At 40.2% G+C, this 144179-nt stretch overlaps 1 protein-coding gene across 2 annotated transcripts; it reads left to right on the forward strand.

The window, feature by feature from the left end:
• Nucleotides 1-4997: 4997 nt before the first annotated feature.
• Nucleotides 4998-119497, forward strand: LOC149316489 (phospholipid phosphatase-related protein type 5). 2 transcript variants are annotated; one of them, XM_089515651.1, is made up of 6 exons: nucleotides 4998-5273; nucleotides 62812-62944; nucleotides 64654-64904; nucleotides 102202-102378; nucleotides 103676-103795; nucleotides 114457-119497. In XM_089515651.1, exons 1-6 carry the CDS (start codon nucleotides 5070-5072, stop codon nucleotides 114487-114489), a joined length of 918 nt encoding a protein of 305 aa, XP_089371777.1. In that variant the 5' UTR covers nucleotides 4998-5069; the 3' UTR covers nucleotides 114490-119497. The 2 variants fall into 2 exon arrangements, with proteins under 2 accessions (XP_089371777.1, XP_089371778.1); XM_089515652.1 differs by lacking the exon at nucleotides 114457-119497 and adding an exon at nucleotides 100989-101070 and having other exon boundaries at nucleotides 103676-103778.
• Nucleotides 119498-144179: the final 24682 nt, after the last annotated feature.

Consider the following 144179-nt stretch of genomic DNA (forward strand, 5'->3'; position numbering starts at 1 on the left):
AACCAAATACTGTGATTCACTAGTAGCCACCTTCTGATGTGGACTAAGTAAATGCTCATTGATGGCCTGAAATAGATGAAAAAGTTCCTTCTTTTGGCCAGCCTGCCTCGCCCCTTAGTTATATGTTGATTTAATTTGTACCTTGCCTTTCTGCCAAATGGTTGTCAATGTGGCTAAAAATGGGAAAATAAAAAGACAAAACCAAAATAAAAGCTTTAAAAACAAGATATGCAAAACATCAATTAAATTGGGGAGAAAATGATAAAAATAATAACTAGTTAACCAACCTGAACATTTACAATGGCTGCAACGGTCTGATAACAAGGCCAAAGACCTGTCTGAACAAAAACCCATTTGCCTCCCATAGAAGGTCACCAGAAAGGAGGCTAGATGGCAGTGAATGCCATTTTCCAGACGCCACCAAAAAGGTTCTTTCTTGAATTCTCATGATTTAACACATGTCAGATGTCAGCAGAACAGGAAGCATGACCTCTTCTGAAGATCAGAGTTGCCCTTGAAGAAATCTCAGAAGCTGCAGCTAGTACAAAGTGCAGCAGCTAGATTGGTGGCTGGAATGCTGTAGAGAAATCATATTACACCTGTTTTGAAGGAATTACATTGGCTCTCAGTATGTTTCCAGACTAAATCCAAGGTGCTGGTGATAACATTTACATCTCTAAATGGCTTGGGACCTCAGTATATGAGGGAGCATATCTCCCTATATATGCCAGCCTTAGAACCAAGGTCTGTTGGAGGAGCCCTCCTATGGGTCACACCACAATACACTATGGGAGAGGGCCTTCTCTGCTATGCCATGCCAGTTGTAGAATACCCTACCCTCTGAGAGTCAATTGGTGCCAATGCTAGCACCCCCCCAACACAAATCATTTATCACTTTTATCAAGTCAAAACATGAAAGCCTTTGGGGCCTAATTGAGATTATTCATTTTGTACATGTGTTAGCGTTTGTATGATTTTAATTTGCTTTAATTATCTTAAATGGTCTTGTTTTAAGTGATAAAAGATTCAACATACTTTGAGTTTTTTAAAATCACTGTTATCATTTTACATTGTCCTAAACTGATGTCATTGTATGCCATCTTGAGATCCTGAGATTGTTGTTGGTTGTTGTTGTGTGCCTTCAAGTCGTTTCTGATTTATGGCAACACTATCATGGGGTTTTCTTGGCACGTTTCTTCAGTCGGGGTTTGCCATTGCCATCCTCTGAGGCTGAGAAAGTGTGAAATGTCAATCAGTGCGTTTACATGGTTGAGCCAGAATTCTAACCCTGGTCTCCGGAGTCATAGTCCAATGTTCAAACCACTACACCATGCTGGCTCTGAGATCCTCATATATAGGACAGGAAAGAAATATTTTAATATAAATAAACAAATAAGTAAAACTAGGGCACACTTGTATGGGAGATTATATTCTTTCCGATAGCCTGGTCCTACACTGTGTAGTACTTTATAGTTCATAAATAGTACTTGTACTATGCCTGCTGTGAGCTGGTGAAGCTGCAGTAACACATAGTCACCTGTTTTCTGAAACCAGTCTTGCCAATTGACCATCTGTTGCTTCCTCAAGTTTAAACAGTTTTCAAAAACAGCCCCCAGTACAACATATTGGTGCTGTTATTGTTTTGTGCCTTCAAGTTATTTCTGACTTACGGCAACTTTGAGGAGAACCTATAATGGGTTTTTCTTGGCAAGATGTATTCGGGGTGGGTGGGATGTCTTTGCCTTCATCTGAGGCTGAGAGTGTGTGACCAAGGTCTAAACCAGATGGAATTGGTGATCCTTGGATACATGTCATTGGCAGCTAGTCCCTGGAGAGTTTCCAAGGGAAAAAGAAACACCTGGGCAAAACTTTTGTGCCAGACCCTGGAACACTAAGAAAAGTTGTCAGTTTTCAGCATCACATAGCCTGAGAACAGGTTTAAAACAGAGAGAGCTAAGACATATGCCATTGTAGCTATCTTTGACATCTCCAGGCACATTTGTAATAGGAATACTAGTCTCAGCTGAGCAAAAGCACAGAGATGTGAACTATTTTGGACTATACCTGCACTGCAGAAATAATACAGTTTGACACCACTTTAACTGCCATAAAAAAGCTATGGAATCCTGATATTTACAATAATGTCAAACTGCATTATTTCTGCAGTGCAGATGCAGCCAGCGCTTCTTCTTTTACTCGGGTGAATGTCTGACCCTTTGTTTCTTTCTCTGAATGTCAAGGGGGTGCTAAGTCTTAAAAACAAAGCCCCGGGTTCCTTTCATCTCATGGAATGAGTTTTGTTCTGAACTGAGCAAGGAACTGAATGTAACAGGTCTTTGAGCTGGAAATGTGTGTTCAGTGTGAATGGTGCTTTTGTATATGAGAATAAAAATGATCAAAACAAAGCCTACAAATATACCACCTCCTCCATTTTCAGTATTAATAACAATCCCAAATATTGCAAAGAAATAACAGCTACACAAAAAGGCCATTATAAACGTCCCTTTAGCATCAGACTTTCAGAGCAGTCAGTACTGCACTGAGTTACACTCCCAGAAGTCAACTTGTCTGCATAGGAAACTTGCATCTCATGTGTCCTTTGTTAAGTGCAATGAATTCACATGCATGTAACTGGATAGGGCATTTATGTGGTACAATACGACAGCAAAGTGTGTTGTGGTCAAAGACCAGCATGCTCAACACACAACAAAACTATATACAATAATATGCAATAAGAGAACTCTAGGGAAAAGCACACAGCTTTCAGATTACAAATACTCACACATATAACCATCATTATAATATTTAAAATAAATATTACGGTGGATATAACAAAACAAATATTATAGTGGATATAAGAAAGAGAGAGAGGGTGCATCTACACTGTACAAATAATGCAGTTTGACACCACTTGAACTGCCAAGGCACCATCCTACAGAATCTTGGGATTTGTAGTTTTGTCAGGCACCAGCACTCTTTGGCAAAGAATACTAAAGACCTTATAAACCTGCCAATCCCAGGATCCCATAGGATGGCGCCACAGCGCTTAAAGTAGTGTCAAACTGCATTATTTCCACAGTGTAGATGCATCTAGAGTGAGAGAGAGAGTGAAAGCAGTCTAGTGATCAGAGTGCTGGACTACAACTCTGGGCGACCAGGCTTTGGATATCCACTTGGCCATGGAAACTCAAATCCTGGAAAGTCACACTCTCTCAGCCTCAGAGAAGGGAAATGGCACCCTTTCTCTCTTTATAGAGGGTAGCATTAGCACCGGAGCCTGGGGGGGGGGGGTCATAGTGGCCAGAGGATTATGGGATTTGTAGTCCAAAAAGTAATTTGAGATTATAATGTAATCCAAAAAGTAATTTGAGATTATAATTTGAGATTATGGAAATTACAATCTCCATAATGAGATTATGGAGATTGTGATTATTATTGGTGTTGGTTATTACCTTTAAAGCCCTACATGGCTTGCGCCCAAGTTACATGCAGGAACGCCTCTCCCTACATAATCCGCCACGCACTCTCAGAACGTCTGGGAAGGATCTATTGGAACATTATAACACGGGATTAATATTGAATTCCTATAGTGCATACACAGCCACAGCCTCCACATTCTGGAATAGTTTACTGGGAAGGGATCCGTCTTATTACCACCATAGATGCCTTCAAGAAGGCACTTAAGATGGATCTCTTCCAGCAGGCAGATCCACCAGATTCTATATAAGACCATCATTAATGTTCCGCTCCCAATGATGCTATAGGACTACAGTTGCTCCTATATATTTAAGGAACTAATAGGAATGTTTAATTCAGTGTTAGTGTTTTATAGTTTATATTTGCATTGTACTGTATTTTTAATAGGATGTAATCCCACGTCAATCTTTGGAGAAGTGAGAAAGACAAATAAAAATGATTATTAGTTTTTGGTGGGTTTTTTGGGCTTATTATTAGGGAAATATAAGCAGGAAATGCAAATAAAAATTATTATTATTATTATTATTATTATTATTACAGTGGGACATAAACATAAATAAAACATACAAAATACATACATAATTCAAATTTACATAACCCCCTTATTCCCCTATTTAGAACAAAACAAAATTGGAAATGACTTGAAGGCACACTGTGATGATCATGATCATGATCATCATGATCATCATCCTGCAGTCCCCAGAATGATCCCATGGCATGAGCCATGGCAGTTAAACTGGGATAGAAGCGGGTTACTTCTGCAGTGTGGTTGCAGCCAGAGAGAAATAGAGAGGGAGAGAGAGAGAGAGTATCCCTTGGAGGCTGATGCCCCAGTGGGGCACAGGTGGATGGATGCTTCCTCTGAGCCTTTGGTTTCCAGATAGTAGCCCCAAAGAAATCCTTGCAGGGAGGGCTGGGAATGAGAGAGAGAGAGAGGCAGCTTTTCCCACCCACCCAGCGACCCGCCTCCTTCTCCTTCTCCTTCTCCTTCTCCTTGCAGCTCAGAGGCAGGCAGGCAGCCGCCTTGGAAAGGGCTCTTGCGTTGCTGCTGCCTCCAAGGAAGGAGCAAGGCAGGAGAGGAAGAGGAAGAGGGGGAGGAAGAGGGGGCGCCTGGGCAGCAACTCTTCTTCTGCTGGGAGCAACAGGGGGCTTCCCGGGGCATCTCTCCTCCTCCTCCTCCTCCTCCTGGAGGGAGCATCACCAGCACCACCCTCAGCATCAGCACCATCCCTGCTTTCCCTCCTCTGCAAGGGATGGATGGAGGGATGAATGGAAGGAGGGCTGGAGGGAGGGAGGGCTGAGGGTGGGCCGGATGGGGCGGCGCCCCCCCTTTCGGCCGCGATGCTGACTAGAGCCAGGGTTGGGGGGCAGCCCTGCTTCGGGGGGATCTGAAGGCAGCAGCAGGAGGAGGAGGAGGAGGAGGAGGGCTGCTCCCTTGCAGCGGTGGATGCTGCTGCCTCTGCTGCTGCCCAGGGCTGGCACTCGGGGGCTGCTGGGGGGCTGCTGCTGCTGCTGCTGCCCATGGACTGGCCTGCTGGCTGCTGTGGCTGTGGCTCTGCTGCCTGTGGCTGCTGCTGCTGGGGCTGAGCAGCATGCTGTACTTCCAGCTGGTGATCATGGCCGGGACGGTGATGCTGGCCTACTACTTCGAGTACACGGACACCTTCAGCGTCCACCTGCAGGGCTTCTTCTGCTTCGAGAGCGCCTACCGCAAGCCCTACCCGGGGCCCGAGGAGGACAGCGCCCTGCCGCCCGCCCTGCTCTACGCCGCCGCCGCCGCCCTCCCCGCCCTCCTGGTAAGAGCCCCAAGCCCCTCGGCACTAAGGAACAACTATGGAACTAAGGAACTAATAACTAAAGGACAGCAGAACTAACAACTCTATAACTACAGAACTAATAACTAAAGAACGGCAGCACTAACAACTATGGAACTAAGGAACTAATAACTAAAGGACAGCAGAACTAACAACTATGGAACTAAGTAACTAATAACTAAAGAACCATATAACTAACTATGTAACTACATAACTAATAACTAAAGAGCTGTATAACTAACTACTATATAACTAAATAACTAATTACTAAGAGCCATATAATTATATAACTAATAACTATATATTAACTAAATAACTATATAACTAACAACTATGTAACTAAATAACAAACAATTAAATAACTAACAGCAATATAACTAAATAACTTTATAACTAATCACTATATAATTATGTTGCTTAACAACTAATAACCAAACTACATAACCATCTAGATAAATAACTGTAACTAAATAACTATATAGCTAATAAGTATATAACTAAATAACAAAACTAAATAACTAAATAACTACTAAACAATTGTATAACTAAATAACCATAAACTACATAACTAACTAAGTATATAATTAAATAACTGACGACTAACAACTATATAATTAAACCAAATAACCCCTAAATAATTGCGTAACTATGTAATTAAATAACTACTAACTACATAACTAACTAACTACCAACAACTATATAACTAAACTAAACAACTACATAACTATATAACTAAATAACTACTAACTACATAACTATATAACTAACAACTATATAACTAAACTAAATAACTAATAGCGCTATAACTAAGAATTAAATAACTATATAACTAATAACTAACTAATTAATTTCCTGCCTGGCAGGGGGTTGGACTGGATGGCCCTTGCAGTCTCTTCTGACTCTATGAGTCTTTGATTCTAACTAAATAACTAATAACTAAACAACTAATTAAAATATTACTGAACTGGAACTGTCCCTTTTGTGGCCCAAGAAGAGGGAGACTTTTCACCCAGGGCATGCTTTTCTTCCTCCCTTTAAGTTCTTCAACTTGTTGCCATGATGGGCACTGAGAGAGGGCAGGGGAGATGCCAAGGGAAGACGGGGAAAGATGGTGGAGCACTTTATTTGGGGCAAGGAGAACTCGGTTTTGGGGATCCCTGGTCCGTGGACCCCTGAACTCAGGGCGGTGTGGGTGTCAAGCCCTCCTTAAGAGTAAAATTGACATCCACATTGCAGAAATAATCCAGTTTGATGCCATTTTCATTGCCCTGGCTCAATTCTATGGAGCCTTTTTGGGTATTACTAGCCAGGAGGATATGCCTTGGATTGAGCTGTGAGAAAGAGCAGGAGAGAAAGTGAGAAAATGTAAATAGTGAGAGGTATTAAGAACTGCTGGCCCTCTCTCTCCAAGGCATCCTAAGGGCTGTTTGCCATGTAGTCTCTGCAGATTTCTTTGGAAGTAAGCTGCCCTGAACACACAGAGGGGGGCTTCTATGAGCAGCAGACCTGGTGCTTGTAAGTGCCTTCATATTTAAGGATGCTTTGAGCATATTGGATGGGAAAAGGCATTTGCGGGCAAGAAGAGAAAATTAATGCCAATGTTGAGCCCTCCCAACCTAAAAATCATTCCCAAGGGCCCTGAAATGCCTGCCTTAAGATCCCCCTCTCCTCCTTCCTTCTTTCCTTATTTCTCACAATATTTATGTCCACCATTTTAGTGACTTGCTCAGCTTTCCTAGTATGAAGCCAGTGTTGCTCCTTTTCCTTTTAATCCAGATTTTGGATTTATTGATTAGATGACAGGTTGGACCCTTTAAAAACGAGGAAGAGAGGAGAGTAGGAGGCGTGGGCTTCCCTTCTTTTATTATAACTTGAAGAGCTGTTGTAGAAAGGCTGCTGGTTCAAAGGCTCCTCATACTACTCCTGTCTTGCCTGTATGGGGAATGGGGATGCTTCACATTCCTTTTAAAACTACAACGAAAACCCTGATCCTGGGTTGTTTATTGATTTATCGATGCCAAATGCATGTGTTAGTCATAGACAGGTGGGCAGCATGATGGAGGAGCCTGGAGGCTGCTAAGAGCCACATGCTAATATTTCGGCCAGCAAAAATGACAAGCGCAGGCATTTCCAACAGTAGACGGCTGTTTTAAAATGGAGCAGGCGTTCTTTTGGATTTCTGCTGATTGAGAAAGATGGAGTAAACAGATCAGAGGATGTGGAAGGCAAAGCCTATCAGTCTCTTTCTTTCACACGGGTCTCCCGTGATTTTGTTTGGAAAAAGAAAGAGATAACATGCACATATTATGCTCACATATTTTTAGTTGGCTGTGTGATCCTGCAGTTTGGTTGGTTGGTTTCCGAGAGGAAAGAAAGAAGCATCTGCCCTGAAAATGCTCAGCGTACAAAGTTGTAAGGTCATCTGACAAAAGCATTAGCATCATTTAATAATCCCTGACCATATTGAACAGATGAAGAGAAAGGGGACAGTGACCATTAGGGCTGGATTATGTATACAGTCAGGAAAACACACACATACACATGCATCATTATGAAGGCAAGACACCACATAGAATTATTTTTGTATCACTCTGCTGGGTTTTCGCCCTCTTTGGCAGTCAATATTAAGGCAATGGAAATTATGGGTGGGTGGGAATTAGGAACCTTGCCAAAAATACAACCCAGATCTTTCCATCAATAGAGGTCACCTGGGAATCTCTTGGTATAAACTGTTGATGCTATTGAGGCTCAGTGTGATGTTAAAAACATGGAGCCAATTTATGCCATAATCATAAAATAACTGAAGGTGGGTATAGTTTTCTAACAAGAACCAACCTGGCATAGTGGTTTGAGTGTTGGACTACAACTCTGGAGTTGTTGCTGTTATGTGCCTTCAAGTCATTTCTGACTTATGGCGACCCTAAGGCAAACCTATCATGGGGTTTTCTTGGCAAGATTTGGTTAGAGGAAGCTTGCCATTGCCTTCCCCTGAGGCTGAGAAAGTGCTATTTGCCCAAGGTCACCCAGTGGGGTTTCATGCTCACACAGGGAATCAAACACACTGGTTTCCAGAGTCCTAGTGAATTGCTCAAACTGCCCCACCACACTGGCTCTCAGACCAGGGTTCAATTTTCAGCTCAGCCATGAAACCCACTGGGTGACCTTGGTCAAGTCACATGCTCTCACCCTCAGGGGAAGGAAATGGCAAACCTCCTCTGGACAACTCTTGCCAAGAAAACCCCATGATAGGTTTGCCTTAGGGTCACCATAAACTAGCATCGACTTGAAGGCACAACAACAACAAATATTTTTGTCCCACATTAAAATACACTGTTTGACACAAGGACACTAGGCTACAAATATTTTGAACATACGACATTTTTAAAATGTTTGTTATACCTGGGAAACAGGGAAAAAAACAAAACATATTCCCTCACATTATAGTGAGCTTTTTCATTTAGCAAATTCAATTTTGTTTGAATTGTATCATGGCTCAAAGAAAGAGGTGTGATTGGACCATAAAATGTTTCCTGCTGAAACTTGCCAGCTTCAGGAAAAGATCCTGTTCACAATTAGTTGGGGGCAAACAACACTGAATTTTGAGCAGCTTACTTCTGAGAAAACATGCTTAGGATTGCATTTAGATGTACAGGCAGAAGAAGAAGAGGAAGTGATTCCAGGATCACCATAGAAAACCCCATTCCTTTTTTTTAGAAGTTGAGTTTAGACTGTAACTCTTATTTGTCATCAAGTCAGCTCTGAGTTATGGTGACCCCATGGATGAGAAATATCTAAGAGTTCCAGTCATTAACATCCCTGCTTAGTTCTTAGAAAGTCAGGGCTTTCTTTCTTCATTAGAAACATAACCTGGAATTAATAGACATCCAGCGAGAGGTAGTGGACATCCCTGTTAGCAGTGAGGCTGTGCAGACTGCTCCTAAGGGGTGGCCTGCAGCTGCCTCCAGATGCACAGGATTGGGGCCATGGCAACCACATGTAATGGCCCGATCTCTCCTCTCCGGCTCCTTTTTGTGCCCTGGAAAGGGTGTGATAGCCGCGGCTTTAAGGTGCTCCTTTGGCATTGTGTCATGTGGATGTAGTGCCAGAGGAGCACCGTGACACTGTGTGGTGTCACGGCACCCTGAGGGAGGAATCGGGGCATGTGTCATGGGGACGCCATGCTCTGCCCAAAGGCCGGCCTTAATGGCCGGTGTGCACAGCCCCAATGTCAGCAGAAAACAAAGACTTTGCATATTAAATGTATCTGTTTCTGATACATTTAGGTCTGTACAAGACCTTAGCAAGCCAAGGACTGGTTGGCAAGGTGTGTGTGTGAGAGAGAGGGAGGTTAGTTAGGGATCATATTCATTTCTATAAACAATTTTGTGCATCTCAGTTGGATCTATTCATCTATTCAGTTGCATCTATTCATGTTTCTAACGAAGCTCTGCTGATCCAATAGTAAGTAGAGTTGGTGTGTTTCCCTTGTATCACTTCATTTGACTCAATTTTCTCTTTGAACTAAACAAAATGTTCCTCTTATTCCTTTAGGCAGGTAACGTAAATATGTGTGTGTGAAACACCAGGAAGGACAGGATCACGAGGAGTGGGATACTCAATTGAGACCCTGATATAGCAAAAGCCCCCTGCATTGGATCTCTCCCTGTCCCATTGACATTGGATGTGTGGATTGTCTTAGGAAGAGCTGGTCATGTTTCTCTCAGCTGGGTCTTAGAAGGAGACAATTTTAATGCTAGTTTGGGATTATTCTGGGGGATTTATTGCAGGTGCTCAGAAAGAGAAGCAAAATTTCAAAAGGAGTTAGTGAATTAAGAAAACTGAGAAGCTTTGCTATTTCAATGGAAAGCTGTGACTTTTTAACCGCACTCCACATGATAGAACTATCTACCTTATTCCATATTGGCTATTTCCATAGTTGACCCTTTGACACGTTTTTTAAAAACCGATGTTCCACTTTCCCAGCCATAGTGCTGTTCTTCCCTTTACTGGTTTCTTGTGCCCAAAGAGAACAGACAATAGGAAAGAAGGAAGGCATGTGGGGAAAGACCTACTTTGCAGTTGGGCATGTCACTTGACTAAAGTGTTGCATCCAAACCATATTAGCTGGCAGGCTCTTTCTTAAAGTATAATGCATATGAATTTTGAAGGAGAGTTGTGGTCACATTAAATATTAATGGCACACTTCTGTTTGGCAATATTGTTGAAAGACAGCCATTAAAATACATTTTCTTCCCTTATTTATGCTTCCCAGGAGGAATTTATATTATTTATTCTTAGGATGCATTAAAACAGATTGCTGTGTGCAGTGTGAAGCATATTATGAATACAATTAGTTCATTTTTGGTCGGACTTCCACTTCCATCATTAATATGATCAGCTGCTCAAAGGAGCTAGGATTACCTAATTTGGCATCTATTTTCTCATTGCATTCACTTTCAGTGCCAGCTGAATATTACATATTTACAAGCTAAAAGCACATTAGTTTTTATTTGGGTGTGTGTGTAAGGAGCAGTTAAGAATTCCTCTCTTTTCTCACAAATGCACCCATCTCTGTCCCACATGCTCTTTATTTGCCCTTATCCACATAGCAGGCAAATAGGTGTAAGTCTTCCAACTAAAATATTTCTCTAATGCTGTTGGTGAACACTACAAATTATAAAAATTACCTTTCTTTTTGGACATCAGTGCCCACAATCCTCATCAAACAAGGGTATTATGATTATGCTGCCTGGGGATTCTGGGAGTCCTAATCCCTCCAAAAACACACACATTTTCAAATAACTGTTGGCCAAATTCATATCATTATGATGGACAAAGTGTGAATGCATTTTTAAAAGCCCTCTTTAGGCATTTGACCTGAATAACGACACTCAAACCGGAGTGTACACCAGCCTCATGAACTTAATTCTTATGTTCTCCATCTCAGTCACTAACTTGGGTGGATCACTTTCCTTAAATGCGAGTAAAACAATCCAAGTGCCTATTCATGTGGAATTTTAATTATATTCAGTTCAAGGTGAGTCGAAATCCTCTTCAAAACTTACATCTTAGTGCAGTAGAGTCAAGGATTGAGGTTGCAAGGCCTGGCACTCATGGGAACTGGGTGGCTTGGAGTCCTTGCTCCGTATCACATGCTCTCAGCCTTAGAGCAATGGCAAACCTCCTTTGAACAAATCCATTTAAAATCGTGTAGACTGCCCTGGCTCTCTCTTATTCACACACTTCAGTGTGACATCATGACATACCCAATTGTGAGCAGTTATATCATCTTGTCTACCAAATAATCCCCAATCGGCTGGAACTAACCATGTCCAGCCTGAACAGGGTTTGTTGTTGTTGTGTGCCTTCCAGTAGTTTCCAACTTAGAGCAACCTTAAGATGACCCTATCATGGGGTTTTCTTGACCTGGTCTGGTCAGTACTCCCAGAAATGCCCCTGTCCTGATCTAAATTGTATGTTAGACTACTGTACATCAGTTGGTGGCTCCCATTTCAGAGGAGTGATGAATCTACTCCAGGTTTTAGGCTGTACTGAACCTATTTTAAGGATGGCATTTAGAACCTTAGATAATAGCTTTAAAACTTAAGAGAAAATTCATCACCTCCACTGTCACGGAAGCTACCAGCCACAATTGGATTACTGTCTGAAACTGGGCAATTTGTCTGAGTCTGTATTTGCATGAGAGAGGGAGAAAGAGATAGACTGCATGAAATTTAATTTAACATGACTCTTGCCTTGGTCTAAAATTCACCATTAGCAATTGCATAAGTTGAAAATAAAAACAGAAGGACACAGGTATTCATTCTCTGAGTAGCTACTAAGCATGTCTCTCTAAGCTGCTCCCTTGCTTATACTTCTGTAGGTGGGTAGCATCATCAAGAAGGTACTCTCAGTCAGTTTTAAAGATGGTGACAAGATGTGAGTGAGAAGTCAGTTTCTTGTATGTGAGGTTCAAACCTCACAATGCTATCTCTGGATGAAAATGTGTCCCTTGAGTTGGAACCAGTTAAAAGCCAGTTCAGAGTGAATGGATTAAGCAACTGAGAATTTTCTTTCCTTTTCTGATTGAAGTATTTAATATCCTGAGGTCATAGTTAAGTCAAGATATTTTGGTGGTTCTATTATACCCTGAAATCTATTTAAGACTGAAAAGAAGTACACTGTCACTTGATTCCCAAGGTGTGTGTGCTCCTTTAATATGAACAGTATGACAGAAATGGAAGGTTTCTGTTGAGAGCTCTCTACAACCTTTTCCTCTGTGTTTCTTTCACTCCCAGGAGGTCTCATTTTGGACAGCTAGAAAGTACACATCAACCTAATCTTTTTGTTTCTGGTTGAAATAATTTGCAGCTGATTATTTCACCACACAGTACATGGTTAAACTAGGAAATGCACCACCTCAAAGTGCAGTGATGTCCACCAGCTGAGAACTTTAAAAGAGATCATGCAAATTAGTGTAGAACAAGGTTACCAACAGCTAGAAGATACTTGTCAGTACCATTCAGTGGAGAACAAAAGTGGGAGATTATTATTACCCTGTGGACTAAATACTCTAAAGGCACCAGATTTCATCTGATCTTGGAAGCTAAGCAGGGTCAGCTATAGTTAGTACTTGGATGGAAGACTGCTGACGAATATCAGATATGGTAGACTCTCTTTCATAGGAAGGAATTGGTAAAACCACCTCTGAGTATTTCTTGTCTAAGAAAACCCTATGAAATTCATAGGATTTTATCAACAGGCAACTTGAAGGCATATGTTAACAGGCATGTGGAAGGCACATACTCACCTATCATTATCTCATGTCCTCCTTGTGGTGATTTTGGAGACACTGTGGGAACTAGTATGCTGGGTTAAAGTAGGGTTTTGTTTCGACCCTTTGGGCTCTCTTTATTCTTCTATCTTGTATTTGTTGTCTCTATGTTCTTTTGAGGCAAAATCAAGGTAGTGTATATAAGGTTACCAAGCTGTCCCCCATTCTAGGAGTGGACAGCTACCAACCTGCTTATCTTAACCAAGATTTCTGAATCATTTGCCTTCAGACTATGAATCTTCCTACTATTATGGCAAATTCTGTCAACACTATTTAAGAAGCCATTATGATCATGTTATTCCTTTTGAGGTAATGAACATGTGGTTAAAGACTGTATTAATAAAACACTACTGGGAAGATTGCCAGTCTGGAAAGGTATTCTATAAATCTGTGGTTTCAGTACATGCCATTTTCTGGTCTCTCATGACTTCTAGACCTGTCCTATTCTATCCTGTCTGTCCTATTTATTCACAGATACTTATAAACCATTTACAAGTAAATAGTTAGTGTACAATAATAACAAAACACACAATATAAAGCCGTACATAAAATCAGTATTTAGTAGCTAAATGCATGGTAGAGGGAACTGTACAAGAAAGTAGGGATGTATTTCCTTGATAATTTTCTTCTTGAATGAAGCAGCAAGTAATTTTAGTATTTCTGCATTTTCTGCAGGATTTCTGCATTTTCTACACAGAAAATAATGCTGTAACAGTGGTTTCCAAACTTTAGTCTTCCAGATGTTTAGACTTCAGCTCCCATAATTCCTGAATGGGGCTTCTGGGAGCTGAAGTCCAAAAGACCCAGAGGACCAAAGTTTAGGAACATCTGTGCTATAACAACCACATGCCAATTTTGCCATGAAATAAGTCCCAAACTGAGAAGATTTTGTGGGGAAAAGTTTGCACATAATGGGTGTCACATACTGTCCATCATTCCACAACTGAAAACTAGGACATGTGTGGCCAAGCAACATCAGAGTGTGATCAAAATGGCAAAAGTTATGAATGAGGGAGAACTCACAAGCTGAGAGATGTGGAAGCAGTTTGCTTTTGCTTAAGAAGGCCAGAATACCCCCATCCTCTCCCCATGGCTGAAACCTACTTTTGTACTTTAAAGTGAATGTGCATCAAAAGAAGTAAGCTGAAGACAAAGAGGGAATGTGGGAGGAGGCAAGAAAAACTGGGACGTTTAGAAAGCAGCTGAGACACCAGACTCAGCAGAGAGCAAGACTGTCCCTGGCAAATTGGGAGAGTTGGAGGGCATGATGCCATCACACTAAATTCCCTGTTTAGAATGACAACAGAGCAGACCTCAGAAGCATGTGACACTACCAGGGGTTTCTACAGAAGATTGCAAAGACTTTATGGATTTATAAGGGAGGAGGCTGTTTCTTGGGTAACAGGGACCCAAGTTATTTATAGATTTGAAGCTGAGAAGAGAAAGAACAAGACTTCAAAGTCTTTAGCTTGGCCCCCATATCAAATAGGCAGGCAGTGCCATTGCTTCAGTAGCAGTGTCATGCTGCTGGTAGATTGCCCACTCCCTCCACAGAGCAAAGCTGACACCTTCTATACCAGCATCATATTGGGGACCAGATAGACAAAAATTGTGAAGGAATAGTCCAACCTTGAGGAACCATGATGTCTAGGATGTGGCTGAATAGGCTCAGGATGTTTGACAACTAACCTAGATGGGGTTAGGAACATAAGACAATTTTTAGATTATAAGGGCATCGCTAGACCTGGTGGCTAAACATTATCCTCAGCATCAGAGACAACATATCTCTGTGCTGTAATTGATTGGGAACATTAGTAGCAGGGTGCAGTTGTACTGATAGTCTGCTTGTGTGCTTCCCAGAGGCACGTGGCTGGACCCTGTGGTGATAAAATGATGACCTGGATAGGCCTTTTACTTTCCAAAGTTATTTTGGAGGTGGACATACACTAGTGGGAGAAATTGGTGGTTTGAATGCATTCAGAATATTAGGTTAATATCAATGGCGTAGCTTTCAAAAATCATTGAATAACATAAGGATCATAAAGAGTGGGTGCATTTCCTCTGAAAATCAGTAGTCTGTTCCTCCTTATCCATTTATGGGGAAAGATCCATTCAGCTGGCCTGCCCACATGTGGCCTTTGTGTTCAGAAGCCTGTATTCATATATTTGGAATTATTTTTGAAGCAGAATTTCAACACAAAGACATAAAGGAGGATTTTGCCAAGTTTCCCTGTGTTCTTTCCTATTGTCAGAGAGGATGGGATATGTTTTCTGGGCTCAGAATTGTTAACCCATTGAATATTTCCTTTTTGCCTCACTGATTTTTATACTCCTTGTTTTTGCTCTTAATTTTCAGAAGGGTTAGAAACAGGTGAGGTTTCCCCCCTTCTTTTGTAATACTGCATGTTGCCAGTTTCATATAATTTATTGAAAATGATATTTTGTCATTGCTCCAGATTTCTCCCTGCAGCTAATATGCAGCATTTCAAGGGCGATTGCTGGAGGGATATCTATGTTACTCAGCTGCAACAGAAGCAATAGGGGGTTGTGACACCTTAAATGCACTGCACTGGATCTGGACTTTATATAGATAGAATCCTGTTCATGGGACTGTCTGCTTGAGAAAGCTTGTGGTGGGGAAGAATAATTTTTTACCCTCATTCTTCCTTCTTTCTGTACTCTTTGTCAAATTGCTTTGAAGGCTTGTGATGTCTTCTCGAAAAACATAATCAGGGAGAACCCACTGCTTCTCCAGAGGAACTGAGGAGTCTCCACTGAATTAGAGTCCCTTCAGTTTGTGAAAGGCCATATCTATATCCAGCTTTGAACACAGTTATTAGGGCTAGGGCTTTCATGGACTACCGTAGGTTAAAGCTTTTATTATGGTATATTTATTAGGGCCAGGGCTTTTGTGGACTAGATTAAATAAAACTCTATTTGTTACTGTTTTTAAGGTAACATGGTATTCAAAGGAGAGTAGTTTGGAGACCTCATACTCTTGCGAGATCCATCCATTTTCATGTCTTTCTCCCAAAGCTACAGCACAGTTGTTAGACCCTGTCCTTAGATCCTGTCACTTTCTGCTCCATCCCTGATTCCACATGATTTACTCACTATTGGCATGAACACTTTTTTCATCAGGTTGTGGAATGTTTGGTCCACATTTAGGGGTTAGAATTAGACTTTCCTTTTCATGCCTTCTCTAAAATTTATTGAACTATTAGTTTTTGTGCCTGATACCCTATACCAAAGTTAAAACATGCATACAGTTCTGTGGTACAGACTGGGAATGGAATTATTATAGTTATTCATTTCCTAGGTGAAAATTGTGCTCCTCAGTAGGTGGGAAACCTGTCTGGGGAGAATATCAAAATAGTGAGTATTGTGTGCAGCTTTTGCTCAGTATTTGTACATTCTAATGTTTTTCCTCCAATTATTCTTTCCAGAAATACATGTGGGTTCTTTGCACAATGATCATGGCTTTTGGGTAAAATACCTGCAATCTTGAACAAGAACAATCTTATACAAAAGGAGAAAATCAGCACAAAAATTTAGCCATTTTTTTTTGGGGGGGGGGGGCAAGATTTTTTTCTAGGTAGAAAACAGCAATCTTGCAGAAGAAAAATACAGTTGGCCCTCTGTTTTTGCAAGGGATCTGTTCCGGACACCCCTCCCTCACGAAAACAGAGGCTTGCGCATATCCAAGCCCCATAGGCTTGAATGTGGTGCATGCTCCATTGGAAACAACAGAGGTCGCCCCTCCGTGAGAATTCAAAACTGCGGATCCCAGATCCACGTGTTGGGAGGGGTGACTGCACATGTATCTACCTGAAAACAATGGTTAATGAGTGAAACCCCATATTCTTGTGCATTAAAAATTCTGTACTTGTGCACAGAATAATTTTCTGAAACATTTCAGGATGTGCACATACCAGGCAAGATCTGCTCAGAAATATTCATTTTCTTTACACCGAAGGGAGCAGAAATTGTAAAAATTATTTATCCTCACTTGTGAGGATGAAAGAGTCAAATATTTATATCCCTAGTGGTGACATAATGTCTGAAACCTATTATTTATACATGTTGTTGCAAATCACAGCCTTTCTCTGGGCTGTGGCATTTTCTCTTTCTCCCTTTATTTTTATCAAGAGAATTATTCCACATATTCATTTGCTAGTATTAATCATGGTTCAGAGCAATCTTTTATAACCTGATATCCTTGTGATATTTGGAATTTCCTCCTTCATCAGCTTCAGCAAGCAGAGCTAGTGGGACGCAACTATGGGAGATATCTTTCAATACATTTGGAAGCCATAGGATTGAGAAAGAATTGCAAATGTACCACCACAGTGGCAAATAGTGCTTAGGTTTGTTTGTAATTCGTATTCAGCAAAACTGTGTCAAACCATGTTTTCAAAGTCTAGATGGTGAGAGGACCAAAATAAACATTAATCATTAATCTTGCTGCAAATGTAAGGCTTGCTTGTAACTGTGGTTTGAAAAACAACAGTCGCCCCTCCAAGTCCACGGATTTGAAATGCGCGGGCCTGGAAATCCACAAAGGGGGCAACCGCTATTAAATGTAATGGGACAAGTGCCCATTGCACAAGCTCCGCATGCACGCACCCCATTCAAGCCTATGGACTTGAATATGTGTGAGATTTTGAACTTGCGCGGGGGGGGGGGGCTGGAATGGATCCCCTGCGAGTTCAAAGGGGTGACTGTATATCAAATTGGCTGTTCAAACTCTTACTGATGAGGGAATTCCTAGATAGTATTAACCATATTTAGTGTTAGTGCATGTATAACTAAACTATGATGCCTAACATTTCAGAATTATCATGATTTATATATCGGAAAATGTGATCATAGGGCAAATACTACAGATAGTCTTCTCGTTTTCTGCATACTTCACCAACGGTGGTTTTCAATGGAGAGTGTACATTTGTTTGCAAATTGATACATATTTTACGAGTGAAATACAAGCACATGCCAGTCCACTGTTATATGAATCATTTTATGCTGTACAGTATACTATTTCTATGTTATTTCAGATTTCAGTTGGACTTACTATTTCCCAAACTGTGCATAGGTTCAGCATTCTAGTCATCATAATTTATGCAAAATGAGAACCATAGATTATAATGACCAGCAATTTTATTCTTTGTTATAGTTCATTTCTAAGGCTTTTTTCCTTGCTGGTCTATAAGCTTATGATGTGATTTGCCAACAGTGGCATGAGATTGGTGTTATGGCTGCATAGGTGACTGCTGATATCTAGGATCTGACTATTGGAGTAAACAAATGGGAGGTACATAGTCAGTGTCCATAGTTCTCAACTGATCCACACCACAGATTAATTGTATAATTTATATTGGTGGGAATTCAGTTAGAGATATCCACACACATATATGTCCCTTACATGTGTAGATGTGCTCTTTGGGGCATGGTGGTTCTAGATATCCCATTCCTCTCTGTGCAGAACCAAAAGCCCCCCTCCTGACTTTCTGTAAAGCCCCAAACCAACCTTACACAGCAATTCTGTGCTTCCCAGCAAGAAGCCAGGGTTGGAGAAGCATCTGGCAATTCCTAAATGTCAGGCACACAGTGATTATAGAAAAGCTAAGACCCTCACAGGTATCATCATAGTGTGTCTAGTTATGGAGGTGGGGGTAGCCTTAGCTTCTCCAATCCTGCCGGCTCACCATGAAACATACAAAAGCCTCCATGAATATATTTGTAGAATTTGATTACCCATCATTATTGTTGTTGTTGTTGTTTGCCTTCAAGTCATTTCCAACTTATGTTGACCCTAAGTTAACTCTATCACAGGTTTTCTGGCACTGAAAGTATGTGTCTCGCCCAACGTCACTCAGTGTTTTTCCATGGATGAGCAGGGAATCGAACCCAGATCTGCAAAGTCATACTCCATCACTCAAAACACTACACCATGCTGGCTACAACTTAGTACCTATGTGTTAAATGACTATATCTGACCATTTTTGTAGGGACTCAACAGGCTGAAGAATGTTGTTTTGTGTGTGTGTGTGTGTGTTGCCTGGTTGCCCAAACTCAGGGAGTAGGCTCCTTTTTTACAGTAAGAGTGGGAAACCTATGGCCCTCCAGAAGTAGGGCTGCAGCTCCCATAATTCCTGACTATTGGCCATGTTGATTAGACTTAATGGGGATTGTATTCCAGCAACATGCGAAGAGTCATAGATTCACAAGTCCTCCTTCTTCAGCTTGTATTGAATGTGATACTGGTACTGTCTGTAAGGAGTAGGAGTCATATAACTCTCCAGATGTTGTTGGACTCCAGCTCACAGCAGCTGTAGCTAGATTAAGAATACTGGGAGTTGTAATCCAACAATATATTTGGGGTCACATGATTTCCCATCCTCGGTTTATAACCTCCCCCTGTAAACCAACAGAGGACATTATCTTGCAAGAGACCCACAAAATATTGGTTCATCTCTCAGATAGACCAAAACCTTTTGAGTGCTGGACTACAACTTTGGAGACCAGGGTTCAATTCCCAGCTCTGCCATGAAACCCACTGGGTGACCTTGGGCAGGTCACATGCTCTCAGCCTCAGGGGAGGGCAATGGCAAACCTCCTCTGAACAAATCTTACGGTCTTCATAAGTCAGAAACTTTTTAAAGGCATACAGCAATTTGTTTTTTTAAAAATTAAAAATATAGAGGTAGAGCAAAAGATAAAGAAATTCACACCCCAAGATTTCAGAGAAACGTGTGTGACTGCGTGCAATTAACAGGAAGAAGCAATGTAACCACAGCTCTTAAAAGCTTAAGAGCATGTTAGTCTCTTAAATACAGAATTTACAGGCACATTCAATCCTTTATGGGGAAAGTTAGCCCATCTACAGTTGGCCCTCCATTTTTGCAGGGGATGTGTTCCGGATCACTCTGTGAAAATTGAGACTTGAGCATATCCAAGCCTCATAAGCTTGAATGGGGCATGTGCCCCATTGGAAATAACAGAGCCTAGATCCACAAGTTAGGAAGGGCGATTGTATATTAATTCTGTCCCCCCAATCCCCTTCCCCTTGTTATCTACTTGTAGCAAGAAAATGAGCTTGGAAGATATGTGTACCTGGAATGTAACTATTAATTAAAGTTTTTAAGCTTCCAGGATTTTTAGTTTAATATACACTTCATACTGTCTACCAGTTCTATGATTGATGTGAGCAAAGTAATGAGAAATTTTAGCCCCAATGTGCATCACTCTACACTTGACTACACCATAACTGCAATGTCTCCTCACAAGTCTGGAGAGATTCTTTTGAAACTTCTGTTCATCTTACCACTATACAGTGGGATCTTGCTATTCACTGGTGTTTGTTTACAGGACCTCATGTGGATAGCAAAATCCATGGACGCTCAAATTCCATTGTATACAGTTGCATAGTAAAATGGCGCCCCTTATATAAAATAGCAAAATGAAGGTTTACTTTTTGGAATTTATATATTTCTGGAATATTTTGAAATAAAGAATCCATGATATGGAGGGCCAAATGTAAATGTAGTTTGATGCCATTAACCAAATGGATGTTTACTTTCCCTTCACTAAGAGAACTGTCCATTTACTCCTGACTTATTTTCTTTAACCAGCTACTGATATATCATAGACGTGGTACAGAGCGCCAGGAAGAGGCAGCCGGGAGCTGCCTCTTTTTGCTGCATAGCTGCACCACGGCAACCAAATTGTGTGGCGCGACTACACAAAAAAAAGACAGCTAAAAAGTGGCTCCTTTTTGCACCACCGCAAACAGCTGGTGGCGGCGTGAGTATGTCGCTGCTAAGCGGCTCCATCTGGAGACCGCACAGCAGTAATGTAATCACTACATGCGCTGTCTATTTGGCACCACGCAGTGAGGATGCCCTCATCACTTGTGAGGGGTGAGGGGCATGTGGGCAGGGTGCCCCTCGCACATGATGAGGCCATCCTTTGGGGCCCGTCTGTACTGGGCCATAGATTTCATAATAAGACCTGCTGATCTATGTCTTTTTTTATCATCACAGAAGGAGGAGATTAGTACCTCCTTCTCACAATAACTGCCCCACCACCCACTCAAAACTCACCTTCTTTCTGGTAGGGACCTCCAGAATGATTTTATAGTGGCTAGTTGACATCCAGGTGGAAGCAATGGAGCAGATGGCTATGTCCCTATTATCAGCCACACAATGATGACATCATCTTCTGAGACATCCTGGTGGTCCTCTGGAGGTCCTCAAAGATGTTGTGGGGCAGTGCTCATCTCTGTTACTAAGCCAGCACCAGTGTTGTCAAAGATGACTCTGATCATGTGGCCAGCATGACTGCACAGAACACTGTTACCTTCCACTGAAGTGGTATCTATTTATCTACCTTCACTTTTACATACTTTTGAACTGTTGGCAGAACCTGGGACTATAGCAATAGCAAGTACATTTCTATACCCCTTATCAGTGCACTTTAGCACTCACTAAATAGTTTACAAAGTATAAGCTAATTGCCCCCAACATATGAAACAAATTAACATGTTAAAACATCTTCAAAGATTAAAGCAGTTTCAAAACCATGTCCATGTCCATTTGGGAAGGAATCAGTTAGACTCCAAAAAGTTGAAATTAATGTAAAAAAAAACCTCCTTGTTTTAACTCGACATGGTAATGAAGCACTGTTGGCACCATTTGGATCTCCAAGAAGTTACTCCACAACTGGGGTGCTACAGCAGAGAAGGCCCTTTCTCACTTGCTCACATAGTATATTGTGTTTACAGGTGGGAGACAAAGGAGGGATCTTAGTCCTGTGGCAGACATATAGAGGGCAAAGTACTCCTTCAGATACGTTTGTGTTTTCCTTTACATTTGCGGGCCACAAAATATGTGCTTCATCCTTTATCCTGTCATACAAGGATCAAGGTTTGAACAACAAATGTAGATGAAAAATGGATTCATCCTTTGCAACAGCTGACTGACTGTCTTTATCCTTAAAATGCTGCATTTCTGGTTAAAAGAGATGGTTAATCCAACTAAACTGATATATAAATTCCTAAATCCCATGAGTACATTGTTTTTAATCTGAAATCAAAAAATGAAAACTACTTATAACACCAAATGCTTTTAGTTATCACACATCATACATGGCTGAAGATTTGTGGGCCTATATTTATATGTAAACACTGTTACAGCTGATGCAGAATTGTGCATTTTTTTTCCTCAGAGGGTTAGAATTAGTAAATGAATCTGATTTCTTTGCCTGGAAAGCTGATGAAACATTATTTTGTCATTATACATAAATAACTGAAGAATAGCTATAATGGTCAAAGTGCTGTGGTAATGTCAGTCATTTCATGCTTTCCAAAGATGTTGTTAACGATGGTTCCCATTCTTCTAAGCAATGGCAGCTGGTGGCTTCCATGTCATTGTGGTAGTACATTCATTCTTGGTTTGATCCAAAACTTTAAAAATGAGGTGTCAGTCTCTATCTCCAGAATAGGTTCAGCACCTTAGACAGCTGATTTAAAGTTCATACTAAAAGCCAGAGGAGATCCACTGTTCCACTGACATGGGAGCCACTGGCCAGCACTACTTCCAGATCTTGCCTAGTGGGGAGATATAGAAAGATGGAATTATAGAATCAGAGTTGGAAGAGATCACAAGGCCATCCAGTCCATCCCCCTGCCATGCAGGAATACACAATCAAAGCACTTCTGACAGATGGCCATCCAGCCTCTGTTTAAAAACCTCCAAGGAGATTCCACGACACTCCGAGGCAGTGTATTCCACTGTCAAACTGTTCTTACCATCCGGAAGTACTTCCTAATGCTTAGGTGGAATTTCTTTTCCTGTAGTTTGAACCCATTGCTCCATGTCTTAGTGACAGCAGAAAACAAGATTGCTCTGTTTTCAAATATTTAAACATGGCTATATGTCATTCCTTACCTCCTCTTCCCCAGATTAAACATACCCCGCTCCCTAAGATGTTCTTCATATGACGATTTTCAGATCTCCACAGGGCAGTTAGTGTTGGGAAATAAAGCCTAAAGGAAAATGTCCAGATGTCACAGTGTGGCAAATGGTTGCGTACTGCTTGTTAACCAGAGAACTGGTTGCAGCTGGAGCTCATGTCAGCAGTTGGAAGTACAAGGTAATTGTGTGCCAGAGAGAATGTAGTGCTCATGTAAATATCCAGTGTCATTCTGGAAGGAGGACAATAATTCAGGTGGAACAGGAAATGATGACAGCAAGAGGCTGGGCAAAGTGGCCGCATGGCAAAAATGTATATAAAGTCCAGATTTCTACTGTACAGTGTGGGTTTGTGTTGGTGGTGGATGTGATATAGCTATTGTTTGTGTGTGCCTTTCTAATCAGCAACTCTAAGAAATAAAGTGCCTCTTCGGAGATAAACCAGATTCCAGTTTGCTTTCATCTACAGCTGGATTTCTGGCAAGCTCCAAGGCTGCCAGTTGTTTCATCCTAACACAGGCTTCCAGAGATACTCTGTGCGCTCAATTCTGTTACAACAGTTTGGTCTTCCTCTCTCTAGTTGACATGCTGGAGAGGAAACAGCAATCATTGATGGTTCTCTTCTCACCACACATAAAGCAGCTCTGTAGTTGGAATCTAGTGATCCACTTTGACATGCAATAACAGATTTCTATGTAGGGTTGTGAATGCTGGACAATGAAGAAAGCTGATAGGAAAGAAATGAACTCAATAAATTGATCCAAGCGCAGATCAAGCCTGCATTCTCTTAGCCAAAATGATCAAACTAAGGCTGTCATGCTTTGGCCATATTGTGAAACCATTTAGTAACTTACTAAAAAAGATGATAATGCTTGGTGAAGAGGGTACTGTACATTATAGGAGAATAGATCCAATTAAGGAAGCCACAGCCCAGATTTTGCAAGACCTGAGCATTGGTGTTGATGACAGGGTGTCTTGGAGGACTCTCATTCATAGGATCACCATAAGTTGAACCAGACTTGACAACAAATAACAACAGGTTTCTTCATAACTTGGCAGTAGTTGCTCCCATGCCAGGAAATATGTGTGAGGAAGATCCAGTTGTGTTTAGAGGTATTCTTTCTCTTACTGAACTGTACTGTTTCCCTCCCTGACCTGACCTAATTCTGCACATGACTATATGTGAATTTGTGAATTGCACAAGCAGTATGTTTCCTCCTGCTTATGGCCCTCTGACTCCCCAGTTTAAATGATTTATTGTAGCATGAGTTTTTCAAGGCAGCAGCATATGAGAGTTTATGCCACAATAAACAAGCTAGTCTCTAAGGAACTAGGCCACTTTTAAGTATATTGTAAATAGAAATCCTGCCTGATTCTGAATATTACACAGAGAGATCCTTTCAAATTCTGCTAGACACTTAGTGGCATGCTTATCTTTTAAGTATATCAATGTTGTCATTGTTCGTGTAGTATCTGATTTTCATTCTGTGAATCGCAGCTTCAGAAGTTTAGGGGGAGCTGATTAAATCAATTTATTCTCTACGCTTTCATACAATAGGCCAATAGGATATCCTTTTATATTTGCTCATATGAAAGATATAGGAAGGCACATCCTACATTCAACACAGGTGCTGTCAGGGTATATGTGTATACAGATTGTTGATCTTAATATAGGCACTCCCCTTGCAATTTTCACCTGTAACATTCAACATACACATACTCTACATATAGGGGTGTAGCTATGGAAGCAGCAGCCCAATGAGGACTTTTCCCCAATAAGAATTCTGCAGTCCCCTTGCAATTTCCTTTTAGTCCCCAAATTTCTAGCACTGCAGGAAGAGTTACACTGAAATTGATTCATCCCTAGACCTCTTCTGTTTGCTGTGTTCACATTCTGTTGATAATGTCATCTGGGCCCTTTCTTTAGATGTCCAAACTGTTTTTCTAAATAACATATCCAGGGGTAGCTGTGTTGGCCACTGTCGAGTAATAACATCCAAAATCCACAGAACAGTGATACCTTTATTGGAGCAACCAAAATGCACAAAACACAGTGCAAGCTTTTGAAGCTACACTGGCTTCATCAGGCAAAGGTGTTAAAATACAAAAGAAAGAAAGATATGACAAAAATAGAGTCTCGGTCCTACATTATGTATAGTACATGTAAAAGGAACACTGTTTTGTGGATTTTGGATGTTATTGTGCTGTATTTTAAAATGTTCAACTGAAGTTTTAAGTTACTGCAATGCAGGAAATTTGAGGACTGAAAGTAAATTTCATTGAGGGTATCAGAATTCTTATCTGGGGAGGCAGATGCCCCCATTTTGTCACATCTGTTATTGTACCTCAGGTACCTAGACTTCTGACACACTGGTGCAGTTATTCACGAAGAATGGAATATATGTCTTTATTCTTCAGGTGTTCATTCAGGGCTTTCTGGGGTTACATTGCTGTTCAGGTATTCCAGCTTTTTCTTTAACAAACAGAAGAAATAATGAATGTTTGGATCATTGCAAAATGATTTACTAATTTATGCCACAATAAACAAGCTATTCATAAAACTCCTGCTGCTACTCTGCATAGAAATACATACCCACCATCCTCATATAGCATTTTACTTCTTGGAAAAGTTATTGGTTCTATTTTAACAATTGTAAGTATAAGGAATTTTAGTCTGTAGAGTTTAGTTTTATTTCATCTACCTATCAAAAACACTGTTATGCGTTTTGAAAATCAAATTAAAATAGTGAATTATCTGGCAAAAATTTAAAAGGTGAGAAAGAAGGAGAGAAAGCAATAGGGGCAGTTCAAACTGATTTTGACAAGATGGATCCCAATAAATCAGATATCCACTAAATAGTTGTGGGCAAATAGTGTCTGTTATTGGTCTACATTTCAACATTCATTCATTTCATTTCAAAACTTGTAATATTAGGATTTTTGTTTGAGAATGCAAAGGAACAACCAAATTGTTGGTTTCTGGATATATTGTTGTTGTGTACCTTCAGGTCATTTCTTACTTATGGTGAGTCCAAGGTGACCTTATCAGTGGGTTATCTTGACAAAATTTGTTCAGGAAAAGGTTGCCTTTGCTTTCTTTTGAGGCTGAGAGAATGTGACTCAGTGGATAGAAACCCAGTGGGTTTCTATGGCTCAGCAGGGATTCAAAATCCTGATCTCCAGAGCAGACGTTCAGAGCTCAAATCGCTATACCACACTGACTGTCTTCTGGATATATAGCTAATCATTAAAAGGAGTTTGCTAACAGTTCCTTTCTATTTTTGCCTTCTTTCTCCTGTTTGTCAGAGACATGCTGACACTAAATAGGATGTGACTCACACTAGTCTATAGGTCTTTGGTAATTAAGAATGAAATTCTGTTTAATTATTCATCAAACCAATAGTTTATCTCCTCTAACCAAGAGCTTCATACAGGACATCTAGATGCACCACTCACATGCTGTAGATGTCAGAGTTGTCTTGTGTAGTGTTGCAAGGATTTGTAACAGTTTATTTTGAAGGAAACCATTTCTACTGCCTGTCAGGTGTAGAGTCAGTTCAACTGGATAAACTTTCACATTTGTATGTAGTTCAATGTGTCCAGTTTGGGAAAAGGATTAATTAAAAAGAAACTGGAGGTGGTAAAGATTGATGCTTGCAGCTGAAATTGTGGACCTAGTTTGTATTCATATTCATCTATGGTGTTGTCTCTTTCTTTTTGTAAAATGGAAGATACATCCGAAAATGCAGAATGCACGGGCTAGTTTGGTGTTTGTGACTTGGATCCATACCTTTGCCATAAGTTATTTTAAAATCTTACACCACCACCACCACCCCTGTCATAGCTCCTTGTTACTTAGTTTATGCAAGTCTTCTCCATTAAGCAAAACAAATTAGGGTGAATCTACACTATAGAAATAATGCAATTTGATACCACTTTTAAGTGCTGTAAAAGCTCCATCCTGTGGGATCCTTGGATTGGCAGGTATACAAGGTCTTTAGCATTCTTTGCCAAAGAGTACTGGTGCTGCACAAAACTCCAAAACCCAGGATTCTGTAGGATGATGCCATAGCAGTTAAAGTGGTGTCAAACTGCATTATTTCTACAGTGTAGTTGAACCTTAGTCCATACACACACAAGGCAAACTTCACCCATGTCCATTACTCCCATCAAGATTTAACTTTCATGTCCATTTGTGACACCATTCCTTATATCTCCTAAATTCTGAAACTTTATCCTTGTATTTATATCAATTCCTTTTACAATGTTTTATCTGGAATCCTATTAGAACGTTCTAACAAGAATAGCCCCATTCAAGAAATTGTTGAATGGTAAATCAACACACAGGTAAATCTCATTGATTCAATGGGTTTACTTTAGGTAGGACTAGCAACAAAAGTGAGGTCTTGAGAGGTATTTGTGTTACCTTAAAAAAAAAACCCACCATATAAGCCTCCTTAAAATAAGGCAACATAATTTAAATGTAGCTCATTTTTATAAATGGTTTTTATGGAGTATAAAATTGTAGGAGTGAACTTTTTTAGTATTTTACATTCCAAGGACTGGATGTGTTTCTCTCATCATTGCATATGTTTGGTGAATCACTGTGTACCAGCTGTCAGAAGAAAAATTATGCAGTATTCAAATCAGCGAAACATTTTTTCTCCTACAGAACTAGCTTATTATGGTATATTTTAAGGAATGACTGAGAAAACATTCCAACCCTTTTCAATTGTTCCACCATACACATAATGAACATGTGGATTGTGCCCACTGGCTCTGCCACAACCACCATATATTTGTGCACATGTGAAAAGGGCTGTTGTGCATCTACATAGAGTCCTTTACACTGCCTCATATGGTAGTTCTCTGCATTTTAATTTTGAATAGTTATGGGACCCACGACAGGATACTGGAGATAAAAGTGAGCACAGATATTAAGAATTCTGCTAATGTGCTGAATGAGACCCTCATGGGCATGTTTACATCTCAGGATCTCTCTGCTCCCTCCTGAATTTAGAGGATCCAAAATATGTTGACCCAATATAGCCATTAATGCTTCCAGGACTCTGAAAGATGTTTTGAGATGCCTTCCCAGTCACATTTGTAGGCTTGTACAGGCAGTTTTTCCCCAGTACAGACAGTATGATATTTAGAACACATCTTGCCAAGAAAATCCCATGATAGGTTTATCTTAGGGCCAAGGTAAGTTGGAAACGACTTGAAGGCACACACCACCACACCCTTGAACAGCAGAATCATGTGCTGGTATATAGCCTTGAAATGTTGCAAAGGGAGATATTCATCTCCTCCTTGAGCACCGTCCTTCCCAGGGACAGCTTCTGAACATTCATGCCCATTAAGTAGCCTGGAAGGACAGGGTCAACCAAGGTTCATTCACACTACAACATTATAGTGCTATTGTTTCATTTTAACTACCATGGTTCTGTCTGTGGAATCCTGGGAACTGGTGATTTGGGGAGGAACTAGAGGAGCTTCCTCGCTGACAGTTTTAAATGCCCCTCCCTAAACTGCAGATCCCAAGATTCCATAGGATAGAACCATGGCAGTTAAAGTGGAACAATAGCACTATACTTCTGTACTGTGAACGGGCACTTGGTGCCCCTGGCTGCTGCCGCAGTGCAAAAATAAAGCAGCTTGGCATCACTTTAATTGCCATGACTGAAAGCATGGGATTCTGAGATTTGTAGTTTTATGAGATATTTAGCCCTCCCTGTTAAGAGAGCTCTGGTGCCCCACCAAGCTATAAATGCCAGATTACATTAGCATTGAGTCATACCATAACTACTTTATATCTGCAGTGCTGCTTCCCTGGCTACTCAGTGAGCATGGGGCATGCATGGCTGTTTGAAAGCCCTCAGTCAAGAGTTCAGCTGCCTTTCTGAGAAAGAAAAATAGCAGTCACTGTCATAGACCTACATAGTCATGGGGGCATGACAGAGTGTCTGAAAACTGCCTTTTATGAAAAGGGGGGTGGGGTGCCATGCAAAACTGTGCTGGTGAATTAATACACTCTGGAAGTATGATAAAGGATCACCTAGGGTTCTGACCTACAGTTTATCCCAGTCAGTGAATCACAGCAGACCTATAGAGGAATTAAACCTCTTCTTCGCCTGCTGCAGTTCTGAGAAAAATTCATCTCTTGAAACTGGTATTGCATTGTATTCACATTGTCTTCAAAGTGGAATTTTCTTCCTACACAAACACCAACTTCAGAAGAAAGGATTTCTCAGAATCTTAGCAAAGGAGAGGAGGATTACATTTTCATTCCACATCTGCTATAATCCCAGTTTTAGCAGCCCCACCCCAGCTGTTTCATGAAAGTCTACATGTTAACTGCAACAACACATAAAACATTGCATACAGTTTGGCCATTAGTTTGGGAGAGGAAAAGGCAAAATGTAGCCCATAGCTTACATGCAGTACATCCATGCATTTTTAAAAACTTTCTGGGCCTCTCGCAGGCTCCCTTCCCAAAGGAATTACGTATGCAGAAAGAAAAATGATTTTCTGCTTCTGAAGGGCTTCAGGACCAATGATTTTGCAGCACAGTATGACACATGGCTTTTAATGTGTTCATGGCAGAGATGGGAAAAACATTCTCTTATTATTCATTTCCTAGTTGGGAAGAAAAAAAAAGAGTTTCCTGACAGTTGAGAAACCCCAACATGGAGAATAAGAGACCACTTGGGTTTCCCCCCAGTATACATATACATATAAATGCAAGCCCATGGAAGCTTGAAATCATGGATAAAGATATTGTGGATAAGAAGGGCCAACTGTATTTTCAAAACCAGGAATCAGAAATTTATTCCTAGGATGAGGAAGAAAAATATCTAGAGGTATTGGGGTACTTTTTCCCCTCTCCTCAAACTGAGAATGAACTTCTAATCATTTTGGGTTTTGAAAATATGTTACAGTAGTCACATTTTTGATAGTGTATGGCCCATGGCAAGCCCTTGGGAGACAATGGTGCTGTCTGCACAGGCTCAGGGCAGCCTGGACTATCCTGGCCCCAGAGGTACCCCTAGCTTCCCCTATTGTAAAGTCATTCCTTTCAGACTCTGGGTGGCCACCTATCACATGACTGGGTGCCCCGGTTGTGTCCTCAGAGTGAATGAATGGCAGTAGTGGCAACTGACAGCATTTTAAACAGCCACATGGTATCAGAATGGAGTGCTCCCAAACATTAAGTTTTTAAAATGTGTTGTAAGGGATGTATACTCTGGTTCTGGTGCTGAATGGACCATATGTTGTCCAGTCTGTCTACATCAGAACTGGCATTTGGACAGTGCATCATGTGGTCTCCCCACCAAGAGGATGGAGGTGGGTAGAGACAATTTATTTGGCCAGTGGAGACAGGGCCATAAGTAGCCCCTAGGTCTGCTGAACTTCTCCAGCCCAGGCAAGGAGATAGGTAAACCATGTTTTTTTATATAAAACAAACAAACAGCCAGTTTATGGATGAATTCTGAATTCATATATAGGATAGAAACTGTGAATACAGGGTTAGTGACAGCCATATTGGCAGTGAAAATTAACATTTATAGAGCTGCAAAGTCATCATGTGTGTATGGTGTTTATGACAAGACCAGGACATGTAGATAAATGTCCTTGAGGCCAGACACCAAGATGATGATGATGATGATGATGCTTTATTTATAAGATGTGGGTTTAGTACTGCACCTGTGTAAATGTGTGACTCAGTACAGTGAGATAATGGCTTATGTCATGTGCCGGGATAGTTACATCAGCCAAGGACATATAAGGCTGTGTCTTGTGAGTTACAATGTGTGGTTTACAGAGCAGTTGGTGTGTAAAGGTGTGGAGTTGGGGAGAGCTATTGTGAGTTTGAGAGAAACTCTATCTGTTTTGTACATTGCTATCTCTGTATATAGCATCTGCTCAGCACTTGTAAATAAATCTCATCCCCTGGAGCTGTCTGGTCCAGCTTCCTCATTTCATACTGGTATCTCAGTGCCTGGGTGTAGATACTGAAGTCTCATTCAAGCCTTGTTACCACCATGACAATCAGAAAGGTCAGAATTCCTGTCAAGTTGATGTAGAATGTCATGGCTTTCGCACGTTCTTTGTAGAAGTTACTCTTACTCAGGCCCAATTTTTTTCTGAGGTGCTAAAGATATGCATGGGTTGAAAAAAAAAATCACTCTACACATGGGAACTCAAATAAGTGAATGTTAATTTAATATTCCCTTCCTCCCCCTTCCTCCCCATTCATCTCTAGATAGAACTCAAGGAAAGTGATTCTAGTCTGGCCCCATGCCCCCCCCCCCTTTTTTTTTTTTAAATAAGGAGAGCTTTTCAGCCATTAGTTGTTAGTTGGCATCAAGCCCGATTTGACTTATGGTGGCACCATGATCAAAAGACCTCCAAGTCACCCTATTCTCAATAGTTCTGCAAAATCAGGGCCCTATTTTCCTTGACTGAGTCTGTCCACCTGGAATGTATTTTTTTCTGTTCTGACAACCTTTACCTTATCAAGTAGAATGCTAGAGACAGGCTAAGAGCACAGTCTTATATGCAGTTAGGGAAGGCTCCTAAGACCAGTAAAGTTTCATTTTGAAAGCTGTTGGTGCCTCTGTTAAATTTATCCAAGGCCCATGGCACTTTGACCTTGGAGTGCAGTATCAAAGTTTCCCTCGGTGCTGCAAGCAGCTGGCTTTGTGACCCAGGGCTCACTAGTGATATGTTTGCTTTGAGAATCCTCTCTTCTGAAAGTCATTTTGATTAAAAAGCATACTATAAATTGCCTCAACATACAAAACTGAATTGTGGGAGTATAGCACAGCAGAGCCAATGACAGACTGACAGCCAGGGCTATGTACAAGAGTTACATGCAGGAATAACAAAAATGCTTTACTGATACCAAACAGTCCAAAATAGCCGTTTAGGTTTCAGTTAGCTGTATGACCTTACTGGGCAAGAAATAAAACACGGGCTGCTTCCTTTGAGGGATATTCACACCTTAACTGGGTTTCCAACCAAGAATAGCCACATAAGAAATACTGTAAACTTCTTTGCAGGAAGAGTTTAAATTAAAGGTGTAATTCTTCAGTAAGTTTCTTCTCAAAGGTAGCAATGAGAAATTTCAGCAGTTTTCTTTCTGCTTCAAGAAAGTCTTCAGAAGCTGCACAGTTTTCATAGGCTATTTGCAACTCAGGGCTTCTTCTGCGCAGAATTCACAAATTGCTGTTTCACACCCTTTCCAAGCAGTAAACATTTTCTGTGAAGAAAATAATTCAATGTCAAAATATTAATTCCTTATTAAAATATTAATATTAACAGCAAATGCTGTTTTCTGTACAGAAAATGCTCTTTTCTATGCAAATCAACTGTGTCTGAATTTTACACAGAACAAATCCTGAATTAAAGCTTTTATTCTGTGGGTAAAATAATATTTTCTGCCCCGGAATTAATATTTCTACATTCAAAGATTTTCCATGCAGAAAATGCTGTGTTTTCTGTGCAAAGCAAACACATGTTGCTTCGAATAAATCTTGAATTGCAAATTTTCTGCTCAGTCCAGGAATCTTCTGATCAGAGTTTCTTGACACTCAAAAACATATTTTTGACCATTTTTTGAATATTCATTCCATCCTTAGTTTAAAAAAGGGGTGGTTCATGGGATGAATGTAGCTATCCTGGGTGTTACTGCTTATTTTCTCATAGTCATACTGAATTTGCCACTGTATTGCTGGTATCCGGCAGTGTGATTGCAGCAACAGCGAAAACAAAACAAAGCATTACAGATATTATACTTTGAAACATACCCTGCTACTTTAAGAACATGAATTATGTACATAATATGATTGAACATCAAAGCAGAGGTCATGAAGGAGAGGCATCTGGCCACTCCACCTGCAGTCGTCCCACAATCAACCAGAGAGTGCGGTGGCCACTAAAGTCCCAAATGGGCCATTGGCAAGGAGCAGATTTTTCTCTCCTCCTTTTGTGGGTGGCTTTGGGCTGCCTTAGGCAGCCTCAGAGCAGCTTCTGGCTGGTCCAGGGGCCCATGTCATCAGCACACCATGCTCTCAAAAAGCTCAAAAGCTGCTTCTTTTGAGTTGTCTGTTTCAGGCCACAGTTATACAATTTTGTTTAGTGTAATGTTATGTTTAGGATATTAAGGCACAGTTTGGTCAGCCAAGGGTTACAACCTGCAATTTTTTAATTTAAGATTGTTACAATGTGAAAAACAATAAAAGCAGAAGAAGCCATCAATATTGCTAAAACAAACCAAAATGTTTCCTCTATTTCTCTGTAGTGTCAGGCAAACATGAAGTATTCATGAGAAAAACTGAGAAAATACTAATATTAATTGCAGTGATTGGATAAGACACCTGGGCCTTATTCCCACTTACCGATAATTCAGTGCCTGATCTGAACTGACAAATTGGTTCAATTCTGTGAGCTGGATCACACTATGTTTGTGCCGATTCTTCAATTCGGATCAGGCACCACGGTGGGTATGCCAGGGGCCTTCCAGTGCCATGCAGGAGCTCTGTGTCCAAGGGGCATAAGGAAAGGCTGCTGCCAGTGATGGAGGGCAGCTGCAATGGCCTGGCCTTCTCCCGTCACTGGCCTCCCCTGCCTCTCCGTCCCTGGCCAGTCCGTCCCCGGCTTAGACCCCGGTCCTCTCCCCGTCCCTTGCCTCCTTACTGGCTTCTTCCGCCGTTTCCCTGGCTTCTCCAACTTCCCTCCTTCCGTTGCCAGCTTCCCTGCAGCTGGGGAAGCTGGGAAGGAAGCCGCAAGGTAGCTGGGAATGGAAGGAGGTCACAGAGAAGCAAGGGAAGCTGGGAAGGAGGTCTCAAGGCTGCAACCTGCTTCCTGTCTTCTCTGGCTTCTCTGTGACCGCCTTCCCGACTTCCCCAGCCGCAGGGAATGGAAGGAGGCTGCAGGGAAGCTGGGGGAGCTGGTAAGAGGCTGAAGGAGGCTGAAGAAGGCGGTAAGGAGACTGGGCTGGGGCCAGAGAAGCTGGGGCCAGGAGAGGCCAGTGATGAGAGAGGGCCGGGCCATTGCAGCTGGCCCCATCACTGGGAGCAGAGGCCGGACCAGGGGCGGAGAGGCCAGGGCGGATTCGAATCTGCCATGGTTTCCACGGGCTGAATCAATTTATTTCAGAATAAATCAGTTCATCCCAAAAGAACCTGTAAAAACCAGTGACTTTTTGACATGGGTTAAATGGGCTAAAAGCATGCCTCCCCTTTCTGAATTGCTTCAGTGATTTGAATTAAGTGGAAACCATATCAAATCACGATCTGTTTTAAACCATAGAAGGAATGACCCCTTGGACTTACATAATTTTTTTCCTGTTATATAATAACAAGAAATAATCTTGTTTTAAACATTTGATTTAGCATTCCAAAAGAAAATATACCAAAAACCCCTTTTTAATTTTCAGTTTTTCCAATTTTTCAAGAAAAAAGAGCTTCATAAAAAGCAATTAAAACTCCCTTTTCCCCCTGATTTTCCCCCAGTCTTTCTCAATACCTAACTCTCATTTAAAGAATGATTTGTGTGAACAGTGAATCTGATTGCAACAGTAATTTTATGGCAATATTTCCTTTGCCTCACTTTTCTGAATTTCAGCAGTAGTATAAAATCCAGGCTGCACAGTACACTGAGATTTGACACTGATGGTCTGTGATATTTAAATTTAAGGTTTCAGGTTGATGAGATTATAAATAAATGTTTGACTGCTGAACAGTGAAGTCTGTAATCTTAAATATGATTTATATATATGTAAGTAGTAGAGGTTTATACTCATAAGTAATATGTCCTTAATATGGACCACACAGTATAAAATCACGGCATGCTCACAAGTAATTGTTATTGTCTTAAACAGAAAATAATATAAGTAATAAAATATGAGGCAAAACCTTTCACTGGGAATTCAGAATGTTTTGGATCGCAGCAATCTTGCTCTGTGGTGTTGCTTTCATTATAATCTCTAACTCTATTCAGTGGTTGAGGTTTTTTAATGGGCCATTTGATGTACCCAGTCAAATATCTTTTTATAGGTGAAATATAAAGGGCTATGTTCCTTGAAAATGGTGTGCCACATGTGTATTATTTTTATGAAGTGGAATGATGGGTAAGCAAATGCCAAGGGAAAGAAAAGTAATGAGCTTCCATCTGTTCTACTTGGCATATAGCTGTGTGGAATTTAATGATAATTTTGCCTGTTTAAAGGGAGCTGATGGATGTTCTAGCTTGTTCACAGTGACACATAGTCTATAAGTATTTTTTCCTCCTAGGTTTTGTCTGTGCAATGAAAGACTTAGAAAAATCTTCAGATTTTGCCACCGTGGGTTTGATCTGACTGACCAGTGTCATTAGTAATGTGGAATAAGACAATAACTCTTTAAGCGCAGTGTTCAAAATGCTGAATTTTAATGAAATCAAATACTGCAGTGTTTAAAGCTGATGCTTTTTGATGTGCTTCATTATTTATGGTAATAGAGATTAAGCATTCAGAGCATGGTGTCTAGAAGGACAAAGAGAGATGGAATTCATGTACAGTGGTTTTTTTGGTATCCACTGGGTTTTGGTTTTAGGAACCCTCATGGATACCAAAAGCTGCAGATGCACAAGTCCCATTATATACAGTGGTGTAGTAAAATGATGTCTCTCATATAAAATGGTAAAATTAAGGTTTGCTTTTTGGAATTTGGGAAGATGATATTTTTGAGCTGTGGATGGTTGAATCTCTGGTTGCAGGACCCATGCATATGGAGGGCCAGATGTACTGGTAATTCTTAACCTCTTGATCAGAACTTTATCAGGATGTGCAGCTGCATCAGGATGTGGAGTCCTTTGATAGGGATGATGTCAGAGACTGGGAAGGAATAGGAAAGCACTGACTGAAGATGAGACCAAAGACAATCCTTCTTGTGCCCTGTAGTCTTCAAGGTTGGGATGGAAGTGGGGTGCTCCCGCTATTTATGAATTTAACTTATATCTTTCATTAGCTGGATAGGTCTGAAGGCTGGATTCCCACCACTGTGACTAGATATCATGCCATTCGTGTTCTTGATCACAATACTATGTGGATTCATTTCAATACAGATTGAGCAGTCGTAATCTGGGAATCTGAAACTCTCCAAAATATAAAACCTTTTTAGTGCTGACACTAGTGTTTTCAGATTCTTTGAGGCTTCAGTTTCAGAAAATTTTGGATTTAGATTTTGAAATACAGGTAGCATAGTACAATGGGGCCTTCATAACCATGGGGGATTTGTTCCAGACCCTCCTGTGGATACTGAAAAATGTGGAACCTCAAATCCCATTGTTCCTAATGGTGGAACGATGTGCATGCAGCTGCTAGTGTGGCTATGTGCAAGCATCACTATTGGGGACAAAGGGGCTTGTCATTTGTGAATGCTCACATCCACAGGTGGCAAGCCCACAGATCACAAGGCCCCACTGTATATACTTGTACTGCATTTGCAATACTGGAGAGAGATGTGAGGATCTGTGAAATGGTGGGAGGAATGGATTTGCTCCAAGTACTACACTCGGATTTCCAGCATTTCACAGATCTTCATGTTTCTCTCTAGTTTCACAAATAAAATACAAGTACATGTGTAATGCTACTTGTATTCCAAATTAAAAGAAAAATACCAACTCTGAAACACTTCTGGTCTGGAGCATTTTGAATAAGGGGTACTCAGCCTGTACTTATACTCTTGTACTTGTACAAGAGCTGTGGTACAGGTGCTTAAAATGGAAGCCTTGACAGGGTTGGTAAAGTTTTCTTAGGACTTCTCATCTAACTCTTTTTTGTCGAGTGTGGCTTAAAATAAAGAACAAGAGATAGATGTTTATGGAAAATAGTTATAGTACATTTGCTGTGTTTTACAAAAAGCTTTGGCTTATGCATGATCATTCTGGGTAATTGTTGGTAACATATTCTCAGATAAGCTTGAATAAGTGATTGGGCCCTTAAAGACCACTTCCAGGAGAAGTATACTTTGCAAGTCTCAGAAATATTTGTTGTCTGTCTCAAAATCCAAGCCAAATAAGAACTCACAGTTTACTCTCTCCTAAATCCGATCACCTCCCAACAGACTCAAATGGATCTTACCCCCTTCCCTCTTACTGTGTTGCTGGTGTTATGGATTAGGCATATTGATAAGTCTTTATGCTGCAAATAGAGATATCAAGGTCAGGAAAAAGTCCTGAAACACAGAAGTGTTCCTCCTTGAAAGCACTTTTCTTGACTTTTTTTTTCCTTTTTAAATGAGGAGTGAAATGCTAGACCATGGTTCTAATTCCTGCCCATTGAGGGCCTGTATGTATGGACCAAAAGGCCCATGCTCCCCCAGCCTCATATTCTCTGTACAGACAATGTAGGCCAAACACTGCCTAAGTGGTTTACAATGTCTAAGCCAAGTGCCTCTATTTTGACTCATTTTGACCTATGGTACGATGGGGGGCTGAGTGGACCCTGGAGCCCTGCCTGGGATCGAACTCACAACTTTGTGGCTGTGAGTGGTTGCAGTACTGGCATTTAACCACTGCACCACCAGGGCTCCTGGTCCAATCACCTTTATACTTTAAGATCTTGTCTAGTGCCTTCATGGCTGCCCTTCCCATTCCTAGTCTTATTTCTTGACTGCAGTCGTTGTTCTAATCAATGTTTGATCCTAAGTACAGAAAGTATTTTGATTTCCTCATTATTTAGGTTGAATTTATGTACCTCCACCATGGTCATTATTTTTTCTTTATGTTCAGCAGTAAGCCTGCCTTTGCACTTTCTTCTTTGATCTTCCCTAGAAATTGTTCCAAGTCTATGACTTTTTCTGCCAATAGTATGATGTTAGTGGTATAGGGCATTAGTATGGGTCAAACAGACCTGCTCTTTGTCACAGAGTTTTGTGGAAACTCCACAGCAACAGCTGGCACAGCACACAACCCTGCATACCCTGAACCTGCCTCCACTGTCACATCTTCAAAGAAAACCTCCAGCATGACTTGCAGTGTCAGATTGTGTCCCATTTCTGCCTTTATGGGCTGTAATAAAGAACTTATTTGAAGATGTGATGGTGGGGGCAGGTATGGGATGTGTGCATGTAACCACCTACCTGTTGCTTTACCGGCCTAAGGACTGACCCAGGTCAGAAACAAGGGCAGGATAGCACAGGTTTGGTCAGTGCTATCCTGTCCATCTGTTTAGGCCCTGAATGACCTTGGGCAAGTCACACTCAACTTTAAAAGAAGGCAATGAAAAACCACCTCTGAATAAATCTTGCAAAGAAAATGCTGTGACATCATAAGTCAGAACCCACTTGAGGGTGCATAACATAAACTCCCTAGAAATGTTGTTTAATAACCATGTAATACCTTATGTGAGATAACAAAGAGTATTCAGTAATGTCATTTGTGAGGCAAACGTAATCATGTACTACTAAAATCCCATTTTGTTATTCTGGTTCCTTTTTGAGAGATGAAAACAGTTTTAAAGATTACTACTTGCAATGCATACAGTCATTCTACCACTGCCCCACAGAGTTGCAGAGTTGCAACTGTTTCTTTTGCTTTTTTTGACTGCAGATTCTTTTTAAACACCAGTTAGGTTTATTAGCATTCTTTTTTATTACAGTACTACAGTAGTTCTGTTTTACAACTGCTTTCTTTCCCTGAACCAGCTTTTAGATTTTGCCTCTGGAGAGTGTAGAATATTATGTAGCCAAATGAGATAAAACAAGACAGTGAATGAAAATGGAAGATCAATTTCTAAACTAATATCTATGAGAGCCAAAATATTTCTATCCTCAAAACTGTTCTTTTAATTTATACCTAGATCCATAGCAAACACATGACAGATTACTAAAAGTGAATGAGCAGGCTTCTGGTTGCTATGTTCATTTTGACCTCCCTTTTTGTGTGTAGGAATTATTATAGCATTAATGTATTTTCTTCAATAATGTAGTTTACTCAGTCAGTCAGTCATTTATTGTATTTGACTAAAAGCCATTACAACTCCAAGAGAGACAATCCATAATAAAACCCAGTAAAAAAACATATCTATACATATACATATTTATCCATAGAAATGTCATATTAGTGAATCCCTTGAACAATCTATAACTATATTTTTCAGATAGGTAGCATGTATACTTTTCACAGCTTTAGTAAATAAGGCTCTTTTATGTGTAACATACAGATCACAGTCTGAAAATAACCGACATATTTTCATATAAGAGCTCCCCGCTTGCATGGAAGCCAAGATCTGACCCAAGAATCTCTTCATGGGATTTTGATAAAGCTGGCAATAAAGTAATGTGAAATGTCCTCTACCTCACCCACACCACAGATACAAAACCTTAGACTTCTCAGGACTTTTCTGAATCTACCATCAAAGACGGATGTTGGCATAGTTTGAAAACGTAATTCTGTAAATGCCATTCTCAGAGGAGCAAATGTAAGCGTTCCTAAGTATTGAGCTCTTACATGATTTGATTTCAACAAATGGTACAAGTGGGAAAAATTGGAAGATTTAATTAAAGTTATGCCCTGGTCATTATCCCACTTGTAGAACCAGTCCCTTATCTTGTTTTTAACTCCAGAAAAAATAAAAGTGTATCTTTAAAAAATTACTCAGAGTAACAAACATTTCAGTATATGACTTGTTTGAGGATTGTACCATGGCCTTAAAATGCATACACAGTGAAAACCATGCGTAGAGATGTTTTATAATTAGAAAGATGTTGGATGTATGCCTTTAAAGGAAGCAGTCACATTGTTCTGAAGGTAACAAACAAGTATTACAGAATGCTGACTTAATATAATTAAACCCCTTCATGATTGAAATACTAATTTACAAGTGGAAATAAAAACAAAGAGTTACTGTCCCTTTGCACTCTGGATAAATTTGTCTGGGATAAAGTAGCACCAAAGGTGGGTTGCTATCATTTATCAAATAATTCCAGAGAAGTAAATCCAGTAAGTTATAATAAGACCATGGCAGTTTGCATTCATCTGAGTTAAAAAGAAGCATCAATTGTGGACATGGTTTTGAGAGGACTTGATATGATGGGTGCTAATTTATTTTGTACACCATACTATTTTCTTGTTAATCAAGGTTACAAATGCCATCTTTTGTATATCATAGCAATTTTAATTTATTAATTTCTCTTTTTCTAAGACTTGTTTGAAAATAACAGAGGCATACAACATTGTTTTACTCATGCTGGAAAAAAAATATTGGTGGCATAAGGCCTGGCATGTTAACATAAATGGTTTGGAATGTCAAATGTAGCTATTATGTGATCTAGAATATCAGTGTAAATAGAAGGATCCCAAGTGTATATTAATTCACTGATATTTCATTAAGGAGAATGCATTACAGGATCTATCTGTGAAATGGAGAGGAATTAATGAAGAAGATACCTGGGAGCAGGCCTTAGAATCATAGATGTTTATCACACTATGCTCTTAAAGAGGTACTATTCCAGTGTGACTCCTCTAGCAGCCTCCTGTTGCATGCTGGGATTGGCAGTTTTAAGGAGCTGAACTTCTCTGCCTGAGAATTCTAAATACCCCTCCTTAAAACTGCCAATCCCAGCATGCAACAGGAGGCAGCTAGAGGAGTCACACTGGAATAGTACCTCTTTAAGAGCATAGTGTGATAAACATCATAGAATCATAGAATAATAGAGTTGGAAGAGACCACAAGGGCCATCCAGTCCAACCCCCTGCCATGCAGGAAATCCAAATCAAAGCATCCCTGACAGATGGCCATCCAGCCTCTGTTTAAAGACCTCCAAGGAAGGAGACTCTATCACCCTCCGAGGGAGTGCATTCCACTGTCGAACAGCCCTTACTGTCAGGAAGTTCCTCCTAATGTTCAGGTGGAATCTCTTTTCCTGTAGCTTGCATCCATTGTTCCGGGTCCTGTTCTCTGGAGCAGCAGAAAACAAGCTTGCTCCCTCCTCAATATGACATCCTTTCAAATATTTAAACAGGGCTATCATATCACCTCTTAACCTTCTTTTCTCCAGGCTAAACATCCCCAGCTCCCTAAGTCGTTCCTCATAGGGCATGGTTTCCAGACCCTTCACCATTTTTGTCGCCCTCCTTTGGACACGCTCCAGTTTCTCAATGTCCTTTCTGAATTGTGGCGCCCAGAACTGGACACAATATTCTAGGTGGGGCCTGACCAGAGCAGAATACAGTGGCACTATTACTTCTCTTGATCTAGACACTATACTTCTATTGATGCAGCCTAAAATAGCATTGGCCTTTTTAGCTGCCGCATCACACTGTTCACTCATGTTCAACTTGTGGTCTACTTGGACTCCTAGATCCCTTTCACACGTAGTTTCATTCAGCCAGGTGTCACCCATCCTATATCTGTGCATTTTATTTTTCCGCCCTAAGTGCAATACCTTACATTTCTCTGTGTTGAATTTCATTTTGTTAGCTTTGGCCCAGCTTTCTAGTCTATTCAGGTCATTTTGAATCTTGATCCTGTCCTCTGGGGTATTAGCTATTCCCCCTAATTTGGTGTCATCTGCAAATTTGATAAGTATGCTCCCAATTCTGTCATCCAGGTCATTGATAAAGATGTTGAATAGCACTGGGCCCAGGACAGAGCCCTGTGGGACCCCACTGGTCACTTCTCTCCAGGATGAAAAGGAGCCATTGTTGAGCACCCTTTGGGTTCGGCCGGTCAACCAATTACAGATCCATTTAACAGTTCCTTTGTCTAGCCCACATTTTACAAGCTTGTTTGCAAGAATGTCATGGGAAACCTTGTCAAAGGCCTTACTGAAATCAAGATATACTATATCCACAGCATTCCCTTCATCTACCAAGCTGGTAATTTTATCAAAGAAAGAGATTAGATTTGTCTGGCATGACTTGTTTCTCTGAAACCCATGTTGACTTTTTGTGATTATGGCATTGCCTTCTAGATGTTCACAGACTCTCTGTTTAATGATCTGCTCCAGAATCTTTCCTAGAACTGATGTCAGACTAACTTGACGATAATTGTTGGGATCCTCTTTTTTCCCCTTTTTGAAGATGGGGACAACGTTTGCCCTCCTCCAGTCTGCTGGGATCTGTCCTGTTCTCCAGGAGTTTTCAAATATGATTGCCAATGGCTCTGATATTACTTTTGCCAGTTCTTTTAATACCCTTGGATGGAGTTCATCTGGTCCCGGAGACTTAAATTCATTTAGATTAACAAGGTGTTCCTCTACTATCTTTTTACTTATTCTGTGCTGAAATTCCCCTATTCTGTCCTCTGCTCCATTATCCTCAGGTTGAGCACCCTTTGCCTTTTCTGAGAAGACTGAGGCAAAGAAGGTGTTGAGTAATTCTGCCTTTTCTCTATCTTCTGTTAGCATTTTGCCATCTTCTCCACGCAGTGGCCCTACCATTTCCTTTTTCTTCCTTTTGCTGCAGACATATCCAAAAAAGCCTTTTTTATTATTCTTAACCTCTCTAGCAAGCCTGAGTTCATTCTGCGCTTTAGCTTTTCTGACTTTACCCCTACACATGCCTGCTATTTCTTTGAATTCCTTTTTCGTGATTTCCCCCTTTTCCCATTTCTTATACATGTTCCGTTTCAAACTTAGCTCGGTTGAAAGTTCCTTAGTCATCCATCCTGGTTTCTTGAGACACCTCCCGTTTTTCTTTCTCACTGGAACTGTTTGAAATTGTGCCTTCAGTATCTCCCTTTTGAGAAAGTCCCATCTGTCCTGAACTCCTTTATCTTTTAGTATTTCTGACCATGGAATCGCCCTCAATACTTCTCTAAGTTTACTGAAATCCGCTCTCCTAAAGTCTAGGATGCGTGTCTGACTCGGCCTGGCTTCTCCTTTCCACTGTATTACAAACTCCAGGAGAACATGGTCACTTCCACCTAATGATCCCACCACTTGCACCCCATTAACCAAGTCATCCTTGTTGGTTAGGATCAGATCTAAAATAGCTGACCCCCTTGTTGCCTCTTCCACCTTTTGGACCATGAAATTGTCTTCCAGGCAAGTGAGGAATTTGCTAGACCTTGAGGATTTTGCCTTGTTCAATGCGCTTTCAGAGACCAACAGTGGAGATCATTACAGTCAGGGTGGCCATACTATTAGGCAGAGTGATGTAGTCACTTCAAGGGGCAGATGCTGGTTTATATAGTGGGGAATCACCTATATTCCCAGCTGGGCTCTTCTGTCCTACATGCTTGACCTGCACTCCCTTAGATGGTATGGACAATACCGTCCTATCACCACTGATGATGTAAAAAAATACTAGTCTAGTTGATTTGTGTGGGTGGAAATCATCCTCTCTTTTGGCTCAGGCAGCAGTGGCATCCCTAGGTGGGTGCGGTGGTGCAGCCTGCACCTGGTATCATTTATCAAATTATTCCAGAGGAGTAAATCAAGTATGTTATAATAAGACCGTGGCAGGGGTGACACCTGATCAGACTTTCATCTCACCGGGGGGGAAGGGGCAAGTGCAGGCGGTTCTGTTTCCCTGTGGTGGCGGTGGCCTCCTCACAAGGAAGTCACCACTTTCAGGAGGAAAGATAATGTTGCGCATGCCCAGCCCCACTTCTCTTTGGTGGTGGTGATCTCCTCATGCGGAATCCACTGCCTCTGCAAGGAAGGACAAGGCCAAGCACACCTGGCCTTGCTTCCCCGTGATGGTGGCGGTTTCCTCATCAGGATGTTACCCCACTACAGCGAAGGAGAAGAGGTGAGCGCGGTCTTTGGGCCGCGGCCCCTGGCAGCCCTGTGACTGCACCAGGTGATACTTGGGGGAGGGGCAGGATGACACTGTCAGGCTGCAAAATGTCTTGATTACAGCTACCTCATGTTATGAAAACCAGTTGGTGGCAACTCCCAGCAGCATCTCATATACAGCAATCACAATGAAAGTCCAGTGCTTGTTTGTTTCTGGGATGACATGTGCAGAGCCTGTTTAAAATAAATCAGTTTATAATAATATTTTAATTCTCTATACAGTTTTCTCACTTGTCAGTATTTTTAAGTTTATACATGATCATATATGATCCATCAGATTGGAACGAGGTAACAGTGGACTAGGGGTTAATAATTTCAAAAGTATATATGAGAAATTGGTATAGCAGGACAAAAAAAATATTTTTATAAACTTGAAGGATAATACAGTTTGCTGGCATATTATACAAAATAAAAAAAAATAAAAATAGCAGAAATATTTTTAGTATGATTCACCCTGCATCTTACTTTACAATGCTAGAGTAGAAGGCACAGCAATATTAGCTTGGCATAATGGAAGCATTGGGGCTCTATGACCAAAGGCAGTGATTGGAAGTGACAGAATAGATGTCTTGTGTCCAGGCTCTTACATTACACTCATGATACCTGTCACAAAATGCTGCAGTGTATTTTCAGTCCTAACAGGCCCTTCCACCATTCTATTCAAGTATTTCTGCTTTTCTTTTCCAACATTCTGTTGCTATTGAACAAGCTGAATCTTCATTGAACTGTTCAGCTCCCTTTCGGAAATTGTTTAAAAGGTTTGTTTTTTAAATACTCATTTAGGTTCAACCCACAAATGCTGATCCCCCACTCTTGCTTTTCAACCATCCCCTTTTCATTAGAAAAAGTAACTCTGCACTTGCAAAGTACTTTCATGTACTTTGCACTTCATGTGCACTATCTAGTTAAACTCTTTTTAACCATCCTGTAATCTCCTTATTGTAGTGTAGGGGGTAGGTGGATGGGTAGGGGGCAGGGATGATCATGAGAGAGAATGGCTTGCAAAAAGACACCTCTTGTATTCATGGTAGAAATGAAATGCTTAAGGGGACTGACTGCAGTTTCAACAATGTGAGAACAAATAATGGGAATCATTTCTTAATTATTAACATGTTGCCTCTAATTCCCCAAGAATCTAAAACAGCCAAGTATCTTCAGCCCTACATTTGAGATGCTGGTAGCTGGTGGTTCCGATGTCACTGTGGTTCCCCTGTTGGTGTGGGAATGTTAATAGATTTTTTTTTGGAGAATACACGTGGCCCTCGATATCCATAGATTCTGCATCTACAGATTCAACTACCCATGCCTTGAAAATATATCTCCCCTCCAAAAAACCCCCAAAACAAAGTTTGACCTTACCATTTTATATAAGGGACACCATTTTACCACCCCATTGTGTATAATGGGACTTGGGCTTCTACGGATTTTGGTATCCATGCAGGGGTGGGTGGGTCCTGTAACCAAACCCCAGTGGATACCAAGGACCCATGGTACTACTGGAAGCACTGGTCCATAATTCCAGGGAAATTGTATGTTGAATGTAGTGGTGACTATTGACTTCATGTCAGTGGTGCAGTTATTGTCTGAACTTTCAAGAAGTGCTAAACCTATTTCGAGGATAGGGATCAGCACCATGGTTCTCTCCTTTAAAGTTCACACTAAAACCCATTTCAGATTTATCATCTCACTGGCATGAGAGTCAATAGCTGCTACTGTTTTGGGCAGTCTAGAAAATAGTTTTACTCACCCAGAACAGTCAGCAGGACAGCAAACAAGCCCCTTTGCAGAAATGACAGAGGAAATCTAGTAGTAGTCCCAAACCAAGTTTTAAATGGAGAGACTGTGGGCTGGAACAGACCAGCCTGAAAAGCCAGCTTCCTGGCGGCTTGGGGGAGTGGTGTTTACATGTTGCATGCCCCCAGCAGGGAGGTAGCTAGCATTTTAGGAATGGAGGGGTCCAGGCTAAGTGCCACCATTATAATGGGGCTTGGGTGCGGCAGCGCAGCAGCACACTCCATTTTTTTGATGGAAGGGGGGGTCCGGACCCCAAGAACCCCCCCTCTTGGCCACGTCCCTGCCCCCAGAGTGGCTTGAAGCCACCCTGGGGTTGCAACAAGCAGCCTAAGGTGGCTTTTTACTGGCCCAAATAGGAATGGATCTTTTCCGCTCCTATTTGGGCTGGTGTTAGGGCAGATTGGGGCTGTGGCATGTGTTTGCTGTGGCTCAGGAGCAATCAGCTCTGGGTGGCCCCAATCCACCCTTTTGCAGCAGTCTGTTCCAGCTCTATGATAAATGTAGCTTCCTCTAGTAGGAGAGAAGGGAAGAGACATGAAGGCCAGCAGTGAACAGAGTATATTTGAAACTTTCCAGGTGCCTTTCCAGATAAAAGCCAGGTGATGCTCTGAGGGCCATAGCATTCACACAGAGAAATTCACAAGCATCCATGAACTATGAAGGATGTTGCAGAGTGGGACTTGCATGCACATCCATCTCTCCCTAGTTTCATCCCAAGCATATACTTGCATAGGAAGTGTTTATTTCAGCCAAACACTTGCATAGGACTTTGGTTGTTAGGTGAACTGTTGGCTTCTCAAAGAGTGTATTGCATAACTCTAATGCAATTTTCAGATTTGTGAAGTTGAAGGCTTTCATGGCCAGCATCCATAGTTTTTTGTGAGTTTTTTAGGCTATGTGGCCATGTTCTAGAAGAGTTTCTTCCTGACTTCTTGCCAGCATCTGTGGCTGGCATCTTCAGAGAAAATTTTCAGATGATTGGTTATTCACCTGTAGTTAATAAAGAGTTTTTAGAATTAGCACTGCAACTCATTGAAATCTACAACATGGCTTTAAATTCATAGGTTTGGGTAAGGAACATGGAGCCTTAGTGTCCTTGGAGAATCCTGGAGATGCAAGAGCTCAGACTGTATACTCATGCCTGTGTGGTTTGAAGAACTTTATGTATTTTAGTGCTGCCTATTTGCACAGCAGACAGAGGTATATGAAAAAATGGGCAGAAACTGGTTTAATTATTTAAATATTTTTTTCTATTGCCTTTGGAGGGAAAAACCTTCCCCAACGTTCCCAGATTAAAAAGTTACAACAGTAAAATATAAATGACAGTTAACTAGATCAAAGTAAAATATTTAAAACAGGAATAACAAAAATCACAATGTAAAAGGTGGGCTCACATTTAATGAAAAGCAGTTGAAAACAGGGAGGGAGCCATGCACACATGTCAGGATAGGACATTCTGTTCCAGTTGATGGCTACATGAATTCCTGTGTGTATATGAGTAGAGAGGTGAGATTCATAAACTCCATCCACAGAAGTACATAATTCTGTGTTGCCTGTCATTGGACACAACACATAAAGCCAAATATGAGTGTAATGGTGTTTTTTCTTCTTCAGTAGTTCTTCAAGATAGAAAGAAAAGTGGCAAGATGAAATAACCTTAATCTGTGTGCCTCTTAAAACAGAAGTGGCCAATTCTGATATTTCCAGAGGTTAACTTTGGTCTCCGGAGCCCTCATACATTGCTGATATTGTGGCTATGGAGGCTACTGGAAATGGTTTTTTTCTGGTTTTGGGGCTCTTTCATACAACACAACTATAGAAGTATCATTCCATTTTAACTGTCATGGTTCCATCCTGTGGCAATAACATTCCCACACTGGGTGTCATCCGGTGTGGGAGGCAGGACTTCCAGGGATGAGTTCCACTTCACGTAGGAGTAAGGAGCAGCACACATGGGGGGTAAAGGAGCAGCACGTACACCTGGAGATAGGGAGGTGCACGTGCATAGAGAGAAACACTCAAATGGTCACAGAGAGGCATGTGTGGATGAGGGACTGGGAGGTGCGCATGGGCAGAGAGTCAGGGATAGTGCAGGCAGTCTGGGCCTCACCCCTCTTCTGGGGTTTCAGCTAGTGTGTTCCGCATCCCATATACCCTGTCAGTGATGCTACTGTCCTGTGGAATCCTGGGACTGGAAGGTTGGGGAGGAGTGTTCAGAATTCTCAACCAGAGAACTCTTAGTGCTTTAGCAAAATTCAAATCCCAGGATTCCAGAACATGTTTTTGTGGCAGGTAAAATGGAATCATAGCACTATAAATGTGTAGTGTAAAAGGGCCTTGAGTGCAGCAGGAAGAAAATGCTAAAAGACCCAGTAGAAGCACAGATTTTGATTTATGACATACCAATGCTTCAGTACACAGTAATGCTTCTGAGACCTCCAGGAGAGATTCTAAAAGAAGATGTAGGCTCTCTATGGGCCTTGTTTTAGCATTAAATAGGGCTGGTTAGGCAGCACAGCTCTGCATCACCTAATTCAGAGGCAGTCGAGATTTCAAGCATTCTCCAAATACAAGCATGATGTGTCTCATCATCTCAGTTTTAATAGTATTAGTCTGTATTTCATAGATGGAAATTTAACATTTGGCTTTCCATACCCTCCAATGTGCCACAAATGAAAACCAAGACTTTGAACTTAGTTTACAGAAATCAAAGTAAGCTGAGGCCAAAGGGTGAAAGTGGGAGGAGGAGAGAGAAACTGGGGCATTTTAAAAGCAGCTGAACAAGTGGGAGAACATAGAATTAACTGGAATTGTCCCTACCAAATTGGGACACCTGGAGGATGTGTGTTTCTTTCTCCACACCCAGTGTTCATTTGAAACAACAGAGGTAAGCTATTAAAAATGTATACTGCAGCAAGTCTGTGAAAGTAGATTGGAGTAGAGATTAAGTAACCACCACTAAATTATCATGAGGAAGGCTAAATGGTTTATAATAGGACCAACTTTTACTATCTGCCTCCTAACAGCTACCCATAAAGGGGAGATCAGGCTATTTTATTAGTGATGATAGTGTTATTACAGAAGATTTAGCTGATCTGCAAGTCATATTCAGATCTTATAAAGTGTACCTGTATTATATGTGTTAATACACATTAGAGGCCATTTGATAAATAAAAACAACCTTTTATCCAAATCTTAATGCGTTGGGAAAAGTGCATCAATTTTGCTAGAATTGATGTACAGAAATCTGTTGTGGAATTCATCTATCCCTTGGAAAACTTCTGCTCAGACAGCAGAAATCCTCGCTGCCCCTGATCCCCATCTCCAGCACATATAGGAAGAAGGAGTCTGCAGGCAGGAAGAAGGATTGATCTCACTGTTGTGTTCCTTTCCTTTATTAGGAGATCAATAAAGGATACAGCCCTTTATTCGTTTCCTGGTTTTTATGCTGCAAAAGGGGGTGTTCACATGTTCATGTGTCTGTACTGCACACACACCTGTTTGAATGTGAGAATCTCAGTATACTCTTGAATGACATCCAGGTTGTTGTTATGTGCCTTCATGTTGACTCCATATTACGACAACTCTATCAATAGCGTTTTCTTGGCAAGATTTCTTCAAAGGAGTTTTGCTGTTTACTTACTCAAAGGCTGGGAGAGTGTTATTTGTCCATGGTGACCCAGTGAATTTTAATAATAATAAATAATAAATCGTTTATTTATAGCCCGCCTTTCCTTGAGATCAAGGCGGGTTACAACATCTTGGGAATAGCAAGCGATAAATATACGCACTACAATGTACAATTCAAACATTAAAAACAAAAGTAAAAACCACATAGTAAAACCATACAAAGACTAGCCAAAGTGCAAGTGCAAAGGAGGGGGGAGAGGAAGCGTTACAACAATTGGGGGAAAGCTTGTTCAAAGAGAAAGGTTTTGAGTCTCTTCCTGAAAAGGTCAAGGGAGGGGGTCGAGCGGAGCTCTATGGGAAGCGAGTTCCATAACTGCGGGGCTGAGTTTGAAAACGCCCTTTGTGCAGTCCCAGAGTGTTTTGAGGGTGGAACCCTCAGAAGTTGCTTCCCGGCTGACCTGAGTGTGTGGGGCGGATTATATGGGGAGAGGCGGTCCTCCAGGTACCCTGGGCCCAAGCCATTTAGGGCTTTATAGGTTATAATTTTCATGGCTGAGCCAAGATTTGAACCCCAGTCTCCCACAGTCTTAGTCCAGCACTCAAACCACTGCACTGGCTCCTAGTAGCCAGGAACGTACCTGATTAGTATCCAGGTGCAGAGCAGATGGAGGGAAAATGCTGTCTTACCTGCATGGTTTCCCTATTCACAGGGAGAACCCACTGATTGCACAGCTGGCTGCCACAATGAGCCAAACACCCATGGGCAATCTGCACCACCCCACTTCTTCTGTGGGGATGGATTGCCCCAAATAGGACATCCATAGGTACAAGCTGAGCTGCACCATTATTTTTTACTCTTCTCCTCTAAACACATGTGCATGGATGCACCACTGGTGGCCATTAATCACCTCCCTCTTCCCAGTAACCTGCCAGCTCATATGACTCCCTGTGCAACCGGCTGTGCAACTAGTCATTCAGTTACACAAGCAATTGGCTGCCTGTATGGCACATCACTGTGCCCAGTGACACACTGGCACAACACAATAATGGAGACTCTCCAAATATGCCCCCTTTTCTCCCTTGGCCCATGCCCCCCGTTGGACCAGCTAGTATGTTAATGCTCTTATTAAGTCCATTGTATTGTTGGTGACTTGTCATGTTTGTCATCATTTTGCTACATGGGATGTGTGATGGGTGAACGGTGCAGTTGACCACTCATGCACATATGCAAATCAATTTCAGGACAAAAAAAAACAACAACAAAAAACTATGGGCAGCAATGGTGGCAGTTGTTTACTGGCCCCTTTTCCATCTTCACACCAGCTGCAGCTTGCATGTTGGTGTGATAGTTTGCACTTGACATCTTGATTCAAAACAAACAGGAGATTATTTTGCTCCAGTGTTTAGCCCCAGAAAGTGGCTTCACTCTGTTTTCCCCCCTGTTTGGGCCATGTGTGTTGTTTAAAGAGATAGGGTTCAAAACAGGATGAAAGCACTTCTTTTTGCTGGTATAGACAGCCCCCCAAGTACAAGAACTTTCTTAAGTCCAGATGACAGATCAGTAAACTCAGAACCACCTGTATGAAAGTGTATGTGTGCTGAATGTTGTAGCTGAAAAATACTACCTGTGTACAGATCAAAATCAATCTACATGTCTACACATATTGTATTTGTATTGAATGTACGTAAGATGTGAACACTCCTAAAGCAACTCACAACATGTACCAGAAATAGGAAATAAAAAAAGTATGAACCAACAGGTAAATTTTTAAACTGTCAGTGTGTCAAGAAACATAGTCCAGTGCACCAGATTTGAATAAATTAAACTATAAAAATTTAATAAAATAGAGAAACTGCAGTTATTTAAAAGCATAATAACAGAAGCAGTGTTTAATTTATGTGAGGCATCTATTAATTTCTGTATGTCGTATTCTAGATCTAAACTCATTATTTATTGTCATCAGCAGCCTATCTAGTTGCATTCACAGGCAAGGAAATTGTCTTCTTTTCCCTCTCAAAATGGCTTGTTATTTTTCCCAATGGGGGGAAAACTGCTTATGAGGGAATTAAGCAGGGCATTCTGTATCTATTCAAACAAAGAAGGAGCAATGAGAACAAGAAAACACAACAAAAATGGCCTCAAGGGAAGGCTAAGCATAATGAACTAGAAATTGCTGCTGATAGGTTTGTTACTGCTCTTCCTGTCAAGAGCTCTCGCCTCACAAGCCAATTTCAGTTTGCTGAAAACGGTAGTGCTCATTTACAAAAACTCCAAGTGCCATGGCTTGTGCTGGTGAGTTTTTTCTTTCGATCAATAAGCTGTCAGCATATGAAGTGGATTTCGCTGAGGTGGTGACAGTTGCTAAGGATACACCGTCTTCTCCCAAGCCACTTTTGGTCAGCCCAGGGCAAGTCTTCAACATGCTCCCACCTACTTGGTATCTATGCTGCCTTCAAAGCTTCTGTGGGTTATCCCTTTTGGGTATTTAATGGAGCTAGGAGTCAACAGGCTAAGAGCAGTGGCAGATGGGGCTACTTTGTCAGTTGGACAGTGGACCTGCTCAGTTTTTTATCTGAATTGTGAAGGTGTTATCCAAGATCCTGATCCCTTGTTGGGCATAGTGCTTGGCATTTGTAAAAACTGAACTAAAACCAGGAACAGATTCACTGTCCCACACACATGGAAGCTTACAGCCCACAGGTGCTGTGTTTGTGTGTGTGTACAGTGTTGGTATTCACTGGAGTTTGGTTCCAGGACCCACAATCATGGATGCCAAAATCTGTGGATGCCCATTAAATAGAGCGGCATAGTAAAATGGTTTGCCTTTTGGAGCTTATTTTGTGTGGATATTTTCAAGCTGTGGGTGGTTGAACCCATGGGTGCAGAATCCATAAATGTGAAGGGCTGACTATTTGTGTGTTCTTCAGAGCTCTAGAAAACATGTAGGGGAGTATCACATACCAAAGGATGAATCTAAACTGTAGTTTGACACCATTTTAAGCGCTGGAGCACCATCCTATGGAATCCTGAGATTTGTAGTTTTACAAGGTCTTTAGCCTTCTCTGCCCAAGTGTGTTGGTGCCTTACAAAACTGCAAATACCAGCACTCTGTATGATGGAGTCATGGCAAATAAAATGGTGTCAAACTGCATCATTTCTACAATGAAGATGAATCCTTTGGTATGTGATGTTCTGTATCATTCAGTTTCTTTTACAAAAATTCTTGCCCTCAGCTGAGAGTAGCAATTTACTGCCCACAACTTTGGAAGGCTTGAACCCATATTTTCTAGAGCCAAAACTGAAAGAAGACAGGGAACAACCGGTTTAGGGTTACTCATGCTTTAAGAATGATTGAATACATGTTTCAAATCCTTAGAAAAGTAATTTGATGGAACTTGATCAGAAAGGTCCTGAAGAAGTAGTAACTGTTCAAAAAGATCAAGGAGAAGGCAAGAAAACTGCACAAAAATTAAAAATTGGTTAAATGATAACTTAAAGGGAGAATCAGGAGGGTCCAGTGATCTGTAAGATGTATGGTTAGTCAAAGTCACAATAAGAGAGTCGTAGCCAGAATGCCACACCACAGTTTAAAAGTTGGGGGGGGGGGGGATCCAAGAGGATGTCAACATGGTTAACAAGCAAAGCAAAGGAAGCTAAAAAAAAAGCAGAAAGGCTATTTTAAGTAGTACTAACTAACTCTTGCTGGTCAGTAAAATTGAGAAGAGCATCAACCCTTGCCATAATAGAACAAAAAAAAAAAAAAAAAAAAAAAAAAAAAAAGGAGGGGGGGGAATCTAGGGAACATTGTGGAAAACATTAAATCAAATGTTTTACTTGCCTCAGAGAATCAGCCTTGGGAGGTGTCTAGACTATTAGACAACAGAGATGGATGGGGGTCATTTGTAGGAGAGTATGGATACTGCAGAGATAAAATAATTTTTCCATCAGTCTGCTCAAGGTGTTAGCCTAAGATGTCCACACTAAGATGTAATTTGAAGAACTGAGGTGACAAAGCGTGAAGTTCTGAGCCTTATTGAAAGATTTAAAATTAACAAATTACTGGATTGGTTTTATATATGTAAGAATTCTTGGAATATTCAAGTGTGAAATTGTGGCTCTTCTTAGCAAAATCTGCCATTTGTCACTAAAATCAGAGGAGTTTTAGATAACCACTGTCGCATCCATTTTTTAAAAAACTAGGACATTGTAGGTCTTTGAGACGGCACTGTGAGGCAGATAACAAGTGGGAAGCATTAGTAAAGCTGGAAGTATTCTACATAAAGAAGGACAAACAGAGGTCCTGCCTCATCCATTCCTTGAGAATGTTAACAATTGTGTTGTGTAAGAAGGAGGGAATGTGGTAGACAATGGCTGGATTGCACAGTGCCTTTATACACATGGTTGTAGGGTTTTTTGTCCAGACAACTAGAACCATATTCCTTTCATAAGGAGAGTTCCCAAATATAACCATTGTGCATGAAGTTGTTCACTCTTGATACTGCATAATTGTTTGTCTGTGCCTTCCATGTAGCACTTGATTCACTGGGTAGGTGGAGAGAATAATGCATGATGGGGAATAAGCAAGCACATTAGCAGATATATAATCAGTCATGCAACATTGGTATTCAGAAGAAGGACAGAGTAGCACAGCCACCACTTAGTTACATGTGTCCAAATCTATGCTACACCAATATAATATAGACTCTCGACCATTCTGTTCTTGGTTAGGCTTATGAAAATCTTTTGATGAAGTTTTTTGTGGGTTTTTTGGGCTATGTGGCCATGTTCTAGAAGATTTTCTTCCTGACGTTGCGCCGGCATCTGTGGCTGGCATCTTCAGAGAATGGTTTCTCTGAAGATGCCAGCCACAGATGCTGGCAAAATGTCAGGAAGAAAATCTTCTAGAACATGGACACATAGTCCGAAAAACCCACAAAAAACTATGGATGCCAGCCATGAAAGCCTTCGACTTCACTTTTGATGAAGGTTTTTCAGTAAATTTAGCAGACGTAGGAGAGAAGAAGGAGCCATCAGATGCACTGGTTAAAATAAAATCAGGAAGAAGACAGAAATAAAGAAAGGGTTGATTAGAAAATGAAAGAAGCAGTTGATTCTCCAAGGATGTAAGATAGAGATAAGCAAAGATGTAGCTCTCCAAGGATGGGTTTGCAGTACTTGGCCCCTCTGGAATCTTTGGACTGCCCTTTTTCTGTTTAAAAAAGAGCATGGGTTGTTTCTCTTGAAGCATCCAAGAGCACCACTTAATCTTTTAAATAGGTTGCAGGGGTACCCTGCATTGTTTAACTCTGAAAAATACTCATTTTTCAAAACAAGAAGTTGGCTTTTGCCATTTACTGAATGCTTGTGTTACTTTTTTTGGCAGTCCCAGAGGGTCCCAGGAACAAATAAATTGACTCCTAGCAGCTGCCATGGTTGTCTATCTTTAGTGTATGACTTTGGCTTTTCAAGAGAGAGACAAGGCAGCACTTCCACACATCATACTAAATCACAGTGTGGGGACCCCCCCCACACACTTTTTAATTTTTTTAAACTGCAACCCACCCACCCCTCAAATTTCCCAACTAATATGGCACGCTACACTGCTGGGAAATTTTGAGAATTGTAGTTTCTATTCTATCCCCCGCGCCCACCCCAAGTTCTGCAATGAAAAAGCTGTGGTCTGAAGGACTGGCTTGACTATAGGATATTTCTAGGCAATCTGTGGGTTCTTATGTGGTCATCGTATAGGACTCCTATGTGGCCTGTCACAAGTCTCCACATTGCTGCTGCCACTCCCCCCCCCCCCCCCCCCAGTTTTCCCTGGTTCAACTTCTGTGATTGTGCTGCAGAAAGAGGGTGTGTTAGGATGACTCTTTTTTTGCAAGCCATCAGCCTTGGGGAAAGATTTGGGGAAGGGAGGGAAATTGGGGGTCTGTGTCCCCATTTTGCATGCCCAGGCTGTGACCCTTGGGAGAGGTCCAGAGAGGGAGAAGGAGGGAGTGAAGTGGTGCCCCCCCTCTCTTTAGATCCTTTGTTACATGCCCCTGAGTTTGACCCTCGACTTATGCCCTGCTCATATCAAAATCCATGATTGTGTCCCCAAAAACGTATACATGAGGTCGACTCATACACGAACATATATGATATGTGTTAAAACCACACTGATTATATACTTTTGATGTTTTTGACATTTGGTTTATATTTCAGGGAATTTAGAAGGAGCTCAGCTGAAATTTTCTGAAAAGGCATCACCCCCACCCCCGATGTTTCTGAGATTTTCTTTTTCTCCTCCATACACATGGAAGTGGCCATTTTGTAGACTTTGCTCAGAGTATTTCCTACCACTGTTTTGTGGGAGCTGCCACTTTGCCCTACCTTAGAAGAGAACAAGATCGGGGCAATGCTGATGATGACAAAGCTCTAATCTGTACTACAGAAATGATGCAGCTTGATATTGCTTTAATTGTCATTCCTCAGTGCTGTGGGATTCTAGGATTTATAATTCTGTGAGATATTTAGCATTCTCTGACAGAGAACTTTGGAGTCACAACAAACTACAGATCCCAGAATTCCATTGCATGGAGCCTTAAGAGTTAAAGCAGTGCATCTCCAGTGCAAATGTAGCCATAGAGTGACTGGCACAGACACTGCTGTTTGTTGTTGACACGTCTACGGTTTGTATGTGTGTATAGAGGAACTCTTGGGGGGTAGGGGTTAGGGAAGAAACACAGTGTGTGCTAAAGTCATGATGAATTATGAAGCCTACTCTCAAGGAACTCTTCTCTCATTTATAAATTTCTCCACCTTGGAGGAATTTGGTTAAATGGCCCCCTCAGTTTTGCAACCAGAAATAAGGTGAAGAGTTTTGAATGACCAATTGTGAGAAGTATTAATAGTATCCATGATTGCTCTTTCTGGATACAATGAAGGTCCATTGCTAAACAAGTCCTTTCAGAAACCAGTAGTGAATCAATTCAGGAACCACTGACATCTTTTCTGTAATGTCAGAAACTATTAGAAGTTGCAAGCTATCAGCCTTGGGGCAACTCAAAGACTGGGTTGTAAGACTTAATGCACAAACAGGGTGCATGGGCCTATATACTGTTGTTAGTGCCAACTAGAGTTGACCTGCTAAGTCAGTGTGAACTTGGTGAGTCAACCCTTATGTAAGTTCTATTGATTCAATGGCTCAATTTTAATTTAGCCTTTCACTATTTAAGACTGTTGTTTCGGGCAAGATAGGGCAAAAACAAAACAAGCATGAGGCCAGAAATATGACACATATAGGTCGAACATTTTTCCCCTTTGCTATTGAATTGGAACTCTGGTTAAGATTGACCTTGATCTGATCCAACACTTCAATTACGGTGGTTTTATGTAAAATGTGTCATATGCATCGGGTGGTTTTCAAGACAGAAACTATTTCTGAATGTAAGCTTGAAAGCATCTTGACTAATTCCCAAGGCTTTTAGATTTGTTATCATGAATTAGTAATATATGTGTTTTGTTTTGTTTTGCACTAGAATTGCATAATCTTTTTGGTTCCTGTGTACTTGCAATAAAATCTGAATTCCCCACAACTTGGCAGTTTCCCCCCACCTCCAACAATGGCTCTGCTACTTTTTACATAAGGGTGCATCTTGAGAGGCAGTTAAGATGGGTCAACTTCCTTTAACTGAACAGGATTCCCCCCTCCCATTTTTTTTAAACTTTGCTTTCAACATTGCTTGAAAACATCCCAAGTAGATTACTAACATGTACTTTAGACTAGGCTTTTTGCAAGGCTGGAAACTAGTACAGGGTGCAGAGAACAGATCTTACTTGTGCTGAAAGAGATGGACTGGTTGCCAGATTTGTTTCCATATACACTTTAAAGATCTGATAACCCCAAGATCAGGGATTGGGGGTGCCTTGTCCTTCAGATGATGTTGGGCCACAGTCCCAGTCATTGTTAATGGTGAAGAATAATGGAAACTGCAACCCACTGATATCTGGAATGATATACACTATCTTATCCCAGGGGCATCACTAGGGAGCAAGGGGGCAGGCTCTGCCAGATGACACCTTAAAGGGGATGTGTGTGTGACATCACTTCTCCCCAAACAACTGCCTTTGGGCAGAAATGTACTGTGGCGTTCACCTGTGTCCCTTTAAAACATTGAACAGATGCTATAAGTGGAGTGAGGCTCACTGAGAAGAGAAAGCAGAGGCCCTAGACTTTTTGTTTTTCAAATAATTTTTTTAATTTAATTTTTTAAAGTATGTTCTTAAAAATTTACTTTTTAAAAAATAAAAAAAATATTTTTAATCTTTTAAATTTTTCTTTTAAAACATCACATCTTACCAAATTTTGACTTTAACCACCTGGAACAATATACATGTACCGTATATACTCGAGTATAAGTTGACCTCATGTATAAGTCGAGGGCAGGATTGGGGGGGGGCAACATTCTGGATTTTGATATGACCCCATAGATAAGTCAAGGGTAAAATTTAGGGGCATATAAGAAAGGATATAAAGAATGAAGGAAAGGAAAACAATGCCAAATAACTTACAACATTTCACTAGGCATAGCTGTTTGTGCTCACGCTAAAGGTTAGATGAATGGGAGAGTAGAGGGGGTTCAGTACTTTCAGGACAGATTATACTATTGCCTTTCACCAGGGATGTTTCCTTCTTTTAATAAGTGTTAAAGTACAGAACTTAAACTGACCGGTGGATAAGTTGACTCAGGTTTTGGGGGCCAATTTTTTTACTAAAATTTCTAGACTTATACATGAGTATATACAGTAAATACATTTCTGTTGTGCCTATGATACTGCAATTTGAAGGTATAATTTTAATTTTGCTACTTGTTTATGTCACAGCTATTGCAGTACATTCAGTGATATATGGGAATTATGATTTATGGGTAACATTAGTACAAAAAACATTATTAAGGATTCGATATGGTGTGTTATGGGAGGAGGTCATTGGGAGGTGTGACACCAACCCTATTGGCACTACTGTCCTGTTCCTGTTCTAAATGTCTTGCTGCTGAGATCTAGAGGAGGTTGCTGGCTGTCTTACTTTGGGGTGGTGACTCCAGGTTTTATGGGAACACTTCAATCTGCTGAACCTAAATTTGGGAATAGGCTTCAGCACTGTGAAATGCTCCTTTAAACCCTAACCTGTACAACCCAGTGGGGATTCATTTCCCCAGAGCCAGGGAACCACTAGCCAACTCTGCCTGAGTTAGTTGAAACACTGTTTGGAGCCAGTCCATCCATTAAACTCTGGGTTTCCCTCAAGCTACAGAATGAATACCCTTCATTTCATTCGTTTCTCCCTCTGCTTTGTCTATATTGTGTAGCACATAAATTACCAGTGTTGTTCTCCACAGTTTTGGGGGAGTAGATTGGAGAGTAAAAATATCCTTGGAATGTGTAATACTGACAAGACATCACTCAAGGTTTCAATTAATGACTACACTTAAATAAAGTACACTGATAGATCTAAAACACACTGCAGAAAAAATCAACCTTGAGACCGCTTTAACTGCCTTGGCTCAATGCTAGGGAATTCTGGGAATTGTTGTTTGTTGTGGCACCAGAGCTCTCTGACAGAGAAGGCTAAATATCTCACAAAACTGCAGTTCCCAGAATTTCCCAGTGTTGAGCCAGGATAGTTAAAGCGGTCTCAAATTGGATTATTTCTGCAGTGTGTTTCGAACCATAGCCTGGAATATCAGTATGCAAAGGGATCTTGTAGCAGCTTTGAAATTAACTGTCTGAAGGAAATTGTAGCATAACGCTATAACTTCGTTCACACACTTAGATTTTCACACAGCAAAAAGTGATGGGAGCATAGCAGCGCTAGAATTTATTCACGGGATAATGATGCGATTATCGCAATGTCAGGCGACATTGTCTGAAAATCTTTGCACAGCTATGCTCCTGTCACCTTTTCTTATGTGAAAATCTTCCATGTCTCAAGGGTGCACAAGCTCCCTGTGCACATTTAAAGTTATTTTTTTTTAAATGAAAACTGTAGGGATGGATATACAAAAACTTTTTACCATTTTCATCATTCTGACTCACTTGCAGTTTTACTGATGTCCTTTGCTTTGATTCATATTTTCATAAAAAGAATGCAGGCGGAGGAGTTGGAGCTCCAAGCATGATAGGCAGGTGACAAAATAAGTTTTTTATCACTGTATTGTATGTGTTTACATTGTACAGTGGTAAATGTGTTTGTTCTATTCAGACTTCAAAGATCTTTTGCTTCAGAGTTTCTATAATTTTGTGTGGAAACAACTACAATCAATAAATTATGCATCCCCCCCCCCCCCCCCCACACACACCTTTGGTCTCTTTTTTGATCCCTCTTTCTAGCTTACTTGAAAATAGCAAAGCTTTAAAAACCCTGGTCTTAAAGGCTCACAAATCAGAAATCCCTTTATGTCTGTGGTTTTCTTCCAAACAGTATATAGCACTGTGTAATCCATGTACCTTTTGTTATGATTGGTTTCAGTGGGATCCAGATACTTTATCACCCCTTCTGTTATGAGGATATTATATTTCCCAACACTCAAACTGAACATTTTGTTGCTGGTCTTTTACTTGACACGACGGTGTCCTTCATGTGCTGTCTTACCAATTGTGTTGGAGCTGTTTATCAGTGGTTGCATCCATACTGTAGAAATAATCCAGGTTGACACCACAAAAACCTCCTTGGCTCAATGCTGTGGAATTCAGGAAACTATATTTTGTTGTAGCACCAGAGCTCTCTGACAGAGAAGGCTAAATGTTGCACAGAACTACAATTCCCAGAATTACATAGTGCTGAGCCAGCACAGTTAAAATGGTGTCAACCTGGATTATTTCTGCAGTGTGGATGAAGCCAGTTAATGATTCTCAGGCATATAGGAAGGGCTGATCGTCTGGCTCTTTTGGCAGCATGAAAGTTATCTTTTCATAGAAAATTTGATCATTTCTCAGCCATTCATACAGCTGGGTTAATTACTCACAGGTATGTGACCCATCTGGCCATTTTGACAGCCCATCTGAACCTCCTGGACTTTGTGCTGTATGTTTAAGAATGGAGTGTAAGGAATGAATAGCTAAAATCCTTAAAGTGTTGTTGTGTCCCTTCAAGTCATTTCTGATTCCTAATATCCCTCAGACAAACCGATCACAGGGTTTTCTTGGCAAGACATGTTCAGAGTGGGGTTGCCTTTGCTTTCTTCTAAGGCTGAGTGTGTGACTTGACCAAAATCACCCAGTGAGTTTCCATGCCCAGTCGGAGAATCAAGCCCTGATTCCCATCACCCAAACCACTACATCATTCTGGCTCTCATAAACCTTAAAAGTGTATCTACAAATATTTCAAATGGTAGAATGAGGGTGTAAAGTGTATGCACTCAGAAATGTCTCTTTGAATCAAAATGCTGTATGTTAACACAATTTGCTTGCAGTATCCTATAAATATGTGATATCCTATGAAGTGTCATTTTCCCTCCAAGAATCATTTCCATTATAAGTCTTTACAAGCTGTTGGGTGTTTTTTTAGCTTTCATTTTTTTTTTAGTAATCTACTGCAGTGTGTATTTGGTTCCTTTTAATAGCTTATCCATATCAGTTGCTGAGTTTTACTGCTGCATGCTTTCAGTGTATCAAGTTGTATGCTGCATTATGTCTTTATGACCAGGTGTTGTAAACTTTCTACAAGTACCAAAATTCTCAAAATGTACTAAGGGGTAAGAGGGTTCTTTTTTTAAAACAGAAAGAGTGAGGGAGGCTGGAATTCACAATTGCAGTTACTAATGCATAACCTAGAGTAACCCATCTGTAACTGAGTCATATTCATGATACGTATGTACTAATAATCATGCCTATAGTATAGAGAATATGTAAAGATCATAACAATCCTTCAGTCTTGCTTACTGGACAGTAGCTGCTGTTGCTCCTGACCTGGCCCCTCCAGCTCTTGCTTAATTGGGCAGTAGGCACTGCAAGAATATTTAACTAAGTAGCTGATCTAGAATTTTAGCCAGTGTTTTCCATCCGGGCTGTATATTATCAAACAAAACGTGGTAGAATGTCTGTCTACAAAGTGTATCTTAGTTATATGGTTATCAGACTATGATACCCTTTTAACTGACATGTCACCATGCTACAGAATCCTGGGATTTAGAATTTTCTGCTGGAGAGTTGTTGTAGTAATGTCATTTGGGAGAGGGGACTACAACTCTCCTGGGACAAAATTACATACCTAACCAAACTATATATCCCGGGATTTCACAAGGTGGAGCCATAACAATTAAACTGGCATCAAACTGCTATAATTCTGTAAGATAGATAGACTCATAGGGTCACAAAGTGAATGAACACAGGCCAACCAACAACAAAACTGAGCTTTATATTTTGCTAATGTCCTCACTTTCCTGGATTAGGGGGCCATTCGCAGTACTGTACATGGAATCCTGGGACTGGCAGTTTAGAGAGGGACATTTAGAATTTGTAACTAGAGAGATCTAGTGTTTCACCAGATTACAAACCCCAAGATTCCCTAGGATGTTCCCATGGCAGAGTGGAATATATGAGTAAGCCTCTGGACCTTAATTATTGATACTTTTGTTAAGTCTTGTGGATGCATATGTAAAAACAGCAGATACCTCTACTACATTGTTTAGTCAGAGAGGAACTTTGGACATTCAGCAAGTGAAGTAGAAAGCTTTGCTTCTCATTTGGCTGTTATCTCATATCTGTCTCTGACCATACAGTAATAGTCAAGGTGACTAAGAATGATAGAGGTTACCTCTAATCTTGTAAAAACTTTCTTCCTATAATTCCACGAAGCCCATAATTCCATGATGACTTACCCTTTCCATGTGTGTATGTTAGCCTTCAAGTCACTTGTTCATTTAGAGTGACCACATGTATTTCAGAGGATATTCTTAAGCAAGGAGATGGTTTGATGGGCCTTCCTCTGAAATATAGCCTACAGCTCCTGGTGTCCTGCATCCAAGTACTAACCAGGCCTGACCCTGCTTTATCTTCCAATATAAGATGGGATCTGCTGCTTTCAAATTGCACATGCAGGCTTTATAGCCATGATGTATTTATAATTTGAATAAAACTAAATGACTGCAGGCAAAAATGTTGCACAGAGCATGCCCTTCAAATTAAAAGTACCTTGTCTTAAAGATGCCACTCTTGCCCTGAGATTTCTCCCCTTTGTTTTAAGAACTGAAGAAGAGGATTCAGGCTCTGAAATCTGGTAACTCTAATATAGCCTGTATGCATACATTTTTCAAGGGTAATGCAAGACAGTTGTTTTCAGGGTTCTCTGGGATAATATTGTGAAATTTAATTCCCCCTTTATGCAAACAAACTAAAATGAGCCATATGGTGTCTTTCCCTCACAAGCGGACTTAAGTGTTTCTTTATTATTAGGCTTTCTTGTATTTACTGAAATCTGACATTTTCTTTTTCTTCTTTATTTTTTCCTTTCAAGATAATTGTTGGAGAAACAGCAGTGTTTTGCTTACAGATGGCCACACGGGATTTTGAAAACCAAGAAAAAACAATATTAACCGGAGACTGTTGCTATATAAACCCACTGGTGCGCAGGACTGTCAGATTCCTTGGTAAGAATATTGTGTGTTTACTTTCAAATGTTTATGCATTGTGTGCATGTGTGCGTGTGTCACCTAGTTTTGCCAGTTCCTACCTCTGAAATATAGCCTACAGAACTTAATATTTGTTGCTTGTCTCCCATCCAAGTACTAACCAAGGCTGACCCTGCTTAGCTTACAAGATCAGACTGGATCTGATGCCTTTATAATAACAATAATCATGTCATTTCCAATTTATGGCAACTCTAAGGCCAACCTGGACACATTCAGAGTCACCCATTGGGATTCCTTGGACTAGCAGAGAATTGAACCAGAGTTGCCATTTAACACTCAAACCACTACTCCATGCTGGCTCAAGAAGATATATAAGAGGCAAAAATAGAATTAGAAAGTAAATGTTTTGGGAGTTCTGCTAATCAACATAGAGATTCATCTCTTGCCCTTCCTCCCTGAATAAATTCAGGACCTTGGATAACAGCTTGGATTACCACTCACTGATATTAGTGACAGTGGATTCACTGACAACAGCCACTACGCTGATTTTTATTGATTTTGCATCAGAGTTAGACAGTAATACAACACAATATTTATGAACAGCTTTTCTCTGTCCATTAATCCTAAATATTACATTTCAGGCTACTGATTTTCACACCATGAGGTTCCTGGCTGAAAGGAAATTTCAGTCTGTTTCTTCTGATTTTTAGACTGGCACTGTTAACAGCTACATTTGAGTGGTGATTTAACATCATATATCTTGGATTATAATTAAAATTAAAACTGACCGAAAAAACTGACTAAAGAGCTTTGTGGATGTGTCAGGCAATCAGGGTTATTATTTCACTATAGAGACTCCTCCAGCGTTGCCACGCTTTTTCTGAGATCTAGAGTTGAGTGTATCATTGAGGGCCTGGGGTTTTTAGGATGTAATCTAGGGATGCACAGAGCACAATCTCTGGATCACTTCTGCAGCTTCTGAAGCCCCCAAACCCCTCCTAGTTTTCAGGCAAATTTTGCCCTCACATTCAAAAATACCCCCCACTAGCACCACAGAACCCCGTACTACCCCCATTTTGTCCCCCGCCCCAGTTTCCCATTTATTTATTTGTTTATTTATTTTATTTCTATGCTGCCTTTCTCCTAAAAAGGGACCCAAGGAGGCTCACAATATAAAAATGCATTACAACAAATTTTTAAAAGACAATTAAAATAACCTAATTAGAACACTACAAAGTTAAAATTTAAAACATACAAAAGTTTAAAAACATAATCTAAATCTAAAAATTACTGCTACACTTACAGTTTTAAAGTATTAAAGTTTTACAGTATTACAGTATTAAAGATCACAAACTAAAACTCAGATCAGATTCATGACCCCACTGACTAGAAACCATCAGCCTTTTCTGCTCCAGAGAGCAAAAAACTCCCATCACAACCAAACGTATTTGGTAACCAAATTTTATACTTCCTCCAATATATTTCAGCCCTTATATACCCATTCCCTTTCTAGTTATGTGTCAACGCTGGATTTCCTGTTGTTCATTTACTACAATGTGCCTCACTAGTACTATTCAGTACTTCCAACAATTCCAATATTCTGCAGTGGTATCATTATTGCTTGTTCCTTGGGCAGCATAGCACTTATATGGAGAAGCTGCCATTGCTCACATGTGTAATATTTCATGTATGAAATTAACTATCCCTTTTTCTTTCGCTTTTACTAGGCATTTACGCATTTGGACTTTTTGCAACGGATATCTTTGTAAATGCTGGACAAGTTGTAACTGGCAATCTTGCACCATATTTCCTTGCACTTTGCAAACCCAACTACACTGCTCTTGGGTGTCAGCAGTTTACGCAGTTCATCACTGGTGCAGAGGCCTGCTCTGGAAACCCAGATCTCATCATGAAAGCCAGAAAAACATTTCCATCCAAAGAGGCAGCACTGAGTGTATATGCAGCAACATATCTGGCCGTAAGTAAATCAGATACACATGTTCAGTGATGTTTGTGGCAATAGGTCTTTTATGTTCTCCCCAATTTACTATAACTGATTACACTGTGACCTATTTGTTGCACATGACAGTTCTGCAGTTGTTAGAATTTGATAATGGACTTTTCTAGCCTATGTTGCCCAGGCTAGGAATGGTGAGGCAGTTAGAATCAAAGGTGGTATTCACACTGAACACCGATAGCACTTTTCTGAGGACTTTTCAAAGTCACTGCCACACTGAATGCGCTACAGTAATCCAAATGGGATCTATCTAAAGACAGTGTCACCAGGCCCAGATCAGACACTTCCAAAACTGGCACAGTTATCACACTTCTTTTAATTGTGCAAAAGCCCTTCTTGCCTTGCAAAACCTGGACTTCTAGGCTTAGGGTTGAATCTGGAAGTACAGTCAAACCACAAACCTGTATTTCTGGGGAAGTGTAATCCCATTCGGTACAAGCGAATCTCTCCTCCTTGATCTCCACTCATGTGACTGAGAATGCTTGCATCCTGTCTGGATTAAGCTGCATCATACTTGCGTTGCCAAAACTGGGACTCAGATGTTGAAGTAAACAGGAATATGCCAAATAGGGTTTAGTTTCAGTATGAGGCATTAGGAATTCAGGCCTTCTGTATGTTCCATCCCAGGAGGTTGAGTTATTGTTCCTTTATCCTGTGTAAGATGGCCCACTGAATGTATCTTGGAGGTTGGGGTACATGCAGTCTGGATCTCAAAGCTACAAAAAACTGCTTCATTGTTTTTAACATTTGGCAGGACTTGTAGAAGTTGAGATTTACTATCCTAAATGCTGGTTTCAAGGGTTCCCCCGACTCCTAAGTGCAGGCTTTTCAAAGGACTGCAGGATCATCAAGAAATTGCTACAGTTCCTTCCCCTCTCCCTCCCACCTGCATAAGCCTAGCCTTACTAAGTACTACTTTAGAAGGCATTTTGGAAGTCTCTAATTCTTCTCCTTCCCCATACTGGATTCAGAAGATTCAGAGGAAGAACATTTTCATCAGATGACCATGCTGGATGGTGGAATTATAGTAGTTCAAACCTCACTGTGCTCTTTAAACTATGGTAGAGCTGTAAAATATATGATGCCCCATATTCTGAAACAAGACTTTCAGTTAGATTGTACCTCTGTTGGCCTATCAAAATGTGCTCCTTGGTATGCCAAACTCCCTTTCCAAACAAGTTACCCACCATATCTAAATAGTATAACTCAACTCCAAACAGAGATAAGCCTTCACAGCCCTTTGTTGTCAGTCAGTGACCACTGCGGTGGTGCAAGGGCATTATCAAAGGACCATCTGGGAAGAAAGAGTCTGCCCATGTGGCTCCCACTCAGTTGAAGATCTAACTCATTACTTATTGGAATGCCCAATTTATAGAGATACAAGAAATGCCTTATTCAAAGACTTAGGGTTCGTACCAAATAACTCTGACTCATATTGGATCAAATTTTTACTTGGGGTCACCGATCCAAGCATTTCTGAAGAGGCAGCCTGTTTTGCTTTTAAAGCATCAGTTATAAGGAGGAAGCTTTGTAAAAATGATGGTTGGGTTACAGGATAGATTTGAACCTCAATTGTTCATGAATATCCTCAGCTTTGCAAACCAATGCTGTATAGTTTTAGTGTATCTGGTCCTTGCGCCTATGGAGATTCATCTGAGCCCTCAAGGTTTGTTTGTTTTTCAAAGATGGTTTTAACTTTGTAATGCAATGTATTATTTTTACAATGTATTTGATGTTTATATTTTATGCTTTATGTGGATTACTTTTTGTAATGGCATACACTATACAAATAAACTTATCTAGTAGTAGTCCAAAGAAGTTACTTTTCCAAAATTTGACTGCATGCTGGAGATGGAGACTTGAATATAGAACTGCAGTTCAAGAGGCTAGAATTCAACAGGAGAATTATTATGTACATTGGGCCCTTTGCATCTGCTGGGGTTGGTTCCAGGACCCCCTGTGGATTCCAAAATCTGCGAATGCTCAAGGCCTATTATATATACAGTAGCATCATAAAATGGTGTCCCATATAGGAAATGGAAAAATCAAAGTTTGTGTTTGGGAATTTATATATTTTTTGAATACTTTCAAGCTGTGGGTGGCTGAATCTGTGGGAAAGGATTCCATGGATATGAATGGCCAACTGTCTTTGACAGATTGCACATTCTAAGAGGGAGTTCATTCAGGGATGATCTGAATGTTTTACTGCAAACTTTTCTACTTGAATATCTATAAGAAATACATTTCAGTTAGTGGAATGTTGTGTCTATGTGTGTTCCAGAATATGTCCTGAAGGCCTGTGATGCATAATACAATTACAACAGTTTAATACCATTTCAGCTGCCATGGTTCTGTCTTATGGCATCTTAGAATTCATAATTTCACAAAATACTAAGAATTCTTTGAGAGAGAGATCTAATGCTGCAGGGGGGTGCACTAGAAATTTATGACTAACTCACCAAACTAGAAACTCCCTGATTCTGTAAGATACTGCTGTCGTACTAAAAATATTATCAGACTTGTGCTATTTGAATGCAGTCTTCTAGTCTAATCAGGTCAGTGAATATGATATAATTTCTGCACAATATTTCTTTAATGAAGCAAAGGTTGCATATAGCAGTAATTAGGCATGTTTGTTTGACTTGCATTTAAGAACTTACCAAATTTGCTTTCCCCAAACTTACACATGAAACCAAAATGCAGTTATAGAGCATTTCCCACAACTGTCAGACTGCTGTGATACACTTTGTAAAAAAATTAAAAATATACACAAAAATGTGTATAATAGGTCAATGTATGCTCCAAAATTAGGCAAAATTGTATGTAGAAATGGGCTATATAATGGGAAATCATTTGGGAAATTGTGTACATTAGAAGTGTTGTTTTGTGAAATGCTGTGAGTGAGTGTATGAATGTTATGCAGATTGTTTTATGATGGCAAACTGATGGCAGAAACAGGATGAAACATTTAAGTTCTGGAAGGCACATGAAAACTAGGGTGAACTTGAACTTGATTCATCCATCACTAGCTCTAATAAATAAATGTACACCCAAGAGAGTGTGACCAATTTCTTGGGAACATATAAGCTCCTTATTAATGTCTTTCTGACCTCAATCTGTGTAAGGATCAGTCATGTAAAGAATTTGAAAGCCTGTCCAAGCTATACAAGGTCAAAAACCTTCAATGCCCTCTTCCTTTCCTTTCCTTTCCTTTCCTTTCCTTTCCTTTCCTTTCCTTTCCTTTCCTCTTTCCTTCCTCACTCTCAGTGAGAAAGATGCACCTTGAATAGTTTAGAGGGTTTTGACCTTAAAGTAGTCCTTTGCACAATGGAAATTTCAGTCAATTCTCTGTGCTTAAGGGGGCTTCTCCATGCCATGCAAAAATGTTTTGTATTAATTATTGCCTTTTCCCTAGGGTAGCTTAAGGACCCTTGGGGCAAGCATCTGTGATTTAAGCATGTGGCTTACATCTTCGCAACTTCTTATGGTGCCCAAGAGTTTACATCTGTAAATTCATCCAAAGAGAAATGTCATACTTGCCTTGTGGTCTGTTCAACTCTGTCCTTCACATGTCTTCTGTGATGAGATGAGTTTATGGTTCAGGTGACATCATAACAAGCCATGAATCATGCTTTGTTAACTTATTGTTTCACCTTATTTGTACATTAGTCCTTCACATGGGCTAAAATAACTGCCTTAAGGCTATGATTCTGTACCTATTTTGTTGGAAATAAACCACAGTGAACTGAGGCTGTCATCAAACTACAGAACTAATTTAGTTTGACATTGTTTTAATTGTCATGGCTTAATGCTATGGCATTCAGGGATTTGTAGTTTTGTGAGCTAATTATCCTTCCCTATCAGAGAGCTGAAGTGCTCCACCAAACTACAAATTCTGGAATTACATAACATTGAGTCATGGCAGTTATGGAGTCATGATGTCAAACTGCTTTATTTCTGCAGTGTGGCAGCAGCCTTAATGGAACTTACTTTGGTGTGTTTGTGTGTGTGGATTGCACTCTAAGGGGAGATGTAAGAGATTCATCTGGTGTCAGGTTGCATTTGTCCTCAGATTAAGCATGGGCATGTTTTTATCCCATCAGAGGGAATTTTCCTCCAGCTGCCTCCTTAATGACTATTCTGTGCTACAGAGAAGCCACATATAACTGATTTCATGCAGCTTCGCCTTGTTTCTGCTGGCCTGGTTTTATGCAGAGTCCCAGCCATAATCTAAATCTTCCACATGAGTGGGGGAAAAGGCCTTGAGAAGGTGACATGACAACACTGAAGTTGACATCAGTGCTTCTTCTATACAATCAGGGCAATATGATCATCAGTTAGGACTCTGATGTACACTTCATTTAGGTTTGTAGGTTGAAAGCCTTACATCTGCATCAGCTGGAAGACAACTGATGAGAAGCTGATAAAAGGAACTCTAATTCCAGGCTTACTCATTCAACAATGTGTGTGTCACTATATGTACATGTGTATATCTTGAGCTATATCTGTAATTATACCCACAGTTATCTATCTACTGCGTCAATCTTCCTTTCAAATATATATTAGGATTTAAAGGCTTTCCTGCATTGATGGTTTAGAGTAGGAAATAAAACTAAAATGAATGCCCAATTTCCCACTGAAATCAATTTAAACCAGTAACTAACACCACAACAAAGACTTCAGGTTAAATCTGCTACTGCTCTTATAGGACTCTGCTAGAACAATGGGACTTTCCCCCCTTTCCCCTCTCCTCTCTGAGTGCTGAAAATTTCTTCTGAAGTGTTTTCTAAGGGCATCACCTCCCTTTCAGTCCTGCTAACAGAAACAGCTCTATTAGGAGAATGACACAGTTGGAACCAATTGGCTCTCAGAGTTCATTTTGCACACAAGAGCAAGAGAGTCACTGTTTTGATAAGCTAATTGTGGTTCTGATGCAGAGATACTTATCATGCTAAGGAAACTATTGTGCTGTGTGGGTCCGGATAATGGCTAAGGATATGCATTCCTGTCAGTATCACAAGAAAACTGAAAAATATGTCTTCAGTTGCAATTTGTTATGGCAGTTAGCTAGGGTTGCAGGCCCACCAACCATTTACTTCAGTGTGCTATTGTGCCATAGTATCCAACCAAAGGCTGTGGTGGCCAGATTTCTAGATCATCTGTTTCTTCCTTTTTGTGCTGGAAGAAGGAGCCTTGACAGACTTATGGAAATGGAACAGGTTTAAACATACTTACCATTAGGAAGCTTCTCACAATGCTTAGCTGAAATTATCTTCCTGGCCTTTGGAGCAGCAGAATACAGCCTGCTGTAATTTCTCCTCCCAGTTTTCTCTTCCCTAGACCAAACAGACCCCGCTATTTCAACTGTTTCTTTTAGGTTTTGTATACAGTTTCCAGGCCCCTCACCATCCTGGTCACAGTCCTTGGAAATACTCTAGTTTGTTAATGCCCCTTTAAAAACGTTGCATCCGGAACTGGATCCAGTACACCAAATGTAGGCTGATCAGTGAAGAATAGAGTGGAGCTATTACTTCTGAGCTACTGTTTCTTCAGCCAAAGGTTGCATTTGCTTTTTTAGCCACTGCTGGCTCATGCTCAGCTGGTGATTCACTAAGACACCTAGATCCTTTTCATGTATGCTTCTGCTAAGCCAGGTCTGCTCCTGGGGCTTTGATTCTTTGTTTCTAAATGCCAAACTGTATATTTATCTCTATTGATCTTTATCCTGGATTCAGCCCAGGATCCAGCAATTGGCATTGCAACCTGCCAAAATCATTTTGAATCATGCAGCTATTATATTCTTGGTGTTACTGCTGCTCCCACTGTTGTTGTGTAGAAATTTGATAAGCAGCCACTCCACTCCTTCGTCTGAAGTCATAGTCCAAAATTTTATAAGATCAACATTTTAAACCTTGCAGGTTTATGGTAAAGAGCCCAATCATATTTCCTTTTCAGACAGGGAACTAAGGGTAGGACTGGAGGGCAAGCAGTCCACTGGCCCCTGGTGAAAGTGGGGTGGTGCTGCTGCCACCTGGTAGTCCCTTCCAGGTCTGTCAGGGCTACTGGTTGTATAAGAAAAGGAGGTGATGGAAGAAGGAAGGGGAGGAGTGCATTGAACCACTGCTTCCAGTACCACTGGAACCACTCATATTCAGCAGCCGTGCCAGACCTGGAAAGGACTGTCAGCTGGTAATAGCATTCCACTTCTGCCAGTGGCCACACCATGCCAATTTCAGAGGCACCATGTCATGTGGAGGAGGGCAGCTGGGTGTGTGTGCCAGGCAGTTCGGCCTGGATGGGAAAGGCAGTAAGGTGGTCAGCAGTGGGAGAATGGATGACAAGTCTCCTTCCCTGCCTGCTTCTCCTTCTGCTGCCCTCTTCCCTCCTCTCTTGCTCTCTCTCCATATTGTCTTATTTGGTGTGTTTGCTTGCCTAAGGAGACAACATGAGTTACCGCACTGGGGTGACACCACTGGATTATCTCATGTACATTCTGCATAGGCACAAGACAGTCTACCAATTTCCCCTTTGAAGAATGCATTGGGAATAACATTTCTTCCTCTGTCTTCCAAAACAAATACAGTGCCCTCTTGGAATTTGTGGGGGATCCATTTCCCCCCCTGCAAGTTCCAGCTCTCATGCATATTCATGCCCCATAGGCTTGGCTGGGGAGCGTGTATGCAGGGTGTGCACTGTGGGTGCATGCCCCATTAAATTTAATGGTGGTTGCCCCTCCTTGGATTTTCAAGTCCGTGGATTTCAAGTCCGCAGAGTTGGAGGGGCAGCTGTAATTCCATATGCACTATGTAAATCCTATGCTGCTTGGTGATTGCTAATTTTATTAGAAGATATTAGATTGTGCCAAACAAGAAAACAGAGTTGCTTAGCACTTGTCCTTTCCTGTTATGGACAGTGGGGCAGGCACATGGGTGGTCAGCGCAGCCTGAAAAATATGCTCTTGTTGAAGGAATATGATGGCCATGAATAAATAGCATTGATCTTTCTCAACCTTTGTCTCTAGAACTCTTGTCAAAGCATTTTCCTTACAGTAAACAGCTTTTTGAGTATTGCTTATTTAAAGAAAAACAAAGTGGAATCATTTCCCCTTATCCTATATTAAGTACAAATAAGATTTTTTTAAAAAAAAAAAATAGATGTAACGAAGTGGGCATTGTGACACATCCTTTTATACGCCAAAACCTTTTCACAGATTCATAAATGTATTCCAGATGGAAGTAATAAGATGGAAGAGTAGTGTGTGTGTGTGTGTGGGGGGGGGGGGGGGGCGGATCTCCGTAGCACTTTTCCCCCCTGATTTTTAAGACCTGAAGATTAAAAAACTAGATAAGCAATTTTGAACTACAAACTAGTGTGAATTAGTGCTTTACTCTTCCATGTTTTCAACACTTTCAGCTTTATTAGTTATAAGTTGTAAGATTTCAACTTTATTTTCAATTTAAGGGAGAGAAGGGGTGGATTTGGTACAGAAATGGATTCACGTGAAGATATTCTGCATTCGACTTGAGGATTTGGCCCTGCATCATGTGGCCAGGTTGCAGTAAGGATAGGGGGAAACCAGTTAAACTGGCCCATGTAGACATGACCTGAATTAAGCTATACCTATTTTTTCAGGGATTAAGAACCATATTAGCAGAAGAGTCATATTACCACCAGTTCTAGTGTTGAGAGCAGCAAAAAAAAAACTCCGGGAGGGCTGCTTCTGGGAAGCAGCACTTTAAAACTCCCTGCAGCGATTCCAAAAAGAGTGTCTCCAAAGCTTATGCCTGGCAACCGGTAGACTGAGAAGTAGGAGGCAGACCATTACTGTTCAATTTTTTTCCAGAGTATTTTAAGGACATCCTTAAAATTCTACAGTAGAGTAGAAAGTTCAAGGATATGAGAAAAAAGATGGATGAACTGTGAGATTATCACATGGAGGCTTACTGTCCTTAAAACGTGGCTAGATCGTCCCTAAAGCATGAGGGTGTGATCACCAGTCACACTTGTCTCCAGTGATGAAATCGTCACAGAGGTGCCCTGTCATTAAAGTGATTGCAGAGCTGCCATTTCTCTGCATAACAGGAAGTTCTGTATGCAGAGAAATGGTGGCTCCATGAACGCTTTAATGACAGGACATCTCCATGACGATTTCATCACGGGAGACAAGCATGACCAGCAATCACACCTTCATGTTGATCTGGCCATGTTTTAAGGACAGTAAGCCTCCATGTGATAATCTCCTAAATATACAATTAGATTACGGGGGATTAAAATGTCATGTCTCAATATTCAATCCATTTGTTTTTCAAACAGCGTTCTCTCATTCCGAGGGAAAAAAATCTTAAAGCACAGACCCATAAAGGAGTGATTATGTTCCAAAAAATAGTCAACCATTTCCCCTTTCTTTCCTTTACCTTTTAACAGCCTGAGCAGAAGGCCACAAATATTTCTAGGCCAAACCATATTGGACTATTTGTAAAAATCAAATCATCTTTTTCAACACTCTGAGACTTTTCTCTATAGCTCTTCTATTGGATCTTGCCAGACCTCTTTGCTTATTGATTATTTATTCTGACAATAATTATAAATTGATTTATTTCTAAAGTTTTACTAATGGAACTGCAAAGCTCTGAACTGTTAGGGAAGTCTTTGGTTTTGTAAGTTTTGGAGAAGTAAAAATAATAGCTATAAAACGATAGAAATCATGAGTAAAACAACAAAAATATTGTCTCTTCTAGTTTTCTGTCGTATCAAGTAGATATAAAGCATCACCTGCAAGAGAGAGAGAGAGGAGAAAAGAAACCAGAACTAGTAATTGCAGTCATCCAATACCATATGTGGTTTTACATTCTCCTTATTGCTACATAGTATATAGAAATAATTTCACAAGATGTATACAAACACCTTGTCTTACATATTTTAATCATTGTTCTAAAACAATATTCCATAATCCATTTTTCATGTTTCCCCCTTTGCTGGAAAAAAACAAAAACACACAGTCTTCAGGGGGAAAAATATTTTTCTTGAATTTTTCTGCCTCCTCCCTCCTCCCAATGCTCTCACATTTCTAAGGCTAAAAAAAAATCCATCAGTGATGCCTTTATTAGCCAACTGAAATGCACGATATACTTGTTGCAAGCTTTCGAAGCTCAATGGTCTTCTTCATCAGGCAAGATGTTACATACCAGACAATTGGAGAGGTTAGCCAGATGCCTGCATGTTGTTCCAATCTTTAGTAATGATGGGGAGGGTATCTTTTGCAGGCAGGCTTCTCCCCCTCCTGGCTATGCAGCAATAGGGAGTTTTTCAAAGTCCAGGAAATTTAAAGTCCATTTGCATCTCAAAAGGGACCCCACTTTTGCAATCCAATATGTCTCCATTCCAGTGAGGACACAGGTCTCTTTGTAGGCAGAGAACAATGGCTAGGCATGGCCTTTTAGAATGCTGGATTGGATTCACTTGATAGCTAGGCTAGTGGATGTGGAACATGAAAGATTTGGATGCAGATTTGTTCTTGGCCATGATATCTCTGGGCAGTGGTGTCACTGGACAGGTGCAGGGAGTGTGGACCACACCTGGTGACACCCCACAGGAGGGGTGACACCCTGGTGGGGTCCTCCTCCTGCTGTGGCGGAGGGGTGAGCATCCTCCATGTGGCTTTTTTGCCAGCCTGGCTTCCTTCCTGGGGAGGGAGCCAGGCAAGTGACAAAGCCCTGAGGGAAAGAGGGGTAAGGATAGGGCAGGCACCTGTTGCCACCACCCCTCAGTTATCCCACCCTGCATCGGATGGGAGGGAGCCGAGGGGAGGGAGGCAAGGTAGCGGTGAAGGTGGCAGAGGGATGAGTGTGCCCCACATGGCTTCATCGCTGGCCCAGCTGTCTGTTCAGGGAGGAAGTCACACTGGTGACAAAGACACAGGTGAGCAGTAGGGGGAGAGGCCACTGCTGCTGCCCCCCTTAGCAGTCCCCCTAAACTGGGAGTCACCAATCCTGTTAATGCCACTGGATCTAGGATTTTGACCAGTGTTTCTCATTCCAGTTTGCCTGATGGTTGTTGTCAGCCTAAGCTTCTTGGAGGATGAGAAAATTGATAGTATGGCTCTCTCCCCCTCTGGATTTGTACATTGCCTCTCTTAAATGAAAAGGGAAACAAAGGTTATATTTCATACCATTTTGCTCCTGTTAATTGTCTCTAAAGTGTAAATATCCTTGCATATTGTTTTACTAACAATACCCTTTCCTTTCCTCTGTCTCTCTCCTGCCACTGCTTAGTGTGGGTGGCTGCTGCTATGGTAACTTTGACTTTCTCTCCTGGATATGCAGACTTCTACTAACAGCTTTTATATGGCCTATTTATAAACTTATATGGCTATTTTACACTGTTGCTTTAAAAAATAGCACCACTAGCATTTCTCGAGAAAAATAAAGTTTTGTAAGAGCTTTAGGAGGTTGTGTATCCTGTCCCACATATAGAACACTGTTGAATCTGTTTCGTTCAAAGGCAATACACTAACAGAGTTGATTCTACAATATGAAGAATAAAGCCATCCAAATCTGGGTTTTAACAGTATTCTTTACCCACAGGCACATAAGACATGTGGCACAGTTTAACATGGATGGTCCAACATAGCAATCCTGATTTTGAATAATGTTGTTTCTTTACTTATGGTTTGGAACAGAAGATCTTTAGCTCCACCTAGGACTCTCATTTCTATGGTACATATTTTCCCCCCCATATTTTTTAGCAGAAACACAGGGGACCCTCTGCTGTTGTAAACTGTGATTGATTCTGATCATGATTTCTTGCCTTAACCTTGGTTAAGTTCTCAAACACAGGAAAGCCATGGTTTAACCATGGTTTAACTTGCTGAATTAAAACCTGTCTCTGGAGAGTGAGTAATGGGACAGAGGTGGACAAAATGCAGACCCCAAAGCTGTTATAGTAGGCCCTGAAATCGCTTAAACTGCCCCTGGGCACTCCTTTCCTCTTAAAGGAAAGGTGACCTGTGTGTCCTGGAAGATTTCTGGAGTAGCCATTCACTTTCCAAATACATTGCAGGCATGCACCTGCCCTTCCAGCCACTTTAAAGTTTGTTTCTTTCTCTTTTTTGTTTTCTTTATTTCTGTGCTAATGTTGTTGTTTCGGTAATCTGTGGGGGCCCCAGAGAGGTTCACAGGCAGAAAATTTGCCCCCAAGCCGGTTGAAGTTGCCACTTCTAGAGTAAGGAATCATCAGGAAAACCTACTTATTTGCTTTAGGAGCTGAACTCTGAGGGAAGTGCCTTAACAATAATTTGCTTGATGCAAATATAACCTTTGGTTGTCAAACTCTCTTTAGGCTGTACAGTATTTCCTTTCCTGGTTTGCCATAAACTAACTGTTTATTAAGGGGAAGAGAAGCAGTGCCTGGAAATGTTAAGTTTTTTTTTGTCTTAGACAATTTCTTTGCCATCATGACCACTGCAGGCTAGGAATTGTCAGGGACCAAGGAGACTCTCTCCATTATGTACCATTACTCAAGGCAAGGCCAGATTCTTGTGAGGGATATTTGAATGTCTGTGTTGAACTTCTTTTAAGTTCTCTTTTAAAAGCTTTTTTAAAAGGTGTGAAATGAGTGATGGTTAGGGTTGCCATAAGTCAGGACTTCCAAACAGGGACAAATGTAGGACAAATGTAGGACAAAATGATCAAATGTAGGACCCATTTTTTAAAAATGGAGGGCATGCAAAAAATTGATTATTTTTGAAAAATTTTTCATATAAATGCATGTTTCTTAGGCATGATCAAAATGGAGGACATTTGCAATTATTCCTAGACAGATGGCAGAAATGTGCTTCCCTTTCTGGCCAAAAACCAGAAGAGGAGGAAGAGGAGGAAGAAGAGGAGGAGGAAGAGGGGAAAAGGAGGAGGAGGAAGAAGAGGAAGTAGAGAGGAAGAAAAAGGGGAGGAACAGGGGAAGGATGAGGTGGAGGAGGTGGAGAAGAAGAGGAGGAGGGAGAAGATGAAGAAGAAGAGGAGGAGGAGGAGGAGAGGAGAAGAAGAGGAGGAGGAAGAAGAGGAGGAGGAGGAGGAGGAAAGAAGAAGAAGATGAAGAAGAAGGGGGAGGAGGAGAGGAGGAAGAAGAAGAGGAGGAGGAGGAGGAGGAGGAAAGAAGAAGAAGATGAAGAAGAAGGGGGAGGAGGAGAGGAGGAAGAAGAAGAGGAGGAGGAGGAGGAGGAGGAGAGGAAGAAGAAGAGGAGGAGGAAGAAGATGAAGAAGGGGGAGGAGGAGAAGAGAGGAGGAAAAGAAGAGGAGGAGAGTAAGAAGAAAATGAAGAAGAGGAAGAAGAAGAGGAGGAGGAGGAGAGGAGGGCGGAGGAGGCAACAAGGCAGGGGAAAAGGGCTTCGCTGAGGCGAGACCCTTTTCCCCTGTCAGGCCGCCTCCCTGGCCGACGGAGGAGGCGACAAGGCAGGGGAAAAGGGCCTCGCCGAGGCGAAGCCCTTTTCCCCTGTCAGGCCGCCTCCCTGGCCGGCGGAGGAGGCGGCAAGGCAGGGGAAAAGGGCCTCGCCGAGGCGAAGCCCTTTTCCCCTGCCAGGCCGCCTCCCTGGCCGGCGGAGGAGGCGGCAAGGCAGGGGAAAAGGGCCTCGCCGAGGCGAAGCCCTTTTCCCCTGCCAGGCCGCCTCCCTGGCCGGCGGAGGAGGCGGCAAGGCAGGGGAAAAGGGCCTCGCCGAGGCGAAGCCCTTTTCCCCTGTCAGGCCGCCTCCCTGGCCGGCGGAGGAGGTGGCAAGCAGGGGAAAAGGGCCTCGCCAAGGCGAAGCCCTTTTCCCCTGTCAGGCCGCCTCCGTCCCCAGTGGAGGAGGCCAAGCAGGGAACGAGCCTCGCTGAGGCGAGGCTCCTTTCCCTGCCTGGCATCCATCGTTGGGGGGGAGTCCCGGGGGCCGGGCCAAACCGGGGCGGGACCGTGCGGACCCGCCCCAAACCGGGAAAGTCCCGCCCCCCGGCGGGATATGGCAACCCTAGTGATGGTCAAAACAGAAGAGAGCATTTTGGGAAGGCTGAACTGCTGTATCAGTTGCACTGATACACAGTGGCATCACTAACTAGGGTGTCACCCGGTTCAGAAAGGGTGTGTGTCCACCCCTCCTGCTCCTTTGTACCTGGGTTTTCTCGCCTGGCAAGGGCATTTGGGCCGACTGTAATTTATTTCGAATATTTAAGAAATAATACATTATATTGAGAGCCAGCATGTTATAGTAGTTTGAGCATTGCACTAGCACACTGGTAGACCAGGATTTGAATCCCTGGTCAGGCAGGGAAACCCACTGGGTGACCATGTGCAAGTGACACTCAAAACAATGTCCCCCTCTGAAAGAACCATGCCAAGAAAACCCCATGATAAGTTCACTTGAGGGTATATGTCAGAAACAACTTGAAGATATACAACAATGAAGTGAGTGTGAGATGCTATGTTACACTGCATTTCGTAGTGAGCCAGTGTGGTGTGATAGTTTGAGCATTGGACTGCAACTCTAGAGGCCAGGGTTCAGTTCTTCACTCAGCCATGGAGACCCACTGGGTCAGGCACTCTTATCCTCAGAAAACTATTGTAGGCTCACCTTACAGTTGCCATATGTCAGAAATGACTTGAAGGCACACAACAGCAGCAGCAACAACAAACAATATTATGTTACATGTTAGTAACATGTTAATAACTTTTAAATTAATGACCAAAATCCTGTTGCTAGTCTTGACTAGAGTAGACCCACTGAATCAGTGGGATTTATCTACATGCTGACTCACCACTGAGCAATCTATTCAATGCATCTACTTTACTTGTGACCAACCAAGGGAACACCACCCAATATTCTTTTTTAAAAATGATGATGATGATGATGATGATGATGATGATGATGATGATGACGACGACAAGTACAAAAAATATTTCCTAATTCCCCCACACAACTGTCCCCCAAAATACGTTATGGCAATTTTAAAAACTCTAACATCTCTGGCGTTAAATTGCTAAAAGTAACTCATTGGTGTTTTTTTTTAATGAGTCATAAAGATTAACAACATTACTTTTACCAAGCTCTTTTCCAGAATCCTTCTTACTGCTAGCAATGGGGGAAGGTGAATGAACGAGGGATAACAAAATGAAAAGTGACACTCTCTCTTTCTTCTTAAGTAAAGGACAGGCAGGAGGGATAGGGAAGGCTAACATTCCCACTTATAATCTGCCTGTTTGCCATTGTTGTTGTTGTTGTTGTTGTTGTATGCCTCCAAGTCATTTCTGATTTATTGCAACCCTAAGGCAAACCTATCATGGGATTTTTTCACAAGATTTGTTCATAAGAGGTTTGTCATTGCCTTCCCCTGAGACTGATAGGGTGTGACTTGCCATAGGTCACCCAGTGGGTTTCATGGCTGAGCTGGGAATCAAACATTGGTCTCCAGAGTTGTAGTCCAACACTCAAACCATGCTGGCTCTCAATCTGCCTGCAGTTTAATACACTGGGTTCTTATTATCTCCTGGGGTTGGGTTCCAGGATCCCCCATGGATAACAAAATCCGTGGATGCTCATGTCTCATTAAATACAATAGTATAGCAAAATGGTGTCAAAATGGCAAAATCAAAATTTACTTTTTGGAATTTATATTTTTAAAAAATATTTCCAAGCTTGTGGATGCTTGAATCCGTGGATAAAAAAATCAGTGGATAAGGAGGGCCAATTGTATCCCCAAAAAGAACGAACGAACAAAAGAAAGAAAGAATAGGGCACACACACACCGCTTTCTCTTCTTGGCAGTTTTGTTTATTGCTTAGACTCCATGGCAAAAGAGCAGAGGTCCTTGGCATATTAGCTGCTTTCTTGACTATGACATATTGCCTTGGTTGTGATTCTGGACAAGAGCAGGAGGCATAACACTAATTGGCTCACATCACTGAGTAATCTCTCTTTTGCCCTGTGAGTCCACTTGTGCAAACTTCTGCAATTCCCTTTCTCTTGTAGGCTGGGACACCGCAGGATAATCTCCACTGCAGTCTGATCAATACGGTGATGACACTGTCTTCTTCCTCAGTCCCAGATGGTGCAGTCTTTCAGTTCATCCTCCCTCCCTCCCACCCACCCCCTTTGCTTTCCATCTACTCACTACACAGCTGGGTGATAAATAGGTTCTGGATGAGCATCAATGCAAACTAGATACGGAGGTCTCATAGGAATCATTTTGAGGAAATGCCATCATATGTATTGCTTGATAATAGGACTATGGGTTTTTTAAAAAGATAGATGGTTATGTCTTATCAGTAATAGTATTTTTTTTTTTTAAAAAAAGAAGTTCATCCTGTTTCCACTTTCACTGAGTTGTATTGAAAATGTCTGTGCTTTCCCCTGTATTATTCACAGGTCCAAAATGATTTTTCTTTCTGTACTGTTCCTCTGAGGAAGACATCTTGCCATCATCACAGGTCAGCTCCATTCCTCGGAGGCTTAAATTATGATGGAGCTGATGCCCTACAAAGTGATATCTAATGTGAAAGGCAAGAAACATTCTTCTGATGGGGCCAACAACCATTTTTAAGACCAGGAGTTTCCCTCAGGAGAAGGTGGTTGGGGAGAATGTACTGGCAGTGGGTAGGGCCAAAGGCAAAATCTAGCAGGGATCTGTCTTTTAAAATAAATAAATCAATCAATAAAATAACATGTATTTATTCCAAACTGAGGTCCAGGGGAGCGGGAAGGGAAGGAAAAGGGGCAAAGCAAAAGTCAAGCAAGAAGGACTAGAAGCACCAATCAGTTTTGATGGATGATGAAAAGATGTAAAGGACTTTTCAACTGGAAGTGCTGGCCATACAGGGACAATCAGGCTCAGGTTCAAAAGAAGAGCATAATTAACAACAAGCCAGTGACTTTTCCCCTTTTCCCACTCTTATTTGTCAAGCCCTCCCCCCCTCCAATTGTCATCACACATAAACACAGTTTCTGGCATGGGGAATGATGCTGCCTCTGTGTTAGTGCCAATGCCTATACAACCCTGCAGTACCTGCTATTGGGGTCATCTTGCTGTTTGTATCCTGCTGGAGGCATATGATCTCTCCCACCCCCTTCCAATCTCTGCAGTGTGTACAAAGCAAATGGTATGGAGCAAATGAAGCAACTTGCAAGGACAGCGTGAGGCATTCCTTGCTCTTCTGGCCTGCTGCATGTCTATACCTAGTAGCAGTGTGAGGGTGGTCTGATGGAGCAGTTTTCATCAAGAATGTGGGAGGGGGGCTAGGAGACGAATGGTTTTAAATGTTCCTTCACTTGCAGTCCCTTAATAAACATTCTATTCTATTCTATTCTATTCTATTCTATTCTATTCTATTCTATTCTATTCTACCTTCACAGTTTACTAGTGTAGACTACAAAACATTACAATTTCATACAGTGTTTTTTCATGGTAACTGTCCAAGCTTCCCCTCCCACACATCCCAGTAAAGATTATTGTATCTACTTGGAGGTATAGAGGGAAAATGAGATCTTCTTTGAATTCTGGTCTCCTTAAGTCTCCGGGTTGGTTGTCAGACATTGCTGAACTTAAGGTTATGTTATGTGTGTAAGTGTTGGGTTCTTGTGTTATCTTCTCCTCCTCTCTCACATAACTCCCAGGAGATCAGCCATTTTAACTTGCATTTTCAGCTACCCAGTTACTGAACTGAAAACTACTGAATATTAACTGCAATTAGCCCATAACCAAACAAGTGTTCCATCTTTGACCATTAGACATACTGATTGGGGCTGATGGGAGCTGGTGTCCAAAATTCTTTGGAAGTTACTAGGGTGGGTACAATTGGTCTAGGGAAACAAGCCAAAATCATTAACTGTTTTTTCATATGAATGTGTTTTGTTTCACTATAGTTTTCATTAACCACTATCTGTCCTGATATAAACAGAAGGTTGGATCCAGACATAGAGATACTTAGAGTATACCCATTCAGATCAGTCGAAATTAAGTTAATCAGGACTAAAGTAAATCCTATTCATTCCATTAGGTCCTCATTGAGTATGCGCAAACGTGGATCCAACCCATTATCAGTAACTGTGGTTAACTAAAATAAGAAATTAAGTATAAACACATATGAACCTGAAACTCACTGGTGCTCCAGCACATAGCATTAAACTGTGCTGTACACATGTCATGATTACATTAGTCAATGAAAGACTAAACTGATAATGAATCATTTGAGCCTTGGGCATTCAAGTAAACATTGAGATGTAAAAATGCAGCTAAGTTAATAATTCATCCCCAGTATTTGTTTACTTACCTTGATACAAAATGTGGTTTACATATGAAAGCTCAACTCAGTATTGTCATCTGATGATACATGTATTAAACAGATATGGTTTCACTTAAGCCAGGTTCTTGTAGCCTCATCCCTTGCACTTCAGTGAACTATTTTCTTATAAAAATCTGAGATCTTCTGAATTTTCATGAAGTGCTTGGGAGTGCACTCTTATTGGGAATGCACTCTTAGTAAGAGTGGGAATGCAGTCTTCATAGTGAAAGCCAAATGAGATATTGAGAAGAGCTTGGGAAAGCTAATAACCATACTGGTTGGGATTTGCAGTCCAAAAATTAATTTTCCAAACTCTTATTATTGTATGACAGCATTGGTCTAGACTTTGGGTCTCCAGTAAACCTCTATAAAGCAAAGTACAATACCATCCAAAATCCACAAAACAGTGATACTTTATTGGGCCAACCAAAATGCACAAATACATGCTGCAAGCTTTCAAAGCTCCACAGGTTTCTTCATCAGATAAAAGTATTAAAATAATACAAGAGAAAGAAAAATATGATGATATTAGTCACAGGCCTACATTTTGTCAAGAAATTGTTGTTCTCAGTTAAGAGAAGGCTTTGAAAACACATCTTTTTCAAATAGCATATCCCCCTGATTCTCTTTAGAGATAGAATACCCTAACTAAGATCCAGATACCCAACCACAACCGATCGTTTTTAAATGGACTTGTATTTGTTAGGAGATTTTTACTGTACTGTGTAATATTGCTGATGTAATGGATATTTTATTGTATTGCTTGAGTATTGTATTGTTTTGTATTATATTGTATGCTACTGTGAACCGCTTTGATCAGACGGAAAAGCAGTATACAAATAAAATTTTTATTTATTATTATTTAAGATAGTATGGTGGGATATCCATGCAGTCAGACCACTCCTTCTGACCATGTGGCTTCTGGGAGACAAAAGGTTGTAAAATCCAGGAAATAAAATTTAAATGTCATTAGCAACACAAAAAGATGCTTCCTTTGAGATCCAGGTGGCCTCTGTGGATTTTTGGATGTAATTGCACTTTCCTATTTGGTCATCGTGGCTACTACCCCCGAATATGTTTTCTCTATACAACAGTGAAGCATGGGAACAATTTAGAGAGAAGGCACCATAGTTAGTAGAGTACTGCTTCTCCCCCAGTGCTTTCTCACTCTTACCCTTCCACCTCCTTTTTGTCAGCTGTAAAAAGGGACAGTGTTAACCAAAACAGTGTGCATCCCTCCCTGCAGAGCCAATAGCCAACCAGTTTTAGACATCTTCAGTGTAGGTCAACTTTCAAAATCTCATCTGTATAAGAACAATTGAGAACAATGAGAACAATTGGTATACAGAGTATAAGCTCCTACATTGTTCTAAACTCTAGTTAGTTGTAATGTTGCAAACATATTTTTATGGTTAGATTCACCAAGAAATTAACACTTTTGATTTTTCCTTTAGATATCTTTATTTATATATATATATTTTCATTCATCCCATGGAACCTAAGATGATGGAGGTTGAATATGAATCTCTCTCATGGTGGAAACTTGGTTTAATTTAATTTCGATTTCATTTTATTTTCCTTCTTGATTTTATTTCTTGCTTATTTAAATTAGCTTGATTAAGATCAGTCCACAGCATGATAAAGCTATCATTCCTATTGAAGTTATAAATTATTTTTCCTTGTTATTACTTCTCCAGCAAATTAGTTTGCTTATCAGCTTCCAATATATGTAACAGAGAAGAAGATTTTTTTCTGACCTCTAGTGGCTCTAACCACAAATTGCGAGATTATTATCCTCTTGACTGACTTTACAAAAACCTTTTGAAACATGTTTGAGGGGAAAACATAAATGTATTTATTTCTTAATATGCCATTGGATGAAGACATTGCAACAATAACATATGGTGATGTAAAAGTTGCTATCATAAAACATGGGGATTTCCTCCCATCTGTTGTTGTTACTATGTGCATTCAGGTTGATTCTGACTTATGGCAACCCTGCGATAGGATTTTCTTGGTAAGCTTTATTAACAGGAGTTTTGCCATTGTCTTCCTCAGATGCTATGAGCGTGCGATGTGCTCAAGATCACCAAGTGTGTATCCATGGCTGAACAAGGATTTGAACCCTAATCTCCCATAGTTCTTGTTCGACACTGGCGCCTTCCTTTAGCTATCTGATAAATCAGACAATAGCTGGCATGCTGCCTTGCAGTTACAGGTTCATAACCTAGAGTTACATATCTGTAACTGTTCCTTATTCAGCTGTGTTACACTTTCATAATAGTGGCATTATTGCCACAATCATAAATCTTACCCTCAGTAACTACCTTAAACTCCAGGGGATCACTCTGAGCAATGGAGGTCTGCAGAGTAGGTGTGTGGGGGACATAAAATGATGTGGCCAGCCACTTCTACCTCCAAGCTGTGACAGCCTTGCTTCTCCTCATCACACCATGGTTCAGAGGAGTGGAGACTGGTTGCATTATCCTGAAGTGCCCCATTCAACTGCACAATAGTAGGCCTTTGGTACTCAGAGCTGCTCCCTCAGTCATGGGTTGATTCCTTACATCATTTGCAGCAACATTTACATAGCAATGAATGTGATGCATGATCAATTGCATTACTGTATATATTTGACTATACATTGACCTCATGTATAAGTCAAGAGCAGATTTGGGAACCAATATTATTTTGGTATGATCCATGGATAAGCCAAGGGTAAAACTTTGGGGCAGTTAACAAAGAATTTAAAGGATGAAGCAAAGGAAAACAATGCCAAAGGACTTATGAAATTCCAGCAGACATAACTGTTTGGACTCATGATAAAGGATGAATGGATGAAAGAGTAGAGGGTGGTTAGTGCATCCAAGATGGATTACACACTTGCCTTTCACCAGGGGATGGTTCCTTTTTTTAAAAAAAATAAGAATTAAAGTACAACACCTACATTGACCCATGGATAAGTCAACCCAGGTTTTTTTAGGTCCATGTTTTGACTAAAACGTTGAGACCCATACATGAGTGTATATACAGTAAATTGTATTTCTACACTTTGTTTTCAAATTTAAGAGTTTTTAAAGTGAAAAAAGGTAAATGTCCAACATCCAAAACATCCCCATCTTTCTGCAAATCTCAATGGCAAAACAGTTGGGGAGAGGTGGATCCCCAGCATGCCAGGGCAAGTTTTGGCATGTATGTGATTACAATAGAGAATGCTCACTGCCTCCTCTTTGCACTGATGGAAGTAATTACATCTGTAGATATCTTGGCCTATACCTTTTCTGTAATTAAAAAAACCCTTTGATTTACAAGTTATTACAGTTTTGCATACAATTTCAATGGTATAGTTAGCAATGACAAAGATATTAGTTTCCCACTTCTTTTATTCTTCCTCTTTCGCTTTGTCATAAACCATCCTCATATATCAACACAATTTTAATTTAACCTTCTCAGAGAGAAGGAAAAGAAGAAAGGATGAAGACCAACAGGTAACGATGGCGCATGAAGAGGCAGGAAAGAAATGTAATATGTGTGACTGGGCAATAGAGAAATTGTTCAAAGCAACGGAGGAAAAAATAATTTAATTAGAATTGTATGTGGTGCCCGGAGAGAAATAGAATGGGTTCTGTCAGTTTTATTACATCAACATTCAGTGTGTGACTGGCACTTTCAAAGCAGATGTAAGAACAAATGCCTGATTCGCTGTGGGGAAATTACAAGAGAACAGATGAACATAGATGAAAAATAGAGAGAGAGAAAATCCTACCCTTACTAGTTTACTAGTCTTGGGCTTTATCTGTGTTTACAAATAAATAAAAAAATAAATCCCACTAGCACCAGTGTAGGGGTTTAGATTATGTATCTAATAAGGACATTGACCCCCCCCCCCCAAATAAGAATTCTGCTTCCCACTGAAAATTGATTTCAATCCTTAAATTTCTAGCATTTCAGTAACTTAAAATGTGACCTAGAGCATTTAGAAAGAGAGTTTAGGCATCAAAAGAAAAGGGGCAAACAAAATTACCAAGGGACATGGGGCTATAGCAAATATGAAAGTTCTAGGTGCATATGATTTTCTGTGTCTCACTGTCCGCAATGCCGGAAATTTGGGGAGCGAAATATAATTTCGTTGAAGGGACAGGATTTTTATTTGCAGGGTTAGTGACCCATTTCCCCCTCATATATCTACACCCCAGCACCAAATCAAAATGAAGTTTAGATAGCGGAGTGTTAATTTTTTATCTGCCCTCAAGTCAATCCTGACTCATGGTGACCCTATGTATGAGACATCTACAAAACTCCCTATCTTCCACTGCTCTGCTTAGTTCCTATTAATTCATACCCATGACCTCTTCAATAGATCCTATCCTTCTGGCATGTGGTCTTCCACTCTCTTTCTACATCCCTCCACCTTTCTGAGCATTATTGACTTTTCCAGTGAGTCATTCCTTCTCTTGATGTGACTAAAGTACGACAACCTCAACTTTATCATCTTGGCTACCAAGGAGAATTCAGCCTTCATCTGTTCTAGAACCGAATTGTTTGTCTTTTTGGCTGTCCATGGTATCCTTGGCATTCTTCTCCGGCACCACATCTCAAATGAATTGATTTTCCTCCTATCCGCTTTCCTCACTATCCAGCTCTCATAACCGTACATGGTAATAGGGAAAACAATGGCTTGTATGATTCTACCTTTCATGCTTTGTTGTTCATCTTTACATTTTAGGATCTTTTCTAATTCTTTCATAGTTGCCCCCCCCCCCCCATTCCTAGTCTTTGTCTTGACTTCAGTCCCATTCTGATCAATACTTGACCCAAGGCACGGACACTCTTTTACTATTTCAATTTCCTCATTGTCTAGGTTAAATTTGTGTAGATCTTCTATGGTCATCATTTTTGTTTTCTTTATGTAGAGCAGTAAGTCTGCCTTTGCACTTTCTTCTTTGATCTTTCTTAGTAGTTGTTCCATGTCTGAGATATTTTCTGCTCGTACTATGGTGTCATCTGCATTTCTCAGATTACTGATATCCCTTCCTCCTATCTTCACTCCTCTTTCTTCTGTGTTCAGGCCAGCTCTTTGTATGATATTTTCTGCATACAAGTTGAACACATAGGGTGAAAGGATTCAGTCTTGCCTTACCCCTTTTCCAATTGCATTTGGTTTCTCCATATTCTGTTCTAACAGTAACCTCTTTTCCTAAGTACAGATTTCTCATCAGGACTATCGGATGTTGTGGTACTCCCATGTCTTTAAGGGTGTTCCATAGTTTTTTATGATCTGTGCAGTCAAAGGCTTTGCTATAGTCTATAAAACACATGTTGATCTTGTTTTGGAACTCTGGTGTGCTCCATTAGCCATCGTATGTTTGCAACGTGATCTCTAGTACCTCTTCCTTTTCTGAATCCTACATGTACCACTGTGATTTCTATCTCCATGTATGGTTGGAGTCTGTGTTGCAGAATGTTAGGCATCATTTTGTGTGCATGGGAAATTAATGCTGTGGGTCTATAGTTGCTACAGTCTTTTGTGTCTCCTTTTTTGTGAGTTGAGATGTATAATTAACATTTTCAGTCTGTTGGCTACTGCTTTGTTTTCCATATTTGTTGACATATGTTAGTTAGCACTAGAGTTAATTCTGTCTGTATGGATTATAGCAGTTTGATTGGAATATCATCTGTTTCTAGTGATTTATTTTTCACAAGTTCTGTTATTGCAGCTTTCACTTGGCTTTTTAGAATCTGAGGTTTATCTTCATATGGTTTATCAGTCCAGGTACCTTTCATTTTCTCATTTCTTTTATATAACTCTTCTGTATATTGCCGCTAATGTCTTTTAATTTCTTCCTGGTCTTGAATTATGTTCTTTTTATTGTCATATAGCATCCTGGCCGTTGGTTTGAACTTCCCTTTGATTTCTCGGATTTTGTGGAAGAAGTCTTTTGTTCTTCCTTTTTTGCTGTTGTCTTCTATTTCTCTACAATAATCATTGTAGTACAGTGTGCCTGCATCATACATGGGCGCATTATATGCTGCTTCTCCTGGTGCCCTGCTCTGGAAGAAACAATGGTGTGCACACGTATGGCACCATGCACCGCCACAAGCATGAGCCCCATTACTTGCAATGCGGCTCGAGCATATGCAGTTTTTGTTTTACGCGGGGGGGGGATCCAGAATGGATCCCCCGCGTAAAACAAGAGCGCACTGTAGTTGTTTATGAAGCATATATTTACTAGAAATCTTGAATGTGAACTCCACCATTAACAGCTTTTAATATTTTCAGTCTTCAATAATTTCCCTCTGCCATCCTTCCAAATTTACAATGCTTCATTGTGGTTTCTGTGCCTGCCAGCACATAAATCTTCTGTAGCTCGGTACAGTCAAACCTAAGCCTAAGATAGACAAAGATTTAAAATGGCAACAATAATGGAGGTCAAGATAATAACAACAATACTATCCTGTAGAAGTCGATACCATTTCAAAAATGAAATGCAATATGAACATTGACTGGTACAGATGAGCCCATATTACCTAACTGCATAATAGCCTGCCAAAAGTTTGGTTCTTTTGCTATAGCAATTCCCCAACCTTCCATATTTATAATTGTGGAGATAGGTAGACAGACAGATGGACAGAGAAATGAATGATATTTTGTCTGTGTAAATGTCTGTGATTGTCTGATTATCTGGCAAAAATATTATTGAGTCACACTGGTAAAATTTTAGTTTTAACTTGTTTTCCTTGTACTTGGAAATACATCCTGTATTTATGAGAAAGATAATTCTGGATCACAGCATTTGTCTTTTCACCTTCCATTTCTTCTGCTTCCTTTATTGCATGTGGTTTTAAGAGCAAAAATAACAGAGCTGCATAAGTATATTGGATTCAGCAGTGATGAGTTGGATTTTTAATTAGTTTGTCTTTAGATCTATGTGACTATAAAGATAGGGATCTTTAGAGAAGGGACTTTAGTCAGTGGTAGATAACATTCTTTGCATGCAGAAAGTCCATGTCTTAATTTCTGCCAAAAGGCTGAAGTATCTGGTGAGAAGAAAAGCCTCTACCCATGACCCAGGAAAGTTGCTGCCTCTTAGAGTGCACAACACAAGGTTAGATGGACAAATTGCCTGATATGGGTCCTGTCATACTACACAGTGATAGCAGCATGATTCCATTTCCATGGTTCCAGTCTGTAGAATTCTTGGATTTACAGTTGAGGGAAGGGCATTTAGAATTCTTAGCAAGAAAGCTCTAGTGCCCCAACAAACCACAAATCCCAGGATTCCATTGGATTCCACAGTCATGGTAGTTACAATGGAGTATCACACTATAACCGTAGAGTGTGAACGAGCCCCTGGTCCAAGGAAACATCTAGTCTTTCCTGTAGTTTATTTTAGTGAAAAGGGTAACATAAGCCAGTTATCTAAAGTCAAGCTATGGCTTTTTAGTAGCCCCTCCCACCACGTTTTCTGCAAAGCTTTCTTTGAAGCAGAAGCATTAGACATTAAAATTCACAAAACTCTTAAACTGCATGTGTCCTAGCTACAGAGTCTGAACGGAGACAATGGATCATTCAGTCCTCAAGTTTTACCATAAGAATATAGGAACACAGGAAACAGCTAATCATCTAGCTCAGTATTATCAATTACAAGTGGGAACAATGTTTTTTCAGGGTTTCAGGTAGAATTCTTTTGTAGTCCTGCTGGAAGATCCCAGTTATTTCCTGTTGATCTTCCGTCTACTAACTGGGCCCTTTCCTCCTTAGCCTCTAAAATCAGGTGAGATTGTGTGTGTTCACTGTTGTTAGGTTAGATAGAACCATAAGAGCCCTGCTATATCAGACACAACATTTTCTTTCTCAGAGGCATGTGGGAAGCTACCAGTGTGAGAGTAACAATTCTTTTCCACTGTTGTTCTCTAGTGGTTGCTTATAATCCTGGAGGTAAGATACTGCCATCATGACTAGTAACTTTTGATATTGTACTCCATGAATTTGTCTAATCCTCCATTAGATTCACCTATTTTTTGTGCATATTTTCACATTCTGAGGAAGCAAATTCCACAATTCAACTGTGTTCTGAACAAGTGTTTATCCCATATGTCTCATCATTCATCTTCATCACATGACCCCAGGCTCTAAGGATTCTGAGAGAAAGAACTGTGCCATAAATAATTCTATAGCTCTCCATCAGACTGTGTTTGTGTATGTATTAAGTGCCTTCAAGTCGTTCTGACCTATAGCAATCTTAAGGCAAATCTATAATGGGGTTTTCTTGGCAAGATTTGTTCAGAGGAGGTTTGCCATTGCCTTCCCCTGAGGCTGGGAGCATTGCCAAAGGTCACCCAGTGGTTTACATGGCTGAGCTGGGACTTGAACCCTGGTCTCCAGAGTTATGGTCCAACATTCAAAACAGTATGTCAGCCTATGCCCTCTGTTATTCACCTGTTTTCTAAATCAAGAATCATAGAATAATAGAGTTGGAAGAGACCACAAGGGATTTTTTAAAAGAACATTTTCAAGCTGTGAATAGTGGAATCCATGGACACAAATACCATGGGTCTAGTGCCAACTGTAAAACACTGAAAAAACAAAATTCAATTGATTATGTTTGTTTAGCAGCATGGGGGATAGCTTTGGAAGAGGATCATTGCAAATTTTCACATTTTTTGTGCTGGTGGCATTGGAGAATTGCAAAATAGATCTGAGGAGCATGTGCAGCCAACAGGGCACACTTTGTCCAGTCCCATTTTAACTGAAATGACCTCATGTCTTGCAACCCCCTGAAAAGTAGGCTTCCTCTTCACCACAGAGTGGAAACTTCATTGAAATCCCCAGCTATTCAGCATTTTGCTTTTATCATTGTCCCTATAGTGTACAGGAGCACTCAAAAGTCAGTACTTTAATAACAACTGTTATACTCCAACAGCACAAACATAGCTTATCCCTAGCAAAGTACTGGCATGGGATTGTCCAATATCATTTTGAAAACCTTCAAGTATAGAGGTCATAAATAATTCTCCATTATTCAGTAGTTGAACTCATCATGGGAAGAAGTGCTCCCTCTAATAACAAAACTACATCAGGGAAAGCTTTGTACCAAAAGATATACATTAGAGTAAAATGGTTGGAAAAAATAATATATTTGGAGAAAGTGCATGCAAAAATACTTATGCAAGGTCTTTTTTAAAGTACAGTGTGAATTTAGGTGCTTGAAAAATCAGAATATTGTCAAATGCAAAACATGTGATTTTGATGTTGTAGAAACTGAAGCAGTTATGCTGGCTGTTTAATCAAAACAGGGTCCCTCAGTGTCAAAGCAGACATTAAAGAGAATATAGATTTCCTGCTATTAACTCAGTTTCTTTCCCATGATGGGATTTTTATCAGAGATACATGCCTCAGCAATCCTACTTTCAAATTAATCTGGTGTTCACCTTTCTATGACTAATCACAAAACAAGACATGTTAAATACAAAATGTATAGGTGAGGAAAATTATGTATTATAACGAGAAGACTTTTTTAATCTCTTGGCGGTGCCTCTGCAACCCAGTATCTTGGCTGACCCTGAGAAACAAGAGAGAGTACATCTGTATGCGCAGGCCCAAAAATAACAGTTGGGGGTGGTGGAATCTAATATATTACAGGAGGATAAATTGCTGGCTGGTGGAAAACTTAAACAGATTTAAAAAACAACCCTAAGATCTACCTCTCTGCAATCAAAATCATGGTTTCTTGATGTGTCTCATCAAAAAGGGTGAATTGTTTCTCTTTCTGTTTCAGAAGCCTTTTAAATATTTAAAAAACTGCCAGTATATGCTCAGTCTCAATCTCTTTTATTCTTTCCTCAGGAGTTTTGCTTTCAAAGTGCTTGAGAATCATTGCACTAGCCTAGGTATCGTCTCCAATTTGTCAAAATCTTTCCTGGACTGTAATGACCATGAAAGAAGAAATGTTTAAAGGCACCAACCGGCTTGCACTGTATGTTCCTGCAGAGGTTATTTGCTGTCAGCTATGTCTCCTCTGAGTATTCCTTGCCTAAGAAAACCCTATGAAATTTGTGGGGTTGCCATAAATTGACAGGTGACTTGAAGGCACATACGTATGCGCAGACATGCCTCCATAAAGACAAGTCAAAATACAGGACATTCTGTTGCCTTTAACTGTAATAACTAAGAGATCACCAAGATTGATGCTCATTGATTAATATATTAGAAAATCAATTAGATTAGAATCTAATCCAGTAATAGATTAGATCAGAAATAATAGAAGTCTTAAAAAATAAATTATCAGGGTGCTGTTCTTACATTCATTTTGAACTCTGTAGAAACCATTTGTCTTTTTCATGTGTTCTCATTAAGATGTGTAGTGACAGAGATTGAGGGTAATTGGTTTGGGTTAAAGCTAAGAGCCAGTTTAACCGAGAACAGGCTGTTTTGTACAATGATGACTGGAAGCGCAAGACTGTTCATCTTTCTTGGATTGAATTTCTTTGGAGCAGCTGACCACAAAAGTTAGCTTCTCAGCTCAGAAATGCTGCCTTCAGAGTGGAACAAAATGTGTAACAAACTTCACAGAGTTGTAAGAACATACCTGTTACTGGAGCCCTGTTGGGGGTGGGAAGTTTTCAGATGGGACAAGATAGACTATGGAAAAGGGGCATCATAGATATATTACTGTGTTCCCAATTGCAACAATAACTTTTGGAATTTTGCTATGTACTTCCTACCATACATATAGTTATCCAATTATTGAATCTTAATTTAATCCCTGAATCTTAATTTAATCCCCAATGGCCCTCTAAACTAACTGTTTTATATGGCATATATGGCAACTCACAAGACAGTGGTTGTGGTGAATCACTATCCCATGCATTAGGCTTGGCCTGCCAAGCTTCCCCATTCAGGTGATATGCAAGAGAAGGGCTGCTTCCCTCCTTGAAGTCCCCTTTTAGAAAAGACAAGAGAGAGGAGTGAAACAGGCTCTATCAGGAACCACAGACACGGGAGTCCTGATGGAATTGCTCTCACTTCCAAGACCTTTGACGGAAGGTCTTTCAGGCTAACTGTTTCTTGTTGCTCAGCTTGTAATTGCCTTTCTATTCGTATCCTGTCCTTCCTCAAAGGAACTCAGGGATATTAGTAATCTACTTGAAACACCCACAGTTAAAATCACAGGTAGTTGTACTATGCCTTCAAATAATTTCTGATTTATAGCGACACTAAAACTGTCATGGGATTTTCTTAGCAAGTTTGTCCAAGTTGCCATATTCCACTTCCTAAAATCCAGACAACTAATCTGCATGGCAGGGGGTTGGACTCAATGGCCCTTGCGGTCTCATCCAACTCTATGATTCTATGAGTCTATATAATGGAAATTATTATAATTTTGCAAATTAGGTTAATTTACATTCCAATTATGCATATTCGGACCATTAATTGTTGCATGTTTCTCCATTTTATTTCAACCTCCACACCATTTTTAAAAAATAGTTACAACTGAGTGTAACTACAGACTATTACTTAAAATACAGGACTTAGAAGGCCCAAATCTCTGCTTGGACATGGACTTGACTATTCGACCTTGGAACATCACTATCTCTGTGCAAACATACCTTAAAGTCCTATTGTATTCCATTGCTCACAATGGCCAGTTCCCCTTAATCTTTTGCTCACCTCCTTACAGCATGTCCTCTTTGCTACCTGCATTCTGCTGCTTCGAGTGCACACCTTCACTCCCTTCCTCATCTAGCCTCTCACCCTCATAAATGCTCTCTTTCTTCTTACACACTACTACTCATACAGTTCACTCTCCTTCTCTCATACTCCCTCCTTCACCTTACCTGGCCCTAAAAAATGTTATTTCCCTTGTTTCTTACATGCCACCACTCGGCATGGTTCACTCCCCTTCCCTCCTATTTTTTCCCTCCCCATGTACCTTGCAGTGCACCCCTCCCTTGTTATTCTCATTCCACTACTTATACAGTACTCCCTTACCTCCTACTTCCTTATCTCAATGTGCCTGGCTTCCTTCCTGTTGGGTTAGTAGTAGATTCATGGCATGTTAGCCCTTTTTCTGGGAAAGAATGTGACTGGTTCAGTTAAGAGTCAGAACTGCTGAATCTCTTGGATGTCTCTGACACTAGGGGCATGTCTACATGGGCAAAATGAACCAGTTTCACCGCACTCTCACAGTGTCCTGTCTTCACAACTCAGTTCCAAAGCCCAATTCAACTGTGGAATGCCTTCATGATGTGAGGTCAGTTCCACATGACATCCAGCCCATCCCTCCATTGAACTGAATTAAAAATACTTACCTTTATCTTCAGGGTTTTCAGGGAAATCTAGAGCAGCCCAGAACAATGTCCAGTGGTTGTTTACATACATGTCCTGCTATGCCACCCTGCACCATTACTGCTGGTGCAGTTTGCTCCTCTTGAGGTTACAGTGAGGTGCCCAGCCATTTGATCAACACACCTCAAAGGGAGTGACTCATGCTCATGGTGGGGTGTTGGGTGGCACAGAGGGATGCATGTGTAGACAGCCACCTGGAGTCACAAAAGAGTGTGAAGATAATGGGGGGAATTCAGGGCAGCTCCGGGTCCAGGATATTCCAGGATGAGCTCCAAGTATTCAGGTCAGTGTGGACCTGCTCTAGCAAAGTAAGGGGGAAAGGCAGTGTGCAAGTCTCATAGCTGAAAACATGACATTCAAACATATGTACACGCAATGCCTAAGCCCTGGCTAACCACAGGAGAGTTTCAAGATGAGGTTTCCAATATTATTAGCCATTGCTAGTAGCACTGACTGACTCTTCCTCCTTCTCCATCCGTCACCTCATCTCATGTATAACTTCCCCACCCGTAGAGCCTATTCTTCCATTCCTTGTGCCTGAAAAGTAGGGACAAACCTGTTTCTTGCAGAACAATTTTATTGATGGTTGCCTTCACATTTTGCCTCATACCTCAGTTCCATGATTCCAAGCTTTCATTTTAACATGAAAGCTTGGAATCCAGATCAGATGCTGGCTGAAGCAAGCACCAGCTGGCATGTGCAGAATCCAAGAAAAATGTTGGACAAGCTGGGAGTATTGCAGTCCTAAATTTAATTCCAATTTAACTCCCATGACTCCATCCCATGGAATCCTAGGACTTGTAGTAATGATCTCTCTAGGGGAATTTTTAGTTAGCTCATTTAATTACTAGGTTGTGCTACAAGTAACCTTTTGTGGAACTGTTTCCCACCTGTATACCGAGAGAAAAGAGATCAAAGGAATTTTGCAGATGCAGAATTCTCTCAATGGAGTGTTTCTTTTATTAAGGGGGAAAATCACACAACAATCCACGTTCACTCACACAAGGACTACAGAAATCAGGAGTTAACTTTGGAATAGGTGGAGGCTGAACTAACAGTGAGGCCATCTAATTGTGATGGGGATGGCATGGGATATGGTGAGCGGAGGGAGAACGGACGTATCAGGACCGGGCAGAGTTCACAGTGACAGAGTATCTCCATGCCTTCCCACTAGCCCTCTAACAAAGGATTTTGGAGATCTTTTATAGGCCAAAATTAGCTTGAAGGCAAAGGTGTTTGTCCTACATCAAAGGACATCAGATCTACATTGTAAAAAATCATGTGGTCTGGCAATGTCTGGGGTCAGAATGGAGTTGTAAATCAGATTAATCAGGCTTGTCCAGCAGAACATCCTGTCTAAATCATGTATCTTCCTGACTTTGGAAGTGTTAAAGTTTCTCATTTGCAACTCGGTTTTATGTGCTTGCCTCAGAAATCATGGGTGCCCAGAGTGCAGAATCTGTTTGGGGCCATAGGGAGAACGTACACACACCAAAAATTCAGAAGATTTCAGTTCTGGTGACAGACTTGTAGTTTGGTAAGGAACGTATGCTTCTCCAGTGCACTTTCCTGAACAATAGAATTAAAGTTATCTGATAATTCCAGAGAATACTAAAGAGCCCACCAGACCACATATCCTAGGACTGATGGAGCCATGGAACTTAAAGTGGTGTCAAACTGCTATAACTGTGTAGTGTGGATACATCCCATGTCTCTAGACAGAGAAAAAGAAGTAAATGGAGAGAGGAGGATAGGTGGAGTATATTGCTTTGGCTACACTGACTTCTGCTTTTGGCCATGTCCACAGCTTTTGGAAGGCTACAGAGAAATAAATGCAGCCCTAGGATTGAAAAAGGTTTCCAACACTGCATTAGGAGGCTTGTTAATATCATGTTTATTAAAGTCATTAAACCAGTGATCCTGTCTCTTGATTATATGGATTGCAGTAAAAGCGTAATTTATAAAGGGTAGACAAACACAGAGTTGGGATGCATCAGAGAGATATGGACTATTGGTACCACTTCTCTAAAAATGTGTCCTTGAGTCTTTGGTCAAAATACACTGCAGAAATAAACTAGTTTGAGACTATTTTATCTGCTCTGCCTCAATGCTAGGGAATTTTGGGAACTGTAGTTTTGTGAGACATTTAGCCTTCTCTGTCAAAGAGCTCTGGTGCCACAATAAACTACAATTCCCATGATTCCCTAGCACTGAGCCAGGGAATTAAAGCAATCTCAAACTGGTTTATTTCTGCAGTGTGTTTTGAACCTTTGGAAACTTATCTCTGTCCTTAGCATATTACCTGCTTTCTCGAGTTATCTTGGAGTGGGTCCCACTGAGTGCTGTGGGCACCAATTTGGAGTAAATATATGTGGAATCTCACAGATGAGTGCAGTGAAACATCCATTTGCCTTTGGACAGCATACTTGTCTCGTGTGATTGCTATTTCTTGTTATGTTTGGCTGATGATAAATTATAGCTGGAGGAGTCACTAAGCACCAAACTCCTAATTTATGTTGAAAGAGTGTTTGTTGCTGGTACACCACAAGGTGTGAACAGTCAACCTTAAGCACCTGAGAACAAACATCAGGAAACCATGTTCCAGTCAGGACTTCTGAGCACAAAAGTGTTTGAGGACAAATGTCTTATTTTCACACTTTCTGAGTTTGCCACAGTTAACACTTTTAAATCTCAGCCTGCCTATAGCCACATCGAGTATGGAGCCAATCTTAAGTGTAAGCCTTGGGGAATCCATCTCCAAAACCATGAGGGTTTATTAGTCTCTCAAGGTATATGCAATATGGGAACAAAGCAGGTAGAAGGTTGAATTGCTTCTTAGCTCATCAGTATTCTATCCTAATATGTCGACTTGTGCTATGGAAGAAAAAATTTGCTGCAATTTGAGGAGTGCATATGAAAGGTGAGCTGTGAAGTGAAAATCATGTTTCTTCCCAAATGAGGGGAGAAAGAAGGAAGAGTGTGATTTAGAGATGCAGTATCTTTTTGTTTTATCACTGATTTATTCTGTCTCTCTTGGGCACAATTATTTTGGTTGTTTTGCCATTCAGAAAAGATCTTATTTCACAAGCAAGTGGTGAGATTCAGCATTTTACTATCAAAATAAACATAGTTTTCCTGCTGCTCCCCCACCTTTCTTATGGAAGTGCAGGTGAAGTAAAATAACATGAAGTACCAAGTTCTGCAAGGGACTGGAATTTTTACATTCACAACAGATTCATGCATGTATTGTGGTCAGATTCATGTACTTTAGAGAGATAGAGAGAGACAGAATTAGCCTTGATAAAACTAAATAGTCTACAGTTATGAGCTGGTGGTTGTTTCATATGGCAACCAGTGTCACATTTCCTTTAAGAGGATATTCACAATACACTATCATAGCACTTTGATACCATCCTATGGAATCCTGGGATCTGTAATTTGTTGAATTATTTATTTTTTCTGCCAGGGAGGTCTGGTCTCTTCCAACTCTATGATTCTATGATTCTAATGCTATAGTTGAGGAAAATGCCTGTGAGAAGTGAAAGCACCTCACCAAACTACAACTCCTGGGATCCCATAGGGCAGTGCCATAGCAGTTGAGGTGGTATCATACTGCTATAACTGTGAAGTGTGAATACACCTGAGGACTAAATCCTTTGATCTCTTCTGAAGTTGCTGCCAATAATATCTGTCTGCTTATTGTTATATGCCTCCAAGGTGATTCTGACTTATGGCAACCTTATTCCAACATTTTGTTGGCAAAATTTATTCAGATGAGTTTTGCCATTTACTTCTTCTGAGAAAGTATGACTTTGTCCAAGATCACCTATTAGATTTCCATGGCTTACCAGGAATTTGAACCCTTGTATTTTGGAGGCCTAATCTAACACTCAAACCACTATACCACATTAGCTCTCAGTCTAGAAAACACCTTTAGTATAGTAGGCCATTGGTAAAATCTGTGGACGCTCAACTCCCATTATATATGTAGTAAAATGTTGTCCCTTATATAAAATGGCTGAATTAAGGTTTGCTTTTGTGGGGAGGGATGGAATATTTTCAAGCCATGGATGGTGGAATCCATAGATGCAGAATCCATGGATACAGAGCCGACTTTTATGGGATGGAAAGAAAAGCATGATGAGACACATGAGTTGCTGTCTTATACACACTTACCAAAGAGTGCTACACACCAGAAAACTCTCTGATGTAACCAAGCCTATGTATGCACTTTCAAGCAGCATATTGTGAGTGGTGTTCATTGTAGTCCTAGGATTCTAATGGTTCACTTTTACTTTGAGTGAGATACTTTTGGATTGGAGACAGATTACAGAGTTGGAAGTCATATGATAGAGGCATCTGTCATGCTGTATATCCACATTTTGATCCCTCTCATATCAAATAGGTTTTGCAGGCTTTTCAGGCCCTATGGAAAACTGCAAACTTTGTTTGCCAGAGGTGACTATCATATCACCTCCCACACTCCCAAAAAACTCCTGAGCATGTGTAAGACTCTACTGTTCATGAGCTATCAGCTAATTTTCCTCTTAATTCTAAAAACCTCATTCCTTTATCAATAGCACAAAGAACAGCTTTTGAATACCACTGCAGAAAGTTTCTCAACATCCTTCACTTGGTGACTAGAATCAGTGGATAACATCATAAATACAATTTGCAGATCTCTGCTATTTTATTTTAATTGTGGCATCCAAAGAAAACATTTTACCAGGCAGTGAAGAAAGACCTGTGTCACAGTTTAATGCTGAGTTATGCACACTCAGACCATCACTTTCACTTAGGAGTGTGTCAGTGTTGGACCAAGGCCATAAACTGCAACAAGATTACTTGGTTACTGTGGCTTCTGGGAAATTTAGACAGAAAGATGCATTTGGATTAACAGTGGAAGGGTCTTATCTTCTATTCTGTTCACACATGGATGGTTAACATTAATTGCTCTTAGAGGATGGGACAATACAAGAAGAGATGAATTGGCTGGTATTCCAGTATTGTTGAAAGTGATAATGGAAAAACTAAAAGTGCTGCTGTTGTAATCCAGGCTGTGACGGCTCTTGGGTCCCTCTCCTGCTTCTGCCTGAGGTGGAGGGGACACCTTGAGACCATCTAAATGAACTGAGTTGCCACCACCTACTGATTTGACACCCCCCCCCCCCCGCAACTCCAACTTTGGGGTACCATTTGCACTTTCCATCTCTGAAGCTTTCTTCCCCCTTCTCCCAACTCTGGTGTGGATATGAAACTGAGCAAGAGGCACATGAAAGGAGTGTGTGAGCGAGAAGTACTTTTACAAGAAAAGGCTTTATTCTAGGTAAGAATATCTTACTTAATAAGTATCTCCATTATCAAAAGGCATCTTCCTTTATGAAGGACCACCTTCAATTCAGGCACACTTAGGAATTACAAATCACAGGACAGATTAGAGCATTCCAATCAAGATCACCAAAATAACCATATGTCCTGATGCGAGCTGGCTAAACAGTTCCTGGCTGTTCATGATGCAGATGGGATTTGTAATCTTGGATGTTCATGGGGGTAGCTAGGCATCTGGACATTTTTGTCCAATCTCAGCCAGCTTCCCTCAGGTGGGACAGGATCTCCTGTCCCCAAGCATCCCTTTGTTAGAGTCCCCCCCCCCCCATCCCATGTGGTTCTTACTCAGGCTTTCTATAACCTGTGCTAAGAAGGATCTTAGAGGTTGGTGCTTTTATCCAACTGGCCATCTCACTCAGTAATTTCTCTCTTGTCATCTAAGTTAACATGCAATTTAATCCTATCACATCATTAACTGTTTGTTAAAAGTTAAAGGTTTTCCCTTGACAAGTTTTTCTAGTCATGTCTGACTGTAGGGGGCAGTGCTCATCTCCATCTCTAAGCTGAAGAGCCAGTGTTGTCAAAAACACCTCTGTGATCATGTGGACAGCATGACTGCACAGAATGCTGTTACCTTCCCACCGAAATGGTATCTATTTTTCTACTTGCACATTTACATACTGTACTTTTGAACTGCTAGGATGGCAGAAGCTGGAACTAGTGACAGGAGCTCACTCCGTCATGTGGTGTTTGGACCTCTAACTGCAGACCTGCTGATCTTGCAATAGTCAGAGACAGCATATTAATGGCTGAGCCACCGTGTCCTCTTTGTTACCTGGAAAGAAGACTATGCTGCCCAGATGATGGGAGAAGCTGCATTGTCACATAGATTCTTGTTGACTTTATTCATTTAAAAAATCTCAAGGAAACTCTGATGGTGTGCATGGTGCCATTAGGACTTTATGCATAAATGAGAGATGAGTTCAGCAAGCAAAGGCACTAGGCAAATTGCCTGCTGCTGTAGTTAGATATATTCTTCCACCTGTTGAACACATTTGCTTATTCTATAGCTGGACTGTTCCCTACACTGCAACAAGGCCATCTACTCCCAGTGGTCCATTAAGAAGGATTCCAGGACAGAAAGGAAAGCAGGTGAAAACAGATACCAGAGCCTCATTCACACTATATAATTATAGCATTGTCACTGCACTTTAACTGCCATGGTCTAGTCCTATAGAATCCAGAGATTTGATGTTTCAGGAGAGGGTTTTGTAAGGAGCCCTGGGTGCTAAACAGACCTCCCCTAAGGGACAGTCTGTAGCCACCCCTTTCAGCTCCAAATTGCAGTCATGGCAACTATATGCCATGCTGCCACTGTGGCACCTTCTAGCACTGTGTCATCTGGACGCAGAGCCAAAAGAGCACTGTGAAGCCACTCACCATGCAGTCAGGTGCACACCATGACAGCGGCCTTAGGGCAGCTTCAGGTCATGCGTCATGTGGACACCATTCCCCCACTCTCCCTGAGGCTAGCATTTATCACTTGTCTGTTCAGGCCCATAGTGCCTCAAAAAGCTACAAGGCCTAGAATTCCATGGGAAGTTGCCATAGCAATTCAAGAGGAACATAACACTCTAATTGTGTAGTGTGGATGGGCCCTAGGTGTCTGCTTCTGACAAAAAGAGCAGGTGTGTGTTTTTGTGTCAGATGAAACTACAAGGAGCCCTGGCGGCGCACTGATTAAATGCCCGTACTGCAGCCACTCACTCACAAACCACAAGGTTGTCAGTTCAATACCAGCCAGGGGCTCAGGGTCAACTCAGTCTGGCATCCTTCTGAAGTTACAAAAATGAATACCCAGATTGTTGGGGTCAATTAGCTTACACTTTATAAACAACTTAGTACATCAGTAAGCGATATAGAAATGTACTTGCTATTGCTAGATGAAGAAAACATCAGACAGCTGGACTCATTTTTCACACACACAAAATGAGCATATTTCTTAATATTTCCATTTCATTTTATAAGTGGGCTTAGCATTTGGAAATGAAGTCTTAAAATAGGAAATGAATGACTTAATTTAGGACTACTTTGTTCTATGGCTTAAATGTTGTGCTTTCTACACATGATTTATTTATTTATTTATTTTTAAATGTAATTGTTGCCAAAAAGGGGGGAAATACTGCTAGTTTGGGTGTTTTGTTTTGTTTTGCCTCGTTCCTTAAAAATTCATTGGAAATTGATATTACTTTTAATTATTTACTCCAATCTTTTTCATCCTAGATGTATATCACCAACACAATAAAATCCAGAGGAACACGGCTGGCAAAACCAGTCCTTTGCTTAAGCTTAATGTGTATGGCGTTCCTTACTGGTATCAACAGAGTAGCAGAATATCGAAATCATTGGTCGGATGTGATAGCGGGATTTCTAGTTGGCATTTCTATAGCAGTCTTTTTGGTAAGTTCAGTTACACACATGAATCTTTCTGTTGCATTTCAGTTGGAGTTATGAATCACTGAACAAGCATGGATTTCAGTGCACACTACCAGAGAGCACCTTCATATGGGTGATCACCCATTGGCTCCCTTTGGAGAATTAGTTCCATAGATACATCAAGGTGGCTACATGAAGCTCTCTTGTCCAGTGAACCAAATGGAAAAACTGTTTTTAAAGGGGTTCTGAGTCAGGCCTAAGTAATTATATTTTTTCCAAAAAAAATTGTACAGAAATCCAAACCCGTGTACAAGATTTGAATATGGTAGTTTTTGTTGCAGCCTACTGAATAACCAGATCCACAGGAATGTCCAATATATGTTGAATCAAGAAGTCACCATGCAATGGAAGAAACAGTGGTGTTATTTCCAGGGGTTAGAAAGTTACTTCCTGAATTCCACCCTCATCCCAGTTAGCATAGTAAGTTCTAGTTGGGGAAATTCTGAAAGTTATAGTCCAAAAAGTGGCTTTTCTAAGCTTTGCTTATTCCATGAATAAATGTTAGGATTTGCACCACAACAATGTCTAGAAGACCACAAGATATCCATTCTTCCCATACAAAATGCCATTAACATAGGCCTGTTATAGACTGCCAAAATAAAGCTGCTTCGGGTCTCTTTGGAGGTATGCTGTTTAAATGATGCATGGGTCCTAAGAATCCAGAAGCTGCACCAAAGCCGCACTCCAGTGCTTAGGAATGGAGTGTGGCTTTGGCGCGACTTCCGGACTCATAGGACCCATGCATTATTTAAATAGCATACCTCCAAAGAGACCCGAAGCAGCTTTATTTTGGCAGTCTGTAACAGGCCACTGTTTCTTGATTATACTGCTTTCCCCACAAGTCCAATCATTATTTTGGAATATTAAAGAAGGCAAACCAGTGGATGATGGGGGCCCCAGACTCCATGTCCTTCCCGCTTCCCAATTTTTTTGTCCATGGTATATGTAGATGTCTGGCATGTTCACTGGCATGATTACACTCTTGACTGTGCATGTTATCTTAATCTGTGGATGAGTTTGCAACTATGCTGGAGGAATTCGAGGTGGTTTAAAATGCTGGTCCAACTGGCAGTCTACCCTGGTGTATATTTAAATACCATCCCAAGCTAATGATTAAATCAAGGAGAACTTGCAATTGTATGTTGGCAAAGATAATTTTTCAGTGTTGTTTAGCATAACATAGTGATTTGATTATGAGTATTTATAGATCATTTTATACAATATTTTCATAATACCTAATTTTATCTCTCTTTTTTTCTAGGTTGTGTGTGTGGTAAATAATTTTAAAGGTAGACAACCAGAAATTGAACATTCACACATGGACAATCTGGCTCAAATGCCTATGATCAGCATTCCTCGGGTAGAAAGCCCTTTAGAAAAGGTAATGTCTGCCTGCACTGCATAATTTTTTCATGGAATCTGAAATATAGTGGCTGCCTGGCTAAATTCGTCCTTGCAGATTTTTTTTTTTTAAAGTCCCTATAAACATGCACTTTTTTTTTGTCAGCAATTTTCTCTCACATAATTTTGCAGGTAAGGTTCTCTGATATATGTCTTTTTTCTTTTTTACACAGTTTTCTTAAAGGCACACATTTTAATGCAATTTTCCTGAATGCATCTTTTTAAATTACAACTCCATTTCAAAATGTGGAGAAGAATGAAGAATGGAGGATAATTTTGTATTAGTTATGTTCTAGAAATGCAAATATCTTTGATTCTTATTAAAATGTACAGCAAGCAAATTTCCTGTCCATCCCTACTCCTTTGATCAGGACATCAGATTTATTTATTTCAAGAAAATCTGTTTTGTTTGCTAAAGTAACTGTTAGATGTGTATGTGTTAATAAATGAAGCAGTTCAGAATAAATAATGCACACCATTTTAAATTTTAAATATTGGGCAAAGGACATTGTTAGTTTTGGAAAAAACATCATTCATTCAGTTGCACAGGTGTACCTTAATTAATAAAGTAAACGTGTTTCCTGGCATTACCTCTTTAACAGAAAAGATTGTACCAGAGGCAGAAGTAATATGGAAAGAATAGGGACTGGTTACTACAGTACAATAAAGAAGAAGAGTTCAATATCTTTCAGCAAAACTTTTATCCAAAATTAACAATATGCATATGTAAAATGAAAAAAACAGTTTGCATATGCCTTGAAAAGCAGACAAGGGACCTTATTGCATGCATTTTTAAAAACGTTCTGGGCATGGGTAGGGGATGCTCAGGACCGCACATGACTGAGAAAAAACAGATTTTACTCCACACTGAAGTGTCCTCAAAACGGCCCCATTCCATCGCCTGGTGGTGAGGCATTCCTATTCAGTGCTGTGGTGCGTCCTTTGCATCTGACAGAACTTCTCCCATCGTGGGGCCATCTACCAGCGGCTACTTGAGAGGAAGAAATCCAGGGTGGTGGTGGGGAGGAGAGAAAGCAAGGCAAAACTACCTTTCAGTACTGTGCTGGTGGTTTCCATATCAGTTAGATGGTGAGTCCACTCAGAATTTTAGACTAAACATTATGGAGCTACCCCAGGTGTATCCTTGTTTTGGGATAAAGTTCAGCACTGTGGATGGCTGCTCTAAAGTTTTAACATCAAGCATAAAAAACACCCTACTGACATGGACATCACCAACCATGACTGATCATCACTCCGGAAGAGTATAACTATGACCAGCATCTTGCATGGAGCAAGTAGAGTATAGCACTGCCAAAGGGGAAGGGGAAGGGGAAGGGAAAGCAGGGTGCATTCCATTTGGAAGCTCACCTTGTTTCTTCTTCCCATTGAACTGGCCAGCTGCATCTTCCTCCTCTGAATTGCCTCTCCCCAGTCACTCCCCTAAGTCACTACAGTAGCAGCCCTTCCTGAGGCTTGACAGCTACTAGTGGGGGCAAATTTTGAATGGAGGTGCAAAACGCTAGAGTAGATGTGGAATTCTGTGTGCATAAGCCACATTTACACATGCATATATCATTACCAGGATGCCAGCCACTGTTTGCAGGTATTTGTACTGCATATGTGACACTTGCAAATTATTTTATGCTGAACATGTTTAGATGTGTACTTAAAACATGTCAGGTGTACATACAAAACACAGGTATCAGTCCAGTAGCAGTCTTAGGGAACTAGTTAAAACAAATGAGTGGTTGTCCTGAAGGCAGGCTGATTTGACTGTTTTCATCACAAGATGCACCCAGCCAATAAAATAAAGTATAGATCAGCAATGCAGTGCAGATGGACATTTGCATCAGGATGCATGCCTACATTTAATTGGTTGCGGGAGAGAAAGAGAGAGAGAGAGAGACATTGCCAGGGCACATGAGAGGCTGCTTACAGTTCACAAAGTTACAAGAATGGGGTAGAAAGAAAGAGGTCTGGGGATAAATTCACTGATCTAATTGAAATAAGTGGGAGTTACAGCTGAGCATTGACAGTTGTAAAAGCCTTTATGTGTTCCCTACAGTTCCAGAGGAGAACAAACAGATTTCTTTTCGTAATTCTTCACAGTGCTCAACGGATGTCTCTATAAGCCTTTCTGACACTTTGTCATAAGGAGGTCACCATCTCATTTGCTCGAGCAAGCATTTGGTTGATGATCGTGTATCTTCAATAACATCCCTGCTCTTAGCTCTTTGTGAGATGTCAGAATGAAGCAAGACACTGGCTGTCTGGGAAAAGCTTTGGCCTGGTGCAAACCAGTTATGATTGGGGCAGCCTATCAGAGTTCTGTCAAAGGAGATGGATGAGTGAGAGTTGCTGAAACCTGTGCTACTTTTGCACTTGTTCTTCAGTTCCGATACATATCTCCACACCCAACTCACCTTGAGGATCAATAGCTAGGCTGGGAGAAAAGGGGGCACAGAGATACACAGAGATGGACCCCGGGGGGGGGGAGAATTTAGCTTCTCTCATCTGTACACCCTTTTTAATGTTAAAAATCATTATTCCCCCTTCCTGATTCATAAGCGAATGGGCAGATACAGTATATGATCTCTGCCACCTTGTGGTCATAAATGCTATGTCTTATAGGGCTCCTTTAGATGGCACAAAGGTGTGATGTTTGTTGTTTTGGGTTCTTTCAAATGTCCAAAAAACATTTCAATGGTTTTGGAATACTTCTGCGTCATACCTGGTACCAGCTACAACATTTTATTCCCACCCTTTAGTGGATTTCTTTTTAATTCAAAGAAATATCAAAATATGCCCCTTTCTTCACTCCCACATGAGAGTGAAAAGCCAAATTGGCTGAAGTATTGTATGAGCTATAGTAAAAAGAAAAAAGAAACTAACATTTCCAACCAGTGTATAGGAAAAGTGTTAAATTTTCTTTTCCTTCTCCTTCAACAAGTGATGTGCAGGAAAGTGGGAGCCAATGGTAACAATAAATGGGGAGATATATTAGACAATAGGCAAGTACAGTATTGGATAAAAAGTGACTTTTTGGATCATTTGCCCACCAAACTGAGGCCTTTATTTAAATCAGTGGTGGCTTATAATCCAGAGTCTCTCATCAGCACTGAGGAATCAGAGACAGGGCAGACTTGGTATAAATATTAAAATCCTAGTCTGCTACCTTTGCCAGGTCAGCAGTGCAATGGCTTCTGTCTGGTATCTATCAGGTTTTGGTTTCTCCAGCTGTCAGCACAGTCACAGACCTCAGAGAATTTGAGCTGTGAGCTCTAGATATAGCATACTCAGCTGCAGGCTTGTGCTGTATCTGGCATCTATTCTGAAAATCTTTGTGACAAAGAAGTCCTTGCTTAGCTATGCCCTTGGATGTACACTTGAAATATGGAAAGGTCAGGTAAAAAGTGTGGTGGTGCATAGTTATCTTCTCCAGTGGATTGCGTGTATCCACTGTATCATTTCCTCCAATATTTCACAGATGAAAACTAGGACTTTTTGGCCAAGCAACCTCAATGTGTGGTCAAGATGGCAAATGTTATTAAAAAAGAAAAATACTCAAGCTAGGAAATGCTACAGCATCCCCATCCTCTCCCCCTCTGAATTAATTGAGTGCTAAGTACTTTTACATTTGGAACTCAGTTTGTACCAGTAAAAGTAAAGTGAAGATAAAGAGGGAAATGAGAGGAGGGCAGAGAAATTAGAATATTTTAAAATCAGCTGAAAAAGTGGGATGATGGAAAATTAATAATGACTATCCCTCTCAAATCAGGACTGTTTGGGGATATTCTGTCCATTGAGGATGCAAAAATATATTACTTAAAAGGTTCTGAAAATTGAAATGTGTATTTATAAATATCTTATGCAGAACAGGAATCAATTGGAGAACTGAGTCTGATGTGGATATCCACCTAGGCACCCTCTTCTTTGTCTGTTTTCTTTAACTAGCCAGCTTTACATACAAAATGATATCTCCTTCATTTCCCATAACAATCCATATCATTTACTATCAGATATACAAGATGATGGTTGAAATTCTTAAGAGGGAGCCTCCTAGGCTGCATTAAGACTGCTTCTAAAAGGGAAGAGTAGGGAAGTCAACCTCACACATTTGTGTATTCAGAAGCAATTTGCACAGACACACAAGCTTTGTTCACAGGTCACTCATGTAAATAGGTAACTGCTCATTTAGTCTCATCTCTACCTAGGTTTATTCCACTCGTGCCGTGCATAATATCTGTGGCAGGGAACCTCTTTCACATGTAGCCCCATGGCTCTCTTTGGGACTACTGCCGTCCTCACTTTGCACTGTTATTGTTCAAGGCAATCTGTCATGCATAATTTATTTATTTGTTTGTTTGTTTTATGTGCTGCCTTTCTCCCAGGAGGGACCCAGCATGACTCACAATGTTTCACTGTTTTCAAAATGCCACACTGTTTCACATTGTGACTATTGTGCAATAGCTGTACTGTTCACCCTGCATGTGCAGTGTCCCTGATAACACAGCTATGACCATAGTCCCCTCTTGAGAATACCACCATTGTGCAACACAGCAATTCTAAACTCTTCAACCAAAATTTAGTTTATGATGTCCATCAATCAGTCAATATTTATTGATTAGCTCTTTGGCCATCTCAAGGAGTTTATGATGTCGTAACTTCCCAACAAGATGCCAGACAGTCTTTTTGGTGTTCAAAACACTAGTTTTTGTGCAATTTCTAAAGACAAGCGCACAAAAATTCTTACAATCTCACACTATGTGAGATTTTTGTTTTGAAATTAAATTCTTCATTTTCAAATATGAGAATTGTTTTTAACAATTCATTCTCATATTTGAGAATAAAATCAGGGAAGATTTGCATCTCTAGTTTCCTAATAATGCAGAAGCACACAAATACAAGCACATGCGTGCACACACACAGTTCAGTAGGCTTCAAGAGGACAGATTGGGCTATGTGTCAAAAGAGCAATATAATTTCATGTCAGGGATGATGAGAGTTGTTGCTCTTCACCTCAGGCTGTAACTCACCACCTTGTTAATGAAGCTGAGCTGACCAGCTTTGGTCAGTGGTTATTGCTTTCTCCCAAAGCAGCAGAGTTTTCTGAGAATAGGCTGAAGACCCTGACAAACTTCTCCAAGCCTTCTCACTCTTCTTCTTCAGATGTCTCCAAACACCATCAGGATTCTGCTGGTTCTTGTATCTTCACTCAAGACACCAACACAACTCAGTAGTCTTAGATAAAAGATCTACTTTATTCTACTATATACAATTACTATCTCTATATGCTCAACAATCCACAATATCTCTACACTCTACCAATACTCCACAACTACCCACAAGTTACATTAGCAAAACTGGCAATTATTATAGCAAATGTTTGTTACCACCCACTAGACAATTACCACCCAGTGGGTGTGTACATTCACAATGATTGGTTGACTTTTGTTCATCCCATACTCAAGTCCAACCCATGAACATCATCTGATCACCTTGTACATGTAACAAGTCTCAGGTGTTACCAATATACATTCCATAATTTTGTCCTTGGCTCCCAAGACTTCTAAATTATATCATCCTTTACACCTGTGTGATTTCTTAATTGTTCATGCTTAGTCATTCTGACTCTCACATACATATTTTATTTCTATAACTGCATGTCCCATGTTGCATTTCCTTGACATTTCAGGTGTGGGGCCCTTTCACAATGAAAAATGTAGAAATAGATCTGCAGGATTTTTGTGATCTTAGATTTTGTGTCTTTCATTTTTTCGGTAAGGAAGAATTCTGGTATCTCTGAGAACATACTTTATGAGAATCTTCCACCCTGTTCACAGTTATCTTTATTCATCTTCTCTTTCACTTTTTACTTTTCTCTTTCCCACAATGTTACTGAATCTCACCAAGGTCAGACATCTCAAAAGGCAAAGTAGTTAACAGGAGAGAACGTCAGCCCATCCATATTGCAGAGCAACTCTCCTTGCCCTTAAGTGCCACTAACAGCAGATTCTTGCCCTTATGGGAGCATAAAAGTAACAATTTCTTTAAGATAGTTGTATGGGTCTTCCCTTTTAATTCAGTAAGACAGCTTTGTACAGTGCACCTGAAAAGTGGGATATACAGCCTTCAATCAACCATTAAAATAAATTTCCGGTAAAGGAAAGCCAACCCAATTCCCTATGCAGAAAATACCAACTAGGTTGGATTTAGATTGGCAGTCCATGTGAAAGAAGGGCTCTTTTGATTCATGGAAAGCACTAGGATTTAGCAGATCAGAATTATAGAAATCTGCAGGGAAAAGAATGGCCCCTTCCTTTGTATATATTAAGTCAAATTGGGCCCAAACAGACAGGCCAAAATAAAGCTGCTTTGGGACACTTTGGAGGTTTGCTGTTTAAATGACACATGCGTCTTAAGAGGTCAGAAGCTGCGCTAAAGTGGCACTCCAGTCCTTAGGACTGGAATGTGCCTTTGGTGTGGCTTCTAGCCTCTTAAAACTGATGCATCGTTTAAACAGCATACCTCCAAAGTGACCCGAAGCAGCTTTATTTTGGCCTGCCTGTTCCAGGCCCATTGTTTAAGAAAATGCATACAAACTGTCATACAATTTTTTTAAAAAAAATCCCAAAGTTTGGGCCAAGCTGAATTTTAAAAATTTCAGTCTATGAGACAAATCAAACATAAGATTAGTAAAATGAAACCAAAATTGAAAGATTTATTCATACAACCAGAGGTATTTTATTATGAAACCCATAATACGGTTCCTTCCAAGATTATTTCGTTTTTACAAAGCATCTGAATTTCTCTTTGCAATTACTTATTTTCATTATATGTCCACCAAAGGGAGCAACCTAAGCACTGGTTAAGTTCATTGAAGTAGATTTCCTTTATGTTAGGTTTTTAACTTGCACTGGTTGGATGAAAGAAACATGAAACTATGCCTAACACAATTTGGTGACTATAACCATTAATGTTGCAGAATCAAGTTATTGATCATGGTCAAGATGAACCCTTGCAGCAAAATTCTTTTAAAGCCCGTCTCTTTAGAGTTTTCTCTTGGATAACAGGAATGGATCACTTTGAACATCTTCATATAAGGCAATAAACGTATGTGCGCAAAAAAGCGCACTCTGGTGTGTTGAAGTGTGGCTTTGGAAGGCATAGGTTTTAGCCTTCAGTGCAGGCAAAGGGCATTTTGAGAAATAGACTTCTGGGAAGTTGTTTTTGTATTCTGTACTTGTCATATAATGAGGGGGAATTGATAAAGAAAATGAAAAGAAAGAAATAATTTGGAGGGGAGGATTTTCAAAATGGGCATATCAGTTCTGACATGTTTAATAAGCTGCTAAGGATCATATTGCACTCCCAAGGGAGAACTAGAATACAAGACATAAATAAGGAGCTCATATCTATAATTTGCATGCAGCTTGTAAATAATTAATATGAATTCCTTATTTTTCTCAAAATGCATATGACTGATAAAATATTACTTGATGTACTAAAAATAATAATGCTCAGTATGTTGATTTTTGTATTGAACCAAAAACCTGCACTTAAGGTTCTGCCTCAGTATTCTTTTTCCCCAATGGGGATGTTTTGCTACTTTGTTTTATTTGTTTGGCTTCTTTGAGTTTCCATGAATCACTTCTACTGAGCGGCTGGGTTCAAATAATCACAACGGTGCATGCTGAGTTTTATTTTTCTTCCCAGTAAGTGACTGTGACTTTTAGAACTGCAGCCAACTTAGTTATTGTGCTGTGGAAACCCAAATAGAAATGCTGAGGTGAACAACCATATATACTCATGAATAAATCACCTTCCTGTGTAAGTCAAGGCCAGGTTTTGGTGCCAGAATTATGGATTTTGATATGACTCATGTTGAGGGTAAAACTTAGGGGCATGTAACAATGGATGTAAAGGATGAAGCAAAGGAAAATGATGCCAAAATGTATGAAATTTCAACAGGCATAGGTGTTTATGCTCACCCTAGAGGCTTGATAGATGAGGAGGGAACTATTGTGTCTCTGGGATGTGAAGCAGAGGTGACTAGTTGATGACAGGGCTAAAAAAATGTGTCCAGGTCAAAAAATATGTAATGGCAAGAGTTCACAGTATTAATTCTTTTTTTAAAAAAGGAACCATCCCTTAACCTGAGTAGAGCGGTGAAAGGCTTAGTCCATCCTAGAAGAACCTAAAACAATCCCTCTCCTCTCCCAGAGCTCCTTTGAGGGGCAGTGCCACTGTTTTCCTGCTTAGGCATTCAAAAAGTCAAGAAGCAGTGCCAAAACAAACTACAAATCCCAGGATTACATAGAATGGAGCCATGGTAGCTAAGGCAGTGTCAAACTGCATTAATTTTGTAGTATGGTAGCAGTCTAAAATACATGGTTGGTGTTGAAAATCACAGCACATCACCAAATGGGGGAAATATGTGGTTGTACAAACATATTAGGGTTAGGGTCTCTAGGACCTGAACTAAACTCCAAGACCTCCTAAACTGTGTTGGTTGTTTGCACAGAAAGGGATGCAGTGGCGTAGTAGTTAAGACGCCAGTTCCCATGATCAGAAGATCGGAAAGTTGGCAGTTTGAGACCTGGGTGCTGCATGATGGAGTGAACTCCTGTCACTAGTCCCAGCTTCTGCCAGCCTAACAGTTCAAAAGCATGCAAATGCAAGTAGATAAATAGGTACCACTTCTCAGTGGGAAGATAAGAGCATTCAGTGCAGTCATGCTGGCCACATGACCACTAGAGCAGTTCTCAGACAATGCTGGCTCTTTGGCTTAGAAACAGAGATGAGCACCCTACAGTCTGTTATGACTAGACATTCATGTAAAGGGACTAGCTTTACCTTTACTTTTTACAAATACAAGTTTGTGTGCACAATCATCAATCCTTGATGATCTTGTTTATTGAAATGTGTGTATGTGTGTGCATATATATATATATATATATATATATATATATAGAGAGAGAGAGAGAGAGAGAGAGAGAGACTTTTTCATTTATTTGGCTCTTTGCTTGAAGATGAAAACAACTCCCCTCACTCTTCCTTTCTCTGAATATAACCAACACAATTTAGGAGGTCTTGGAGTTTAGTTCAGGTCCTAGAGACCCTAACCCTAATCAAAGATAGTTATTCATCCTAAATCCCTACTTAAAATAATGGAATATAAATTAATTATAATTAACATATACCATACCTTACAGTGAGATTTAAGCATTTTGGGAATACTGTATATTTCAGTGGATTTTAAGAGTCTTGGGAAAGTGGCCTTATATTCTTTGAGATCATTCTTTTTGCCAACATTTTTTTTCTTATTAGGAAAGCAAATAACATGATTGCTGCTGAGTACTATCTTATAAAATGAAAACATTATGCTTGTCAGTGATTATAAGCTTCTGCTAATTTGACAGCCACAGGCAAACTTAAAATGCTGTTTTTATGAGGGTTTCAATTTTATATATACAGAAACACACTTTTTTCGTGCAAATATACACTAAAAACAGGGAGATGGAGCCATCCTGATGAAAGAATCAGAAGAAAGAGTAATGAAAATACAGGGGACATTATAGTAACTGAAAAAGAATTTTTAAATATGTACTGTCAACTAGCAAATGCCATTTTTATTTAACGTTTTGATATTTCATTCTATAGCATATGACTCTTTGGGCATAATTATCTTTTAAAGAAATCAGTGAAGGAAGAAATGTGAAATTTAAACAGAATTAGCAGTGAAACACAAAGTGATCTACTATCAGAATTGGTGGCATTTGGTTCCTGGAATGTTACTCTTAAGATGTTTATTGAATAGCACTCTAGTTATCTACTTAGAATTTCATGCTACAAGAGATGCATAAAAGACATGGTTATATAGGGCTGAGGGCAGAATTAAATGTTGGGGAACATACAGAGGAGCCAAGGCATTGGTGGATGGGAGGCTAGTGATTAATCTGATGCTTCACCCTGAAAACCATTTTTAGGTTGGCTTGTTACAATAAAGCATTTTGACCCTTTAGACCAGTGGTTCTCAACCTTCCTAATGCCATGACCTTGTAACACAGTTCCTCATGTTGTGGTGACCCCCAACCATAAAATTAGTGGTGTCTTGGTTCCTAAGACCATCGGAGATATGTGTTTTCCGATGGTCTTAGGCAACCCCTGTGAAAGGGTCGGTCGACCCCCAAAGGAGTCGCGACTCACAGGTTGAGAACCTCTGCTTTAGGCAGTCTCAAAAACTGGAGGTCATTCTAGGCATAGGAGAAGCAATTGTAGGAGATAGTAGAGGGATCTGAAGGTGAGACTTGGTGACTGTGGAAGGGATAAGTACTCTTCCCTAAACTCCATCCATCCTGGAAATGCCTGCCTTTCTCCCCACATTTGCATTGCCCCAATAAATATATTTATGCCCTAAAATGTATGGTGTTTTTGTGATGCATTTGAGACTTACTGCAGGGATGGATGGTTGTACTGCCATAAATGAAACAAAAACTCTGAAAGCATGGAAATGTTCTCCTAAATTACATGGCAGGAGGCAGATGGTTGGTGATCAGGAATCGAGTTGGGGCAAAACGATTGCTCTGGAAATTACAGAGTTCTGACTGTTTTCTTCTCTACTTTTTTCAATCTTTGTAGAACCACATCACGGCCTTTGCAGAAGTCACATGATATCGAAACTGATGTCTATTCGCTCCATTGGACGTCATCTCTTTTCACAGTTCACTCATAATAACTGAAATGTTTTGAATATAACATGAAGAAAAACTTCATCTGGTTGGGTGACCAGATTTAGCAGCATTAAAATTTACAGCAGCCTATGAAGAATATGCCTGAAATATCAAAGAATATTTTCCAGCGAAAAGCATTGCACCATTTAGGGATCGAGGGTGGGGGGAGTTACTGGGAAAGAGTGTACCTGAGCACGTCACATAAAATACCATTTCCCTTGTTTGGGGGATATGTATTGTTTTATTTCTTTTTTTAACTTAGCCAGGTAAGAATCTGGCAGTATACCATTAAATCTAATTAGGCTGAACTTTATAGATTTTTTAAAAATTCAGCATGACACTCATTCCCATTCAAACAGATTTCAGTGTGCACACGTGTTTTTTTTTAAATGACACCCAGTACTAAGATGCTGTTTGCACTCCATATTAATGATGTGTTTCACATACCACATTTATATCTTAAGACTGGTGCTTCTGCTTTTGAAGAACAAAAAAAAAAATGCCAATTTATACTGTAATGAGTATTGTATCATAGTTTTAAATCAAATTATTTATTTGGATATTTTCCTGACTTCATGTGGTTAAATAGTTGATTTTGTAGTTTTTCAGTGTCTTCAATGTACCCTGTAATTAGGATTAGAAATGAGAACACTTAGGCATTGGGATATCCTATTATTTTAATGATGAATGCTCTCTTATTGAAGGTTAATGGCTCCATTCTTAGGCCTGGCATATTCATATAGGGTGGTTTTTTCTTCTTCTTCTACTTCATGACATATAAATACAGTGATTGCTGGCCATTGATAGTATTTGAAGTTTAATGTGGCCTAGCCAAAGACTCATTTCCAAAAGTGATCCCAAGGCCTTGGATTCTCTCATTTACAGGAAGAAGTGCTCAAAATGTGCCAGGCTCCCAGGCCCTCTTTCTCTCTCCCTCTTTTTGTTGTGCATTGTCCCCATCTTTTATGTTGAAGGAGCTATCAATAAGAATCTTTCTTCAACACTAAAGTTCATCTGGGAGATGAATGGTCATCATAGGTCTTCAGTAATGTAGATAGAGCTGGACACTAAACTGTTGTTTTTGTTATGGGGTGTATTGGGAAGGTTGATAGCATTTCCTTTCATCAGTAGGAAGACTAGAGGTATCCTGCTCTGTTTGGTGTGCTTCACGTAGGATGCCAAGTTGCTCTGCAGCAACTAGAGTTAGGCATAGGACCAGGAATAAGCCACTGAGAACATAACAGTGATGGACTTAAATCTAATGTCATGCTAGTTTGACATGACTTTATCTCTCTTCACCCCCACCCTCTGCATTGCTAAAATGCCTGATCTAGAGTTTCCCAGTCCTCCAAAACAGGTTTTGAGAGTGTGGAGATGTGGCTTTAGGAGAGGAAGGTGGTATATGATTTGTAAAGTGTGTTCGCTAGACAAACTATGTTGTTGGCTCTAAATTACAGTGTGAGGATCATTGCTTCAGATAAGTGAACCCATTCTTGAAAATGGAACTTTGGTTCCCAAAGAAGGGTCATATTGCATTAACTTTCACATGTGACAACAGGCAAAATATAGCCCAGGTCTCCACAATTTAATTCCTTCAATATGAGGTGCTACAGAGGGTGGTGATCATGATGGTGTGTGTTACTTTTAAAAGACTCATGCGAAGTGGTCTTTACAATGCTAAGAGATTTAACCAAAGTATTGTCATCCTTCCAGTTATATATTATATATCTCAGGAATTATTTTGAATACGCCAGGAAGGTGTGTGAGGAAAATAAGAAGGTAAACAAAATAAGGTAAGAAGGCCTAATGGCCCATTTTGTACATTTTCCCTTTTATTTTAATGACAAAGCAGGGCAAAATTGATGGCTTCTTTACACTGTGTGACTAGAACAAACACATAGCTCAATAGTCTGTGACCTGATTAGCTTTGATGGCGGTACATATTTTCACATGATAACTGGAATTCTGTTGTGGCCCTACTGTATATACTCGTCTATACGTCTGAAGATTTATACCCAAAAATTGACCCCAAAATCCCATGTTGACTTACTTATGGGTCAGTATGGTAATGTGATAGCATCTCTTTCAGATTTCCCCATGGAGAGAGTTTATTTTTCTCTTGAGCCAAGCAGAAAGAGTCCTGAGTGATTAATTGCAAACAGAGTCCCTCTCCCTCCTGCACTGGCTTCTGCTGTCTGAGAAGTGAAGGATGAAAGCAAAGTTGAAACGCTGAAGCAAAAAGCCTTAATTAGAGTCTCTCTTGCTCTTCGCACACACACACACACACACACACAAACACTAAAGGAGCCTCCAAGTTTTATCCATGACTTATCCATGGGTCATGGCAAAATCCATAATTTTGTCCCCACAACCTGCCTTCGGCTTATACATGAGGCCGACTTACAGTCGAGTATATATGGTATATCAAGGTAAGTGGTCTTACATGTACAGGAAAGAGACCAGAGCGTTTGCTCAACACCTCTGTTCACTAAGGGGCTGCTGTAACCTTACCATGTAACAGTGCATAACAGTATCTACAGGAGTGACCAATGCACATTTTACTCTGAGCCACATTGGTCCATTGCACATCAGGGTTCTTAGCCCTGTTATGCATCTTTACAATTCATTAACAGGATTTCATTGAGCCTTTGCTCCTTTGTCACAAGTGTGTAGACTGAAAAATAGGCTCTCAGCCAATATCATTTTCCTCCAGTGTGTCAGAATGAACTAGGCCTTGAAACCAATGGGACAGAAAAATGCAAACTTAGATTGCAGTACTTTCCTTTCCATTAACCACTTTGAGCAAAGACAGTGGACCCTTGATATCCACTGGGGTTTGGTTCCAGGGCCTCCCATGGACAGCACAATCCATGGATGCTCAAGTCCCATTAGAGACAATGGCATAGTTATATAAAATGGCAAAATCAAAGTTTGCATTTTGGAATTCATATTTTTTAAAATATTGTCAATTTGTGAATCTTTGAATCCATGGATGAAAAATCCATGGATATGGAGGGCTGACTCTACATGGAATTGGTCCCAATAATAAGACAATCCAGCTCTTCATGACAGTGAGAACAATTTGTACAATTATTGTATAGATAGACATGGCAAAGGCTAAGAAAGATTGTGACTTGTTTGATAACAAGCTGACCAAAAACTGCCCAGATGATGTGTGCTACATCATGTTTTGCAGCAGGACAGAAAAGAATAAAACACATTCTATTTTAGCTCATATGCAATTGTCAGTTCTTTAAGAATACATATGATGTTTTGTACTTTTATATTATTTTGAAAATAACATAACCCATTAAATATGGGATAGAGAACCTTTGGCCCTCAAATAGTATCTCTATAATCTCCTATTATTAGCAATGATGGACAACCTGGGAGATTGGGGGCCAAATGTTTCCTGCCCCTGAGTTAAATCCTGCCTTAAACAAGAACAGAGGACCCAACTTACACAATCAGCTGAATTGCATGGCACAAGCCTTTTGAAGGGAGGGGGCTGCAAAACTTTCATTCCTATTCCCCCTTATAAAAATAAAATAAATTCTCCTTGCATATAACAAATTCCTGTGAGTCCTTGGTATTCACTGGGGGTTGATTCCACGACATCCCTGTGTATACCAAAATTCATGGGTGCTCAAGTCCCATTATATACAATGGCATAGTGAAATGGTATCCCTTATATAAAATAGGAAAATCAAGGTTTGCTTTTTGGAATATATATATATATTCATTCAAGCCATGGATGGTTGAATCCATGGTAAAGAATCCATAGATATAGAGGGCCAACTGTAATAATCTATGATGTGTTAGCTTCCTACGTGTGGAACAATTCTGCTTCTTCCAAATGTACTACCCCATTTGATACTTTCCCATTTGCAGTGTGGATAAAGGCCAGCAAGAACAGTAATATATATCATGAGATTATGCTGATCATGCAGCTTGACTCCCAAGTGCATTTTTGCATGATATTTCTTTCAGGGATCAGATGCACCCTTGCTTCCAGTGGATGGGAAAAGCTTGGAAGTTTAAATGGCCGAGTTTAATTTATTATGCGCATTCTGAAGGGGATTGTTCCTCTCACCTCTCAGGCTGATATAAATCCTACACTTCCAGTCATTTATTTATATATTTATTTTTATTTCAAGGATTTATATTCCGCCTTTCTCCCACAACTGTTGATGGCTCCCATGTTAGTGGGGCGGTGAATCCACTGCACATCTTATTCCAGATTTTAAAGGCACTATTTGTGGTGCTGAACTATAATCTCCAAAGCAGGTTCAGCAACTTGGAAAGTTCCTTCAAAGGTTCCCCAAACTCAGTGGCTTACTGCCTTTCTGTAAGGGGAGCCACCAGTGTCCACTATAGGTGCCCTGTTGAATGAGAGGCAGCTAAAACAGATGTTTCCCAAAGATGGAATTATATTGTATATTGTTTAAAAGGCCACTGTGTTCCTGGGAAGTAAAGAATTGAGCCCTTAACTATGATAATGCAATGTATGTTACATCAACCATTTGTTAAACTATCAATCCTGTCTGATAAATCATAGCATATCCCATATGCTCACCATGTGTGGTATGTTTGCGTTTCTTGGTCTAGCTATTGAGGATCCACCTTATGTAAAATTGTTCACAATGAGGATTTCAGGGAAATCCTCAATTGGTTTTTTGCAGTACAGCAGTTCTGCAGGTTTTATATCTGATTCATAAGTTCAGGAAGAGACTCTTTTATGTTAAAAGAAAGACTATTCTTTTTCAACATATTGTCTTACGTAAAACAGCATGTAACTGAGTCTGTCTCTCAGGATTTATAACAGCCTAGTATTTGGGTTTAACTGATCATGTTATCTCTTTGTGAATCAGCAGTAACAGGGTGGGGAAGAGACATGCTGCTGTGTACTGTATTTTTAAAGAAAATAAAATAATTTTTTTCCAATTCTATGTTACAGATTGTTTTCTTCAAAATTCTTTAGGGACTCAGTGGGTTGAGAGATTATGTATATATTAAGATATGTTGACTTGGAGTTTGCAGATATTTTTGATGGCAAAGTAAACCCATGGCCTAGGAGAGAAAGTGGACTTCCATATGACAATAAAAAGAGATGATAAAGGGTATGTGTATCCCTTGGCATCTATCTATCTATCTATCTATCTATCTATCTATCTATCTATCTATCTATCTCTATCTGTTCACATTTTATTGAAGCAAGCCTTAAAAAAGCACAACTACCTATCTCACAGTTCCCCTCTCCATACATTGCCAGCTACTTCATGCTACTTTTCATGTCTTAGAAACAATATTCCCACTTTTCTTTGGTTTCCAATCAGCTTCTTTAAAAAAAAATCTTAAGTAATCCATACTGCATAGCTGGAAGATTATTTTCACTGGATATCATTGTTGTCAAGCATATCTTCAAAACTGATAAAGAAGTCTGGATGTACTGTACTGCTTTTTCGTTGGCTGCTAAATCCATCAAGAGACCCGTACTTCTTCCAGCCTTGCCAAGGTCGATATAAGGCCCCACTCCCTCGGGGAACATCTCACCCACCACTAGGTTCATTACTTCCCTCAATTTTCTTACATCAAGCTGAAGCAGGAGTGTGTTTCCTTTATGATTAGTCCCATTTGCTCTTACACAGTGAGATTCTCTTCAGAGAAATGTGGCAATCAAACCTGCAAATTACGCCAGTATTTACCTTCAGTGACTAATCACAAAATGAAGCATGCTAAATACAAGACAAATGCAAGGTGAGGACAATCATGCATCAGAAATGTATTCCACCATATGTTAACCATATTGGCAGAGTTCCTGCTCAGACATGGTGTTGTGTCTTCTGACTCAGCCCCCAAAGCCCATTTCAATATTCAGGCAGGCATACCAATAGATGGAGTTGTGTGTTGCTGGTGAGCAGACTGTTAAAGGATGGTGTATCCACCCCTTCCCACCAGCAAGTGGTGGTGTGATGAGCAGAAGCAAAGACTGTTGCAAAGTCTTCACTGATTTCCCTGAACTTTTATTCTGAATGTTTTATCTTCATCTTACTGACCTGCTGTTTTGTTTGTCTATATGTGCATTTATATTTTATACTACTCTTTACTGTCTTTATGGTATGCTACTAGATAGTTTTGCCAAAAGATGGTCTGACACTGATGCACAAATCAATTTCAGGTAAATATTCACTGTTATTGGTTTTCTCATCAAGGCCTATTGGATAAACTTGTGAGAAATCCTTGAGACCCATGAACAACATTTGAAATCCACCATTTTATAAGATGCTACAAAGTTGGTTCAGAATCTCCCCGCCATCCTTTGACTGAAATGTGAAATTGTGATGATACATATGGGAATACCAGCTGTGTGTGTGTAGCTATACTGATGTCCTTATATGTATTCTCTGGCATATTTGCAGTTATGAAATGCAGAAGGCATACAGAGCCAACAGCTGGCTTACACATCTCTGGCTTTTACAAATGTTCATTTTAGAAATATGTATTAAAGGATGGGGGTAATGTCACTGTTTCTCAACTGGAAATTACATGTCTGTTTGCAGTTCTTTTTCAAAATCCTAATGGGCTTTACAGAGAATGGTTCAAGGCTACTTTCCCATTTTTCACATTTCCACAGTTAGAGAGCTTTGCAGATTCTTTTATAGCATTATTTCTCTCCCCTCTACCCATCCATCTCCCTCAAAGCTATACCAAATCCAGGTGTGATAGTTTGTGTTCTCAGAATTAACATAATATATTCAGTCACATAAAATGAAAGACAAACATATTTTCATGGTGAAAGAGGTACAACAAGGAGGAAGTGGAAGCTAAAAGTCAAAGCCTCTTAGTAAAGATGCAGAAATATAAAATAATTTCTCCCAAGAAGTAAATCTTCACAGCACTGTAGCTTTAGCATGAGTACAAACTGAGCAATGAAATATAGCTGCCACCTTCTTCACTTTGTTGGCATTTAGGCATTTATCCCTCTTTTTGTAATGTGATGCAGTTCAGCTTGCAGTGAATTATGAAGGTGAATGACATAAAATATCAGATATTGAAAAAGGAAGAAGATTTACCTCTAATTTAAATAAACAACAACATTTAAGTGTCTCAGTATTTGTTTCCAAAATGTCAGGGTGTACCAGCTCAAATACTGGTGATGGTGATAAGAGGAGCCATGTGTTCTCAGACTACAGTCCTGTTTGAAAGCTGGTCACAGGGCTGTCTGCTGTTTAAACCTGGGGTCTCTTTGAAAAGCTGCCCAGACTGACAGATTTCCTAGGAAATCTACCAGGAAAATTTTAAAAAATCAAAGAAAGCTTCCTAATTCCTTCTTTAATTTACATGATCAATTGGACTTGGACGATGTTTGGACCAAGCTATATGAGCAAACTCCGAGATATACAATATAATTCAGCATCACGAATGGATATTTTTTTAACAATAAGCACAATAAGTTGAAAAAAATTGACAATATGTCTACATTGCCGAGGACAGAGTCTGATCACAAACCAATATACCTCGAACTTAAGATAAACAAAATGCAATACAACTGGAGACTAAATGAAAGTTTTTTAGAGGATGAGAATCATAGAATCATAGAATCATAGAATCGTAGAGTTGGAAGAGACCACTAGGGCCATCCAGTCCAACCCCCTGCCATGCAGGAAATCCAAATCAAAGCATCCCTGACAGATGGCCATCCAGCCTCTGTTTAAAGACCTCCAAGGAAGGAGACGCTATCACCTTCTGAGGAAATTCGTGAAAGATTTGAAACTTAAACTCAAAAGGTTCTTTCAAGAAAACAATAAAGCAGAAATAAAAAAAGGTGAAATGGGACATTAGTAAAGCTTTCGTTCGCAGTCTAATAATACAACAGGGCGCTTACAAGACAAAAGTAAGAAATGAAATGCAGAAAAAGATTGAAGAAGAAATATAAATAAAAGAAAAGGAACTAACGCTAGACCCAGCTTCTAATAAGTTAAATATTCAATTGAAATCTCTTCAAAAGCAATTAAAAACAGAAATAACTAGAGAAATTGGAAAGAACCTTAAAGTAATTAAGCAAAGGAATTTTGAATATGCCAATAAAAATGGGAAATGGCTGGCATAAAGACTAAAACAAAAGAGAAGAAGGAATTTGATTGAAAAAATATGAGTCAACAATGAAACCATAACAGCACAAGAAGTAAATAAGGGAAAATTCGTTCAATTCTACCCCAAACTATATAAGAGGGAGGATTATACAGAAGAAAAAGAAAGATCCATAAAGGAAACATTGCTAGACAAAAATGGGAAGAAATACCACAAGAACAATATAACAAAGTGAATGCAGAATTTACAGAAGAAGAAATAAGGAAAGCCAGTAGAAATCTTAAACCGAATAAATCCCCAGGATCAGATGGCTTTACAGCTATGTACTATAAAAAACCTGAAGATGTGTTAATTTCACCTTTAAAAAATATGCTAAATGCAATCTCGGAAGAGGGCATCCCAAATTCATGGACAATAAATGATATAATGTTAATCCCTAAAGAGGACAAAGACAGCACTAATGTCGAAAATTATAGACCAATTTCTTTACTTAATTTAGAATACAAAATATTTGCTTTCATCTTGGATGAACGTTTAAAGCCTGTCTTAATTCAGCAAACTGAGGAAGATCAAACAGGCTTTCTACCTGAAAGACATTTAAAGCAAAATATAAGAGCTATGTTAAACCTTATTGAGTACTTTGAAAAAAATAATCAGAAAAAATTTGGAATGTTTTTCATAGACACTTATAAGGCATTCGACAACCTCAACTGGGAGTATATGTTAAAGACATTGAATAATCTTGGAGTAGGCAATAGATATCTTAGCTGGATACAAAGCATTTACAATACACAAACCGCAAGGCTTCTTATTAATGGAGAAAGAACTCAACAATTTAATATACAAAAAGGGACAAGGCAGGGTTGTCCCCTATCTCCCTTATTATTTATAACTGTTTTGGAAGACCTCAACAATAGAATAAGAAAAAAATACAGAAATTACAGGGGTAAAAATTAAGAAATTCGAATACAAACTCAAGGCCTATGCGGACGATCTTGTCCTTTTTCTAGAAGACCCTACTGTGTGTATACATAAAGTCGTTAACACAATCAATAAATTTGGTACTGCATCAGGATTTAAAATAAACACATAGAAATCAGTGATAATAACTCAAAATGTATCCTCAGCTGAAGAAAAGGAAATACAAGACTGTACGAAATGTAAAATAGTAAAGAAGACTAAATACTTAGGAATATGGATTACTAACAGAAACACAGAACTCTTTGAAAACAACTACATGAAAACTTGGGAAAAAATCAAACAGGATCTTTTGAAATGGACTAAATTAAATTTATCTTTTTCTGGAAGAATGGCAGCTGTTAAAATGTTGGTTCTGCCAAAACTCAATTATATTTTCCTAATGTTCCAATCATTTCCAATTTAAAAATGTTAGATGAAAGGAATAAAAAGATAAGGAAGTTTGTATGGGCAGGGAAAAAACCATGTGTAAAATGGAAGACTTTAATTGATACCCATGAAAACGGTGGTTGTGGTTTGTCTGACTTTCAACTTTATTACCAAGCTAACTGCTTAATCTGGGTAAAAACTGGATAAACCTAAAAAATGATAAGTTGTTCACCTTGGAGGGATTTAATGCCCGCTTTGGCTGGCATGTGTACCTTTGGTACGAAAAATATAAAATTAACAGGGACCTTGAACATCATTCCATCCGAAAAGCTATTCTGACAAACTGGTTTAAAGTAAAACAACTCTTCTACAGGAAAATCCCTGGTTGGGTCTCCCCACATGAGGCGCTCTTCTCCAGATCGCAGATCTCTACGTGGTTAAGATATGAGGATCTGTTCACAAAAAATAATGAGAATAAGCTAAGCCTGAAAGCGACAGAGGAAATAAAGCCCATAGAGACACAAATACATTGGTTCCTCTACACGCAAATTTGAAATAGATTCAAATTGGATGTTGAAACAGAAGGTCTCGAAATGGGGGAAAATGAACTAGACAAAATACTACTAAAAGATAAGCAAAAATTAACACCTAAACTATATAAAATCTTACTACAAAGAAAGGTTGAGAAAGACGTGGTAAATGAGTCTATGATTCAATGGACTAGAGATATCGGCAGAACAATTGGTTTGGAAAGTTGGCAAAATGCCAGGAAAAAAACACTGAAATTTACATGCTGCCAGAGTCTTCATAAGAATTACAAGAAAATGGAATTTAGGTGGCACCTCACTCCGGCTAAGATTGCGAGGATGCATAAAGGAAAGAGCAATGTCTGTTGGAAATGCCTGGAAGCAAAAGGAACATGGTTCCATGTTTGGTGGGAATGCCCCAAGATAAAGAAATTCTGGAACCAAATCAATTTGGCAATAACCGAAATCATTGGAAGGAAATTTGAAAAACTTCCGTTGATTTATTTCTTAAACGTGACGAACAAACTGCCAAAGAAAATAGAGACTCAACACTAGCGTAAAATTCTTTATATGATTGCTGCCGGTAGACTACTCTTGGCACAATATTGGAAACTAAATACGCTTCCAACTCTAGATGAGTGGCTACTAAAATTGTATGATATGATGCAAATGGATCACCTGACAAACATTATCCACGGAAAAGGGGAAGAAGAAACTGAAAAGGAATGGGAGACGGTAGAAATATATTGTGGTAAATGATGAAAATAATTTATATTTTAATACAATTAAGAATCTATATTTAAAAGCAAATCTGTCTTTGCAAAAAGAATAATGGGGATGAGTAAATTATTAGAGCAATTGATATATTTAAGTTATTAAAGATATAGTAGACTTATAGGGAAATTATGAAATGTAACAAGAATAAGCACACAAGACAAATGTTATACTAAGGAAGTAACTATTTTTTTAAAAAAAAATTGAATATAAGAATAGCAACTGAAGAAAGGCTTGGAAAATGCAAATTATCTTAATTAGTTTAAGCTGTTGGGACACACTTAAAATTTATATAATCAGGTAAAGATAGATAGTTAACTGTCACATAGTACATGTTATGTTGACATCTACAATTGTTCTCTTCTTTTTTAATTGCAATCAAATTATTTTTAAAGAAAAGAAAAGCTATCCAGACTGACTTCAAAAGAAAGTGCCATAGGGAAGATAGAGGAAAGGTCTTGAAGTTGTCCATCCATAGTTAGCAACTGGACCGCAGTTAGAATTTGGCCATATTTTACTTTCCTTTTGGCCACTCTGTGGGAGCTTCCTTACTTTGACTATAACAAGATAAACAATGTTTACCCTTCCTTTGATGATAGTTCTGAGTACCGTAGTAGTTTTAGGATTCGAAATATACTAGAATGTATATTTAAATAGAAGTGTGACACTGAAGTAGTTATTATGAATATAAATATATCATTTTTATTATGAATTGGAGCAGGAATAAGAAATAATTATAACCATAAGCTGGTATTCCCTTTTATGTGTTTTGGTTTTGATTTGTGCTTTAGTGTGTTTGTAGTTTAGTTGGGGGGCGTTACATGGTTACATGTTTGTTATTCTTGTAAGTTTTAGTTCAAAATTTTTATTAAAAAATAAAGAGGTTGCTTGTTTTATCTGCCTTCTCAGAGACAGATTCCCTCTTCTTAAACCCAGATATAATCATCTGACAGCTTAATGATTTCTGAGCCAGAGGTTCTAAAAATAGGCCCAATGGAATAAAGAATGCAGTTTTGGTAAAAGAAAAGGAAGCAAATCCCATGAATCATCATTGAGATTGAAGGGGGAAGGGGTGGATACAAAGTGATCTCCCTCCAATTTGCTAATCCTTTTTGATGCACTAAATAGGAAGTAAAGAATCTTAACTGGAGAAATCTGATGCCTATCTGGGCAATTAGTGTAGACAGCAGAGTTGTGACTCTAGATTAATTAAGTGACATTAAGGCAGGACACATTCTATAAAACTGATAAAATCTTTAGAGATATCAACAGCTGACATCTATAAAACAAACTGTATCAAATCCGCATCTCTCTGTAGCTTGAAAGCAGAGGAAATAATGGTCTGTGTACTTGTTGAAGTGGATTTTCATGCTTTGCATTCTGTTAGCTTACCAGCTTACTGGTGACCAGTCATTTCATTTATATATCTTCCTTTCTCCAAGTAACTCAAGGCATTCTGTGTATTAGTTGATCCTGTTTTTATTTTCACAACAGCTGATAAAGGTGGTACAGGAAATTGCTGCAAGTCCAAGACCACCTAGTAGGCTTCACAGGTATTTTGGAAGGTATTCTTGCCCTAAATCTACCTTGCTACACACTACATTGGGCTAGACCAAGGTTCAAATGTCACTCGGATAGGGAAACCCATTGAGTGACCTTCGGCAAGACACACTCACCTAGCCTTAGGAAAAGGCAGTAGTAAACCCACTCTGAAGCACATTAAACCCTAGGGTTGTCCTAAGATGGTAATAATTTGAAAACACAACACCCCCCACTATATTGCATCAGCTATTTACTGCAGATGGGGGAGTGAACCAAGAAAAGAAAGAGTAGTATGGTATAAAGATGAGAGTGTTGGGACTAGGGCTAGGAACCCTGTTCAACCATGAAGCTCATGGGTGCCTTTCAGGAAGTCATTTTCAACTAACCTACCTCTTATTGTTTTAACTTACCTCTTATTGTTTTAACTTGGAAAAGTTGCTTTTTTGACTCTAGCCCCCCAAATCCCCAAACCTGTGACATTATTTTGAAAGATATTGTCCAAAACAGGAAGCTCTTCAAGTTCTGACCTTTGAGCATTGCCAGCTCTATCATTTGGAAGAATGAGGTGAAGAATTTTCTGCCTTAACATACCCAAATCTCATGGCTGATTTTACTTATTTTGCAGCTTGTCATGGTGGGAGCACCAATTATTGCTCTGCTTCAGGCTGCAAAATATGTTGGGCTGGCCATAACTAACAACTTGCTCCTTTATGAAAATTTCATTATTTCCACTCCTTTAAGAAATGGTGCTCTAAAATACACACTCTTATTCTCTATAATGTTCCTTCAGAATGAAATTGGGCTCAAATGTGGTCCATGCACCTGCAAGCAGTAAAGCCTGGAAATATATGGTCTCTAAAAGCTCAGATTGTTCTTGCTTTAAAGATCATAAGGAATAAAAACCAAAATATTTAGAATGGAGCATAATTTATTAATCAAAAGAGCTGTCAAAACAAGGCTTTGTAGCCACAATTCTATAACATATAGCTTATTTAAAACTCACCCTATTGATTTGCAATGATTTCATTTATGTTTTCTGATTTATTTTTTCTTAAGCCACACCATTCTGATACATTTGTTCATCCACATACTTGTGTAAATGGTTTGTAAGTAATGCCTTTTTGCTGTTGTTGGACCTCATCCACCATCAGCCCTCACCATCAGCTATTTTGAAAAGGAAGAGGTACCAGGGATCACGTTGCAAACACTGGATAATGGAGCAGACCTGGGAATTCCAGAAGAAAATCTGCACATGCTTTATTGACTACAGTAAAGCCTTTGCCTGCATAGATCATGAAAGTTTATAGTTTGCGCTTAGAGGAATGGTATTCCTCATCACCATGTATGGATGTGACAGTGAAGAAAGCCAATAGAGAAAAAAATCAACTCATTTGAGATGTACTGCTGGAGAAGAGTGCTGAGGATATCATAGATGGCCAATAAGACAAACATGGTTTCTAGGACAGATCAAGACTGAACTCTCTTTGGAAGCCAAGATGACTAAATTGAGGTTGTTGTACTTTGCCCACATCATGAGGAAAAATAATTAGAAAAATGCTAGGAAAGGTGGAAGGCAGTAGAAAGAAAAGCAGACCAGATGCCAGATGGTTAGACTTAATCATAGAAGCCATGGACCTGGGCCTGCAGGACCTGAGCAGCAAGGCTGAAGATAGGGAGTCTTGGAGATGTCTCAATCACTGGTTTGTGATGAGTTGGAGTCAACTTGAGACCAGTTAACAACAGCAACAAAGAAAGATGTTTCAGCTACTGAGAGTTTGCCTTTTCATTGTTTAGACTGGTAGGGATGAGATCTGCTTAGGAATGAACAACAGGATATAAATATGTAAATAAACTCAGCATGCAGCCCTGCAACCCCAGCACAGTATCCTGGAGAACACAGAAAACATCAGTTCTATCTTGTCAGTGAAGGAAACTACAACTAAAGAACCCATTCAAGAGATGACCATTCAACCTCTGCTTGAAAACCTCAAATGAAAGAGAATCCATTACATGCAGAAATAGTCCATTCTACTGTCCATTCCTGACAGCATTCACTGTCAGGAAGTACCATATTATATTTAGTTTAACTAAACATGTCTACATAGGCCATTAACATCAGTTTCCCATCCCCACCACCACCGCCCTCACACCCCCCTATCCAGATGACACAGAGCCAAATGCTGATTTGACCACTGTTGCCAATTTCAAGGGAATTCCATGGAATCTGAGGAATTTAATTAATTTCTTTCTGGGGATTTTGACTGACTATGCCAGCAAATATTGGGGAATTCTTTTTATATTATTTTATATTTTGGTAAAACAGTCCAATATAAAACATTCTGGGGAGTATCTTCAAGGCATTTTGGCAACACTGGATTTGACTGGGGACTGTGGGTGGGCAATTATGCAGCCAATCCAGGCCATCCCTGCCTTAATGCAGTGTAGAATAACTCACCATTTGTTCCTAGTCTTCCATGAAAATATGGAGCACTTCCATGTGACACCGGGTGGCTGTTTATATGGTGTCCTGCTCCATCACCTGGTGCAGCCACTGCTGGTGCTAGTCACTGCCTCTGAGGTTACAATGAGGAGCCCAGCCATATGATTGATTCTGACCACCTTCTTTTTGATCCCAGAGGAAGTGATTTGCACCACTGCTGGTGGCAGGAGACTGCACAGTGGGAAGCTGTGTAGGCAGCCTTCAGGCATTGAGCTTTGGGGCCAGAATACTCTCTTTGCTTAACATTTGAACATCTCCTTTCTTATAATTTGAAAACATTGATTTGGGTCCTATGATATGGAGCAACAGAAAACAAGTTTGTTCCCACTTCCAGGAGACAGCCTGTATTGCATTCCCTCTGAATCCATTCTCCTGAAGGCTGAACATACCCATTTCTCTCAACTGCTCATCACTGGGCTTCATTTCCACACCCTTTACCATCTTGGTCAGTCTCCTCTGGGTCTATATATGAACTTGTCAATATCCTTCTTAAACTGTGGTGCCCAGAACTGGACACCATAAACCAGTTGGGCGAGATCGCATGTTAAAGGAGCTATCCAAAGCACTGAATCTGTTTTAGCCTTAGGTTTCAGTACTTGGGATACCTCCTTTAAATTAAAGATTAATGTTGGGATGACTTTGCCAGTGCCTGACATGGAAGTCACAAGCTATTATTGCTTGGAGGGGAAGATCTACTCTGACTTACCATCATGGAAACATACATACCTTTTGCTCTCTTGCGCTAGAGCTCTAATATTAGGGAAAAAATTAAAAAGGGAGGAACAGGAGTATGCCATACCCAAAATGTGGGAGGCTTTATATCCAAAGGATCCAAAACTTTCCTAGTCATCAATGATGCCACAACCTGGGGAGAACTTTAAAGAAAAAAGGGGCAAGGGGTGTAAGCACTGTCACACATTCTTTTTGCCAGAGAAGAGTTTGGATATGTTGGTCACTTCAGGCTCAAAGTATTCCAGTGTGAACAATAAGATTGGTTTCTTAGTCATTCTTTAGTTATCTTCCATTTGAATAGATCATAAGAAGGACCATGGTTTGTTGACCACTGCCTATGCCTAGTAAGGCCACAACCTGGCTGGCCTTGCTTTTGGCCACTGTATTGAGGTGTTGCTCTCTTTTTTGTTACCAGCAGTGTTAATTTCAAATTAGTACAAAATTCTATATAAATTCATATTGACTTCACGCATGCACGCACAAATAACCACAGGGATCTTGTAGCACCTTTGAGATGAACTGAAAGAAATAAACTGTTAGCATGAGCTTTTATAGGCTGCATCTACACTGCAGTAATAATCCAGTTTGAAAGCACATTAATTGCCAAGGCTCAATGCTATGAAATTCTGGGAATTGTAATTTCGTGAGGTTCAGTCTTTTCTGTCAGAGAGCTCTGGTGCCACAACAAACTACAGTTTCCAGAATTCCAGAGTATTGAGCCTTGACAGTTAAAGTCCTGTCAAATTGGATTATTTCTGCTGTGTGGATGCCACTGTAGTTTGAGCCTACTTCCTCAGATACATGCATCTGAGGAAGTAGGCTCAAGTCTATGAATGCTCATGCTACCAGCTTCTTTCTTTCAGTTGATCTCAAAGGTGCTACAAGATCTCTTTGCATACTGATTCCCCAGACTAACACAGCTGACACATGCACACAGTCATTCAGGATCTGGCTAGAATTTGTCAATTCATCAACTTAACATGGGCTTCAAGATGTGCTTTTATTGCTGTGTTTACTTAATATGCTGATGGTTATATATTTCTTTTAATTTTTTAAACTGTTTTTGAGAGCTGAGAGCTTTCCTGAGGGATGAACAAGATGTGCATGTGCAAAAAGCTCCTTCTGTGCTACAGTACAGTGACACAGTTTCCATGTGTTGGAAATGCACTCCAGGGGGGGGGGGGGCTTTAGGCTTCCCCATCCTGTGCTACCAAAGCATACAACAGTCACACACTCCACTACTGCAAATTAAAATGCCACATGAAAGGGCTCTCTGCATTTACTGACACAGCACAAAGATCTCCTCTACAAAAGGGATGAGCCTGATTGGACCAGACCCATTCATTATACAGATATACTATCAATATGTAGGTAAAGCTCCTTGCACACTGGCCAAAATGTTGACAATGCTGAGCAGACCAATGATCATTTTCATTTGTTATTTAAACACATGTGTGTCATTTGAACATCTCATGCCATATTGGGGCTGCATCTTCACTGCAGAAATAATGCAGTTTGACACTGCTTTAACTGCCATGGCTCAATGCAATTCTGGGATTTGACGTTCTCTGAGATATTTAATGTTCTCTATCAGAGAGCTCTGGTGCCACAATAAAATACAAATCCCAGGATTATATAGCATTGAGTCATGGCAGTTAAAGTAGAGTCAGACTGTAGTGTGGATGCAGCCTGAGACCAGGAAGTGCTGGTTTTAAATGGCCATTCATCCTTAAAGGCCAATAGATGACATTGGGCTAGTCTCTGTCTTTGGCTAAATCTATACAAGGACTGTATTCCAGCTTCACCCCTTTGGTTTGACCCCTTTGCTGCCACACATACATGTTTTAAACCAAACAGAAATCTGTTTGGAAAGCCATGCAAGACCCACATCAATGTAGTCACATTAGTACAAGAGATGGGTACTACAGGTTTTTTGTTTGTTTGTTCCCAACATGCATGCAAATGTTTGTAAAATCAAATAACCTTTCTTCCCCCCCCCCCCCCCTTCATTCTGACTACCCATTTGCATACCCATTGGATTGGTGCATACCTGGGCACATACCTCAGCCTTCACATGAGTTGTCTCTGACTCCTCTAATTTGCTGCCTCATTTTCTAAATTTAATTCCCAGGAAAGTGTGTATATGATCAATGGCATATTGTATAATCTTATACAGGTCTACTCAGATGTAGGCCCCACTGACTTCAATAGCACTTACTCCCAGGGAAGTGTTTTATAGTGTTGGCCACATGAGACCTCTGTCACTTTACTCAAAAGGACTTTAAAGGTAAACAAATATTCAAAGATCAATGATTCAAAGCTTCACAGATGTTTGGAGTGTAAACGGGGATTTAAAAAATGGTGCTGACCCTTCCAGCCCTTCCTAAGTAAGCAGGAACTCAGGAAACAAATCTGTAGTGCGCCCATGCTGCCCACCCACCAACTGGTTAACACCCACCAACCTGGTCCCCTCACCTGATCCCCACCCTGAAAATGTGTGCAATACAGCCAGTAGAGAAGGGTGTGTGTGTGAAATGCCAACCTGCAAATGTGTGCATACAAACACTTCCATCCACGCCCATCAAAGACAACACTGCCCTTTCTGGATTCCAGTACAAACAATGGAGCTATCTGTTCATGGAAGAAATGAAAGGGTGACCTTGGTGACCACCTGGCCTAGGTGACCACTCACCAAGGGTTTTTAAAGATCATCTTAAAGTCCTCAGGCATCAAAAATAAATGTTTTCACTTCAGAAGTGAACATTGTGTGTTTCAAAAGGACTGAGATCAAGGTAAGGACCAGTGTTGTACCTGTTTGAAAACTGGTGTGGATCATTTTTAAATACCCCCCCCCCCCCCACACACACACATCTTCTCTTCACCAGCTTTGTCCAGGTCTGGCAAAACTGTTGGTCAAGTGGGAATGGGAGGCAACTTGCTTTCCCCCCCAGCCCTGTAGATCTGCCAGATCTGAAGGCTGCTAGTGAGAGTGGGCTGCTGCTGCTGCTGCTGTTTAGCAGCCTTTTCCCCACTTGGCCAGCAGCCCCACTAGACTCAGAAGGAGCTGCTGGGTGGCAGCAGCATCTCACCCCCCACCAGTGGTCACAGCTGATGGAAGACAGAAGTACCCTGGCTGGTGGAAGGGGGCAACTGGGGGAGTCTTGGGATGGACAGGTACAACTACCCAACTGGGTGCCCCCCACCAGACTGAAGTGTTACCTGGTGTGGCCCACACCTGCCATAGTGACACCCCTGTTAAGTACACATTATTTAGTGTAGATTCAGCCTCTCATCCCTATCTACCTTCCATGGCTTTCATTTCATTTCATATGAATAAACTTATGAGGGAAAATTAGGTACTCTGCTTCACACCTCCTGAAGGCAAGACAAGGATGTGTGGTCACTAGGCATAGCCAGACATTGCATAGATAGTTATCTATAGTGCATCCACGCCGTACGTGGGTACACTATACACGGCTTTAAGCTTACGCTGAAGCCGCATAACAATAAAGCATATGGCATGCATGCCGGCGTGAGCACACGCCCCATTGTTTTCAATGGAGTGCAAGCACATATGATATTTCCCTTACATGGGGGGATCTGGAACTGATCCCCCACATAAGGGAAGGGCCCACTGTATATATCTATACTCACCACCAGATTCAAAGTTTGTAAATACAGTAATTGCTGAGTTCTGTTGGTCAATCGGATCTAAAGAACTCATTCAGTCAAACCCAATTGATTCAGTGGCTCTCCTCTAGTTGATAATAACTATAGATTTTAACCCGTTACAAGCAATTACATTACCTGTAAAACATTACCTTTAAGGTAATGACATCATTGGCATGGCTACTTAAAAAACCTATATATATGTGTGTGTGTGTGTGTGTGTGTGTGTGTGTAACAAGGAATGTTTACTCATTCTTCCTTAAAAACTTACTTTGGGTGGTCATTTAAGGAATACTTTTGTCATATTTTTACTTTTAAGTGTCTTAAGGGTAAAAAGTACAGTAATTATAAAGTAACAAAACATTATTACTAGTGAGCCATGTAACAAGTTACTTCTATATAACAGCTAATCCAACAGGTTAACTTCAGGGGATAGTAAACATGCCGCGAGTAGGGTTGCCATAATTGTCCACTTTTACCAGGGACAAAATGTGGAACAAATTCAAGACCAAACTGTAGGACAACTGCAGGACAAAACTCAGCCCAAAATGTAGGACATTGAAGAAAAATGGTGGACCTTAAATGTCCTACATTTTGAGCTGAGTTTTGTCCTGCAGTTGCCCTACAGTTTGGTCTTGAATTTGTCCTACATTTTGTCCCTGGTAAAAGTGGACAATTATGGCAGCCCTAGCCGCGAGTTATTCCTAAAAAGTCACACTCAAAGCTCTGACCAGAATGCACAAGTAACTGTTTTACCCTTCATTCAGGGGTGGATAAGTTACCAGTAAAACAAGACTAAACAGAAGAGAATAAGAGAAAATCCTGGGGTGGGTGACAAGGGCTGGAAGAAATAGATCATCCTGTAGTATACATCTTAAATTAATGAAGGGGAATGTTAATAACTGAGATCAGCATGAGGGAAGGAATAGCCTCAATTATTTTGTATAGCACTGGGGGAAGGGGGGACGCAACAACAACAGCAAAGAAGTCCCCAGTGAAAGAGCCTCTGAATGCAAACACTATTAATAATGCAAGATTCTACTTGCATATCTGAAGGCCACTTTTTTAGGCTTGGCTGAAATCTATACTGCTTTCCATTTTGCCAGTATATCTGATAATTTTAATAAATGAGAGGAGAAAATGAGTTAGCTAGAGAGAGGAGGGGGAGGAAACAGCCACCTAAGAAATTAAAAATGCATCAGTTTTAGGGAATGAAAAAAGTCATGCCAGGAACTTGATAAAATAATAAAATGGAAAAAGGAGGACTGCACTGAAATCAGTGTCAATGTAGAATCTGTATGCTCTGCACTTCTGCTGTTCTAGAGCACCCAGGCATATAAAATAATTATCAAAAGAAGCTCTGTCATAGCAGCAGCCACATATACTGTAGGTATGCTGTTAGTTTCCAAAATAGAAGGCACTTTGACATCAAGCAGAGTTTGGCAGTCATCTCAGGTGACAGATTCTGTAGGCCGGGAGAGAAGGGAGAGAGTGGAAGCACCCTGCTCTCAGGTATGATACAAGAGAGGACAGACTCCTATCACCAGGGGTGCATCCACACTGTGTCATCATACCACTTTGATATTACTTTAATATTATCAATTTTTGCAAAGCACAATTAATACGTATCTCGTGTATGCATTTTTATTTATTTAATTTATTTCAAGGATTTATATCCCACCTTTCTCCCACAATGAGATTCAAAGTGGATGGCTTTTTTTTTTACACTGAGTTATGTTTTGAACAGTTATTGAACTGCAAAGTCTGGAGTTCAAGATACCACAATTTGCTTCAGATGACTGTTTTTCCATCCTGAATTCAAAAGAGCTTTGTGGGTACATTTTTGTCTATAGCATTCAACCGAAAGTCAGGCTATTAATAATTCTATTAAAATAATGATATAGACTCTATACATTTGACCATCAGAGGGCTTTTTACTTAGCAACACTTACATTTCCAAAACTTAGGCAAGCTTTTACAGCTGTGTTTTTAAACCATGCTTACAAGGTGGTTTAAACATGCCTACATCAACAATCAACGGCAAATATTCTCTAACCCCTTTGACCCTCCATTTATGTATTTGTAGGGCTCCAGAAACTGAGGATTTGCCTCATTATTTGTTCTTGTGTTCTTTATATTCTGAACCAAGAACTAATTTTTTGGGATCTGTTATGCCTTATCAACATTCTAATACTGTTCCAGAAAAGATGTTCTATCTTCTGTCTGATACTGGCACAGGACTTATCTTTTTGGCTGGGCAGCTATGAAAATTTAGGCAAGAGTTAGCATTGATATTGTAGTCAATTGTACTGGGGATGCTCTTATCCAATCACAGCCTTGTGGTTTATAGTCAAAGTATTTTAATTTTATTTATTAATTTATTAATTTTATTCCACTTTAAAACTGCAACTCTGAGAATGTCCCATCCAGCATGATCATAAGATGCCTGCAGAAGTTAAGGAGTTGTCCAAAAATACAACTTGTTCTGATTTCTGAACCTGAACTATATGGACTGAAAGTCTAACTTAGTGTGAGGTTGATTCTTGTGATAATAAGCCAGATTTGGGGGGTCTATGTGTGTTTCCAAATTCAGAAAGGAATCCTGTCATAATTCTTGAATTTTCAGTGTTCTTGTTTCCAAGAACAGACTTGCATAGACGTGCTGGAGGAGATGGGTTTCAAATGTGACAGGTTCTCTGAACTTAGAAGAATACTGTTGTCAATAATGTGTTAAAGAATGAGCTCTCTTGGCGGATGCCACAGCCTCTGCAGAGCTTATTAAACTTTCTAATGATTGATGCTGTTGAATCTCAGCATAAAGATTCAAACTACAATCCTTGATGGAATTGTGGAGCCTTTTGATCTTTGGGTTCAGAACTCAGCCCACAGTTATCATTTACTCTACTGTGTATTCCAGGGGAAGGCCTTTGGGGTTTTAAACCCTTTCTACTAGGATTTATATTTCAGGGCTTAGCATATTGCAGCAAATTGGAGAGCCAAACACATTGTTCCCTTCCCCAAGAGTTTTATTTTCATGTTTAATATACTTCAGGGGATATATTTTATTATTTCATTTTCCACTGAATTATTTAATAATGTTTGGGTTGGAGATTTTTTTTCTCATAAAGAACATATAAGATGAATATATTATGAAATTGTATCTCGAAGGAATTTCACTATTAGCCATTATGCTATGTAAGCCAGAGGAAGGTTTAGGTAGCTGTAGCCCTGTCAATGTGTGAAATAAAATGTTCCCCCCACCCGCCATCCTCTCAGCGAGGAGACCAGATGATGTATGGCCCCAAACTCAAGTTCTGGTGTGAATAGACTAGATGATGACCAACCTGTTTGGCACCAGAACTAGGGTATTACACAATTAACAAGCATTAAAATGACTTACTATTTGCTCTGGATCATCTGTAGTCCTCTGTTTCAACACTTGGAGGCTCGTTGCATGCAGTCTGCTCAGCCACCCAGCACATCTGGTGCTGCTGCCAATCACTCACTTGGAAATCAGAACAAGGCACTGAACCATGTGATCAAGGCTGAGCACCTCATTTTGACTTCGGAGTGAAGTAACCCATGGCGGCAGTAGATGCACCATGCAGCTGAGCAGGACATGTGCATGATCAGGGGCTCAGCACTGGAATGCAGAGCTTTTGCAATGGAAGAGGACTGGGGCAATTCTGGAGCCAGGATACTTCAGGCTGCCCCATGCCAGTGCATGCTGGACCATAATGTACATTTGTACAGGTTAGAGTATGCTACAGTTAAAGCTGGACCAATGGCAGCAGTTTGAAGCAAACCAGGAGTCAAGAACCACAAGGAATCAGGATCAAAAGGCAGTCAAGATCAGAGCAGAGACAAAACTAGAAGGGAAGACTAACAGCAAAACTGGAATACAAGAACTTGGATATAGCTTCTGCTAGAATAAGGCTTTGCTGTGACAGGAAACCTTTAAACTCCTTCCTGCCCAAAAGGATCTAATAGGCAGCCCAGAGGGTTGAGTCATTTTTAGTCAGGAAAGCTCCTCACTGAGAAACTCCCACTTTCAGTTCAGCCATTCACCCCAATGGGGCAGTTTCATGTTGTTCCAGTACAATGGTCCTAAAACCTTTTCCCCTTGTGACCCCCTTTACATTTACATGTGGACACCATGCCCCACTGCCCAACACAGTATGTGAATTAAAATATTTTGTTTAGTGTTTGTGTGTTTGTTCAGACATTCATGTATATTCATAGTTTAATATTTTATAAGGAAGTAGCTCTCTTCCTTCAGGCAAAAGCTCAAAGCACCCTTCTTGTTAATCAATTAATCAATCAATCAGTTCAATCAATTTTATTTACGGTCTTTGACCAAAGTATCTCTAAAATATCTTAAAATTAACCAGTAAAAGCAAGCTTACAAATATACCAGTACATCTACATAAAATCAATTAAAACACAAACACACCAGGATGGAGGGACCTAGCTTCTAGCTTCCCAGAATCTCACCAGTGTCCCATGCCTGGTCTCATGAATCCTGAGGGTCAGCCCCAGCCTATGCCCAGCCTTGTGCACCTAGAGGCTCAATCCCAGCCTGTGCCTGGTTTAGTGTGCCCTTCTTGTTTTTCTTTTTCCTTCCAAGACAGAAAATGTTTGGGAAGAGGAAGAGGAGATTTCAGGGTTTTCAACTCTCAGCCCCCTTGAACAACACTTGTGCTCTCGAGGTCCCACCCCGCCACTTGAGAACCTCTACATTAGTGAAATGTCAACTTGAGGGTAGTGCTGATGCTCTCAAAAGATGCAATTATGCCTGCAAATTTCTTCCAGTTCTACCAATATATATATAAATAAGTATAAATCAATTAAAAATAATAATCCATCTTTAATTTTTTCTTTTAAAACAAGCAAATACAAGTAGCATTAGACACCTGAAACTATTTGTTTGCTATTGGGTGAACATAATCCCTTGCTATAGGATTTCCAAGCCTAACAATTTTATCCCATTATAACAAAGGGAAGAAAACCTGTCATAGGGACTAAAGAGATTGGTGTTTAATGCTGGCCTCGGGGAAGAGTGGAGGTGTGGTTTTGCACGCTGCATGCCCCAATGCCACCCCTATGCCAGCATCCTGCTGCATGGCCAACAGCAATAACAATCAACAGTAACAAAAAGGAAGGAAGGAAGGAAGAAAGGAAGGAAGGAAGGAAGGAAGGAAGGAAGGAAGAGTAGAGACAAAAATCGGCCCCACTATACTGAGAGGCGGCAGTTAGACCTTTCATCACATTGGATGGAAGATTGGAATTTCTGGTATTTACATATGAACCTCAGGAAGATCCAGATATCAGATCTGCTCTACTTCACTTGATGTATCTTGTATTGTATTCAGTGCTGATCTTGCTTCTTGAAATAGAAATCTATACTATTGCCTGAACCTGAGAAGACAGCACTGGCTGTTACTTTCTACCTTACAAGATGGAAGGACAATAGAGTACACTTCTGGGAAAATTCAAAATACTAAAAGTCAGGAAAGTATGTCAGTGATAATACTATCCCCCTTTAAGACAATATTGTATGACTGTTCATTAACAACATGCAATTTGCCTATCTGGGGCTGCATCTGCAGGCAAAATTAATGCAGTTTGACACTATTTTAAATGCCATGGCTCAATGCCATGGAATTCTGGGATTTGTAGTTTTGTGCTATATTTATCCTTCTCTTAGGAGCCCTGGTGGAGCAGTGGTTAAATGCCTGTACTGCAGCCATGAGTTCAATACCAGCCAGGGACTTAGGGTTGACTCTGCCTTACATCCTTCTGAGGTCGCTAAAATGTTGGGGGCAATTAGGTTACACTTTATAAACTGCTTAGGGAATGCTTAAGTGCAGTAATAAGCAGTATAGAAATGGACGTGCTATTGCTATTGCTATTTTCTGTCAGAGAGCTTCGGTGCCACAACTGTATTACTTCTGCAGTATGGCAGCAGCCTGGATGGAGTCTATTAAAATAAAGTACACTTTCACTGTTAAAGATTATTTTACTGTATCTCATGGGAAGTAAGAGATGTTATCCATTACATATTAAGTTGTCCTTTATATATTCACTGACAGTCCAAGTTTCTTGCAAGACTTTAGAGTCCTTTCCTATCAAGTGCCTGTGTTAGAGAAGGCAGCTATTCTTCTTGCAGCTGTTTACTACACAGAGAGTTGCAAAATATGCCTCATTAGCAAAGAAGATTTGAGAATAACAGCTGAAAAATCAGGAGGCATTTGTATTCCTGATAATCCTTTTTTATACTTAGGGCTAGATCCAGGCATAACAGTCATCTTTTGAATACTGTTAACTAGAATAGATGGAAATTAAATCGTCACTAACTTGAGAAACTGGGCCTGCATCTTGCACTGCAGAAATAATGCAATTTGACACTGCTTTAACTACCATGGTTCAGTTCTATGCAATTCTGTGATTTGTAGTTTGTTGCACTTAAGTACCTCTCAGAGAACTCTCCCACATGCTAAATATCTCACAAAATTACAAATCCAAGAATTCCATGGCATTGAACTACAGCTGTTAAAGTAGTGTCAATATGTATTATTTCTGCCCTGCAGATGCAGCCAATGATTCAAAAGTGTGCCCTTAAATGTTGCATGTAGGCCAATATTCTGTTAAGGAAAATGCAACATGGGATATACAGTAAAAGAAATAAAACATGTATGTGAAAGTCACAGTGACTAAGCAAAAGCAGTTAAGAAGCCACACAGGTGTAAAAGCTAATGTAATTTAGCAGTCCTAAATGCCAAGGACAGAAATGTAGAATGTATAATTGAAAACACCTGAGAATCATTAAGTGTATAAGGTGAGATGATGAAATCCTTAAGTATGGGTTGAGCTATGTGAACCAATCAAGATGAATGTATACGCCCACTGGGTGGAAACTGACTAAGTGGGTGGTGTTTAACAATGGCTATAATAATTGCTATGTTTGCCAATGTATTTTGTGGGTAGTTGTGTGAGTAGTTTGGAGATTGTAGAGATTGTGATTTGTAGGGCATACAGCATTTGTATATAGTAGAATAAAGTAGATCTTTTATATAAGACTACTGAGTTGTCTGGTGTCTTGAGTGAAGATACAAGAGCCAGCAGGATCCTGGAGAAGTGTGAAGACTTTTGAGGAAGAAGAGTGAGAAGGCTTGGAGAGTTTGTCAGGGTCTTCAGCCTATTCTCTGAAACTCTGCTGCTTTAGAGCAAAGCTTTAACCACTGGCCAAAACTGGTCAGCGCCGGTGTGTAACAAGGTGGTGAGTTCGAGCCAGAGGTGAAGAGCTACAACTCCCATCATCCCTGACATATTCTACATTAGCTACTTACGGTAGTTAAGTATACCTAACTAAGGGGCTAGACAGATTGGGAGAAAAGGGGCGGCGAGATGCTGCCCTTTCTGCCATGGATGGAGACCACAGCAACCAAATGCCACAGCCTCTGGGAGGCCTAAAAAGAACCAACCATGCACGGGGCACCATTGGCGCACTTACATGTGATGTTGACATCCATGTGGCGCAGCACTGTTTGGGTGCTGTGCCACACGGGCATCATCATCGTGTGCCCCGTACAAATGGGCACATGCAATGATGGCATCCAGGATGCACAGTAGGGTTGTAGAGCATGTAAACGCTCAGCCTCCGTAACGCACTCATCTGTCCAGCCCCTTTCTGAAACTGCCCCTTTCTGCCTCAGATGGAGACTGCGGCAATCAAATGCCACAGCCTCCGAGAGGCCAAAAAAGAACCTGCTCCTGGCAGATTCTTTTTAGGCAGTGCGCCATCGCACAAGATGATGGCCTCTACATGGCACGGTGCTGTTGGGGCGCTGTGCCGTGCAGATGTCATCATCGTACTCCCCAAATGGACAGGTACATGGAATTATGGCGGCCAGAGTGCGCAGTAGGGTTGCTGAGTTTGAATGGACCTCCTTCTCCCCAAATACAGTGGACCTTTGGTATCTGCTGTAGTTTGATTCCAGGACCAAAATCCGTGGATGTTCAAGTCTCAATCTATGCAATGGCATAGTAAAATGGTGCTCTTTATATAAAATGGCAAAATCAAGCTTTATTTTTTGGATTAAAAAAACTCAAAAAACAAAATGTCGAGCCAGAAATGGTTGGATCTATGGATGCAGAATCCATGGATGCAAAGAGCCGACTGCATATTTATCCCTAATGAACATGATTTGATTTGCAGTTTAAATCTGGAATGAGGCAAATGTGGCTTTCTTATAAAGCAAATCTTCCAATTGGATCACATCACCAGTCCCAACTAGAGTAGCCACATTAATGGAATTTACCTGCAGCTTTACTGATCATTTAACAGTGTTATCCAATGGCTCTGTTCTAGTTGGACTCCAGTAGGATTCAGACCTATATGTCATATCTGGAGATTCCTTATCATTCCCATGTAATGTCATTAGTGTTTCTTTCCTAGCTGTTCTACATCTGAAGTGTTGCTTTGCCTTTTGACAAATGTGATTGATCAACAAACATGCCAGTCTTAAAATATTGCTTTCATTAAGATGCCTACTTGTTTCTTCAAGTGAAGGGCAATTGGAGTGTTTCTCTTGGAAATAAATGCACCTTTATATATCAAGTGGAAAGGGAAAGAAAAGAGGAAAACAGAGACAATATATTACTGCTGGCGAAATCCCTATGGCAATCTTGCTTATTAATAGCACAAATAAACTCTGTATTGGGAAGATGAAATGAAGTTCTGTGTCAGCAATAATACAATTGAGGAACATTTTAATAGAACTGAGTGAATCTAATTTGAAATGAATAATTTATAGATTGAGGATTTTTTTCCTGTGTTTTTTTTTTAAATTTATTTGTGAGCTTTCCTTCAGTGCTCTTTCCTTTTATAATTGTGTTGTAAATTAGGAATTTGGTAAGACATATACAAAAGGGATCCTGAGTATAAGTTGTATTAAGATGGGACAAGATGATTAAGACGTCCATAAGACTTTATTTATCCTACCATGATGGAACAGGCAACTATGAAACAATATCCTACTATGCTGGAAAAACCTACCATGAAACAAGATATAGCTTTAAACTGTGTGAAGGACTCCTATGATTGTATAATCCCTGTTTTTATTCATTCTCCTCCCATACTGCCTAGTTTGCTAATATGATGGAAAGAAAGTTACAGTTCATGTCAGAAATCCACAACGTGGTATAATCCAAATGTGTTGTATTACAACACTTATCATCCCCAGCCAGATGATCAATCGGAGATGTTGTTTGGCAGTGGGTGATGTAGTCCAATGCATGTGAAAGTTGCCAAGTTATGGAAAGCTGGCAGTTTAAATTGTGGTTATAATCCTGATTAATGAGCAAATTTGTGTCTTCCTTCAGTTATAGTTTGCACACACCGATGTGACAGTAAACAGTAAGCTATGGTCTGCCACTAAATCAAAAGAGAGAAGAAAGCAGAGCAGTGCAGGAGAAAAGGAGGAGCTGAGGGGAGTGTATGAGCATAGAGCACATTCAGATAAGTACTGTATTATAGGAACTAACCCAAAATATTCTTGATTTTCTTGCCTCATACAAACAAAGTAAGTCATCAAATTTCTCTTACAGTTGAACTTCGGTGAATCATCTAAAATACCTTTACAGGTTGAGTTTCCCTTATCCACAATACTTGGGAGAAGAGGTGTTTTGGATTTTATTGGATTTTGGAATACCTGTATTTACACAGATATATATATATACACATAATGAGATATCTTGGAGACTGGGGCCCAGTTGTAAACACATAATTCATGTATATGTCATATAATGTCTATCTTATACACACAGCCTGAAGATAATTTTATACATCATGTTTTTAATAATTTTGTGTATGAAGCAAAGTCTGTCTACGCTGAACCATCAGAAAGCAAAGGTGTCACTATCTCAGCCAACCATTACAAAAGTTTTGGGTTTTGGACGGTTTTGGATTTCAGAATTCTGGATAAGGGAATATTCAACTTGTATTTACAATGAGCTTTTTTAAAAAAATCAGATTTTTCAGAGAATGAAGATAACAAAAATGTGGATAATAAAAATAAAATACTGAAATTTGTTCTCTCCCTGCTCAAGCGAAGAAGAGATAAAGCCCTAGTTAAGTAAAGGGCAGAGAGGACCCAGGTCCACTGAGAGGCATGGCAATACCTAATAAAAGTATCAAGAGCAAATGATTCAGCCACCTTCTGCAGTGTTTTCTCTAGGGTCTGGCATGTTACAGCAGTTATTTTGGTTTATTATACCCCAGTTAATTCCTGGGAATTGCATTTTCAAAGTATTTATATGTTGGTTTAATGCCATCCATATCTACTGTTAGCTAATATAAATAGTGCTCCTGGGCAGCCTTCCTTTTCCATCTTGGAGATTATTATTTCTAAACTTAAATCTAGTAGAGCATGAACTGCTGATCACATC

The sequence above is a fragment of the Sceloporus occidentalis genome, unplaced genomic scaffold (assembly GCF_023333645.1).
Source record: "Sceloporus occidentalis isolate IW3139 unplaced genomic scaffold, rSceOcc1.0.p SCAF_3, whole genome shotgun sequence".
In the NCBI taxonomy this organism is placed as follows: Eukaryota; Metazoa; Chordata; class Lepidosauria; order Squamata; family Phrynosomatidae; genus Sceloporus; species Sceloporus occidentalis.

What these genes read in the sequence shown, in the direction of transcription:
- LOC149316489 (XM_089515651.1), top strand. Translation starts at nt 5,070, where the DNA reads ATGCTGTACTTCCAGCTGGTGATCATGGCCGGGACGGTGATGCTGGCC. An exon ending in CAGGACTGTCAGATTCCTTG is followed by an intron (nt 62,945 to 64,653) that starts GTAAGAATATTG and finishes CGCTTTTACTAG; the next exon opens with GCATTTACGCATTTGGACTT. An exon ending in ATGCAGCAACATATCTGGCC is followed by an intron (nt 64,905 to 102,201) that starts GTAAGTAAATCA and finishes TTTTCATCCTAG; the next exon opens with ATGTATATCACCAACACAAT.